The sequence below is a fragment of the Rhinolophus hipposideros genome (genome assembly GCF_964194185.1).
Source record: "Rhinolophus hipposideros genome assembly, chromosome: 2".
In the NCBI taxonomy this organism is placed as follows: Eukaryota; Metazoa; Chordata; class Mammalia; order Chiroptera; family Rhinolophidae; genus Rhinolophus; species Rhinolophus hipposideros.
Window position 1 is genome coordinate 5,998,402 of NC_138048.1, and position 144,179 is coordinate 6,142,580.

The 144,179-nt window shown below is 37.9% G+C and overlaps 2 protein-coding genes and 2 pseudogenes across 8 annotated transcripts; 1 reads left to right on the top strand and 3 right to left on the bottom strand.

Annotated features, from left to right (window-relative positions):
- The first annotated feature begins 9,439 nt into the window (after window positions 1–9,439).
- On the top strand, window positions 9,440–10,318 carry LOC308503913 (histone-lysine N-methyltransferase SUV39H2-like; annotated as a pseudogene). Its single transcript has one exon. The product of its transcript is annotated as a histone-lysine N-methyltransferase SUV39H2-like (transcript).
- A 6,497-nt stretch (window positions 10,319–16,815) lies between these two features.
- On the bottom strand, window positions 16,816–17,629 carry LOC308503922 (ras-related C3 botulinum toxin substrate 1-like; annotated as a pseudogene). Its single transcript has one exon. The product of its transcript is annotated as a ras-related C3 botulinum toxin substrate 1-like (transcript).
- Window positions 17,630–40,107: 22,478 nt separating this feature from the next.
- On the bottom strand, window positions 40,108–75,161 carry LOC308489220 (phospholipid scramblase 1-like). Of its 4 annotated transcripts, none has more exons than XM_081030100.1 (11): window positions 74,629–75,030; window positions 70,144–70,209; window positions 69,178–69,203; window positions 64,250–64,330; window positions 62,476–62,529; window positions 60,072–60,307; window positions 58,650–58,692; window positions 55,542–55,762; window positions 54,284–54,445; window positions 44,073–44,234; window positions 40,108–42,839 (listed from the first exon to the last, which is right to left on the bottom strand). In XM_081030100.1, the coding sequence occupies exons 3-11, from the start codon at window positions 69,188–69,190 to the stop codon at window positions 42,813–42,815; spliced, it is 999 nt and encodes a 332-aa protein (XP_080886226.1). In that variant the 5' UTR covers window positions 69,191–69,203; window positions 70,144–70,209; window positions 74,629–75,030; the 3' UTR covers window positions 40,108–42,812. The 4 variants fall into 4 exon arrangements, with proteins under 4 accessions (XP_080886226.1, XP_080886227.1, XP_080886228.1 ...); XM_081030099.1 differs by having other exon boundaries at window positions 40,118–41,068; XM_081030101.1 differs by lacking the exon at window positions 62,476–62,529 and having other exon boundaries at window positions 40,108–41,068; window positions 74,629–75,161.
- A 19,518-nt stretch (window positions 75,162–94,679) lies between these two features.
- PLSCR5 (phospholipid scramblase family member 5) lies at window positions 94,680–118,980 on the bottom strand. Of its 2 annotated transcripts, XM_081030138.1 has the most exons (8): window positions 118,785–118,897; window positions 113,805–113,968; window positions 108,958–109,000; window positions 107,788–108,008; window positions 105,026–105,187; window positions 103,228–103,389; window positions 101,316–101,398; window positions 94,680–95,516 (listed from the first exon to the last, which is right to left on the bottom strand). In XM_081030138.1, the coding sequence occupies exons 1-7, from the start codon at window positions 118,795–118,797 to the stop codon at window positions 101,360–101,362; spliced, it is 804 nt and encodes a 267-aa protein (XP_080886264.1). In that variant the 5' UTR covers window positions 118,798–118,897; the 3' UTR covers window positions 94,680–95,516; window positions 101,316–101,359. The 2 variants fall into 2 exon arrangements, with proteins under 2 accessions (XP_080886264.1, XP_080886263.1); XM_081030137.1 differs by lacking the exon at window positions 94,680–95,516 and having other exon boundaries at window positions 100,577–101,398; window positions 118,785–118,980.
- Window positions 118,981–144,179: the final 25,199 nt, after the last annotated feature.

Here is a 144,179-nt window from a genome sequence, read left to right on the forward strand (position 1 = left end):
AGACCTGGTCGACTACTAAAGATGAATCCATTTTAATAGAGCATTAGATGACATGACATGCACATTTTTTCCCAGGCCCTGCTCTATGGTCCAGTTAAAATGCTTACATTTAAAGGACCAAATCAGACTGATATTCAAGTGGATATAGCAAATTGGAAAGAAATTACTGAGATGAAGATATTGAGCAAATTTTCCCAGATATGTAGATCAGTAAAATAAGAGAAGAAGCATAGAAACAGGCCCACATATCGATGAAAATTGATTCTAACAGAGGTAAGCATTACAAATCAGGAAAAAGATGAACAATTCATTGATTTGGGGATGATTAGTTATTTATGTAAGATAAAATTATATGCCTATCACTCACTATACTAAAAGATCAGGTCCTCTGCCCATTTTTCAACTGGATTATTTATTTTCATTTGTTGTTGTTGAGTTCTATGAGTTCTTTATATATTTTGGATATTAGCTCCTTATTGGAGGTGCTGTTTGTAAATATCTTCTCCCATTTGGTTGGTTGCCTTTGTGTTTTGTTGATGGTTTTTTTTTTTTTTTTGCTGTGCAGAAGCTTTTTAACAGACACTTCTCCCAAGAAGACATACAAATGGCTAACAGATACATGAAAAAACTGCTCAACTTCACTAGCTATTAGGTAAATGCAAATAAAAACCACAATGAGATATCACCACACGTCGTTAGAATGGCTGTTGTCAACAAGAAATATTGGAGAGGCTTGTTATGAGAACCCTCGTACACTATTGGTGGGAATGTAAATTGGTGCAGCCACTATGAAAGGCAGTGTGAAGGTTCCTCAAAAAATTAAGAATGCAATGTTCATTGCAGCATTATTTATGGTGGCCAAGACATGGAAACAACCAGTGTCCTTCACTAGATGATTGGATAAAGAAGACGTGGTATATATACACAATGGAATACTGCTCTGCTATAATAAAAGATGAAATACTGCCATTTGTGACAACATGGATAGATACTGAGATTTTCATCAAAGTGAAATAAGTTATATTGGAAGTCAAGAATCATATGACTTCATTTATATGTGAAATATAAAATTGAAAGCAACAAAGAAGACAAACAAACAAAGAAACAAAAACTCATAACATAAACACAGACAACAGTTTAGTGGTTAGCAGAGGGTAAAGGGGGGAGTGGTAGGAGAGGGAAAAGGAGGTCAAATATATGGTGATGAAAAAGGACTGACTCTGGGAGGTGAGTACACAATATGATATATAAATTATGTACTATAGAATTGTACACTTGAAACCTGTGTAATTTTACCAACCATTGTCACTCCAAGAATTTAATTTTAAAAAAATGAGTTCCAAATGGATTAATGATCTAACTATGAAAAACAAACCTGCAAAACAACAGCAAACCCCTAAAAACACAAACCTTGAAAAGTTGATAAATATGACTATTTAAAATTTCTGCACAAAAAGGACATTACAAATAAAGTGAAATAAAAGCCACAATCTGGGAGACTTTTACAATGCATATAACATAAAAAAGATTTGTTAACCTAAAACAAACTTTAATAAATCAATAATAAAAAATATAAACAAATTAATAGAAAAGTTTTAAATATGTAAAAAGGCGATTAATATTAGAAGAAATATAAACATTCGACAAACAAATGAAAATATGCTCAACCTCACTAGAAATCTCAGAAATGCAAATTAAAACAATAATGAGATTCCTTATTTAAAATATCAGTTGATAATACCTGACAAATGGTATGTAAACCAGTGCCTATGCTCATGCACTGCTGTTGAAACAACTGGTACAACCATTTGGAGAGCAATGTTACAGTATCTCATGGTAATGGAGATGTTCACACCCTTAGAACTTGCAATTCCAATAACAGAAATAGCCCCAAAGAACATCTTCCATATGTGTAGAAGGAAACATGTACAAAATATTTACTTCAAGATTGATTATAGAGAAAAGTTAGTGCATTAGTAAGGGTTATCCAGAGAAACAGAATGAGGGAGAGGACTGAGGGAGGGGGAGAAGGAGAGAGAGACATTTTAATTGGCTCACATGATTGTGGAAACTGGCAGGTCCAAATTTGCAGGGAATGCTGACAGATTGGGTACCCAGGGAAACAACGATGCTGCAGCCTGAGTCTGAAGGCAGTATATTGGCAGAATTCTTTCTTCTTTGAGGGAGGTCCATCATTTTTTATTACGTACTTCATTTAATTGGATGAAGCACACCAATTTTACAAAGAGTAATTTGTAGACTTTACTTAAAGTCTATTGATTTAAATATCAACTTCATCTAAAACATACCTTCAAAGAATCATGTAGAATAATGTTTGACCAAATATCTCGGTACTTTGGCCTACCTAAGTTAACATAAAATTAACCACTACAGTTCGCAACAACAAAAACGTCCATCACAAACTGAACAGGTGAATAAATACATTGTATTTTATTGATAAAAGAGAGTATTGTCTAACCATAAAAAATGTGTAAACTAAACTCAATGGACAAAGTACAAAACAAAATATTGAATGAGAAACTTTAATTGCAGAAAATGTATGTAGTATAATGCCATTTATATGCCACATAAAGTTATATTTATATAACACATATATATGCATGTATTTATATGTCTCATAAAATTATACCCTATTAAAATACATGAAAATACTATATATTGTTTGTGGATATATTGGGAGTGCCAAATAATGTAAACAAGTAAATTCTTTGGTCAATGTTGCTCAAGCAGTAGTTCGCCATAATCAGAAGTGTCTGGACGCTGATGGTAACCACTCTGATCACCTCTTATAATTGCAGAACTCAAACGTGACTTGTATTCATCTTTTGCTATCAGTATACATTGAGTATTACAATTTTAATACAGTTTTCCTTTCTTAAAATATGTATACTTTTTTGAGGGCACCGTAAGTTTGTATATATATATGTATACAGAAAGAGAGAGAAATACAAAGAGGGAGAAAGACAAAGAGAAACAGACAGAAACAATCTAAAATATTTCATTCATAAAAGAGCCATGAACAGTATTACTCACTGAAAAGAAAAATAATTCATATGGTCCTCAACTTTTTCTATCTGACTTATTTCACTTAGCATGATAATCTCAAATCCATCCATGTTGTGGCAAATGGAAGTATTTCATCTTTTCTTATAGTAGTATAGTAGTATTCCATTGTGTATATATACCACATCTTCTTTATCCAATCATCTATCAAAGGACACTTGGTGGTTTCCATGTCTTGGCCACCATAAATAATGCTGTATGAACATTGGAGTACATAAATAATGCTGTATGAACATTGGAGTACATATAACTTTACAGATAAATGTTTTCAGATTTGTTGGGTAGATACCCAGGAGAGGGATTGAGGGGTCATATAGTAATTCTTAACTTTTAAAAGAACCTCCATACTGTTTTCCATAGTGGGTATACCAATTTCCATTCCCACCAACAGTGTATGAGGGTTCCTTTTTTCTCCACAGCCTCTCCAACATTTGTTATTACTAGTCTTGTTGATAATAGCCAATCTAGCCGGTGTGAGGTGATATTTCATTGTAGTTTTGATTTGCATTTCCTTAGTAGCTAGTGAAGTTGAGCAGTTTTTCATATATCTGTTGGTCATTTGTTTGCCTTCTTGGGAGAAGAGTCTGTTCAAGTCCTCTGCCCATTTTAAAATTTGTTTGTTTTTTTGTTGTTGAGTTGTATGAGTACTTTATATATTTTGGATATCAACCCTTCATCAGAGGTGTTGTTTGCTAATACCTTGTCCCATTTGGTTAGTTGCCTCTTTGTTTTGTTGATGGTTTCTTTTGCTGTGTAGAAGCTTTTTAGTTTGATAGGGTCCCATTCATTTATTTTTACTTTTACTTCCCTTGCCTTTGAGGTCAAATTCATAAAATCTTTTTTGAACCCAAGGTCTATAAGTTTAGTACTTATGTTTTCTTCTATGCAGTTTATTGTTTCAGGTCTTATGTTTAGGTCTTTGATCTGTTTTGAGTTAATTTTGGTGTATGGTGATAGATAGCAGTCTAGTTTCATTCTTTTGCACATGGCCTTCCAATTTTCCCAGCACCATTTGTTGAAGAGGCTTTCTTTTCTCCATTGTATTTTTTTGGCTCCTTGGTTGAAAATTATCTGCATATATATATATATATATATATATATATATATATATATATATATATGTTTATTTCTGGGTTTTCAATTATATCCCATTGGTCTGTGCCTGTTTTTCTGCCAATACCATGCTATTTTGATTATTATCACTTTGTAGCACAAGCTGAAGTTAGGGAGTGTGATACCTCCAGCATTGTTCTTTTTTTCTTAGGAGTGCTATGGCCATTCAGGGTCTTTTGTGGTTTCATACAAATACGATGATTTCTTGTTCTATTTCTTGAAAAAATGCTGTTGGGATTTTTATGGGAATTGCATTAAATCTGCATATTGCTTTGGGTAATATGGCTATTTTAACTATGTTGATTCTTCCAGTCCATGAACATGGAATATCTTTCCATTTCTTTGTGTCTTCTTCAATTTCTTTTAATAATGTCTTATAGTTTTCAGTGTCTAGGTCCTTCACATCCTTTGTTAAGTTTATTCCTAAGTATTTTATTCTTTTTGTTCCAATTGAAAAATGAATTTTTTTATCTGAAATTTCATTGTTAGTATATAGGAATGCAATATATTTTTGTACATTGATTTTATATCCTGCAACTTTACTGTATTTATTTATTGTTTCTAATAGCTATTTTTGGTGGAGTCTTTAGGGTTTTTTATATAAAGAATCATGTCATCTGCAAGAAGTGACAATTTAACTTTTTCATTCCCAAGTTGGACATCATTTATTTCTTTCTCTTGTCTGATTGCTCTGGCTAGGATTTCCAATACTAAACCTATGGACCTTGGGTTCAAAGAGGATTTTATGAATTTCACCTCAAAGGCAGGGGAAGTAAAATCAAAAATAAATGAATAGGACTCTATCAAATCCAAATGCTTCTGCACAGCAAAATAAACCATCAACAAAACAAAGAGGTAACCAACCAAATGGGACAACGTGTTGGCAAACAACACCTCCAATGAGGGCCTGATAGCCAAAATATATAAAGAACTCATACAAGTTAACAACAAAAAATCCAAACAACTGAATTTAAAAGTGGCCTGAGGACCTGAATAGACTCTTCTCCCAAGAAGGCAAACAAATGACCAACAGATATATGAAAAACTGCTCAACTTCACTAGCTATTAAGGAAATGCAAATCAAAACTACAATGAGATATTACCTCACATCTGCTAGATTGGCTATTATCAACAAGACAAGTAATAACAAATGTTGGAGAGGCTGTGGAGAAAAAGTAACCCTCAAACACTGTTGGTGGGAATGGAAATTGGTATACCCACTATGGAAAACAGTATGGAGCCTGCTCAAAAAAATAAGGTTAGAATTACTATATGACCCAGCAATCCGTCTTCTTGGTATCTACCCCAAAAATCTGAAAACATTTATCTATAAACATATATGTGCTCCAATGTTCACTGCAGAATTATTCATGGTAACCTAAATATGGAAACCTCCAAAGTGTCCTTTGAAAGATGATTGGGTAAAGATGTGGTACATATAAACAATGGAATATTCCTGGGTGTTAAGAAAAGGTGAAATCCTGCCATTTGCAACAACATGGATAGATCTTGACATTATCAGGCTAAGCGAAATAAGTCAGAGAGAAAAAGTCAAGAACCATGACTTCACACGTATATAGGATATAAAACTGAAAGTAACAAATGAACAAGACAGACAAATAAAGAGACAAAAAATTATAGACACTGACAAGAGTTTAGTGGTTACCAGTGAGTAAGAGGGAAGGGGAGGTAGTAAAAGAGGGAAAAAGGGTGTCAAATATATGGTGATGGGAGGAGAACTGACTCTGTGTGGCGAACACACAATGCAATATACACATGATGGATTATAGCAATATACACTTGAAATCTATATAATTTTATTAACCAGTGTCACCCCAATAAATTTTATTTTAAAAAATTACCGATCCCAGAGTCCCACTACCAGAACTTTGATTTAATTTTTCTGGGATAGTGCTCTGGCACTAGCATTTTTAAGAGCTTCCTGGTAATATTTAAGTGAAGTCATGGTTGAGAATTACCACTGTAGAACCTTGCGGGTTTTCTAGCTCACATTATTTTAATTGCAAACATCTAGATGAGATATACATGGCCCCCTGGGAAGTTTCAATTAAACAGGCCATTCAGCTCCCAAGGAAATTTGTGTGCTCAAAGTAGAATACAAAGTGGATACACCCTCAACACAAACCTGATTCATTTTGATGCTAAGTTCCCAAAATGGTCTCTTGAAATATGGGTGCCTGCCTACTTACAAATTTGGGTGAAGCATGAATTTTGCCATTTGGTAAAGTTTTGGTCATTTTGATAACTGCTTTTGTCTAAATAAAAATCTCTGAAGTATTTTATACAGTAGTTCAAAGGAAAAAATGTTCTCCTTAGTATGTAATGATATGACTCAATGACTTTTCTTACAAATGGCAGGTATGACTCAGCCTTTATACAAAAGGAAAGGTTGCACGTTACAAAATGAAAATGAGAATTATCCCCAGGTAGCTACATCAGTATTGCTTACAGCTTCATTTTAAGCAGTCATCTCTTTTTTTGACTCACTGAACACAGTTAACTTCATCTAAACATGACTCAAAAACACTCAGGGATAAATCTTCTAAATGTGATTACGCGATCACAATTTTCCTAAAAGATGAAGAATCAATAAAATCTTTTACTTAATATGTGTATTTTGGATTTAAGTTAAATGCAGCTTTATATTTCATTTTCCAAATTTACTAGTAAACTCACTGTTTATTAACTCTACACCTTTACTATCCTTTATAAATAAAAATTATTTTAATGATATCTATAATAATATGGTCAAGCAAAAGAAATCAAGAACGAGGCTGCCAATTTCTTTATTGCACTTTCAACAAAATGCACTAATTAATACACACACACGCACATCCTTTGGGGGATATCACTAATTAATTTTGGCTTGTATTCTTTAAACAAATGTTTTACCTTGGAATGCTGCTGGAGGGTACAGAGGGGGATATCAGCTGGTAAGTTTGTTCCTGGATGAGAAGCATTCATTTGGGAATCTAATTCAAGGAGAGGCAAACGTATATCTGCTTTAATAAAATATATATTGGAAAGAAAAATGAAATATCCAGTTTTCATTTGTATGGTCCTGTGTTGTATTGAAATAGAGTGAATTCTTCACTTAACAAAAACTGTGTCTTTTATCAGAATTATTTTGCAGTAGAATCCTGTCTCAAATTCCCTTTTGGATAAAATGTGACAACTGAGTTACTTGAGTTGAATTTCTAGTTTTCAAATATGACTGATGAGTGTTCACTTCCATACTTTGAGTTTGTTGGTATAGAGAGAAAGAAGAAACTCCTTAAAACCACATATAGATTGTCAAGGAGATAATTGAAATTAGTTGAATATGCAGGTGGTAATGGAATAATTATTTTGAAGATATCTATAAGCATTGTTATAAATTATATTTTTTAAAATTTTAGTATATATTTAATATTCTTTTTATGCTTACTCTGGAACTACCCTAACAAGGTTGAACCATAGGAATTTCCAATATTTGACTGATTTTGACCTACAAAAACCACAAATGACTTAATTATAACAAACTAACATATTAAACGTTATCTGCTAAATCAATATGCCTTGAATAATCTTAATATATGTACAAGTGTTGAACCTCCTCATTCTTCATATTTGTGTTTCTCCAGTCATTCATTTAGCCATCATCCCAGCCAGAAAATATTTACTGAGCATCTCCTGTTTCACCTGAGGAAAGCTCTGGGGCTACACTGGCTCTGCCTTCAGGGAACTTACTATTTAGTGGACATTCCACTTCTATCATGTCCTCCTTTCTTTCCTTATGACTTACTAACTGTAAATTCATGTTTTGTGTTTTTGTTTTTTTTTGTGTTTTTTTTTTTTGAATCATGGAGACATGGCATCGATATAGAAGAAAAGGTTGGTCAAACTTTCCATCTGATACACTTTCTGTATGCTTCTCCTTCACGAATCTTCAAAGATCATGCGACACTGTGGTTTCAGCAGGAAGGCTGGATTGTGAGTCCCCTTTCTCCTCCATTCAATTGGTTCCTAATAATTTCAGCGGAATGGAGTCCATGGAGACTGTGTGAATTCAGGGAACAGAGCATCCTCTACTTCCATCAGAGCCTTTTCCCTGAACAGACACTGCAACATACTCCGAATTATCACAGATCTCTGAAATACCACCATCCCAACCATCCTTCTGTTCGTCAGCTTCAGGTGAGCGGCATAGCTCATACTTCTCTAGCTCTCAGGGTTCTGCCCACAGCCCCCACTCCCAACCTGTCTTGGAGACAATGGGACCGGACTCAGCAGATCTCAAGACAACACACTTCAAGTCTGACTTATAGACCTACCCTTAAATGATATGTCACATTTTGGCACCTCTGAGCAGGTGCCATTATTTATACAACTGTAAACATACAGGTCCAGGAGCTGACAGATTCAAGAAATTAGGAGCTCATAATCTGGGGTTTTGGTACTAGAGCAATGATCCTGGTTTTATGAATTTTTGGGAAAATTCATACAAAGAGAAAATCTGTGATTGGGCAAGTCGTTGAGTAGACCAAAGAACATGTGAATTATGGATGGATTTCTGCATTTATTATATGCAAGTTAAAATAACTTACAAAAATCATAGAACTATCACATTGTTATAATTTATTTTTACTTCTCTATATATTTACATACATACATTTTATTCTATTTTTACACACATATACATACCAACACATACAATTATGCATATGAAGCTGAAGAGTTAAAAAGTGATTATAATCATGGTTAAATAAATCAGTTAAGTGATTTGAAGCATCCTAAAAGTTTGTAGCAAATAAAATAATACTGTATAAATTTACATTTAAAAACTTGGAGTTTTGTAAATAAAGTTAAATCAATATAGCAGTAATTAAAAGAAGATGATTAAACTTCCTGAGGAAAAGTTGAGATTTCTGGTCCTGAGAGTATCTAATAAATCAAGTCAGGTTGCTGTTATGGTGGAAAATCAACCTCATTTTGGCTATATTAACAAAGATAAAAGAGAAAATAAAGATCATTTTAGGTGCGGGGTCTGCCTGCGCTGACGTCAGCACGCCTCGCGGTTTCCAGTTCCTCAGCCTCACCCGGCCCCACCACCCTGCCCCAACTCCCCAAGACTCCCGAGGACCAGACAGGGGTGGGGCGTCGGGCCCGCTCAACTCTCCCGACAGACCCAGCTCTTTGAATGAAAGCTCCTCAAGATGGCGGCGGCCGGAGCGAGGAGGATATGGAATATTATCTTGTAAAATGGAAAGGATGGCCAGATTCTACAAATACTTGGGAACCTTTGCAGAATCTCAAGTGCCCATTACTATTTCAGCAGTTATCTCATGACAAGGATGTTTACTTATCTCAAGTAAAGAAGGGCCACGCAGTAACTAAAAAACAATAACAAAGCCCTAAATCCCGCCATTGCTTATACATTGTGAAGAAGGCTAAACAAAGGCTAGCGCTGCAGAGATGGCAGGAGGAGCTCAACAGACCGAAAAGTCACAAAGGGATGATCGTTGTGGAAAACACTGTTGACCTAGAGGGCCCGCCTCCAGACTTCTACTACATTAATGAATACAAGCCGGCTCCTGGGATCAGCCTAGTCAACGAAGCTACCTGCGGGTTCATGCACAGATTGCTTCTCTAAGAAATGTTGTCCTGCTGAAGCTGGAGTTCTTTTTGCTTATAATAAAAACCAACAAATTAGAATACCACCAGGTACCCCCATTTATGAATGCAACTCAAGATGTCAGTGTGGACCCGATTGTCCCAATAGGATTGTACAGAAAGGCACACAGTACTCACTTTGCATCTTCGAACTAGCAATGGCTGTGGCTAGGGTGTAAAAACCCTTGTGAAGATTAAAAGAATGAGTTTTGTCATGGAATATGTTGAGGGTTCGACTCCTACAAGGGATGGTGGGCTGCGCCCCCTGCAACTAGCAACGGCAACTGGATCTGGAGCTGTGCTGCGCCCTCCACAACTAAGACTGAAAGGACAACAACTTGAAGCTTAACAGCACCCTCCACAACTAAGATTGAAAGGACAACAACTTGACTTGGAAAATAAAAGTCCTGGAAGTACACACTGTTCCCCAATAAAGTCCAGTTCCCCTTCCCCAATAAAATCTTTTAAAAAAAAAAGAAAAAAAAATGATCTGGATGGAATATAGTATAAATTATATATATCCCAATAAGCCTAGAATTTCTTAGGTTTCTCTAAGATTTTTACTTAAAAGTAGCTATAGTGGAGAGTTGTGTATATCTTCTCAAATATTGAACTAAGTACTGGATTCTGGAGCACAATCAATACAAAGCAAATTACGTCCTTTCAGAAACTAAATAAAACATTATGACAAATAACCTAACAACAGAATTAACAAAGAGGGAGGAAAGTAAACAAAGCAAATTACTTAATTTGGTCATCATCCATGATTTAGAGTTGTGAAAAAGAAGACCTGTTATTAATACGATGTCTACAAATTCAGGTCAGATATGACTGTTGAAACAAGATACTCTGAAACTATACATTCGTACGTATGGGATATCTCTTTTTATTGTTTATCCATATCTGGCTATTTAAATCCTTTTGGCCTGTCCCATTCCCATTGCTATGTTTTTGGGTAGGACTTTAGAAGTTGTTGGTCAGCCCAGGATGGTGGACTATTTCTAAAACCATGGGAGGAGAGGGCCCAATGAGACAGAAAGCCATGACGAAACACTATGAGCACGAGACTCCTGAGTAACGAAGTTAAAAATCAGACCTCATAACTTACACAATCTAAGGGGAGCATGTGATCTAGCACAAAATATGAAATCCAATTGTAATTAACTTTTTCCATACTTATTTTTAGACCTTAAATTTCGGTATCAAGATCCAATGTTTTAATGAAAGAAGTAGAAATAGAAAATGTGAGTGTATTTCAGTATCACCTATTTGTCTCCAATACAAGAATGGTATTTACAGTAATAAATAGGTTAACAGGAATGGCAACGTAACAAAAATAGAACGTTGCATATTTGCCCAAATTCAGTTAAGTATTTCTCTAAATTCAAGGTGTATGGCAAGTTGAATGTTTCATCTTAGCGACTGTGATATCATCAGTTTAGCACTTAAAACACCGAGGGAGGCATTTCTCTATTCACGGAGACTTCTTAAGTACGCATATGCTGATCTGTAACCAGTTTCCCTTGCTTGTATGCTCCCTAACCACTAATGAGGTGTATTTCAAATTAGTCCATGTGACCCTGTATTCTTCCCTTCAGAAGCATCAGTAATGCAGTTGGCCAAGAGTCTGAAACATGAAATGTAAATTTACATAGTATATAACCTTGATAGTATGAAAAAGTCCCGAATACTTATTTTTAAAAATGTTAATGTTAGAAAAAAACAATACTCCAATTATCCTCCACTCTATTTTCTGAAAATTCAGTTGAGGTAACCTCTGCAAGTCACAGCTCCACATCTGCACACAGTTCTGACTCTCTTTTGGCTGGGCTGTAGTCAATAGAATCTGAAGGTATATCTCCAGAACCTTTCATTTGATAATCAAAAGTGAGCTCTTCTCCAGCGTTTATGGTTCTTGTGGAAAATAATGCTATTCGGGGAAAATGAGTATCAAGGTTATCAATGAAAACATTGAACACCTGAAGATTTGGGTCACAACTGTGATTCGCAAAATGAGACACATTGCCGTATCGAGCTGCATCCACTGTGAATTCATCAGATTCATAGTCCAGATCAAAGAGATAGGTGATTCCTTTGTTATCATATAACTGTCCCCGTCTTTCGGCTTCCTCACTCGTGATTGCCTCTCCAACATATTCTTTCTGCTAGCATAGCTACAGCAGTTATATTAGTGGCCAATGGCTTACGTGTTACAGCTGATGGCCATCTGATCACAGTTGATGGCCATTTACTACCTGAGCCAGCACCTTTCTATGAGGCCGAGAGCCTGGAAACTGTTTTCTGGGGCTCTGTCCCCACACACCACTTCCCTACTCTCCACTTCAAAATTATTAGCACACAAGGTCCAATACAAAGCATTTGAACAAAATGGGGGAGATGGAAATTAACAAAATTAAGTACAATGTTACAAGTACTCAAATAGATAAATGTAATGGGCTACAATAGAGTTATGGGGGCACTAGGTTAGATGCTGGTGGTGGTGAGCGGGTTGTAAACAAGACAGATTTGAGAGCTGAAGTCTGAAATCAACCAGGCCATGGAGGTGTGGGGGTGGGGTGGGGTGAGGCATTGTAGACAGGACACTCAGTATGTAGAAGTCCTGAGGCTGCAGAGAGCTGGTTTCATTCGAGGGCATGAAAGGTCTGTGTGTTAGAGACCACGAGATATGAAGATGGAGAGGTGCACAGCTTGTTACACCTTCACCGTCTCCCCAGCTGCACTCTAAGTTCTCGAAGGCCAGTGCATGGCCTGTCTTGTCCAGGACAAAGCGCTTAATGGTGCTTTTTGATTCAACAATGTGTGTACAGAATTATTAGTTCCATTCCTTTCAGTCAGACAAAACAGCTCTCTTGCACATGCGAAGGCTGCTTAATCTCGACCTAGTTATTTCACAGGCCACCTTTCTACCCAACTGCAGAAATCCACTCATTTCACTAACATCCCTTGTGTTTCTTCCGTGTTCAAAGTGCTACAATTGTCCTACTCACCAGGTGGTATTAGGAGACACTTCTGCTGTTACACAAGTTCAAAGGAGAAAAAGGGGACCCCAAATCGCCTGACATTTCACACTAAGTGAAACCTACCTGTGCGGTACTAACCCTGTACCTAATTTTACTAAACTAGGAGAAACACTCGTTTTCTGCCTCTTCCTGGAACTGGGTAGTGAGCATGCCAGCACTTCCAGGAATAAATGCATAAACAAAACCACACGGGAACCAGGCAGTAAGCTGGGAGAAGCAGGAACTTCGTCAAATATTAAAAATAACAAAAGCTTTCACTGAGTCCTTTCTGCAGTGCCAGACCCTGTCTAACGAAGTTACACTGATACCTGTCAGACTCTAAACTCTTTTAATAGTTACAGTTTCAGAGATGAGGTGCGGAACGAACGCACATGCAGAAGAAACTGGCTCGGAGTCCCCAGATACCAGCAGCAGAGGCAGGACTGGCGTCCGCAGGTGACTGCTGAGAGGACGGTCTCCTCCTGGACGCTACACGCCGCCTCTCTTTCCAATGCTCCTGGTGTCCCAGGGGGCCCAGCACAGTTCCCGCTGCACGGAATTCCTAGTTGCTGTTAAGTGACCGCCGGCAGGTTCTATTCGCCGTCCCTTGTAACACCCCACCTTGTGCCGGCGGGTTCCCCGGAGCCCAGGTTCCTGCCCCGCTTCGGGACTGCCGTCCGCTGGGAAGAGATGTTTGCAGGGAAGGCACCCCCCGAGGGGTACCAGGCAGGAGACACCGCGACTGGCAGGGCTCTTTCCGGCCCCGGACACTGCCTGGCCGGGGGGCGGAGTCGCCGCTCCACTTCCGGGGAGCTCACGCGCACGCTCCGACGCCACTGCCAAGCCCCGCCCCCGGCGCCTGCATTTGCGTCCTCGCGTCTGGGTTCCCGGGGTTCCGGGGCAGCCAGATCCACGGGGGACGAAGTCGCGGGTGCCGTGCACTGGCCCGGCCCGGCCGTCCCCGCGCGGGGTGCCGTGTGGCTGCGCGAGGCGGGAGAGCTGCCCGCCAGGCCGCCGGCCCAGTGAGGCGGCGCCGAGAGGCCTCCCCGCCCACTCTGTCTTCTCCCGAGAGACCCCAAGAACGTTGGCTGCGTGTTTAAGGACAGCCCGGAAGCGGGATGTCAGCACCAGCCAGAACTTACAGGTTCATCAAGGGGGTGTGGTCGCCTCCGGGTCGGTGGGTGTAGCTTGGAACTGGGGAATTGCCGGTACTCTGGCCTTACCTCATCCCTGGACTCCTATTGCTTTCAAAGCCTGGAAGCAACAAATCCTGGACACAAATTAGGGGTGGAGCTTGTTTTTCCGGAGGGTCTTGTTCTTCTCTTGCTCACTCCCTCCCTCCCTTCCCAAATGACGTTTTAACTTGTTTAAAAGAGACAATGTGACCAGGTGTGTAGAACGTTTACTTTTGTTTATTTGTTTGTTTGTTTATTTACTTATTACTATGTGGTTGTTGGTTTTTTAAGTGTGTTTTTCCAGGACCCATCAGCTCCAAGTCAAGTCGTCGTTTCAGTCTAGTTGTGGAGGGATTGAGGATCGAACTGGCAACTGGTTAAGAGCACCGCCTCCAACTAACAGCTAACAGGCTGCCGGGAACATTTACTTTTCTATACATACTTGTTAAATTGAACTGTTCATTGCTTTTCTTCATTAACATTTTTTATTTACAAAACTAACACAGGCCCTTCCAAACAATGAAGCCTAAAAAGCAGGGAAAAAAAGTGAAACATACCTTCTCCCTCTCCATCATTCTCCCTATTACACTGTTAACCATGGACAACAGACATCTGAAGATTTAACTAAGAGACGCAGGTGGGAGGAGAGAAGAAGGTGGTGGGAAGGGAGGGGAATATAGGGAGAAACAGATAATAAGATGGAAAAAGGAAGGAGGAAAACCAGTCACTTTGGTTTGAATTCCGTCTCATGGTTACTATCATCTCTGTGACCTTGCAGAAGTTACCTGACAATCTCTGCATTGTTTTTTATCTGTACAGGGAGAGTAGTAATAGTATCTACATCATAGCGTTTTTATGAGGATTAAGGAAGACAAAATATGTAAAGATTTGAGAATGGTGCCTGCCACACAGTAAGCACTCAGTTAATGTTACTGTACTGTCAAAAGTTGAGAAGCAACAAAAGTAACACCAATAAATCACTGAAGTAATTAGTAGTTTACTATGCAGATACCAAAAAGACAGTTTGCAAACTGGGAGCACTAAAACCAAAACATGGAATGAGGTTCAAGGGTATATTGTTAATAAGCAGCTTATATGGTGAGAATGCAGTGACTTTATTTTTTCTTTAGGATGATTGGTTATAATATTAGAATTTTTAGTGGTTACCTCATATCAACCTTGGGAAGCAGTTCAAGTTTTGCTTATGATTTCCAGAGGCATCAGCAAAAAATGACCCAGGTCAAGTTAGTCCTGGAAAATAAACCAAATTAAACTTTATTTGTGTGAGTAAACTGGTTTTGTCTGCACAGATAGCTTTTTTTTTTTTTTAATGATTCAAGGATTTAAGTCTTACATGCAAGGCATACTGCAAATAGCGTTAGCAAAAGATCACAATCCTATAACTATCAATTTAAAAAACTTTGGGCCGGCCCGGTGGCGCAGGCAGTTAGAGCTCCATGCTCCTAACTCCGAAGGCTGCCGGTTCGATTCCCACATGGGCCAGTGGGCTCTCAACAAAAAAAAAAAAAAAAAAAAAAAAAAAACTTTGTCCTAGTGGTTAGAAGGTCCAACTTGTATTCTTGCCAATGGATGAGTTGTACGGAACTCCGTTAGCATGAATATGGGGCTCACAGGACCCCACAGACCCAAGTGACCACAGGGTTGGTGACCTGGCAAGATAGTGATGTTAACAAAGTTCGTAGTTGAAGAACATTTTAAAAACTAACGATGCAGCACATGATTTTTACATCTAGTTACTAGAAAACAAAGGAAAGCACTTATTAGCTTGAATAAAGTAACATGAAAAAGAGGAATGCCCTGTCCCTAATCTACAAAAAAAAATTCTAATGCGTTATCAAGGAAGATTTTATACTGTTCATTTAGAGGGGGTTCTGTAAGAAAAGCACTTTACTAAGCAACTATAGGAATGACCAGTTCAAAGATGAATTAAATGCCCAATTTTGGGAGGGACTGCAGGTTTAAGAAAAAGATTAAGAAAACACTTACTGGTTATTACCGACTCTCCATCTACTGCGTTTGACAGAAAATAACATTTTTAAAATTTTACCCATGACACTTTTATTCAGTTTAATTGTTATGTGTACAATGTAGTGTAAATTAATCTCCACTTCATATTTTGACAAAATACTGTCTTTGTCCTTTGATCATCACATCAAGTGTTGCAAACATTTCAGCCCAGTGCACCCATAGTTAGAGCAGAATATGTTACGTCATCAGAGGGACATGTGAGTAAGAGTTCTGTTAGAAATCTCAGCGAAAATTAAAACACTAAAAAAAAACGAAAAAAAAACTCACTACAAAACTAAGATCGATCCAAAGAGTTGGGTTGTTACACTCACACCATTAGGACATACAGTACAATGTTAGGTGAACATGGGTTGATAAATTATCAATGCATTAAATGGCAACATTTCATGAAAGAGGCTGTATGGCCTGTATGTGAAATAAGGAAGTGTCAGCCTTTCCTAACTTCACAAGCTACCATCTTCTTAAAGACTCAGGTCTTTAAACAGTTTAGTGCTTACTGTTCTTAGGACAACAATGCCACTTGGTTCACAAGGTATTTTGGCAACTCTTAATCTAAGTAAGAATAGGGGCTTTTGAAAAATAAGGCTTTAAGAAAGCTTGTCATTTTAGGGCTAAATTTTAATAGAATGTGAAAGTTTGAACTCATACTTTAAACAAACCCTAAAAAGTATGAATTCGTTCAAAATGGTTTTATGGAAAAACTAATCTGTAACAAAAACTTGGCATTGGGTGCGAAGGTGCCATCATTTTTGAGCCAAGAGTTTGTACAAAGGTTCCAAGGACACAGGGCAGCAGGGGAGAGGAGTCCAAACGTTTACAACAGCAGGTATTTTCTCTTCTCTTCTTGACAGAGAACGGCTGGGAAGGCTTCCTCAAACAGCCTTGAGGTCTGGCTGTGGATGGCCCAGCACTCCGAGTACTTTACAGCACCCATCTCCTTAGCCATGGCTAAACCCTGGGGTAGGTGATGGGCATCAGTTTCTCCTTCAGTTTCTCAATTATGTCTTTATCATCCCTAAAATCAAACTTGGTCCCCACCAAGACAATGGGAGTGTTGGGACAATGGTGTCGTACTTCAGGATGCCACTTTGCAAGAACATTTTCAAGTGATGCAGGACTCACAGGAGAAAAGCGAAGTTAAGAACCCAACTGTCCGCGAATAGGATGGGGACATAATCTGTCATAATCTTGTCCAGCAGTTTCCCACAAATCCAGATTCATCGGTTTTCCACGTACCATGACATTGGCAGAATAGTTGTCAAAGACATGGGGATGTGTTCTCCACGACATGCATTGGCTGTGTAACTGATCAGAAGGCAAGTTTACCGCCCCGTCTCCCACCACCACACATCGGATGCCCTGCATCTGAGCGGCTTTCTGGGCAGTTGCTGCCAGAAACGGCGGGCGCCGGGCGCTGCAGGCGGGGCGCCAGGGCCGCTGTCCACGCCGCCTGCACCTCCGCCAAAGGGAAACCAAAGCCCAGCAGCGGCCACCACCCAAAGCTGAGGAAAACTGCAAAGAAACCGGAAATGTCGCCTCCACTCACATCCCGCCGCCCCTCCCCCCGCCAGGGCCCAGCTCCCAGGCCTCTGCTCAGAATTTTCAAGGCTGGGCTCCATTTGTTTTTAATTTCAACAATACAAGTATGTCTATACACATCTACATAATGGTGTTTTGTTTTGTTTTTTTACATAAATAGGATTATTGCTTACAAACTGTTGTTTGGTAATACAATCTTGGAACTCTACAGACCTTTAATACAGGATTGTATCATTGATCTAATAACTTAGGTATACTTTATTTTCACGTTTTCACTATTAAAATCATGCTGTAGTGATCATCCCTACATATATCTTCCTGTACAAACTACAGAAAAACATATTGTCCTATTCTTCTGCCAATAAAGTATGAGAATGCTTGTTTTCCACTTATCTCCAGTTCCATAATATTAATTATAAATGTTTGCTACTCTGATTGGCAAGGATACTCTTATTCTTGTTTTTGTTTGTAATTAATAATTGTTAATAAGGTTGAGTACTTTTAAAATATGATTACTGATCATTTACCATTTAATTCTGTGATTGACCTGATTCTTAATATCCATTTTCTGTGGGATTTGCATTTGTTTTTCCCCTTGCTGATTTGTTGGTGCACTTTATCACGTTGTGGACTTGAGTCCCTTACCTGTGAAATAAGGTTAGATGAGGTACATTTCTTTTACCCAGTGAGCCTCTGGAGTGTAGTTTATTTAAAGTTGCTTTTGTGATACATAAATTTTCATTTTGAATCATCTTTTGCTGTTTTTCACTTTGGACTTCTGGCTTTGCACCTTATTTCTAAAAGCCTACTCTGTCTCAGGACAGTCATTATGATTTCTTCGTTGACACCTGTTTATTTCCTAATTACCAGAGGGATGGGACTCTCTAGTTATATTTTTATTATTTGTAATTGTGTAGTGGTCCAAGAACATACTATGAATGGTTTCAATAATTTGAAATATTTTGAGACTTGCATTATGGCCCTTTGGTACACAGCCAATTTTTGTACATATTTTACAATTATTTAAAAAATAGGTGTAGTCTTCAAAATAGTGCTTTTTAAATTTTTTTTTATTGGCTCAATTTGTTAATGGCACAGTTATTTTCTATGCTTGTTCTGTCATTTATTCAAGGGAGTATTAAAATCTCAACTGTAATCATGGATTCATTTCTTCTTGCTTTGATTTTTTCCCCCATGTATTTTGAGGTTACATGATTAGGCAGAACCTAAAAGTTGTATCTTGCTGGTGAATTGAAACTTGATTATTATGAAATGTTCCTCTTTCCTTCTAGTAATGCTTTTTTATAATGTCTATTTTGTCTGAAATTAATGATATATATCATTGATATATATATATATATAATGATATCATTATATACCTATCAGTGATATGTATATAATAATATATATCATTATCATACATATATGAAGTTTGTTTTACACCACTTCACTTTACAAAAGACCTATGTATCTGTTTTTGCTAACAGAGAGAAAGCGAAAGAGGATTTTTGCTTTTACAAAACAAGGCAAAGATTAAAAATAGCATTCAGCATTTGTTTTGCAGTGAGCCATTACAGAGGCAGTGTGCACCCCGAGTAGCCTAGCGAGTGACACCAAATCCCTTCACCAGAAACAATACTCAGCATCTCAGCATCAAGCTTCCATAGCTTTGAACTGTGTCTGCGAGCATCTGTGCTTTATCTTGATTTATTTTGTGTGTCTATTACCAAGTTGTGTCCTAAAGTAATCATTTATTTGCTTTACACCATTTCGGCTTATGAAAGTTTTCCTAGGAATGCTCTACTTTTGGATAGCAGGGGAAACCTGTATATATGTATATACACATATAGATAGATAGGGGTATAGATATGCTCCATCCAGCAATACATCAATGGGAGCAAGTTTTTTTCTGTGCTCTTTCCTTCTGCATGGTGGACTTTACTTCTCTTTCATTTTATGAGGTGGTAACTTTTTGTGAGCCCAGATTTTAGTGGGGATCTCCTATTAGCTTTTTCTTCTTGATGGATCCAGAAATTTATCTTTGGTCTTAACATCAGTTTTCTTCATTTTGTACTTCTATAAACAAAATTCACAGACAGGGTAGCTTAAATAACACATTTTTCCCCCTAAAGTTCTGGAGGCTGGGAAGTCCAAAGTCAAGGCGTGAACAGGTCCAGTTCCTGGTGAGGGCCCTCTTTCTGGCCTGCAGACTGTTGCCTTCTCACTGTGTCCTCACATGGCAGAGAGAACTAGCTCCTGCCTGTCTGCCTGTTTTTACAGGAATTCTTCTCCCATCATAATGCTCCACCCTCAGGACCTTGTCTAAATCTAAATACCACCCGAAGTCCCTATCTTCAAATACCATCACATTGGGGCTTAGGGCTTTAACATGTGAAATTTGGGGGACACAACATTCAGTTCATAACATTGTTATGCTGTAGTCAAAGTAGATGCCAAAGGTCTCTGGTGCTTGCAACAACTTCTGCTTGGAGTTCTGCTTCCTGACTGTTGATCTTCTGCTTCAGAAGGGATAGGAAAACTGTAGAGATGTAGTAGCTTCTATTTTAAATGTTGTTGTTCAACCTCTACTTCCCCAATGGATACTGTGTTTTTGAATGTCGAGACTTTCTGTTCGGTTTTACACAGAAGAAATCTTCCATCCCTTGCTTAGTGTAATACATACCATTGCCACATTTTCTCCATGGGGGTAGTGAATGAGAGGGTTGGGTGAACAGCTTTTTGAAAAAGACCTTTGTGCATTCTTAATTTTAATTTGTAATTTTTGACTTTATTGTCCTCTTTATTTGGGATCACTGAGTCCTCATCTCTCTGGGGAATCTGTAAAGACAAATTAGATCTCCTTATTTTTACACATCTCTTTACACACTTATAGTTGTTATATCCTCTGTTTTCCAAATCATGTACCACATCTGCTGCTGCTTTCCCTCTTCTTAAATTCATTGAAGTCTTACTTGCTACTATACATTCTTGTTGTTTTGTTTTTTGTTTTTTGTCTTTAGGGTTATTACAGCTCTTGGGATTTTTGTCTGTTTCAACTGTCTTTCATTTGAAAGTGTTTCATTTGAACTGTGTTTCATTTTATTATGGTCTATGAAGAACTTCTTTAATTAAAACAAATAAACCAACATCTAGCTATGGTGTAAACTACCTATTGCCTATCGTGAACTCAGTATCTGCCTCTACATGGTAAACTAGTGATTTTCAAATTTTAACGTACATCTGAATTACCTGGAAATCTTGTGAAACTCAGTTTGCAGGGCCCCACCTCTGGGGATTCTGATTTAGTGGGCCTGGGTTGGGGACTGAGCATTTGCTTTTCTAACAAGTTCTGATAGGATGCTGCTGCGGATGTTCCATGACACTCACATTGAGAACACTTGGTAAAGGAATCCTATTTTGTTCCGGTCTTATGAGCAATGTGTTCATGGAAGGAGATCTTAACTGAAAGCATGAATTTTTCACTAGTAGACAATCACAGTGACACCAGCCTCTTTTGCCTGTTCATGTGGGCAGATCACTCAGATTTAGCTACGAAAAAATCTTGAGAACTTCTGGGAGATTGCTGCCTACTTTTATATGTGCATATATATATAAGTTCTGACAATTAAGTTTGCAAACTTGTTGCAATGATGTTGCTAACTTTTTTTGATATCAGAGGGATTATTCATTCTGAATTTGTACTGACTGGACAAACAGTTAACCAAGTTTACTATTTTGAAATGGTGAAAAGGCTGCGTGAAAAAGTTAGACGACCTGAACCTTTCGCCAACAATTCATGGCTCTTGCAACACGACAATGCACCAGCTCACATGGCACTATCTGTGAGGGAGATTTTAGTCAGTAGGTAAATGACTATATTGAAACACCCTCCCTACTCACCTGGTCTGGCCCCCAATGACTTCTTTTGTTACCCAAAGATAAAGGAAATATTGAAAGGAAGACATTTTGATGACATTCGGGATATCAAGGGTGATACGACAACAGTTCTGATGGCCTTTCTAGAAAGAGTTCCAAAATTGCTTTCAAGGGTGGACTAGGCACTGGCATGTGCATAGCTTCCCAAGGGGAGAACTTCAAAAGTGACCATAGTGATATTCAGCAATGAGGGATGTAGCACTTTTTCTAGCATGAGTTTGTGAACTTAATTGTCTGACCTTGTACGTGTGTGTATACACACACACACACTCATATACATACATGTGTGTATACACGTCTCCTTCTTTGATATGGCAGTGATATGTGGAATTTGAAAGCCATCTTGAGAGCATGTGAGGACAAGTCTTGAGGCTGGTAGAATTGAATTGTGGAAAGAACCCACGTGACACTGATGAGTTGTACCACTGACCCTGGACCCACGTATTTCCAGATTTCTTGTGGTATGAAGGCTGGCTTGTGGTTGTGGACGCTCCAGGATATTTAATTTTATTCTTCACCGGATGATATACTCAAAACAAGCAAGCTTCTTTATTGCTGTCCCCTTCTGTGCAGTGGGATTTATTTCTTTTAATTTTCATACTATGTTTGTAGCTTCTGTGATCCTGGCTTTTTGTTTAAGCCATGTAAGGTTATTTTTATTCAAAAGCATTGTATCATTGAGGATCTTAAATATTGTTTTTTCTAAAATCCTCTTTATTGCTTTTATCTCTGTTCTCTTGTCTAGGCCAACTGCTGGCAGCCAGATGCTCCGAGTCGCACAGCTTCAAGGTGGAATTTGTGTAACGGATCTCATGGCAAGCTCAGCAAAGTTCCTGACCGCTGAGGGCCTCAGGTTCATGGGAAGTAGGGCAACGCTTTCTATTTTGAGAAAAACAGGCTTAATAGGGCATTTTAATTGTCCAATTAGATTAACAAACACAAATTGTTTAGTCATTGTGGGGACAGAGCTCCAGAGAGAAGTTTCCAGGCTCTTAGCCTCATGTGGAAAGGTGCTGGCTCAGGTGGTAGATGGTCATCAGCTATGACTAGTTGGCCATTGGCTGTTACCAGTTAGCCATTAGCCACTGATATAACTGCCATGGCTAAGCTAGCAAAGTAGTGTAGTGGTGTAGTGGCGTGGCGTGATGGAGTGTGGATTACGGATTGCCGAGAGGTGGATTGCAGCTAGCAGGGGTTGGTTGGTTGGCAGAGACAAGTGGACGGCGGGTTGCGGACAGTGTGGCTCCTGCTTCCTGTGTCTCCAACCGAGCCACCAGTGAGACTATAGTGGTATGACTCCCCTTTCTATGGCTCCGTGGGTGTTCCTTTTTGGCCTCACCATATCCTGCGTTCTTATGTGGGAAGCGGGACTAGAGACCCCGCCAGACGCCCCTCATGGCAGTCGTCAACATTGGGCCATATAAATTTGGGTGTAACGCTGACAGCATTAACAACCATACAACTTTTATAATGTAACACAGGCCTTTTGTTGTTTGTATTTCATGATATAACCACCAAATGAAAGTGTTCCTCTTTGATTGGATGGGGCTCTGCTTCATAGAACAGCGTCTGTGGGGACAGATTCCCAGAGAGCAGTTTCCAGGCTCTCAGCCTCACATGGAAAGGTGCTGACTTGGGTAGTAGATGGCCGTCAGCTGTAACCAGTTAACCAATTAGCCACTGATATAACTGCCGTGGCTGCGTTGGTTGGTGAGTTGGTTGGTTGGCAGACACAGAAGCGGACAGCAGGTTGCAGGTCGTGTGGATCCAGCCTCCAGTGAGACTCTAGTGGTATGACTCCCCTACCTATGGCTCTGTGGGTGTTCCTTTTTGGCCTAGCCACATCCTGCATTCTTATGTGGGGAGCAGGACCAGAGACCCCCGTAGGTCGCCTTGCATGACACATGGCGCAGCGAGCAGGGTATGGCGCTGGCCAAGGCTCTCTGAGGGATGGTAGAGCAGTTTGTGCATGTGAAAACACAGTCTCGGGAAGCTCATGAAGAGCAGCGCCAGAGATGCGGAGCACAGTCTGCCTGGGAGAGATGTGACTCCTCAGTGAATTGGTGGTCTTCTCGAGCCTCCGGATGGCATGCCGCCCTGTTGGCCATAGCAGGCATTACCGGCTTTTTGGTGGGCTGCTGCTGTAGGCTCCGAGGGTTGCGGACATCTTACACCGAGGCCTCCACCCACTCAGAAACCTGGCACAATGAACAAGATTCCGGCCAGGTAGGAATGGAGTCTGACTCTGGACAAGAGGACAGGTGGCCCCCACACAGTGTGTGGTGTCCAGTGGCCACTGTTCTCAGGAGTTGGACCCCCAAGGAGGGGAGGGAGGACATGGATGGCTCTCCAGACAGCATGGAGAGGGCCCTGCAGGCTCTGGCTGAGCGGTTGCTGGAGGAGGAGAAGGCTACTGCCGGCCACGTGGGCTGGATGTTCCTCATGGCCTTGAGCCTCAACACGGAAAATGCACCTAATGAAATGGCCCAGGTGCCAGACCAGGTGTCCCGGTTGGAAGCGCTGGAAGCTCGCGACCACCTGTTAGAAGAGGGGCCGCACCATGGAGACTCTGAGGCAGAGGCGGAGGAAGCGAGCGGAGACAATGTAGTTCCCAACCCCCAAGCCCGGCCAATCTTGAAGCAAAGGGTGAAACGTGAGCAAGGTTTGGGCCCCGGGGGCGTTGCTGCCAGCAACCCAGCTGTGACTGAGTTCACAACCTACACCCTTTACACTCCCACTGAGTTGCAGGAGCTGGGGAGGCGGTACCGACAGCGCCCTGGAGAGCCAGTCTCAGCTTGGCTACTATGTTTATGGAATGAGGGGGCAGACAACATTCTCTGCTCCCCAGGCGAGATGGAAAAGCTAGCCTTTGTGACAGTGCATCCGTCCCAGCAAAGGTTACAGAACTGCCATAGGTTGGCCCAAAACCAGGGCAACCACTCTCTAATGGAGTGGCTCACTGCTGCGGTACACACAGTATGGGGACAGGCTGGCGGGCTGCCAGACACTGTGAGTCAATGGCAGTCATATACGGAACTTACTCATATCATCCGTGAAATGGGTATGAGACATGCTATTTTCAACACTAATATGCAGGCGCCGGATGACGAGCTTTTTACAGCCAGCATGAGAGATCTGGTTTTGGATACTGCACCTGCGAGTGCTTTTGGATCCTTGGTTGCCATTCTTACACCCTATGTGCGGCTATGGATCCATGAAGTTACAACTGCCATGGCGACCCTAGAGGATGTTGAAAGCCAGAGGCAAAGAAAGTTAAGACAGGAGGTCCAAACAGTTGAGACCTGGAAGCCCAAATCAAAAGTAAAGGGGTGAGGTCATGGGCCTCAGAGAGTAACATGCGCACAGATGTGACGTGATCTCATGGCAGCAGGGATAGATCGGGAGAAAATAGACCAACAACCCAATGCACTCTTGTTAGAACTTTGGAAACAGTTGCGTCTGGAACAGCAATTTCGGAGAAGCCTAAAGGAGAAGTCTGGAAAGCGCGACGCGTGTCCCTCCAGGACTTCATGCAGCCACTTGAGGCCGACTCCTTTCAGCTTGATTAGGGGTGGGGCCAAGGTACCCAGTCAGAGGGGACGAGCAGGGACCAGAGGCCCCACATGGAACTGTCCATACATTAGTCCCCTTCTAATGTGCAGAGGGTTTTGGCCCTAGTTGACACTGGCGCAGACTGCAGTCTCATTTATGGGAACCCAGAACTGTTCCCCGGACCAGCAATCTGCATTGATGGCTATTGGGGAAAGACTGTGACTGTGAAAGCCGTTTCCTTGCCACTGGGTATAGGAAGGCTTCCCCCTCACACCTACAAGATGTATGTCTCCCCATTCTGGAGTGTATTCTAGGGGTGGACGTGCTACATGGCCTCAGCTTACAGACGTCGGTAGGAGAGTTCTGTCTCCGGATCCGGGTGGTGAAAGCGGTGACACGCGGGCATGCTCACCACCCTCCTCAAGTGTTGCCGCAGCCCAGGCGCGTGGTTACAGTGCGACAGTACCGCCTGCCAGGAGGGCAGGAGGAGATTGGTCGTACAATATTGGAGTTGGAGAAGGCACATATCGTGAGGCCAATGCACAGTCCCTTTAACTCCCCAGTATGCCCTGTCAAGAAGCCAGATGGGACTTGGCAAATGACTGTGGACTATAGGGAGTTAAATAAGGTGGCACCACCCTTGCACGCGGTAGTGCCTTCAATACATGATTTGATGGATCGTCCGACTGTCCACCTGGGTCATATCACTACGTAGTGGACTTGGCACATGCTTTTTTCTCCATTGACATTGCACGTGAGTGTCAAGAGCAGTTTGCTTTTATTGGGACAGGCGGCAGTGGACTTTTCAAGTCCTTCCGCGAGGATACTTGCACAGCCCCACTATCTGCCACGGGCTCATAGCCCAGGATTTGGCACAGTGGGATCGCCCATTCTCTGTGGTCCTGTTTCACTATGTTGATGACATTTTACTATCATCTGATTCTCTTTCAGATTTAGAGCAAGCAGCTCCCTCTCTTCTCCACCACCTGAAGTCACGTGGCTGGGCGGTGAATGAGGAAAAGGTCCAAGGCCCTGGCTTGTCTGTCAAGTTTTTGGGTGTTGTGTGGTTGGGTAAGACAAAGGTCATACCTGAGGTGATTATTGACAAAATACAAGCCTTTCCCCGGCTGACCAAGGTCTCCCAACTGCAGACGTATTTGGGTCTGCTGGGGTATTGGTGGGTGTTTGTACCCCATTTAGCACAAATGGCAAGGCCCTTGTATAACATGATAAAAAGGGGGCCTCATGGGATTGGACAGAGCGTATAAAGCAAGTCTTCGTTGCCCCAAAACGGGCAAGTGCAGGAGGCACAGGCTCTGCAAGTAGTAGACCCTGGCCGCCCGTTTGAACTTGATGTCACGTAACCCAAGAGGGGTATAGTTTGGGCCTCTGGCAACAGCAGGAGCATCTCAGGTTGCCAGTGGAATTTTGGTCCCAATTATGGAAAGGAGCGGAGGTCCGCTACTCTCTAATAGAGAAACAGCTGGCTGCTGTGTACGCAGCCCTAGTGGCCACAGAAGCCATCACAGGAACAGCATGGGTGTTGGTTCGAACAACCTATCCCATCCAGGGTGGGTCCATACGTGGACCCAGGGACCCAAAATGGGGGTGGCACAGACAACCATCCTCTCCAAGTGGGGTGCCTACTTGGAGCAACGTAGCACCCTTAACTCAAGCCCTTTGAGCACAGAGCTACAAAAGGTCCTGGGGCCTGTGGAACTTGTAGCCGAGGCTGAGCCAAGTGCTCTGCCTAGAGGGGAGGACTTGGAGCCCTCGCCCTACAAAGCAGGACAGTCCCGAGTACCTGAGGATGCCTGATTTATCGATGGTTCTAGCCAAGGGGCTGCAGCTGTTTGGACGGCTATTGGTGTGCAGCCCAAAACAGACACCATTTGGTTTGATACTGGGATGGGCCAGAGTAGTCAATGGGCTGAATTACGGGCTGTGTGGATGGTAATCAGCCATGAGCCTGGGCCCCTAGTTATTTGTACTGACAGCTGGGCGGTGTTCCGGGGCCTAACGTTGTGGCTCCCTACTTGGAAACACCAAAATTGGTTGGTAGGATACCGTCCACTGTGGGGTCAAGCCATGTGGCAGGACCTCTGGGACCTAGGGCAGAAAAAGGAGGTGACCCTAATGCATGTCACAGGTCACTCCCCCTTAGTGTCCCCAGGTAATGATGAAACAGATGCCCTATCAAAGGTCCCATGGTTAGAACAGGCTCCTGCCACTGATGTGGCCCATTGGCCGCATACGAAATTGCAGCACGCTGGAAGCCGAACCATGTGGCAGGTGAGCAGACGCTGGGGTCTGCCTTTGAAATGGCAGGAGATAGCAGATGCCTGCTATGACTGTGCCGTCTGTGCCCAGGACAGCCCCCAAAGGCGGAGGCTCCCCTGGGAGACACAGCAGATAACGCGAGGGAGGGGGCCCCTCACTTGCTGGCAAGTGGATTACATTGGACCCCTGCCTAAGGCCGCAATGCGATATACGCATTCACAGCAGTGGACACTGCTACGGGGTTGATGTTTGCTTTGCCATGTCCGGCCGCAGATCAGCGGCATAGAGTCGTTGCTCTTACACGGCTGTGCGCCCTCTATGGGAACCCCCAAGTCATTGAAAGTGACAGGGGTACCCATTTTATGGGGCAAGAAGTGCAGACTGAGATGCCAGGATGGACGTGCAATGGTTGTTTCATGCTCCGTATTAACCCAAAAGCAGGTGACGTGATTGAACGCTATAATGGCCTTTTGAAGCAAGGTCTCCGGGTGTCAAAACACCCTCCCACGATGCGTGACTGGGCCTCGCGTCTATGGGATGCCCTGAGAGTCCTGAATGAGAGACCACGGAAGGGAGGACCGGCACCAGTAGAAGCTCTGCTACATCGAACGGCCGTTCCCATTCATTTACAAGTTACCACCAGTGAGACTGTTAAAGCCAGGCCACGGCAGGAATGGAAACATTTTGCTGCCAGCACCCACATGGCTTGAAAGCAGGGGAACGGCAACAATGGACTTGGCCCTGGCAGGTCAAAAGCCCCCACTGTCGATGGTTGGGCCTGATAGCCCCATGGGGGGCTGGTTTGACTCATGATTTGCAAGTGACGCCAGGGGTGGTGGCTGAGTGGCCACCGCAAGTGACTATAGTATACGGAGGTCCCGATACTGGGATGATTTTGCGGGGAACCTATGTGCTCTCTCTATAACCTATTATAGGATCCCCTGTTCTGTTACATGTTGAAACTACGCAAGAGATCCCAAGCACTGCCATAAAAGTCTGGTACCATAAACCGGGAAAGGTGCCAGTGGCAGCGATCCTCCTTTCCCAGGACAAAAAGCTAGCATGTATCCTCCCAGATGGAAGGGATTTGCCACTGTTGGTTCCTAAGACTACCATTTCTTTCCGTCCATAAGTGCCTGTAGGCTAATGTGACACAGGGACCCTTGTCACGTAGATTGTGAGGCGAGACCCTGTAGGGGTGGAGTGTGGGGACAGAGTCCCAGAGAGCAGTTTCCAGGCTCTCGGCCTCACGTGGACACGTGCTGGCATGGGTAGTGGATGGCTGTCAGCGGTAGCTAGTTGGCCGTCAACTGTAACCAGTGAGCCATTGGCCACTGATATAACTGCCGTGGCTACACCAGCAGGAAAATGGGGGCTAGCAAGAAGATGGAGGCTGGCAAGCACGGATTGCAGTTAGCATGGCAGAGTGCAGTTAGCAAGGGGTTGGTTTGTTGGCAGAGAAGCAGACAGCAGTTTGCGGATCGTGTGGCTCCTGCTTCCTGTGTCTTCAACCCAGCCACCAGCGAGACTATAGTGGTATGACTCCCCCATCTATGGCTCCGTGGGTGTTCCTTTTTGGCCTCACCATGTCCTGCGTTCTTGTGTGGGGAGCGGGAGCTGAGACCCCCCTGACACCCTGCGTGACAGAGGAGCCTGGAATTGACACACATCACTTCACATTCTATTGGTCAGAACTAAGTTGTATGATAACACTTAACTACAAGGGAAAGCTGAGTGATGCTGTCTTGTGTCTGTCCAGAAAGAATAGGAAATGAGTCTGTTATTAATTAAGCAATTAAGGTTTTTACCATTTCTAGGGATTTTCACTAAAGATTAAAAGAAAACCTAAGAGCCCCTCTTTAACAATTATATATTGCAAGATGTATGCTGACAACAATTTATAGTATCTTGTCTTGGTAATTTAACAAAATCATCTTCAGAAATTTGTAATGAGTCACTATAAATGAGCCAAGTATCATTTTCAATGCCCATGTTTTTCAGGTTCAACGGAGAAAGAAAAAAATGAGCATTGTAAAGTAATAAAGCATAGAACCAAACCTAATAAGATTTTCCAAGCACCTGTTACAACAGAAAAATATAGATCACATGTGGGCGGGGGGAGGGGTGTAATTAATTCAAAAAGAAGAAGTTTGTGATGGCTATCTACAGGAAAAAGATTATTAATCTAAGTTTTTAAGTAACAGTAGAAGATAGCCATGAGCAAGAGGAAGCAATATATGCTAAAGAAGGCCATGGGTGTATTTCAAGAGTGCCAGTAGTTATATATGTCAGCAGTGCAGGGGAAGCAAGATGGGGAGTTGAAAGCCTCCTAATACTGAGGCAGAGATGATTAGCTCTTCACCATCATTTGTGTGTCTTCATCCTTGGTATACAATTGTTGCTGAGAACTGGATGTCTAGCTTAGGACTATAATTAATTGCATTTGGATGAAGCCATGTGACTGAATTTCAGTCAATAGACGTGAGATAAAAGGAATATGTTACCCCAAGCTAGGGATTGTAAGAAGTAGATTAGCCTTCAACATGCTGTTTCCCTCCCTTGATACGGAAGATGATGAGACTTAGGTACGGCAAAGCTACGGAACAGAAGGATCTTGTGGGTCTGGAAGCATATGGATAAAAGCTGCCTACACATCAGAAACCCCACCTTGATAGTTATTTAAATAACAGAGAAGTAAAATTCTATCGGAAAAGTCTTTGACATTGTCTTACATTAGCTACCATTATCCAAAGTAACAGTCCTGGATAAATTGGGCAGAAGCCATTCATAAAAGGTTATACTAAAGAGATTGGATTATACCTTGGAGGATGGAATGAAGAATCATATAATTTTCAGTGTAGGAAAGACACTCTTATTAGACTCTTGCTTTAGAAAGACTAAATTAATGACAGTGTGAAGAATGATTTGTAGGATAGCAGCTGGGAAATCATTTAGTGACAATTCCAGACACAAAAGAATGTAATCTTGAAAAAGGCGATGTTGTTTAGTAAAATTAGAAAGAAGGGGAGGGGTTTCAGGGATTACAAAAAAGAAAAGAATAGATGGTGCTTAGTAAGTGAATAGATTTTGGAGAGTGGAAGAGAAGTGGGTTGTTTTAAGAAGTTTCCCGGCTGAACAGTTGGATATATGGCAGTGCACATATATAGAGAAGGATCACAGAAGGAGATTTTAGGTAAAGTCCAGTTAAATTGATGAATTTGCATTCCTGTGGGACATCAAAGTGGTGGCGACTGGCGGGTAAGGAACATAGATTCTTCATCTTTGGCTAAAGAAGACTTAAATAGAAGACCAAAAGGGTTATATAAAACAGAAGTGTGATGAATCTGAAACTAAGATGGGAGATCACTTTTATGAAAAGTCATCAAATGGGTTACAAGCTGCAGGAAGTAAAAGCTGCCGTGGCTGTTACTACTAACTGCTCAGGTCACAGGATCGTGTGTTTTTGTTTGCGCCCAATGACAAGGAAAAAAAGTGCTCACTCATACCTCTTTTTAGACAGAATGACTAATTTATTTGCTCTCCACCACCCCAGTTCCAGCAGGGAAGGGAGGTCACTAGACGTATCACACAATTTTATACACAATTCAAAGCTTACTAAGTAGATGTTGTAAGGGTGGAAAGAAAGGAGAATTTCACTCTATAGAATTCTATTTACCCCAGCACCTGTTCTGATTGCTTGGTTGCCATGCCATACCAGTTATATTTTTGATTCTCATTCTGAATATAGTTAAATGCTGATAGGAGTGAGATGTGTCCGGCGGACCTTGGCTGTCAGCCCTATTCCTTTACTCTTTATTCCTGGTTGAGGAAGCACCAGTTACTTCCATGGCATGACTGGGTATTGGGATCCAAGCCTTGCATTTACAGCTGTTTTATCGCGTGGTCTGGTCCCGATTCCCTCCTAGCACTCTACTGGAGTTCCGCAAGGCTAACTCCCTCCCTGGGGGGCCCGCCTCTCAGGGATCATTCAAGTTAAACTTGACCATCTCTTGTGCCTATAAAATCATTTCCGCTTTGAGGTTTGGAAAAATGTGTTTGTTTTTTTTTCAGGGCTTAACCTTGGCATAATGATAGTAGATACTGTAGTTCCAGATGACACCAAAAGCTCTCAGTATGGTGATTTATGGAAAGATCTATTTGAGCTAGAGTTTGTGAAAATTTGGAATCCATTTTTTGCAGAAGAGTTCAGGCTTCGAATAACCATAGAATTGGCTCGGTGAATTGGAATACAGAGACCTCGAAATAAGAGCATTATCTCCTAATATAATTAGAGTTGATCCATTCTTTGCAAAATAATATTTCAAGGACTCTCTCACAAGTTGTCTATAAGTCTTCATAAAAGAGACGGACCATTTTATTTAAAAACAGTACTTATGAACTATGAGACAGAATACACAGAATCAGGAGAAATGCTTAAATTATCCCCTCTCCTCTATCCTCACCTCCTTCTTGAAAAATTGAAAAAACACCACCCTGGTTACTTTCCTGGCACCAGAGTAGCCTGGAGTTTCAGTGAGTCCAATGCTGGTAAGAAATGTAGTTCTTTTCAATGTCCAGGGTAAACCTGTGTTCCTCCCCTAACAGGTGTTCAAGTTCACCCTTCTCTTTCATTTCCAATGTCTCCATGCACCCCTCCCATCTCATACCCTTTTATCTCTATTTTCCTTCTCAGAATTGTTTGTTTAAAGTTCTAAAAGAATATCTTATTGTATGTTTCATATCTTAATTCAAAATTTTACTATATTATTTTCAACTTCTACCCTCTCCAAATGTCCTTATTATAGTTTCCTATTATGGTTTCGTAGATAGTTTATTTATTTTTCAATTTTTTTTCCAGTTACAGTTGATATACAATATTATATTAGCTTAAGGTGTACAACATAGATTTTAGACGTAACTTCAGAAGTGATCACCCTGATTGATCTAGTACCAATCTGATACCATACATAGTCATTACATTATTAACTATATTCCTTATGTTATATTATTCATCCCCATGATTATTTTGTAACTAAAAATTTGTACTTCTTAATCCTTTCCCCCTTTTCACTCATCCCCTCAGCTTCCTACCACCTGGCACTTCTCATTATCTATGAGTTTGTTTCTGATTGTGTGTTCATTTATCTTGTTCTTTAGAGTCCACATATAAGTGAAATCATATGACGTCAGTCTTTCTCTGTCTGACTTACTCCACTCAGCACAGTACCCTCTAAGTCTATACAGGTTGTTGCAAATGGCAAGATTTCATTATTTTATATGGCTGAGTAATACTCCATTGTATATATGTACCACCCTTTATCCATTCATCCATTGATGCACACCCTGGTTGCCTCCATATCTTGGCCATTGTAAATAATGCTGCAATGAGCATATGAATGTACATGTCCCTTCAAAGTAGTATTTTCAGTTTCTTACCCAGAACCGGGACTGCCGGTTCCTTCTTTGACTATTGTTACAGCCTTTGTTTTAAAGTTTATTTTGTCTGGTATAAGTACTGCTACCCCAGATTTTTTTTTTTCTTTCCATTTTCATGAAACACTTTTTCCATGCCTTTGCTTTCAGTCTGTGCATGTCTTTCCATCTGAAGTGAGTCTCTTACAGGCAGCATATGTAAAGGTCTTGTTTTCTTATCCATTCAGCCATCCTATGTCTTTTGATTGGAGCATTTAATCCATTTATTGTGAAAGTAATTGTTGATAGATATGTAGTTATTGCTGTTTTATTATTCATATTTTTAATCTTTTTTTCCCCTTTCTTCTTCTTAAAGAAGTCCCTCTAATTAATATTTGTTGTAATACTGGTTTGGTAGTGATGAACTCCTTCAACTGTTCCTTGTCTGGAGAGTTCTTTATCTGTCCTTCAATTCTAAATTGGGTAGAGTAATATCAGTTGAGACCTTGCTTTTCATCACTTTGAATATTTCCTGCCAATCTCTTCTGGCCTGCAAAATTTCCTTTGAGAAATCAGCTGACAGTTTTATGGAAGCTCCCTTGTAGGTAACTAACTGCTTTTCTCTTGCTGCTTTTACGATTCTCTCTTTGTCTTTAACCTTTGGCATTTTAATTATGATTGTGTCTTGGTGTGGGCCTCTTTGTGTTTATCATGTTTGGGACTCTGCAGTTCCAGGACTTGAATATTCATTTCCTTCACCAGGTTAGGGAAGTTTTCCATCATTATTTCTTCAAATAGGATTTTAATTCCTTGCTCTCTCTCTTCTCCTTCTGCTACCCCTTTGATGCATATGTTGATGTGCTTGATGTTGTCCCAGAGGCCACTTAAACTGTCTTTATTTTCTTAGATTCTTTTTTTCTTTTTGCTGTTTTGATTGGGCATTTTCTCCTATCTTATCTTTCAAATTGCTGATTCAATTCTCTGCTTCATCTAATCAATTGTTGATTCCCTCTAATATATTCTTTATTTCAAAGAATAAAGAATATTGTATTCTTTATTTCTGATGGTTCTTTTTTATGTTTTCGATCTCCATTTTTTTTTTTTTTTTGTTTCCCATTTCTCTGTTGAAGTTCTCCCTGAGATTATTGAGCATACTTATAACCAGTGTTTTAAACTCTGCATCTGGTAGATTGCTTTGTCTCCATTTTGTTTAGTTCTTTTTCTGGAACTTTGTTCTCTTCTTTCATTTGGAATATGTTTCCTTGTCTCCCCATTTTGCCTGCATCCCTGTGTTTGTTTCTATGTATTAGGTAGAGCTGCTATGTCTCCCTGTCTTAGTAGAGTGGCCTTATGTAGTAGGTGTGCTGTGGGGCCCATTGGCACAGTCTCCAGGGCCAGCTGAGCCGAATGCTCCAGGTGTGTCCCTTTCGTGAATTGTGTGTGCCCTTCTGTTGATGTTGAGCCTTGGTTGCTGTTTGCATATCAGTGGGAGGAACTGACTCTCTGGCTGATTTGTTGTGAGGACTGGCTGTGACTACAGGGGGACAACTTTGGTGCAGGGGCTGTTCCTCTGAAGCATGATTTACTTAAGCAGGACTCTGGTGCCTGCCCAGTGTGCCCTCTGGGTGTGTCAACTGCAGATGCAGCCAGGTGGTGCTCCAGCTTGGTCTGAAGCCAGCCACTGGTGTGCTAGCCCCGCAGCCTCCTCGGAAAGGCCCCACCTGGCCAAGTGCAGCTGCATCCTGTGCCTTGTCCCGGGCCACCTGGAATGAGCAAGAAAGTAATCTGCAGATGTCCACCACCCACATTAGACTTGGAGGCGCCTGGGAAAGGCTAAGCTGTAAACTGAGGCCAGCTGCTGCTAGTGCTGGCCCTGGGGCTTCTATCGAGAGGTCTGAGGCATGCTGAGGCCAGATGCTACTTTTTTGGGTTTGTGAACCTTTGAGAGATTTTAGGAAAGTGCAGCATGAGCCAAGTCAGGATGTTTGTATGGAAAAGCCATTGGAAATGGCGTTGGTGGGCCCACATGTTGCGTGGGGCAGGGGCTCAAGGAGTTAGCAGGACAGCCAAATGTGTTAGCCAGGTTGATGAATACTCAGATATGGTTCCTGCCTAAGTCTGCACGCTGAGAGGTGCGGGGAGAGCTCAACAATGAAACAATAGCTTCTGCCAGCACTTCTGTCTGGAAGGAATCTGACCCTCCAGCCTTCTCCCTGCAGCCAGACAATTCAGTTCTTGCCTGTATGTCCCTGGTGTCTTTCAGTCCCAGTAGAGCTCAGAGCGAATGAGTTGGTCAGCAAGTAAGTTGGTGTGTAGACCCTTTAAGAGGAGCATCTGGGACTCCAGGAACCCTCTGTCTCATTCAGCCACAATCCCCACTGGTTTTCACAACCAGAAGTTTTGGGGACTTTACTTCCTGGCACTGGAACCCTGTGCTGGTGAGTCTTAGTGTGGGGTTGGGGCCCTTTGCTCCTTAGGGGGTCCTCCTCAGCCAAGACACCTCTCCCAATTTGTAATTGCTACACACAGGTGTGGTACCAGCTCATTCTGTGTCTCCACCCTTTCTATCAGTCTTGATATGGCTTTTTCTGTATATCCTTCGTTGTAGGACTTCTGTTCAGCTAGATCTCAGGCTATTCTCAATGGCAATTGTCCTATAGTTTAGTTCTAATTTTGATGTGTTCATGAGAAGAGGAGGCAAGCACAGAGTTTATCTACTCCGTCATCTTGACTGAAAATCCAGATTGTTTTTTTGTGTCCAAGGTATTATATTATTTTCTTCTAATTTTTTCCTGCTACCAGTAATGTCTCTTTTTTTCCCCCCATAATTAGCTTTTCTTTTTGTTTGTGTCTCTCTTGCCTGAAAGCTTCCTAAGTGTCTGATGGGGAAGTTGTAAATGAACTCAACTCCTTCATGCCAGGGCTCTCCCAGGACAGAGTGAAGCCCAGCCAGTAAAATAGCACATTTCAGTGACAGACCTTACTGGCTGGTTTGCCTCACTGTATGGTGAATGGGTAGAATGCTGCATTTTTTTTCTTTCTGGTATCCCCAAAACCTGGAGGTTTATTTTTTCTTTGACTATTCAATTTCTCCAGAAAACAATTGCCACAAGTACATTTATCTGAATTATTTGAGTGAATCTGTTACTATTTACAAAACAAAAACAAAAGATTTGTAAACAAAATGAATGTGCAAGTAAATCCTCTTCAACTTGTGAGTAACAATAATGGGGAGAGAATTCTGGCAGTAAGAGTTAACAGAAGTGTGCTTAGTAGGTTCTTAGTAGACTATGATCCAACTTATACTGTAAACTTCATCTAACAGAGACTTCCTCTGGAATATTTCTAGATAGCTGCTCTCTGTTGGCAATGTTAGATTGAAGGTGAAATGTTCCCTAGCAACGAATTCTCAAAAGCAACTTCTAATGCAGGAAGAAACAAACCAATGTTTCTTTCTTGTTGTTGCCAGACAGAATAACCTCAATATGTGAATGATGGAAAATCAGAATCCACTGATAGAAATAAATTGCCTTTAGTAGCCAAGCTGGCTTCAAGATTCTGTTTTCCAAATCTAGTTGGTTTCCAACTTGGGTAAATTTATAAGCCATCTTTTGGCACAAATAATAACGGGGGTGCCAAAAAAATGTATACAAGTGGACACTTTGGTCAACGTTGCTCAAGCAGTAGTTTGCTGTAATCAGAAGTGTCTGGATGCTGATGGTAATCACTTTGAGCACCTCTTGTGATTGCAGAAGTCAAACGTGACTTGTATTCATCTTTTGTTATCAGTATATATTATTACAATTCATAGTTTATTTTCCTTTCTTAAAATGTGTATACATTATTTTGGCACCCTCTTAGTATATTTTCTACCACATATTAAAAATAAGTGGAAGTTTAACTTGAATGCTCTGTGTGGAGAAAGGTAAGTTCAGAAATCTATGGCCAATTGACTCTGTAGGGTATCATCTTATGGCCATCTCTGCTTATAAATCCCGAGCTTCTAGTTCAGACCCTTATTTTCCAGTTAATAATATTTCATCAGGTCTCATGCTCCAGACTTTTGCGCCTGACTCTCATACCGTGCCACATTTGGAGAGTGTGAGACTAAGAAGGGAAATCAAGGCCTCTGTACCCAGATAACACTCCACTCTCCTCTGAGATAAGAATGGGTCCCCAGTTTGGCATCTTGTGTGAAAATGTCCTCTCTCTTCCAATGGGACAGTTTTCATCCATGGGTTTACAATGAATTTTAGATGTAATTTAAAGCCATAACACAGAAATTCAATTTGGCCAAAATTTTCTCTATTAGCTTGAGCCACTTCTCTCAGTTTTAAAAACTTTTGGTTATTGCTAACATGCAGTGTTTTCATTTTTTGCTCTGGTTTTCTTCAGGAAACTGCTCAAGAGCCTTGACGTACATCAGATCACGTAATCTTCACCCAGAATTTATGAGGTAGATACTGTTATCATGCCCACTGGACAGTTGAGGAAATGAAGGCACAGGGAGGGACACTTCCTAAAAAGAAACAGGGTTAGGTGCAGAGGCAGGCAGCGGGGCACGGTGTGTGGAGCAGGAACACCGACAGAAGCCAGGCAGGTGTCTGAGTCAACCTCTGAGCGTCCTCCCGAGGCAATCTAGGAGGACTCATTTCTCCTGGAAGCTTAAATTTTTTTTTTCCTTAAGCGATGGCAGGAATTTCTTATTGAGTTCCTTCTCATTACCCTACAAATACAGTAGCACTTTTTGAGCCCCAATTCCATTCAATCTCAATACCTGGTTTGCAAAGGGTAGCTAACTGGATGCTAGGAGCCCAGACATGATTTTCTGGCCATTTTAACTGCCTCTGCCTGGAGCATCTCCTCTCTCCCAGAAGCTCATTCACTTTAGTTCTATTCCCTCTCCCCCAGCCACCCCTAAAGGCTCTCTGACCAGGCACCTGACACCTTAGCCAGACAACCCACCCAGAACTCTCTTCTCAAGATTGAAAACACAGCTCCATCCCCCTGCCTCTGCATCTTCTCCCCACACTTACCCCTCAGTAAGCGACTCCCAATGACTCCACACTGTCACCACCCACCTGCCTTACCTGGGTCCTAGGCCCTAGGTGTGTCCCTAAACGTTCCCTCTCCTGGGCCTCAGACACTTCCAGGCAGGATGAGAAACTTCTCACCCTTCATATTTCCTCTCAGACCAAGAAATCTTGCTTTGGGTGTGGGGTGGGAAAGGTAGAAAAATGACACGGCAGGAATACAGAAGGCACTTACTCCTAGGATAAGAGTAGGTTCCATACTCTGTGCAGTTCTGCCCCAGCCAAGCCACACAGGGCAAGTGGCCCCAGAAGGGGTGGCCTTATTTTACTTTTCTGAACTTTTCCCACTCTGCCATGTTTCTAACTGGGATCCTTACGTTTCTCTACATGTTGAGTCTCTTGACTGAAAGGTGCTATCCACCCTCTTCCCCACACCCTATCACCCATCGACTCCCCTCACAGACACCCCAGCACAGCTCTGAGATGTCCAGCCAGCCCTGGACTCTCTGTGAATGTCTGCTGACGATGACCTGATTAAAGGTAAACTGGCCAAGACCCCAGGCTCTGACTTTGGAATTATACTGAATTGGGGTGTGGCCTCAGATTTAAAGTGCTGCTAAAAACTGACATTTAGATTGAACATCAGAGAACACTCTGTCTCCCTCTCCCCAACCCTAGGCTAACAGGCTCTGAGTAAAACAAGGAATTCTAACTGGGAATGCTGAGAGGGACAGATTCCCTCTGAGGATCTTAATAAACCCTCTGACAAACTAGCCCTCATCTTCACTATACGTTTTCACTAGAATTTGAAGCCTGGGGAGTACCGAGGGTAACTATAACCAGAAACTGCAAACTGAACCCAACACCCGACTAGGTAAATACAGGTACTGCACAAAAGGAAAGGCCAGCTCGTCATTAAAACGCAATGCCCTCCCTGTGCCTTGATGCTGTGACTTATCCTTCTTCCTAGGAGGTGGCACTCAGGTGCTGTCACACTACGCAGGATGATCACTTACATCCCTTGGTTATGGTGGGGGCTCAGATCTAGTCTGTGCTTTTCGCAGGTAAGTTTTCTTACTCTTTTTGTTATTCTTTTGGCTCCATCTGATTTCTGTTTCTGGAGTCCTGCTGTGCATAAATTGAAGTTGATGTATGTTTCTCAGGAATCACCTTTCTCTTTATACTTTGTATTTATCTGACTTCTGGGAAATTTTCTAAAATCTTTGACTTTATTGTATTATCTATTTTATGCAATCACCCAGTGTCTCCATCAGTTTTAAAATGTGTTCATCATACTTTCAACTTTATTAACATTTTGGCCTCATCAGAATGTTCCTTTTCCTCTACTGCCTGTTCCAGAAATAAATAGGCAACATTCCTTCAAATCTCGCTGACATTATAAAGACATTTGTTGAAATTCCTGGTATTTTTCTCATTTAAATTCCTAGTTTTTCACGTGTGATTTTTCTCTTTACAAATGATTGTTTTTCTAGTATTTGAACTTAAATGGACTCAGCAGATAGTGTATGGGTTTCCCTTCCTTGCACAGTTAAAGAGAGAAGAAACTATTCAAATCAGTTGTAGTTTCACTTTGCTTCGAGATGAATTCTACGCAGAAGCAGGAGTAAGGGGAGTAAGAAAAGGAGGGGGAGGGGAAGTAGCTGTCAAAGAGATGTCATTACCTCTAGTCTCATTTTGAGTGGGTTGTGGTACCTGATAGCTGGCCTGGAAAGCCCTCCCCTTCTCTAAGTGGCATAACTATGCCACCAAATCCAGCTATGCAAGTACCTCACTTCACCTGGCATGCAGTCTGTACCATCTACAAACTGAACGTGAGTGCCGTGGTTACTTGTCATTGGAACCTAGCATCTGGTGGATTATTTAACTAATAAAAAGTGGTCTAGACTTAGCTTTTCCTGTAGCTCTCTTGCCATTCCAATGTTCTCACCATTAGGAGCTAGCGTGTCGGTGGAATTTGCTGAAGATGAAAGGGAGTCTCTCCCCTAAGTACTGTCCTAAGCACATTTTTTGTTTGCATGAAATTAATAGGTTGGGCATCTCCTCTGTCTCAATCCAAATTTCCCTACAAAACAGAGTTAAAAATTCCTTTAAGTTTGTGACAGGTAGAAATCCTGGTTTCCAGCACTGATACGGATGCTCTTTTGAAAGGGAAGGGGGTGGTAAATGTGTAAGATTCAGAACACCATATAAAGTAATTGTTCAGTTTTAAAACAATAATATGCAAAGAAATATATCAACAATTTTTTATTTCAGTTATTTGATTGTTGGTGTTAACAATTTACTAGTCCATTATTGCAGTTTATACTCTTGATAGAATATATATGTTTAATTCATACCTGAATGATCCTGTAACTACCATGTTCTATGAATGATAGAATATAGGCACTAAGCATACTATGTGTACATAATTGCATCAAAAAGTATAACAATACTCTAGTTTTAGATTAACTCTTTCCATGTGTCTTTGGGAAAGAATCGTCTTTTCATTGAAACTTACCAAAAATTAGTCTTGTCAATATAAAAATCTTATTCATAGAAGCAGGTCAGCTTACAGAAGTTATAGTGTAATTTGCTAAAATAAAATAAAAAAAATAAAAAACAACAATGTATTTTACTTTTCTTTGATAATATGAATAGTGTTACTTGAACGTAATTGTAAAGGAAACTGAAGTTTTGTTCATTTTTAACTTTTTTGAATATACACTTTGCAAAATAACATTAGTTGTTACATACGAAATAAATTATAACTAGTTAATAAAATAATGTATAATTCTATGTTAAAATTATTTTAATTTTGCTATAAAAATTGAAAATACCAGAGTATAGTCCAAAGCAATTTATCAAAGGAAGGTTAGTAGTTAAATGTTAAAATTCCTATGTTCTATCTCTGAAATGCACAATGGAAAATAAAATGTATAAAATCAACAAAAATATATAAAAACATTTATTAAGTGATACAGAAAATAAACTCTATAATTTGAAAAGTGAAATCATACACCTGCATCACAGTGTAACTCACACATGCTGTAAGTCAATTCAATAAAAAAAGAAATTCCAATGAGTTTTACATAATAACAATCAATATGCAGACTTCACATTTTCTGAAGAGATTTTTATTAATCCACTACCACACGCCTGCTCTCTGTTCTCTGTTTCCACTCCTTTCAAAAAACATGTAGTCCTAAATAAAAACAAAATACAGAAATGACTTTCGGCAACAAGCCAGATATTCATTCTCAGATACACAAATGCTAAGGGATATGATGAAACATAATAACATATCTGCTCAGCAAGAAAAACTGACTGTAATAGTAGACCTGGGAAAAGGTGATAGCTTCAGCTTTTTATTTTAATACTAATGAAATTCTATAATTCTATTCACTTATTAAAGCCTGCATGAACCTCTGGTAATTTCTCTGACTTTCACTTTTTCTCATGTCCTTCTGTATGTTCTTCTTTCAATTTTTCTTCCTCAACTTTCTGTACTCCTTCTCCAGTAATAAAACTTTTCTTATGACTGGAATCCCATGTACAAGGTTTAGATTCTTTCCACGGGAATGATAACCATCTTAAAGTTAGAATGCCTCTTAGAATTTTTTTCGCCCAGGTTTATGATTTCTCCTCCAAACTTGTCCACTATGTTCCCCAGCTTGTCTCACTCCATCATTGTCTAACTAGACCCTCTCCTTCATGAGTTATGTCAAATCCTATGGATTTTATCTCTCACATCCATCATTTTCCTTTATTCCTTCAACAGAAATAATTTAATCCCTACATCCAATCACTTGCAATTGCACTACCGCAATTTTACCTCTCTTCAATCCATTTCTCACACAGTCACCAGGATTTAACTTTCCAAAATTTGGATTTGTAACTATTTTACTTATACTTAGTTTAAAACTAACCAGTTAACTAAACAAGTTTCATATCTTCCCAATGTGTAAAAGAAGTTGCCCAATCCTTAAAAAGTCCTTTAGAAGAATCCCAATCTATCCCATAGTCATTTTCTAAAAATCCCAAGTCTCATCTATCCATATACCTCAGACTGCCTTCTCTTGCCTATACATACTGTATCTTTGCTTGTGCTCTGTATAACTTTGGTTATACCCCTAAGGTTAAGGTTAAATTTTACTTTTCATGTGAAATAAACACTTCTTGAAAATGCAATTTTTAAGTAGAACTGTGGTTATATTTAAAACTTTATACAGAAAATAATACTGAGCCTATCCCAAGTTAGATGGAATAACAATACAGTCCAAATAACCAATCACTCAGATTCAATTATTAATATGATCAATACATCCCCTAGATTCTCCTGCCCTCAGCCGCATTACTTAAAAGCAAATGTGTGATATACCATTTTATATTGAAATATGAGGTGTGATCAAAAAATACGGTGAATGTTTAAATTTATTAAAATAATGATTACAGTAGAAGACACATTGCCCTTAATCCTTCTCAAAATACCCCCCTCCCCCACCTTGCTTCGAACACACTTATCCCATCGTTCTTGCCACTTTCTCAAGCAGTTCTGGAAGTCCTCTTTTGTGAGTGTCTTTAGTTGCGCTGTTGTGGCTGCCTAGATGTCCTGAATCATTTTGACTTTGGGGAAGAGCCAGAAGTTGCATGGTGCCAGATCCAGTGAATAAGGTAGATGAGGACACACTATAACGTGTTTATTTGACAGAAATTGCTGTACCAGAAGAGATGTGTGGCGTGGAGCACTTTCATGATGGAGGATGATTTACGGGCACACTTTAAAAACACACCTTCTCTCAACCGTAGCTCACACCCGACTGACTGCACTGAACAAGTTGAAACTTGTTGCACACTATTACTAAGGTTTGACGCGCCGCTTCCTGTATTGAAAATCCCTGCCTTTCTGCTGGGTGGCACTCGGCAGCAGCATTCACTGTAGTTTTTGATCACATATCGTCCTTCAGTATGTGACCCTAAAAAATATGGACTCGTTTTCACATAACCATAATATCATATCTTAAAAAAAAATAAGTCAATCAGCAAATAGCTAGCCAATGTTCAAATTTCTGTGAATACCTGTAAAAGTCTTTTTCATTAACCCTTTATTACAAGTCACACTCTTATAGAAAGAAGTATATGAACTTATGTGAAAAAACTGTGTCTTTTTATATTGGTTTGTTAGATTCTGAGTCTACCAACTGTATTAAATTGATGTCTTTTAAGTCTTTCATTTTATTTTCATGTTTTTATTTTCCTGATATTTATTAGTTGAAGTGCCTGGATCCTTTTTCTGTATATTCTCTCACTTTTTCATGTTTTCTATTTGCACCCTCAGGTACATGTTTAAGATGGTCATCTTAGTGTCCTACGCCTTGCTGCATTGGACTCACCTGGGAGTGATCGAAACAAGCTGGAGGCTCATTCCACCCCGAGGTTTAGATTTCTGCCTGGGTGCAATATCGACACAGGGCCTTGAAAAGCTACCCAGGGGTTCCTACTGTACAGCTAGGGTGGAAAACCACTACTTTGTCCCAGGAATCCTTGACTATGGCTGCATATTGAGTCTATATGCTGGGGATATATACAAACTTCCCCAGCAGTGCCCAGTAGAGTCCCCAAGTCTGGGGAGCTATACAAACTTCTGAATGTGAGCCTGTGATTTAGTTGAACTGAGTTGATACTTGGGATTTTCAAAAGCTGGCTAAGTGAGTTAGTGGGAGACAAGTTCAGAACCACTATTCTGTCCCACGTAATTCCTCTCAACGGGCAGTGCCATCCAATGGCTTGATTAGACGTTTACTCTTAATGCCAGTTACATTCCTGTATTAGATGATTTAATTTTAATGAATCAGGAGGAAATCTCCTGTTTCACTGAGTCTTATTCTTTGTAAGCCCATATTTGAAGTCCTCTCCAAAGCATCTGTTTCTTTTTTTAGATAAAATCCCCAAAGACCAGGGCCTCTCCGTAATACCCAAAAGGTCCTTCTATTGCCATATGAAACTGAATAGATTTACGGAGAAACTAGTCATTTGTGAGTCCAGAGTATCAGGAGAAAATGGAATTTCAGAGCTAGGATGAAATGGGACCCCTTTAAAGAAAACCTATAAATTTAAGCAGGCCATTTAAAAATGTACAATTTACCGAATCATTTCAGACTGCTACTAAAGAAATCATCTATACCCAAGATTAGCAAGAATGGACTTACAATGAGGAAACACGCGCCCAGCATCACAGCTTTCATTTTCACATCAAGGTCCAAAGGGAACTGGATCCCAAAGTTATCAGCATCTGTAAATGCCTCTCTCACCAAACCAGTCCACTGCTTGGAAATCTTGCCAACCACATTTTCTTCATCAAGAGATTTAATCTAAATTGAAAAAAAAAAAAAAGACGGTCTTAAATAATTCTAGAAAACTAATAATAAAACAACTTTAAAAGTAGGAATAAAATAATGAGCAATACCTAACTATGAAAATTCCATCACTCTTTATTTTAGATGCATATAAATTCCTGTATCTATTTATACACACATGAAAAAAATTGTTTCTTTGCTACAGAAAACTAACTTATGTAAAAGTAATTTTGCTGAAATATTTGACATTTTCTATTATACATTAAGTTCTTTGAATTGATCTAAAGCAAAATTTAAGCAGGAAAAGATACAAATATGAATTATTTCTTTGATGAAATTTCTAGAAGCCATCAGGAAAGTACTAAACTAAACCACCATGTGACATATCTGCTTTAAGAGAAGCACAGAGAGTTGACACAGGCCGAGTGTTTCAATGTGATGGTAGAGAAAACATGAAGTACTAAGAGCCTGCGAAAGAGGAGGAAAGAATCCAGTTAAGTAACTTGACCAGATTCCAAATGCAGGTTAAGGGTTAGGGTAAAACTGGACAACAGGAAGGTGGAAGAACAATGAAAAAGGAATGGTGTATTAAAATAAGAGCTCCAAAGTAAAATTTTTCTAACTTTACAATTCTGTCTGAGGAAAGCCCAGGGCCATCAGAAAGAGGTGAATAGATGATAGCTGGACAAATGCACCTCCCACATGGGCATGTGGGGGCTGAATGGAGCCACACTCACCAGGGGGTGCACATGGTAGGGCTGTGTCAACCCAGGAAGAGAAGTGTCTTTTTCAAAGGTATACAAAGTAGCACACCCTTTGAAACCCTAGCTCAGGTTGGGAGCTGCTAATTAAATGTGTGGTGTCGTGTCCCATAGGACAAGAGTTGTGGGACGCAAAGAGGGCGGCACAAGGTTAAGAAAGACAGTAGACGAGAGTAGAGTACAAGCGGGGCCAAGGGACTGCAGCCTCAAGGACTGAGCCCCGAACTGGGCCAAAGCATGGCTTTTATTAGTTAGGTGTGGAAGTAAAAGAAGTAAAGCTTGTCAATCTCAAGATCTGTGAATCCCACACATTACAATAGGAAACTGATTTAAGCCAATCACCTTGCCTGCAGGCAGCTGAACTGTAAGTCCCAGGATAAGTACTTCACCAAGGGATAAAACCTTTATGCATATGAACAGATGGAGAGCACATCATTGAGTCACTTCCCTTGCAGGCTGTGGGAAGGAATGCAGCCACAGAGGCAGAGGCTCTCCTTAGTCGGGGGAAGGTGGGGGTCTGTGCCCACTTCTATTGACCGCGAGAGTTCCCCAGATGGTCCCCATGCGGCTGTGTCTGGCTTGGGTTGCCCCCACCCTGTGGGGAGTCCTACCCGTCTTTGACTAGCCAGCCATCTTTCTGGGGCCAAAGAGGGAGACATAAGGTGTAGGCACAAAGGTGAAGCAAAGTCCCTGAAAGGATCTGTCTCTCAGACTCTCTTTAGGGACAGGTAAGAGAAGACAGACGGGTAGGCTGCTGCGTGAAAACGGTGTGGAAACTAAAAACAATTTACTCATTTTATTTGGGTGTGGGTAATTAAGTTCTTAACAAACCTAAAATAAACTTTTAATATGAAAACTGATAGCATGGATTACTGTTCATCAATATTCACTCACTCTCCCTCCCACTGTAGGCCTAGTATACTTCCCAGAAATTGATATTTAGCCTTGGCCATGTAACTTTTTCGACCAATGCAATGTTGATGTGATATGAACAGAGACCTTAAACACGGCTAAGCGGTTTGGCCTGGCTCTTGCTTTCCAGTGATCAGTTACTAGACTAGCATGATCCAGGTTGTTATTCTTGCTATAGCTCCAGAATGAATATACCTGGAGCAAGCCTGTGGCCAACTTACAGCCTAGATCAGAGCCATCTAGCTCTGGTATACCCACTGAAACACAGCTGACATGCAGACCCATAAACATGAATATAAATGCATGTTGTTTTAAGCTACTGAGCTTTAGGGGTTATTTGTTATGTGGCACTACTGTGGGAAAATAGACTGATACAAATTCTCTCCTGATATACTAGTGTTTTACTTGCTAATAGCTGTCATCTAAGCATTTGCAGCTAGTAATAAAATTGTATGTTTTATTTCTTTAGTTATTTTTAATTTTTGAGATATTTTACAATGAAATAGATAAAAAAGAACTTATCAGCCACCATAATCCTACCACTAGACTTAACAGATATTAACATTTCCCCTCTATGATTCCTACAGCAAGATATCTACAATTTATGTAAGTAGCAGAACATATAATTTTATAGAAAGATTCAGAAATGTGCAAAATGAACTACAGCTGAAAAGTCAACCAGACTAGATAATTTTTAACTAAATTCTAGATAATATTTTAAAAACAATGTTTTCTGGGATAAATTTATATATAATTAAATGATTTCAGCTTCTGGAATAAATAATCTGGTATTATATTAATATTAAATTTAAATTTTACTTATTTAAAAAAAATAATTGATAAAGGTATTCTAAAAAGAAGTCTATAGGTTCATCTCATTATAAAAAATATGTAAAAAATCCAAGTAGGACGTTAGCACATAGAACCTAGGTAAGAATATACTATAATTGTAAAATACTAGAAAATCATATAATGAAAAACATATAAGTGCACCCACAGACGCTGAAAAGATATTTTATTTACAAACTAAGCATTTATGTAACACCTAGTATATGAATGCATGGCAGATAAATGCTTTACGAGTGTTAGGTAATTTTTTGCTTTGTAAGATATGTACTATAATTACACAAAGTTTTCACATAAAAAAACTGAAGCAAAGAGAGGTTAAGTAAATTAATTTGTCTAATTTCACACAGAAAAGAAACTGTCAGGATGGATTTGAAACCCAGGTATTCTGCTCCTGAGTCTGCATTCATGACCATTATGATATTCTGACTTTTAGAAAGTTAAGTATCAATTCTTAATACAAATCTAGGTCAGGGGTCAGCAAACAATGGTTAATGAGCTAACTCTAGCCTGTTTTTGTAAACAGTTTTATTAGGAAACAGTTACACCCAGTATTTATGTTTGTTAAAGATTTCTTTCATGCTACAATGGCAGAGTTGTGTAGTTGCAACATAAATATAAAATGTTTTCTATTTTGTCTTTTACCAAAAAAAAAAAGTTAGTTTGGCTGATCAGAGCTCTAGGTAAAATGAGAATTAAAAAACATTGAAAACAATTTTTAAAAACACTGGAAAAACCACAGCCAATATCTAGGTTATGAAACATTTGTTATTTCATCAAATGAAATCAAATTAAAATCATCAGTAGGTATTCACACAACTGGCATTATTATTTAATTTTGTTGTGGTAGGCTGGGAAAAAAGGGAAATTGGTAAATAAATATTAGAAAAGCTAAAATGACTTCATTTGCTCTGTGCTTTTATGCCTAGGAAAACCAAGTAAATATAGCAAAAATGACTTCTAAATTTAAAACTGGAATCCAGGCACATCACTGAATAAAAGATAATAAAAATAAATAGCTTTTCTCAATACTAGTAATAAGTACCTAAAAATACAAATATTCTTTCTTAATAATAATGCTTATAAAATACTTAGGAATAAATTAAAAATAAAAGTTGTACATGCAAAAAAACCTATATAGTCTTCTGCAGAATACAAAATTAAGTATGAATAAAGAAAAAGATACAACACTTGTGAGATGAGATAGGTTTAGCATCATAAATGTTAACCAAAAATTATAAACAGGGGGCCCGGCCCAGTGGCTCAGGCGGTTAGAGTTCTGTGCTCCTAACTCCGAAGGTTGCCGGTTCGATTCCCACATGGGCCAGTGGGCTCTCAACCACAAGGTTGCTGGTTCAACTCCTTGAGTCCCGCAAGGGATCGTGGGCTCTGCTCCCTGCAACTAAGATTGAACATGGCATCTTGAGCTGAGCTGCTGCTGAGCTCCCGGATGGCTCAGTTGGTTGGAGTGCATCCTTTCAACCACAAGGTTGCCAGTTCGACTCCTGCAAGGGATGGTGGGCTGTGCCCCCTGCAACTAGAAAACAGCAACTAGACCTGGAGCTGAGCTGCGCCCTCCACAACTAAGACTGAAAGGACAACAACTTGACTTGGAGAAAAAAAGTCCTGGAAGTACACACTGTTCCCCAATAAAGAATAAAGTCCTGTTCCCCTTCCCCCATAAAAATATTTTTTAAAAAATTATAAACAGATTTAATATAATACCATTGTTATTATACCAATTCTAACTTCTGAACAATTGAATGAAATGACCTTAATGTTCACAGGAAAAGAAACATTTCATAATAGCAAGGAAATATGATGAAGAAGACTAAGTAATTGTTTTGCTGTGAGTAGCTATAGGATATATCATTAAATCACCATAGTTGAATCATAAGCCACTGCTGTAGGAACAGATAGTTAGATCAATGCAACAGAGGAGAGAATTGAGAAATAGATCCCATTACTGATAGGAATTTATGGTATTTCAATTTAGCAAGGAATTAATAGTTTACTTAAATAAATAGTTTAATAAATTGTGACAAGTTGCCTAGTCATCTGAAAGAAAATTGTTTGATCTTATGTTGTGCAAATAAAATTCCTAGTAAGTTAGAGATTTAAACCTTAAAAAGGTAAAAAAAAAAAAAAAAAGAATAGATAAAGATAAGGTTGGGGAGAACTTCATAATCAAGATAGGAGAACCAGAAACTATTAAAATATATATTTGACTATGTAAGATTTAAAATTTCTGTGTTGGCACCATACAGAGGGTGCCAAAAAATGTATACACATTTTAAGAAAGGAAAAACTATTAAAATTGTAATACTTAATACCGATAACAAAAGATGAATACAGGTCACGTTTGACTTCTGCAATTACAAGAGGTGCTCAAAATGGTTCTCATCAGTGTCCAGGTACTTCTGATTACAGCGAACTATGCTTGAGCAATGATGACCAAAGTGTCCACTTGTATACATTTTTTGGCACCCCAGTGTGTGTGTGTATTTCATAAACAAAGTCCAGAAAAAAAATATTTGTGTAAAATATTTTCAAATCAGAGGACAGATGTCTTCAACATACAAATTACATGTATAAAATGATACAAAAAGATTAAACAACCCAATAGATAAAACAGGCAATACATATGGATAGAGAATTCAAAAAGAACAAATAAATACAAGTAGTCAGTAAACCTAAAGTAAAATGCTCAAAATCCCTAGTGGTAAGGGAATTACATATTATAGATAACTTCCTCCCCTCCCCCCACTTGTTGATATGAGATTTCCTGTTTGATGTTTGCAATTTATCTAAGATTTATCTAGGTGTCAATTCTTTCTCTTATTCAGAACTCCTTGCACTTTCTGAATCTGAGGATTCATGGCATCGAGTCAGCAAAATTCTGTCATTTATCTCTTTGAATATTATCTCAGCACATTTTGTCTTCTCCTTATCTGTAGCTCCTCTTTGGCATATGCAAGAAGTAGTTTATTCTAGCTTACCTGTCATTTCAATTTTTTTGAGTCCCTTCAAATTTATATTCCCCCTTTATTTTCCTCATATTGATCTTCCAGTTATGTAATTTTCTCTTCATTTGTATCTAATTTGCATCTCATACTTTCCAATGGGGTTTCATCAGTGACTATTCCTCATTTCTAGGGGTTCTATTTGGCTTGTTTACAAATCCTCCTGTCCTTTATTATGAGTCTCATTCTTCCTGCTATATTTCTTGTTTTGTCTCTTTAATGTTTATTTAGGTATTTCTTATATGATTGATTGCAGATTATTCTATTATATGCAGTTTGTTCTTGGAGTGTTAGTTCCTAGAGCCTTATGTCATTTTTTAATCTGCCCAAATGAAGATCGGCTATTTCTGTAGAAACCGAGGGTGACCTTCGTGATTGATCTCCTTGCGTGCTTTTGCATTTGATTCTGCCATCTGCAGATATCCCACTGGGGATATCTCACTTGGGATATATTTGTATGTTGTTGCTGCTGTTGTTTTTCTTAATTAAATTTTGTTTTAATGGGTCTCAAAATTCTGGGGCAGATTTTTGGCCAAGTTGTTTCCATTAAAAAGTACCAATTTTAAAAACTAGTAATTTAAAAACTACCACACGCACAATAAACCAAATGGTCCACAAAACAGTCTCCTTTCCTTCTGAAGGTTTTATGATGCACTGTCATCATTAACTAGTCTTTCACTATTAAACTTAAATGACCAATTGAGACAAACAGTTCTGAAACCATTCTTCCACCACTGATTAAGATTGGGGTGGCAGGTATTGGGGATAACACTCATTTAGCGTTCTGAGCTTTCTGGGCAGACGTGGTGACCTTGCCAGCTCCAGCTGCATTCTTGTCCACTGCTTTGATGACATCCACAGAAACTGTTTGTCTCATGTCATGAACAGCAACACGGCCCAGAGGAGAGTAGTCAGAGAAGCTCTCAACACATGTGGCCAGGCACCATATCAACAATGGCAGCATTACTAGATTTCAAAAACTTCAGACCATCTTCCAGCTTTTTCTCTGAATGATGGTCAATCTTCTCCTTCAGCTCAGCAAATCTGCAAGCAATGTGAGCTGTGTGACAACTGAGCACAGGTGCATATCTGGCACTGATTTGGCCTGAATGGTTCAGGATAGGCACCAGAGTCATGAAGCCAGCTACCTCTATTGGTGGGTCATTTTTGCTGTCACCAGTCACACTGCCATGACGAACATCTTTGACAAACACATTCTTGACATTGAAGCCCCGGAAGAGTTTCACTCAGAGCCTCATGATGCATTTCAACAGATTTTACTCCAGTTATAACACTGACCGGAGCAAAGGTGACCACCATGCCGGGTCTGAGAACACCAGTCTGCACTCGGCCCACAGGGACAGGACCAATACCACCAACTTTGTAGACGTCCTGGAGGGGCAGATGCTAAGGCTTGTCAGCTGGACAAGCTGGTCGCAGGATGCAATGCAGAGCTTCAAGTGGCGTGGTTCCGCTGGCTTTGCAATCTTTATGGGTGATTTTTCATCCCTTTAACCAAGGCATGTTAGCACTTGGCTCCAGCATGCTGTCACCATTCCAACCAGAAATCAGCACAAATGCTGCTGTGTCTGGGTTGTAGCCCATTTTCTTAATGTAGGTGCTGACCTCCTTAACGATTTCCTCATATCTCTTCCGGCTGTAAGGCGGCTCAGTGGAATCCATTTTGTTAACACCAACAGTTAGTTGTTCCACACCCAGTGTGTAAAACAAGGGCATGCTCATGGGTCTGCCCATTCTTGGAGATACCTACTTCACATTCACCAACCCCAGCAGCAACAATCAGGATAGCGCAGTCAGCCTGAGAGGTGCCCATAATCGTGTTTTTGATAAAGTCTCTGTGTCCTGGGGCATCCGTGATGGTCATATAATACTTGCTGGTCTCAGATTTCCACAGGGAGTTATCATTGGTGATCCCACGCTCACATTCAGCTTTCAGTTTGTCCAAGACCCAGGCATACTCGAAGGAGCCCTTTCCCAACTCAGCAGCCTCCTCTCAAATTTTCGATGGTTGTTTTGTTGATCCCACCATGTCTGTAGACCAGATAGCCAGTATTGGTAGACTTGCTGGAATCTACACGTCCAATGACGATGATGCTCATATGAGTCATTTCCTTTCCCACTGTGGCTTAGATTTAGTGATGGTTTTCACTACACCACGTCCGGTGGCAAAATGTTGCGAAAAAGCAAATGTCTATGTTGTGAGCTTCCTGAACCATATGGAGCTTCCTGAACCATAACAGTGGTATAAATTCAGATTCCAAACTCATCTAGTGGGCTGGACTGGGATATCAGTTTCATGTAGGCACATTTCTTCCCTACCAAGAGTCCTGGAGACAGATTCCCTTATCATCTCCATGGGATAGGAAGTCTAACTTATCTTTCTTTTATTCACCCTTGGAATAATGTTCTCACGGCTTCAGCATACCATCAGTATGCTCAACTTTTCCCTCTACATACCTGAAATCCAAAACAACTCAAATACAAATTATTAGCTTCCCACGAATCAACTGTTTCTCTTCCAAGATTCTTAACTTGGCCAATGACATCATTATCCATCCATCTTCTTAATCCTCAGACATCAGAATAATCTCCAAATTTTCTTTCATTCTCAACTGACATCAAATCCACGAATCAGTTTCAGTTAGTACACTTATTAAATGTCTCTTGAATTATTTTTTCCTATAGAAAGACTCCTGCTGTGTCTCTAGACCAAGTTGTCATGCCAACTGACACCCAAATGGAATTCATGCTCCAACACGGTCCCTCATATTGATAATTTCTGCTTTCAAACTTCCCATTACCTAGTTTACAGAAAACGTTTCAAGGGACAATTTTCTCAATCCCCTCAAAGATGGGACTTAGTAGCACCACTGGAGATGAACAGGAGCAGTTATTTTGGTACATATAATAGATGTTCTAAGGCCTCCATTGAGAAGGGTTGCTGGATGATTTCTACATTGTTTAGCATTAAATATGACAGTTTCACAATTCAGTCTGCCTTGCTTCACCAGTATTTTCACTTATTTTCCACAAATATATGTTAGCCAGACTTCTGTTAATATTCCCTAAAAGAACAATGAGCTTTTTACTACTCTGGACTTTGATAGGAATGATAATCCCTACATAAGAACTATTATACATAAACCTATTAAGTCTTTACACATACACATATACATCCCTCCCCCACAGTCCATATCCCTTTGTAAGAATCTATACAAAGTCTCTATTGCATCATATGAGTTTTCTTAGAATTGTCTGCCTCCCTCATTAGACTCTTAAGTCAGTGAGGGGAAGGATTCATTTTTATATAACCAGGGGCTAACAGCGGAATTGGATATCATGTGTCTAGATGGCCAAACAGATAATATAAAAGTACGAGGGTGGAGAGCGGAAAACCTTCAAGTCAGGGGAGATTGGCCGATTCTCACTTATTATCACAAGGGGGCAGCAGTACTCAAGTACTGACAGGTTTTTGTCCCTTTTACAGAGATGTGCGCCTCATTTACCACATTTTCTGATTTTCCAATAGAACAAGAAAAAGCAAGATTAAGTTATAAAATCTCCTGATTTTTAACATTTGCAGTCAAATAAGGTGAGCTATAAGGCTAGACTATCTGTCGGAAACTTGCTGTAATGAAATTCTTCCAGATAGCAAGTACACAGATATATTGTGGTTTCTAATGATCAAATTTAATACAGAGATAAAGAGATCGTAGAGAAGCCTAATTGGGTAGCATGTCTACACTACCTTCCTGAGAACTCTCTTTGCATAATTGGACTTTTGTAGGAACTCAAAGATGTCAGACCTTCTGAAGGGGGCCGAGATCATTGGCAGCCCGTGTTTCAGACTGAAGGACCCATACGCTTTGGCAGTCAGACTCAGATGACAAGGTTAACGTGCTACTGAAAACGGATAATACTAAAGGTGCAAAAAAAGCTGATGGGCCCTGGAGAAACACACTGTTCCCCAATTAAAAAAATAAAATTATATATTAAAAAAAAAAAAAAAAAGTACACATTTTAAGAGTTGTTATCTATGCTCAAGCAGTAGATCACCTTAATCTGAAGTCTCTGGATACTGATGGGAACCACATTGAGCACCTCTTGTCATTGCAGAGGTCAAACGTGACTTGTATTCATCTCTTGTTATCAGTATATATTGAGTATTACAATTTTAAAACAGCTTTTTCCTTTCTTACATTTTTTTGGCACTCTCTGTATACAGTGCCTCCATACAGAAACCACCACATTTAAATGTTAGATCTTTTGCTCACATTTATTTGACGAGGCTCTGCTTTTTCCCCCCATTTAGTATAATCAATACTGATGCTCAATGAGAGCAATAAGCACCTTTCAGATTAAAGCTAAAGATCTGAGCACATTATCTTCCTCTTGAGATATCAGGATACACATATTTATCTGATATATTCGCAACATCCTCCAATTTATATTATTCTTACATTAGGAAAACAAAGCCGAGGAACATGACCACATCTCTTACCTCAAAATCAATATCTGCACAACAGCTGCACACAAGACATGGACCTGTAATTTTAAGTACATCCTCTCTCCTCTCATTTTGAACTGTAAACTTTGGTAGGCATGGATGCCAGTTCTGAATCACGTAACCTACTGGCACACCAGGAGGAGCTTGGATTTCTATCTGTAAGAGCAAAAGAACATATAAATTGTAGTGATACTTATGTTCAATAATAACTCTCATTTATTGAATACTTTCCAAGTGTCAGACATTATTGTAACCATGATTTGATTTGCAACACATCTTATGAGGTTGGTATTATTATCCCTATTTATAGATGAGTAACTGAGGAACAGAGATTAATTAACCTGTATCAGATTTCCCAGCTACAAAGTAGAAGAGCTGAGACACAAACTCAGGCAGGCTGCATCCACACTTAAGCACTGGTGTACATTTCCACACTTATGATAATTCAGTATGAATAACTTCAGTTACCTCTTAAAAATAAGTACAATATTAGACTTCAAATGTCTGTGTGCTTGTGTCTTTGTACCATGTGTGGCAGCTACTTGTATGGAAGGACTGACCAGGCAGGGCTGGTCTCAGGCCAATGGGGATACAGGGAAAGGCCCTCTCCTGTAAACTCTGCCCTGGTGTCTCCAGTGAGTTTCACGTGCTCTACCTGTGGGCTGACAAGTACTATGAAATTGACACCTGGTCTTTACGGAGCAGAAGGTACTCTCGCCTATATATTCCTATTAAAGGGGACTCACATATATTCATTCTTAAAAATGGAGAACTGAAAAACACTGGTGTTGAGATTTCTCAGAGGAAGCCTCTTTAAGTTTGTTCCAAAATAGGTTGGCCGAAATTGTGAGATGAACATGTCTGTCCTTTTCCGCATTCTTCTAGACACTTGCTCCTGGAATTACTGTGTTCTAGCATATTCTCTGTGGTGCTCCGCCCCTGGCTCTGGCCAGATTCTCACGGTTACTTAAAGGAAGGCACTTGACCACAGGGCCTTCTCTTTTCAGCTCTCTCTGGAGATCAAGAAGTCTGGTCTCTGAGTGGATGCTCAACCCCATGACACAAATGACTCAGGGACATGGGGCTCTCTGCTCACTGTTTTTCATCCTTGCTGTCTAATTAACTCTCAAGCATAAATCAATAGCTTATGGACCAATTTTCCTTAAATCTCATTTGATTACATAGGTTCAGTGAAAGGGGGATAATTCTTGTTGAACTACTTTACAGATTCCCAAGGTAACTGCTCACTGACCTCCTGAAGGCAGCAGGGGCAACAACAGCTGACACACCTCAGTGGTCTCTCCAGGGTGATGACCTCTTGGCCCATGTTATCAAGAATCCTCAGGGTAAAAGGCCTAGAAGCCCCAAGGCAATTTCGGGTGCAGCAATCGGTATCCTCCACTGCAAAGTAAATCCTCTGCCCAAGGCTGTTCTTAATTTCGTATTTGTTATTTGTTTCAAAACTTGTTAAGACTAAAAAACATAACAGGGAACCATTATGTTAGAAAAAATCTTAACTCTATTCTAAGATACTGTAATATCTAGTCATACCATTTTTAGATGATACCTCAATTAACATAGGGAAAAAGAAAGGAAAAGGTGTTCAGAGATGATTCAGACAGAAGAAAATGGCAAAGGAAGAGGAGGAGAGGGTACTAAGGTATAGAGAAATGAAGAGCTCCTTTGTGAGATATGGGAAAGAAAATGCGTATCTTCCTAATTCCATAGGCATGTGTCGGAAAGGGAGGCTCTGAGGCTGAGGGGTGGTACAGTGCTGCAGGTGGTGCAATGCTGCTGAAGGGTGGTGTAATGCTGCAGATGGTCATAGTCATGCCACTGCGTGCACCTGTCCAGGTGTTTGGTACAGTTTTTAGCTATTTGGTTAAGGGGGGGGGGGATTGAGGATGATTGCTATGTATGTGCTTTATGAAACAGTATATTAAATAAATTGGCTAGAGATTTTGTCTTATACCATATTTATGGCTTATCTTTTTGCACTGTGTGAGGGAAGGTAATGAAAGTGTTCACTCTCAACGCACATGTGTAAAAAGGGAATGAAACTGGAAGGTGAATTAGAACATCACACTGGCTCAGGGCACCCTTGTTTAGAGCAGCAGAAGCTACTCAGAAGTGGGAGATGGGGATTAGACAAGGGGAAAAGGTGCTTGGCAACAAGGCTGCAACTCCGAATATCTAGACTACTGGCATCCTGAGGGAACTCTGCTCCTTAGAGGGGATTGGTCTCTTCACTGGGGAAACAGAGATATGCTAACTACTGACACCCGCCTGGTGTCTTACTAAAGGGCTTCCCATATTAAGCCACGCATTGGAAACTGCCCCTTGCTTAGAGCCAGGAAGGAGCAATTCATGGTCCCGCTTGTCCATAGCCCTTATTAACGTGGGACATAGGATGTCACAAGACACCCAAATAACAAGCAATTAAAAGCAATATGTGGAGACAAAAACTACTCTCTAATATCTGTGTGGACGGGCTTTTATTCAGAGACATCCTGCACAAATTCTATCACCATGATGACCTCCCTAAGCATGTTTATTCCAACTCCTGCAGGCCCTGGATGTTCCCTCTGTAAGAACCACCCTTAACCTCAACATCTGTCAGTCAAATGTTTCATGAGAAAAAAATTAAACTGATTTATGAGATGGGCTCTATTTACCTACGTGTTTCATTAAGGGCTAAATCTCAAAAACCTTCAGTTTGTCTATCTGTAAAATGAGATCAATGGGGTTATACATCTCTGTTTCCTTCCTACTTAAAAAATGAAAACAAATGAATTCTATGCTGTCTTTACTGTCTATTAAGTTTTGAATTGGGAAAGGTGCCTGTCCTAGTCTCAGATTCTAAAAATAAACCGAGTAATATTCATCTCTTTACACTACTCATAATGTTAAAATACAGACAAAAAAACAAAATGAAAGACATCCCTTTTTAAAAAACTGAAGAATAACTACTAAATTTGGAACTTACTTTATATTGTATGACTAATACCTGTATATTTCAAAAACATATAAAATTTATAAATCCAAAAACTATGACTGGAACCCTGTATAATGCACATGGTCCTTTTGGCGGATTTTGTAATCTCAAAAAATAAATTCCCTAGAATAAAATATTTTTTAAAATTCGGGATACAAATTATCAACATCAAAGAGCTCCTTTCCAGAGAAAACACAGGTTAAATAAACTAAATAAATAAACTAACAATCAGTTCTAATGCATCTTTTAGACCAAAAATTAATATAAGACCCAGTATTTATTATATTATATATTATATCAATTATATTATATTATATTTATTATATTATATTATAGATCCGGTCTTATATTATAGTAAAATAAGACTGGGTCTTATATTAATCTTTGCTCCAAAAGACACGTTAAAGCTGATTATCCGGCTAGGTCTTATTTTAAAAGGAAACACGGTATCTAACAATGTACATTGTAAGTAATCGAAATATAATAGATTATATATTCTAATCAAATTAGCAATTAGTGTAAGTCATAGTATAATCTCTACTAGTGGAAAGAAGCTTTTGCAGAGAGGTGAATATATATATTCGAAAAACCAGCAGAGTTTTCATTGAACTCTGTATATACAAGGAAGACACTAAGGCTCTGAAATCTACCCAGGTTCTCTTTCCCTGGGCAGGAGTTCTGAGACATCTAGAGGCTTCCTAAATTCATTATACCTGAGGAGCACTGGACCCAGGGAGACACCTGTTGGAGGCAGGCCTGATTCCCACAAGCAGGAGTGCTGGTCTAGGAAGCCAGCCCTCTAGGCCTGCTGGTTAGCACCCTCCAAAATTCAAGGTGATAATCCTCAGCTCCTGGAAAAAGGTTTTACAGGGTCCATCTGAATTCCCAAGAGAAACTGTGGGCAGGAATACAATTTTCCAAAACATACCCATCCAAATTTAAAAAATATATTCATTTTGGAAATGTACTAAGGTGTCTGCACTACTCATGTGGTTTTGTGCCAATCTCAAGGTCATCATAAATTGTGGAGAAAACAGCTGAAATCATAGAATGCAAGTAAAATGAGAAATCACTTAAGTGACTTCTAGACAGAGCGGGGAGTAAGTTTTGATTGGTTTCCTTCTAAGTCAGAATCAGTATCACAAGGACAGATGCCCAGAATAATAGTATTTTACCACCTGACTCCTAATTTCAAGAAATGAGCTGCTGACAATCATTTCATTATTATGACAAGAGACATTTGTAAATAACCAGGCTTATTCATTCCACATCAGTGAAAGTGTTATATTTGTGGTTGCTGATATGCCTTTATCTGCATAAATGTCTTCTCTTTTTAGAAATATAATCAATACAATGAATACATACCTTCCAGAATCTCAATTTGCTGATGAATCAGTATCTGATCTATCTATAGAGTAAAAAAAATTAGGCTATAAATTATATATCATGTGTTTATTAAGCCAATCAAATTAACATTACTGTTTTTACATTTTAAAGAATGCATATAATCAATCATCAATATTTATCAATACTTAATGATAGTTTATATTACTTCAAAGTACAACTAAAATTAATGTATTTTTAATTAAAAATATGTATTGAATGTGTTCACTATTAACATGGGTAAATTCAGGTCATATAAAATTGTCTTACACTGGAATCCCTATAAAAACAAGAAAAAAATGTTCCTTCTAGAAAAGGTCTTAAAAAATATTAAGACCTTTATCCACTTAGAGTGTTTTTCTACAAATATAAAACATGTTATTTTCAAGTGCATTTGAAATCATCATTAATAGTAGGTGATAAGTTCCCCTATATGTTTTGTAAGACTGTAAATTTTTTTTTTTTTTGAAGTCTGTTTAGGGTATATCTTGGAGAATTTATGAAGTACTAAAATGTCTTACATCATATGCTACCCAAGTGAATTTTGGGAAATTAAATTAGTGCAGAGTACAAGAGAGACAGCTCATTTACTGAAAACTAGTTGGATATAATAGGACTATTTATTTATAGATTAGACAAATAGAATCTCATATTCCTACTTCACCTATCGGATTTCTAACACCAAACAAAATGGAATCTCAACTTGCTGAGATAAACTATCATGCATACCACATTAAAATTCAGGATTGTTTTCCTTTATTGGTAGCATTAATAAAATTGATTCTACCAAAGAACAAAAGCATCATGAAAATGTAATGCTATTAATTATAATAAAAAAGTGAGTTATATACAGAATATTAACTCCTTTTTTGGTAACACTTATTGAAATTCAAGAGTAAATTGAGTTGGATGTTTCTTTCCAAGTCCTAGAACATTATTCAGTGTTGGCATTAAAGAGCACAGGATACAGAACCAAGGTTCCAGAAGCAAAAAGCCATTTCCACTTCCTTAGCGTTTTGATGCTGAGCCAATTATGTAACTTCTCTGCAACTGTTTCCTCCTCTGTAAAATGGTGATAACTATAGCACCTATATATTATAGTTTCTGAAAGGATTAAACACGTTAATACTTGTATTATACTTAGGAACAAAGCCTGGTACTTAATAAATGTTTGTTATTGGCTAATATCATAGATTATATTCAAGATCATAGAAAACACAATTCCCTAAAACATTTGGATTTTGCTTTAAAAGTAAACCTGACCTGGAAGAATTAGTTATTTGTTAGCAAACAATATTGTTTTCCCATTTCCGACATTTGTGACTCAGTCATTTGTTAATCTCATTTGAAAAATAAAACTGGAACAGTTTTATTTTTATGACTGCTTTATGTATTTGAAATTACCTGACTTAAATATTCCAAGCCTGGTGGGCAGTTTGGTGGAACTGGTGGTGCCGGCATCCATGGTACTGCTGCAGGTCCACCTGGCTGATTATACACTGGCTGGTGTTGGACAGGAAAGCCCACTGGGCCAGCACCTGAATAGCCAGGTGGCGGGACTGCGTAGCCAGGCTGGGGGCCGGAATAGACTGCCTGGGTCCCGGGATAGGCAGCTTGGGGGCCCAGGTAGCCAGGATGTCCTAAAATTTAAAAAAGTGAAATAATTTTTAACTGCACTGAGAAATGGAAACATCAACTCTTTTAGGACCACCCCAGTTGTCTACAAACTGAAATTTCAGCTCAGGAATCCTGTTTCTCAAAGCTTAAGGTTTGTAATCTTTCTACAGTTTTCTATTAAATATCTGTAGTTTCATAACCACGCTTTTCTGAGGGTGGTGGGCTGTGAATCAAGTCAGCCTACAATCTTATCATTACCGTCCAAAATTTAGATTTAAATGTTTGAAACCAAAGAAAGGGAAAGAAAATCTAGAGTGATCTACATAAAGATTATGGAATGCATTCATGACATTGAATAGAAGGTCCAAAATAGAGGCTTTGAGCCTGCTCATTTCTAGGACCAAAGCACTCTGTAAAAATGGTAATTTTGGAATTCTAACAAATGGTACCTCCTCCATGCATAGGATTGGCAATGGTTTTGCCCCCTCAAAGCGTATTTGGCAAGAGCTGGAGATGTTTTTGGCTGTTACAGCTGGAGAGAAGGATGATTCTGACATCTGGTGATTAGAGGGCAGGAGTGCAGCTAAGTAACTGCAACTGTCCAGAACAGCACCCTGAGAAAAAATAATTATTTATCCCCAAATATTATAGTGTTGCTGTTAAGAAACCATGGTATAGAGGTCAAACCACGTCATTTCTTCCAGTAATTCTGTCCAGGTAATCTCCTGGGTTAACAATTTCCCTGCAGTTTTAATCTATGGTGTATTCCAATCCTAAAACCCCCTACATGACAAAAAAAATAAAAATTCCCTCTGATATTTAGGTTACAAATTTAAATTTCACATTTTAGGACCCTCAGCTCTCTGGAAATACAATTTGAGAAGCAACAAAGGTAAAAAGTTATAATGGGCAAAAGTGTCTTCAGTATTTAATAAGCGGTAGAGGGAGAAATTTATCAAGACCTAGAAGAGAGACTAAATCTGCTACTAATGTCTTGTTAAATACTATAGCTTTTATAATTCATTCCTTCTACAATGAACCAATGTTTACACATGACCAATAATGGGACTGGCTCTGTTCCAGAATCAGAGGATACAGCTATCAACAAGGCAATCTGCTCTCATGGAGCTTACAGGCAACTTCCGGGAGAAAGAAAAGAAATAATTTTAGAAAAAATTTCAGCTTGAACTGATGGAGAACATACATGGGGGAGAGGAAAAGGTATCAACTAGTTGCTTTTAAAGAGATAAAATTTAAGTTGAGAATGAAAAGATGAGAAGCGAAAGCTTTGTGTGGAGATCTGGTGAGAAATGTTCCTGGAGGAAGGGAAAACAAATGCAAAAGTCCTGGAGTTTAGAAATGAATCTGGCATGTTTGAGAAAGAGAGCAACATCATTAAGGGAGAGAAAGAAGAGAAAAGACTGTCAGTGAAGAAATACAAGCGGTTTGTCTAGGGAACCCCTTAATAAGGCTTTGGCTTTCAGTCCAAGTGTGATTGACAGGCAGTAGAAGAATTCAAGCAGAAGAGCGAGTTCCATGGTCTGATTTCTATCTTAAAACGATTTTAGGAGTGCCGAGCACTGGGATTTAAAATGAGAAATGTAGATGAAAATCCCTGCCCTCATTGCTTACTGGGAGAGAGAACTATATACTCCCCCTCACTATAAGGAGCTGTAACACCAGTGGGATTAATCGATTCATTAAAATTGGAGGTAAGTCCTTTGAAGGAAGGGACCAGAAGTTTTATGACTGTATTTGCCAAAGGAAGGTATTCGGATGGGGAGAGAGAAAGGGAAGCAGTTGTGGCAGCTTCCTTTAGGACCAAGGGATAAAAGGAGTGGAGGAGGCCAGCTGCACAGCAAGAACATGTCAGAAAGAAGCCCTGGGATAGTAACAGAGGGCCTTTCAAACCAGAGAAGGCCCGTCTACCCAAACGGTAGAGCGCCAGGTTTAAGAGGCCCTTAAAGAGAAGGCAGGGAACCTCCCCAGACCTGGTGGCCAAATTGAATATTTTGGCCTCTAGCTTAGAAGCAATGGGAAGCCAACAGAGGCTGAATTCTGTCTGTAATATGAAGATATTTCTATTTTTAAAATTTCTCTTTTAAAGATCACTGACTACAGTGCAAGGCCTTAGACCACAGGCAAACCACTGGGGATGTGAAGATGAGACTTAATTCATAATAGTACCTACCAGCTTTACTGTAATAGTCTCCAACTCTTGGAGAGAAAGAATGGTTGATTTCCCCTGAAATCAATGGATTAGTCATATAAAATCACCTGAAATTTGGATATTTTCATTTATATAAACCCAAATGATTTAACATATTATATAGTCAGCAAATAGTTGTCACTTATTATTTTTACAAATAATAAAGCATTGCGCTAGGTGTTTTACATATGATTGATTTACTCTCCAAACCAACTAAATTGGAAAATATTCACATTTTACAGATAAGAACTGAGGCTCGGAGTTAAAGCAACTTGTTTAAAACATCACACAACTATTAAGTACAACTGCCAGAATGTGAAGTCTGATCAAGCCTCTCAATATGTTTTCCCACTTTTATAATACGGATAATTAATAGCACTTACCTCATAAAAGTACCTGAAATTAAATAAGTTAATCCACATTATGCAGAGGCTCTCAATTTTAAGCTATCACTATTGTTAGCATCATTGTCATTAAGATCTGTGCTGTATGTGGCCTTGGACTTAATAAAATTGAGCTCTTTCTCACAAACTCTAAAGTCTGATTATAACCAAATTTAATTATGTATCACCCACTTTTAATTAGCTATGGGTGGATTAAGTCATGCTCCAAGTGCCTTGGATGAATATGATAGACTTGTTAATAATTCTCCAAATATCAACCACGTAAGAATTCAGAGCAGTGGCTCTCAGCCCTGGCTGCACATAATTACCTGGGGAATTTAAAACCTTACCAGTACCTGGGTCCCACCACCTGAGCTTCTGCTTTCGTTTTCCTGGGAGAATGCCCTGGCACTAGTGTTCTCAAGAGCTTTTCCTTAATACTTAAGTGCAGGCAACTTAGGACCTTGGAGTTTTTCCAGCTCACATTCTTTTAATTGCAAATATCTGATAAGATTCAGAACCCACTGGGAGGTTCCTGATTAGACAATTAAACAGACCATTCAGAGTTCAAGCTGATTGTTCAGAGTAGATACAAAATGCATACACCCTTTTGTTCAAACTCAGTTCCTGTTGATGTTAAGTTCCTAGGATGGTCTCAAGAAACGGGTAGCCTGCCTACTTGCAAATTTGGGTGCACCATGAACTTTCCATTTGGTAAAGTTTTGGTCATTCTGATATTTTGATAACTGTACTTGTATAAAAGAAAATCGCTGAAATCTTTTAGTAAGTAGTTCAAAGGAAAAAATGTACTCCCTAGTATGTAATAATATGAGTCTATTACTTTTCTTACAAATGCAAAAGGAAAGCTTTCACATGTTACAAAATGAAAATGAGAATTATCCTTAGGTAGCTGTGTCTGTATTATTTGCAGCTTCATTTTAAGCAGTCATCTTTTTGTGACTCACTGAACACAAGTAACTTAACCTATACATGACTCAAAAACACTCAGGGATAAATCTTCTAAATGTGATTACATGATCACAATTTTCCAAACTTATGGAGAATCAATACAATCTTTTACTTAATATATGTATTTTGGGATTTAACTTATATGCAGCTTTGTATTTCATTTTTCAAAGGTAAACTCACTACTATTTTTATTAACTCTACACCTTTACTATCTTGTATAAACAAAAATTAATGATATTTACGATAATACACAGCCAAACAAAACAAATGCAGAACTAGGCTGCCAATTTCATGATTGCACTTTCAACAAAATGCACTAATACAATAAATACACACATACACATCCTTTGAGGGATATCAATAATTGATTAATTTTGGCTTGTATTCTTTAAACAATGTTTTACCTTGGAATGCTGCTGGAGGGTACTGAGGGGGATACCCAGCTGGTAAATTTGTTCCTGGGTGAGGAGCATTCATTTGCGCATCTGTAATTCAAGGAGAGGCAAACGTATATCTGCTTTAATAAATATTTATTAGAAAGAAAAATACAATGTCTGTAGATAGATAGTTTTCATTAAGCTGATCTTGTACTATATTGAAATGGAGTGAATTCTTCACTTAACAAAAGCTGTGCCTTTTATCAGTTATTTTGCATAGAATCCTGTCTTAAACAAATTCCCTTTTGGATAAAATGTGACAGCTCAGTTATTTGGGTTGAATTTCTAGTTTTCAAATATGCCTAATGAGTGTTCACTTCCATACTTAGAGTTTGTTGGTATTAGAAAAATACTGTTTTAAAACCACATATAGATTGTGAAGAAAGAGATAAATAAAAGTAGGTGGAATATGAGGATGGTAATGGAAGGATTATGGATGATTTTAAAGATATCTATAATCATTGCTATAGAAATGTTTTAAATATTTAAAATATTGCAAGTATTTTTATATTTAAATATCCTTTTTATGCTTACTCCGGAACTATCCTAACAAGGTTGAACCATAGGAATTTCCAATATTTGACTGATTTTGACCAACAAAAATAATAAATGACTTAATTACAACAAACATTATTAAACATTATCTGCTAATCAATGTGCCTTGAATAATCTTAATATATATACAAGTGGTTTAACCTCCTAGTTCTTCATATTTGTGTTTCTCCAGTCATTCATTTAGCCATCATCCCAGCCAGAAAATAAACATTTATTGAGCATCTCCTGTTTCACCCGAGTAAGGCTCTGGGGCTACACTAACTCTGCCTTCATGGAACTTACGATTTAGTGGACATTCCACTTCTATCATGTCCTCCTTTCTTTCCTTATGACTTACTAACTGTAAATTCAACTTTCTTTTTGAATCATGAGGACATGGTATCAACATAGGAGAAAAGGCTGGTCAAACTTTCCATCTGATCCACTTTATGTATGCTTCTCCTTCATGAATCTTCAAAGGTCATGCAACACTGTGGTTTCAGCAGGAAGGCTGGATTGTGAGCCCCCTTTTTCCTCCATTCAATCGCTTCATAATAATTTCAGCAGAATGGAGTCCAGGGAGACTGTGCGAATTCAGGGAACAGAGCATCCTCTACTTCCATTGGGGCCTTTCCCTGAACAGACACTGCAACATACCCCGAAGTATCACAGATCTCTGAAATACCACCACCATTCCATCCCAACCATCCTTCTGTTCGTCAGCTTCAGGTGAGTGACATAGCTAGTTCTCTAGCTCTCAGGGCTCTGCCCACAGCCCCCACTCCCAACCTGTGTTGGAGACAATGGGACCGGACTCAGCAGATCTCAAGACAACACACTTCAAGTCTGACTTATAGACCTACCCTTAAATGGTATGTTACATTTTGGCACCTGAGCAGGTACCATTGTTTGAACAACTGTAAACACACACATATATCCATGACCTCACAGATTCAGGAAATGAGGGTCTGGTAATCTCTGAAGGTTTAGTACTGCAGCAATGATCCTGATTTCAAGATTTTCAGTGGGAATTCATACAGAGAAAATACGTGAATGGGTAAGTAGTCAAGAAGACCAAAGAGCATATGAATTATAGATGAATTTGTGAAATGCAACTTAAAATAACCTATAAAATCATAGTGAAGGCCTCCTGTACTCAGAATGCCTCCAGGATGCCCTGCCCCCCTCCACGTGGGCTTCACACCTCCTGTGGCTGAGCTCAATGCTGCCGGGATGGGTTCCGGCTCCTCATCTTAGAAGATCGCCTTGTAGACGCTTGCTAATTACAAACTTTATAGCTTAGCATTTTCCCAAGTTACTCTCTCCATGGCTTCTGGACCACTAGCACCACAACAGATAAGATGACAGAGGGGGACAGCATGAAAGGAGAAAAGACCCGTAGGACGTCATGCAGCCTGATTGTACCCTGATTTTCCCTTAAATACCCCAAGCCAGTCTGAGAATGTTAAGGCAGTTATTGGAGGTTAACCTGCTGCTTTCTCAGACCTGTGGTGCTCTGATAATAAATGCTTATTCGATAGCCCAACTCCTATGTTGGTCTATTGGCTGAGCGGTGCAGGCAGTACGAGCCCCGGACTCGTTTGGCCTTCGGTTACAAGGCTGTTGCATTGTGTGAAGGTGTTTGTATTTATATACATAAGTAATTTCATTTCCATTTATGTGTACATATGCATGCATAATTTATATATATGAAACTGAAGCGTTTAAAGGTGACTGTGGCCAAAAGAATCTTTCTTAAGTGATTTGAAGCATCCTGGAGCTTATAGCAAACAAAACAGCCAATACTATATACATTTACCTTTAAAACACTTTGAGTTTCGTTAAAAATTAAATCAACAAGGCAAACAATAAGAGAAGATCATGAAACTTCCTAAAGGAAAGCCAAGGTTTCTAGTCCTAAGAAATGATACTATATGTAGTAAGGCTGACAATGTATTAAGAGATAAACATCTTTGGCTACCTACACAAAAATATACAGAATATAAATCCTGTTAAGATGGGATTGTAATGATGGATACAGGAGAGCTCCCCCACTATTGAAATTTTAAGTCTCCTTTTCCCTAGTTTCTTAGCTCCCTAGTCCCTGATCTTAATTCCTTTTTAAATCAGTTTGTTAATCCTAAAGATTGCTCCTAGCTTAAGTCATAAAATGTCTCTTGCCCCTTGTTTCAATTAACTATCTAGCAGCCTGTGACTTAAGCTTGCTGATTGTAATCATTATGGCCCAGCATTCTCTCCAGGCCACTCCAGACCTAACACTGGGATAAACAATGGGTCTTGTTCCTAGGGCCAGCGCTCTTAATCTATTAACTGGAATCTATCTCTCCTCACCTAGGGGCCATCAGGATATGAATAATGTCCCAGTAAGGCTTCCAGTGCACCCCGACCAAGATGGCACTCAAGACCTCTTCCCCTCATTTACGATCAGATAGGGCAAGAGTTCCATGAATCCCCAAAAGGCAGGGACAACAACCACATTAAGCAGGAAGCAGATACAGGAGAAGAGACCTCAACTTCTCACAGATTTATGGGGACCACGCCTCTCAGGGGAAACAAGGTAGACGGTTAGAGTTAGGAATGGGGTCTCCAAACATTCCTGCATGTTTGACATGGCCTATGGGGAGCACCACCCAGAGAACGCCCCCTACGCCAAAATTCTTCCTTTATCTAACTTAATTAGACCGGTCACTTACACCTGAGCAGTAAAGGCTACAACTTCATTATACAATCATTATAATATCATACATATGCCCAGACGTTCATTAATATCATTATAACAGACTGAATTCTGGGAAGGCACATGCACAATCAAAGATGAGGTAATAGCCCCTTGTCAATCAAAGGTGTCAATCAAGTGGTTCCGGGCCTGGAGAGGAACAGCTCATCCTAGAGGAAAGAAAATAAAAACTCCAAGTCCTCGCCAGTGGGCGCCCTTTGAGCCATGCTTTTGCTCAGGTCCACTCCTATCCCTTTGGAATGTACTTTCTCTTCTAATAAACTGCTCTTTCACCACTGTGTTTCTGTGTCTCGTTTAATTCTTTGCTCAATGTGCCAAGAACCTGGACACCGTGCCAAGAAGGGCCTGCTCTCTGGTAACAGTGGCACGAAATCTTCTATTTTAAGATTTAGATCACTGGTTTAATTTGATTTTAACAAGTGTAATTTAGCTTGGAACTTTTTGAAAGCTTTCCTGTCTTTCTTTGCATTTTAATGATTCTGCTTCCTATACATTTACTATGCAGACCAGTTTCAATGATTCTGTTTACCTCGGCCCAGTGCTGGCGCTGTGACTTGGGAGAGATTTTGCATCTGTAGGGGATCTACTCCTGGTTCCAACTTAAATCTACAGAACAAATGCAACGGTCCTGATAACCGGCTTAACTGTACCTTCCCCCAATCCCAACAGACAAAGCCGAACTCAGAAAATTCCACTACAGGCCGAAGAGATTTACATCTGGGTTAGAAAACAAAACTTGGAGCTGTTAGGCCAGGAGCAGAAACCGTCTTATCCTAGAAGCCCTCTTGTCCTGCTCCCTGCTTGCTCGTGATGCGCACTGAAGAGGAACAGACCTGCTGCTTCCCTCCCCCTATACAACTCCATACCTCTCTTACTCGAGAGGTTAGGGTCTTCTCTAACCTGACCTCCCACTGCTCCAACACGCCAAATAAATTCTAATAATAGACCAATTTTGGTCTCCCGCGACTCATTCCTCTGGCTGTGCCTAACAAAATCCTTTCAGAAAACAGGGTTTCATTTTTCATGTTTTCCCCCTTATGTATTGTTTTTCTCTCCCGAACCTTAGATTTTCAAACAGGCATATTATTTTATTACGTTTTGTCAGTACTCAATTTATTTAGAATTTTCTTGGAAGAAAAAAAGCCAGAATAAATGATTGGTATTTATTTAAAACTATTCACATACGTATGTTAAGAAATATATATCTGTGACGTATCCGAGGATTTTTATTACAATGAACTGACATTAAATTTATCATCTGTGAATTAATATAATTTGAGTACTCTTTATGTATATGAAATACACATAGAAAAGGGAAAACTGATCTAGATAGGATACAGTATAAATTATACAACATATTTTCCAGAAAGCCTAAAATTTCTTGGGTTTATCCAAGGCTTTTTTATTTTTAAAGGAAAAATTAGTGGTAGTGAATATTTGTGTGTATTTTCTCTATAATCAGAACACTGAAGTAGACTGGATTCTGGAAGCATAAAAAACAGTAAATTATATCCTTTCAGAAACTGAATAAAACATATGACAAGTAACATATTAACAACAGATGTAACATTATAGGAAAAAAAAACACACTTAATTTACTTACTTTGTTTGTCCATGATTTAAAGAGTTCTGAAAAAGAAGTCCTGATATTAATACATCGTCTACAATTTTATAGGTCAAATATGACTGTTAAAACAAGTTAATCAGATACTATATATATACATAAGATATTCTTCTATTCCTCTAGTTTACCAGAATCTGGTCATTTAAACACATTAGTCTTGATCCATTCCTATTGCTATGTTTCTGATTAGGACTTTTGAAGTTGTGGGTCAGCCCAGGTGGTGAACAGCTCAGGGCTGGGCTCCAGAAATGGTCCAAAATAAGAAGAAAGGTTACCTATCAGGTCACACTACTGCAAACATCTCTGGAAATTTCAGTCCTATGTATACGGTCTACCCAACTTGAATGGGAAATTTGAAGAGGCCTCTTTTGTTCTATGCTTTAAGACATGCTTTTAGCCAGAGAACCCACTCCCAGGGGTTGTCAGTTGTAGTACAATGACAATCCAACCAAAACTTTGTGTTTTGTTGTTTCTACAGAAAAATAGTAATAAAAACCATCGTACTAAGTGTACTGCTGCCTTCCAGCACCTCGAACCCATCCTAGTCTTTCCCACCACTATCCAGTCACTACTTTCCCTATCTCTCCACTTGAATTCCCAACCCCCTATATGCGTGTTAATTACAATTAACATGTGAGGCAAAAACTCTGTAACGTGTTTTATCTTGGACCCACACATTAATATGAAGCAGTCCTTTCCTTCCCAGGCCCTCTCCAGCCTTGGCTTCCACTTTATTATCTCCTCCTGCTGTGTTATCTTAAACAGTACATAAAATTCAACTGATCCCTCAACAGTAGGTATATCCTTTTATTAAAATCTGGTGTTCCCAAGAAGAAATCATGTCCCTCTTTTCCTTTTAATTTAATTTTATTTATCACTGCCTACTTTAAGCATAAAATTTCATTAATCTAGTAAAACTCTCAAGTACATTCCAATTATAGTTACCTCTTAATTATATGTACCCAAGAAGTTCAGCAATGGTTGAACAATTCAGAATGAGTTCATGTGGCCCTGGAATAAAGCAAAAAATTTGTTTGAGTTATTTATTTGACTTTCTGGATTTTCTGAGAATAGTAGTAACCCCAGTTTTCATCACCTACCGTGTTTCCCCGAAAATAAGACCTAGCCGGACAATCAACTCTAATGTGTCTTTTGGAGCAAAAATTAATATAAGACCCAGTCTTATTTTACTATAACACCGGGATAATATAATATTATAATAATAATATAATATAATATAACATAACATAATATATAATAAAACACCAGATCTTACATTAATTTTTGCTCCAAAAGACGCATTAGAGCTGATTGTCTGGCTAGGTCTTATTTTCGGGGAAACAGGGTAGTCAGAAACCACCTGCTGTGGACCTCCTCAGGCTTGAAGGGCAAAAAGATTAAAATATATGCTTTTCTTCAGTTAACCTGTAAGATGATTAATAAGCTAACAAACACATGTAACCAAAGTTGGCTAAAAGTTTTCATAGCCACATTCATGTTTTAGGTTCTGTCATAGGAAAAAAATAAAAGGAGATTAAATTGATACGTACGAAATGCTATGATTACTTTTATCAACTTCACATTTCCATGATGAAAGATTATGCATTAATGTAATACCCATTACTTAAAATATGCTAAGAGTACGCTAACAGATCTATAAAATTAAAAGACTGAAGTTCTGGAGTAGAAATAGGCAAGATCCCTTAATTAACAGGTTGGACTGGACATCGCTGAAGTTTTTATGCTCATAGGACACCACTCTTTAATATAATTAGTTAAAAATTTTTTTCTATTGGCCGGCCCAGTGGCTCAGGCGGTTGGAACTCAGTGCTCCTAACTTTGAAGGCTGCTGGTTCGATTCCCACATGGGCCAGGGGGCTCTCAACCACAAAGTTGCCAGTTCAACTCCTCCGAATCCTGAGGGATGGTGGGCTGTCCCCCCTGTAACTAGCAATGGCAACTGGCCCTGGAGCTGAGCTGCGCCCTCCACAACTAAGATTAAAAGGACAACAACTTGACTTGGAAAAAAAGTCCTGGAAGTACACACTGTTCCCCGATAAAGTCCTGTTCCCCTTCCCCAATAAAATCTTTCAAACAAAATATTATTTAGAAAAAACTTTTTTTCTATGGCCTTTAACTAACTTAACAGTCATATTAAATATTGTACCACTGCAGTCTTAATTACTTCAGGACAAATACAGAACTTCAAATTATAATGTGATTACTACACACATCTTCCTGCTCTGTGAAGTGAGGGCTTCTGAGATGAAGGCATCATATACTGTATTTCATACATCTGTCAAAATTATTCTATCAGACACCATAAAGCCCACTGGTGCTTTGGGAAATTTGATAATTATAAACTTTTATCACCAGAGAGGAGAAAAAGGGCAGCTGAGATCCAGTTATCGTTCCCCAATTCACATTACAGTGAAATCCTTCATCTCGTGTGGTCCTGAAATTTCCATCTCCTTGCTTTCAATAAATACTAATGTAAAATCTGGAACCCCAGGGGGAAATATCCCTCATTTTAAAAAACCCTAATACTACTCTGCCCACAAACTAGGCAAAACTAGGTTTGGATTATTTATCCCAACTTACTTTCCAATTGCCTAAAAACAAATCAATTAACACTTTTTTCTCAGAGTCCCAAGATGGGCATATATGCTCTTAATTATTTTAGCAAAATGTTAACTGCTTTAAAAATAATCACAGAATTCTCTGTCCCTAACTTCCAAACAATACGTGGAGAACCCAACACTTGCTGAGGTAAGTCCCAAGTAAAATAATTTCCATGTTTTTGTAGCTTATGCTTGTAGGTAAATTTTGTGCATCTAAAAAGCTTCAGCTAACATCTAAAGACAAAAATATTTCATCTGTTGAACTATGGTTCTGGTAAAAGATAAGCAGAGCAAAAACAGATGAGTTTATACATCCAGGTGGCCCAGACGTCGTCGAGCATTTGAGTACACAAGTCCACCTTACATGCAAGGTATAGGGTGGAAGTGGGGTGACTGAAACCCATTTACAAATCAAAGTTCCTGATACCAGGGAGTCTTCCTGTAAAGACCCAATCCTGTGTTTAGAGTTGAAGGAAACAAAAAAATAAGCTCAGAACCATTTGGGGGGAGCATTTTATAGTAAACAGTGAAGAAAAAAGTAGGTATTACATCAACTGGGACCAACTGTGAGAGTAGTGCTTAAGTGTTCTACCGCACTAACAAATAAACTAAACAGACAAAAGAAACAAAACTAAACTTTAGGTCAGTTATCCTAGTTTGATTGGGTTATTTCTCTTGAAAAGCTTTTCCTGACAACTCAGAGCACCCTACAAATTTGAGTTGTTTCCTTTCCTCCTAACAAACAAGGAAACTACACCCAAAGAGTGAATGGTCACTTAATGTTACACATCTCACTAACTAGTTGAATTAAAATGATTCATGTCCTTTGCATTCATGTCCTTGATTCGTTGAAAAAAAATTCTCTCAAATTGTCAAATTTCAGTAAAATTTACTAAAAGACTGTATTTATGGTATCTTTCTTGCAAATTTCAAACTTACGCAAGGCTATTTTATTTTTACCAGGACAGGTGAAAGTTTTTTTAAAATTCAAAATTTGGAAAATGAAAAGTACAATTACTAGTACTGATTAACTACAGTACTTGGGCTTTTTCAACTTAGCACTGTTTAAGAAAGTATAATAGTGTGTGTATATACACACACACACACATATTATAATGCACATGTTCATATATACAAGTATGTATATAAATATGCAGTTGGTACAAAGTTTGTGCCCTTTTTCAAAGAATACTGACTGAATGCATAGTGAAAGCAATCACTAGAACAAAATGACAGATTATATTATTAGAAATACCCTAAATGCTATAAATAAATATAATGGTGCTATAACAAGGAGTTATGGGGGCACTACATAGTTCAGGTGGTGGTTGAGGGGGTTGTAAAGACAGATTTGAGAGCTGAAGTCTGAAATCAACCAGGCCATGAAGGTGTGGGGGTGGGGTGGGGTGAGGCATTGTAGACAGGACACTCAGTATGTAGAAGTCCTGAGGCTGCAGAGAGCTCCTTTCATTCGAGGGCATGAAAGGTCTGTGTGTTAGAGACCACGAGACATGAAGATGGAGAGGTGCACAGCTTGTTACACCTTCACCGTCTCCCCAGCTGCACTCTAAGTTCTCGAAGGCCAGTGCATGGCCTGTCTTGTCCAGGACAAAGCGCTTGATTGGTGCTTTTTGATTCAACAATGTGTGTACAGAATTATTAGTTCCATTCCTTTCAGTCAGACAAAACAGCTCTCTTGCACATGCGAAGGCTGCTTAATCTCGACCTAGTTATTTCACAGGCCACCTTTCTACCCAACTGCAGAAATCCACTCATTTCACTAACATCCCTTGTGTTTCTTCCGTGTTCAAAGTGCTACAATTGTCCTACTCACCAGTGTGGTATTAGGAGACACTTCTGCTGTTACACAAGTTCAAAGGAGAAAAAGGGGACCCCAAATCGCCTGACATTTCACACTAAGTGAAACCTACCTGTGCGGTACTAACCCTGTACCTAATCTTACTAAACTAGGAGAAACACTCGTTTTCTGCCTCTTCCTGGAACTGGGTAGTGAGCATGCCAGCACTTCCAGGAATAAATGCATAAACAAAACCACACGGGAACCAGGCAGTAAGCTGGGAGAAGCAGGAACTTCATCAAATATAGAAAATAACAAAAGCTTTCACTGAGTCTTTTCTGCAGTGCCAGACCCTGTCTAACGAAGTTACACTGATACCTGTCAGACTCTAAACTCTTTTAATAGTTACAGTTTCAGAGATGAGGTGCGGAACGAACGCACATGCAGAAGAAACTGGCTCGGAGTCCCCAGATACCAGCAGCAGAGGCAGGACTGGCGTCCGCAGGTGACTGCTGAGAGGACGGTCTCCTCCTGGACGCTACACGCCGCCTCTCTCTCCAATGCTCCTGGTGTCCCAGGGGGCCCAGCACAGTTCCCGCTGCACGGAATTCCTAGTTGCTGTTAAGTGACCGCCGGCAGGTTCTATTCGCCGTCCCTTGTAACACCCCACCTTGTGCCGGCGGGTTCCCCGGAGCCCAGGTTCCTGCCCCGCTTCGGGACTGCTGTCCGCTGGGAAGGGATGTTCGCAGGGAAGGCAACACCATCGTTGGTAGAGTCTCTACCAGGTCACCCGGGGACCCTCAAAGCGCCCCCGCTCCACTTCCGGGGTGGCTTCCCGAGACCGCTGGGACCCCAACCCCTACCCCCTACCCCCCAACCTCAGCGCAATCACAACCCGCCAGCCCTCGTGCCCCTCGGTCACAAGTCGCCCCCGGGCCCCCCCGAGGCCTGGGGCCCGCACAGGTCCCCGCGCCCCGTGCCCGCGGCAGGACGGAGGGCGCCCCTCCCCACCTGTGGCTGCTGCTGCTCCGGGGCGGCGCTGGGCGAGACGGGGGCCGGGACCCGGGCGCCGGGCGGTGGCTGTGTCCCCCGGGCTCCTCGGCAGCTCAGCGCGGCTCCTTACACGACCTTCCCTGAAGTCACCGCGAAGGGGCCTCCGAGGGCGCTGCGCCGCGCGGAAAACCCGGCTCTCGGTTTCGTTTCCTGGATCTTACGTACACAAAAGGGTCTGTCTAGCCAGTCCCCGTGGGAGCTCGGGGTCCCGCGGGGCTGCCGGAGGGCGGGCGCGCTGCCTCGAGGCCGACCTCCCAGGGGGCGGGCGCGGAGACGCCTCCCTGCCCCCTTTCCTACTCTCAGAGACTCCACAAGTGTCGGTTTTGCATTTGATGGGGAAGTCAACACTGGCCAGAATGCGGAAAGTCCTGAAGGCGGAGTGCTCGCCTCCGGGGTGGGGCCGAGAGCACCCGACTGCGGGGAAATTCCTTCACCCCGGCTTGACCTCCACCCGCAGATTCCCGCTGGAAGGAGTGACCCGTGCTGAGTCCAAAGGCCAGGGGTCCAGCTTGTTTTTCTTCGTGACGTCTTTTCACGTTCGCTCTTTTGCTCTTTGTCTCTGTCTCTGTTTCTTTCCACAAAACGATGTTAACTTCGTTTAAGGGTCAAACCGACCTGATGTGTTTAGAATGTTTAGTTTTTCAGGCCCCTCCGGGAGTGGCAACCAAGCCCAATAAACAAATATTTGTTGAACTGAACTGAAGGATTCATTCTTTTTTCCTCTAAAATTTTCATTTACAAAAGCGATACATGATCTTCCACACAGTAAAGCTGAATGTAGAGAAAATAAGTAAAACATACCTTCTGCACCCCCACTTTTCTCCCCATGACACTGTTAAGAAACATTTGAAAATTTACTAAGAGAGAAGGTAGGTGGCAGGAGAGAAGAAAGGAGTTGGAAGGGATAGTGAAATTGAGAAAATATGACTGAAAAAGGAGGGAGGAAACCAAGCAACCTGGTTTGAATCCCTTCTCATTTCTGTGACTTGGTGCAAATTACAGTCTGTGTCTCCTTTTTAATCTGTAAAATGAAGGTAGTAATAATATCTGCCTCAAAGATTTTTATGAGGATTAAGGAAACTAAAATACAAAAAGTTTAGACTGATGCCTGCCACACAGTAAGTACTCAATAAATACTATATACATAAATGTACATGTTAGGCCATATTTAGGGGGGGGGAACAGGAACCTTCTTATCTTAAAAGCCATCTTATCTCTGTACCTTGTACATGCAGGCTTGTGTTTGCTTTAGGCTTGGAGAAGCCGCCTAGAAAGTAGAAACCTTCCTATCCAGTTTTAGGGGCTTGTGATCAGCCGGCCTGGGAGGGCCTGGGAGGTCTGGACCGAGGCAGGAGGAGCAGGGTGTGGAGCCAGAGGGCTTGGTCAGGTCCCAAACAAAACCCTTGGTTTCTAGAGACAATGCAAGGAAAACCCCCTGAAGCAATGAAGGGGTAACAACCTCGTTGACCCCCTCCTGTAAACCTCCATACCCCTTTTTGCTCCAAAAGGTTATGGTCTTTTCTAGCCTGACCTCCCACAGCTCAAACACACCAAATAAATTCTAATAGACAAATTTTGGTCTCCTGTGACTCATGCCTCTGGCCGTGCCTAACAGTACATAGTTTTTTTTTTTCATGTTAACAGGATTATTTTATGCAAAATATTATCTGCTGTGTTTTCACTTTATGAAACTTCTTGGAAATCCCTTGCCTTTAACACTGAACTATATCATTGATCTAATCATTTAGATGTACTGTGCTTCTAATTTCATAATTACAAATTGTGTTGTAGTCATCGTCCTTGCACTTATTTTTCTGTACACACTTTAGAAACTTATTCTGTTCTGCCAATAAAACATGAGAATGCTTTTTTTACCACGTATCGCCACCTCCTGATTATCATTTCTAAATGTTTGTTATTCTGATTGGCAAGTATTATGTTATTATTATTGTTTTTGTTAATCGGGTTGTTAGTAATGTTGAGTAATTTTTTATATTATTGCTAAACATTTTACCATTTTATTCTGTGAAATATCTGATATTTAATACATAGTTTTCTGTTGGATTAGGACATTTTTCCCGTTGCTGATTTGTTGTGCTCTGTATATATTGTAAATTCAATCCTCATCTTCTTAATAGAGTACAATTTTTTTTTTTTTTTTTGCTCAGTGAATCTCCGGATTGTGTCACATTTAAACTTGCTTTAACAATACATACTTTTCATTTTTAATCATCTTTTACTGTGTTTTTCACTTTTGACTTCTAAGCGTTGCATCTTATTTTAGAAAGTTTTCTGTACCTCAGGCCATCCAGTATGAGTTCTTCCTTGACATTTGTTTATTTATTTGTTTTTAACATCAGGACAACTTTTTAAGAATTACATTTGATGTACAATGTTATATTCGTTTCAGGTATACAACATAGTGATTAGACATTTACATAATTTACAAAGTGACCACCCATAAGTCTAGTTCTCAACTGATAATATACATAGTTATTACAATATTATTGACTATATTCCCTATACTGTACTTTATATCCCCATGATGATTTTTATAACTGGAAATTTGTACTTCTTAATTTCTTCACCTTCTTTACCCATCCTACTGTTAGGTAGAAGTTAGAAACCGTAGGAGGAGGAAGGGTGGGAGGTGGTCCATAGTGCCTACAGAAAAAGCTCATAAGTAGCTTTGATTAACTGCCTCCAGCCACATATCTGTTTTTACAATAACAGATGATAAGAGGTGGTGTGGAGCAAGATAAGGAGCAAGATAAGTCAACAGACCTCCACCCATTTTAGGAGGTCATGCCCTCCTGTGAAAGAGCATACACCACCTCCCCCACCCTCCTCTCTGCCCCCAAATCAACAGGTAACTCCCTCTATAGGTCCTCTGCAAGCTCTCTCACCCTTTTTTTTTTTTTTAGACCAGCTCTCTTGCTCACGAGTTCTCTCTCTCTCTTTCTGTCTGCCCCCCTCCCCCTTTCCCTCTCTCACCTCAGCTAGGCCCATTCTCTTCCCGAAGAACATATCACTAACATCCGGGACCCAGGCTTCTTTCTCTCTTTCTCTCTCCCTCTCCCCAACCTCTTCCCTAAGAATGTATCACTGATAAACCCTGCTTGCATATTAATCAGCTTGCTGACCTTTGATTCTTCACTGTGTCAGCAAGAAGAACTGAGACTCTGGTCACATTTTGGTGCCATGATTTGGATTGCATCTTTTGTCTCCAGTTGTTTGAATGGCAGTGAGTAAGGGTCGGCAAGCTTATCTTGCCTTTCCCACCTTCAGAGGAGATTCTCAACCTTTTCAGACCTTTTTCTCCTACCTCTCAAATTTGCCTCTCCAATCCCTTGAGGTCTTGTTCAAAAAGAACAAGACCTTAGCATTGCCCGACAACGGGTAATGCTAATACCAGCAGACTGAGATGGAGGAACAAGGAGATGACTGCTTGCGTGAGGGCTTGAGTACTTCCTTCTGAATGGAATAATCAAAGTCGTACCCTGGGCTTTGACTATTAGCCCTCTATAATTTCCCCCTCCTGACCAAGCCTTTTTTGACTCCTAGAAGAACATGGTAACTACCAGGATTCTTTCTCAACCCCCAGAAATCCAGAAAAGAGGTGGGATAGTCTTGCCACTTCTCGAGGGGCAGTCTTGCCTCGCCCCAGCTAATTTTTCCCTTTTCTAGATGGGGAATCAAGAATCCATTCCCGCCGGTAGGCCCTTGAGATGTACCCTTTCTAATTGGTCGCAATTTGATCCTCAAAATTTAAAGGCCAACTTATCTTTTTTTTTTTTTTTTTTTTGTAACACAGTTTGGTCCCAATACCAACTAGGGGAAAGGGAGGTTTGGCCTCTTAATGGGACCCTAAACTATAACACATTTCTACAATTCAGCTCCTTTTGTAAATGTCTTGGAAAATGGTAAGATATTCCTTCTATACAAGTATTTTTCTATTAAAGGGGTGGTAGAGATTTATGTAAAAAGTGTAACTTAGCCTTACTAAGGCGGTGCTTACTGACCCCCAAATGCTCACTGACCCAACCCGGCCCCAGGGACTCCAGAGAAGGCCCTTTGGCTACCTTCTACAACACCCCTGTACCCAGACTCCCCAACAGAACTGCTGGCCCCTGCTTCTGCTCCTAAAGCTGTTCAGACAACTAAGCTCTTGCCTTTGATAGAAACAGCAGGAGAAATTGGCCCCCAACTAATAAATAGACCCCTCTCCCTCATTGAGCTCAGGCAAATTAAAACTGACCTTGGGAGACATTCGGGCAATCAGACAAATGTATAGATGCTTTCCAACACCTTACTTTAGCATACAAACCTCCCTGGAAAGATGTGATGATAGTTCTGGGACAAAATTTGTCAGACATTGAACAGGAACAGGCAATTAAGGAGGCCAGAACATTTTCTAACAATTTACATCTGTCAACAAATACCCCACAGGAGAAACAGCTGTCCCACCCATGGACCCTGAATGGGATTACAATGGCAATTCCCCAAAGTGGGGGAGAAACCATTTCTTACTCTGTGTTAAGGTGGGACTCAAGGTGGGCTGTCAAAAGGCCATTAATTATTCTAAGGTGTCTGCCATTAGCCAGGGCCCAGATGAAACCCCTATTACCTTCTTGGAAAGGTTGAGGGAAGCTCTCATTAAACATATTAAACTAGATCTAGAGTCTTACGAGGGACAAGTGATATCAAAGGACAAATTTCTAACCCAATCTGCTTCTGACATTAGGAGAAAGTTACAAAAGCTTCTCCAGAGACCTGGGGTTTGCCTAGATGAAACGCTGACCACAGCCTATGTGGTGTTTTACAGCTGTGACCAGGAGATGGAGGCCAGGGCTCAGGAGGAATGGAAGGTGGTTAGGCACGCCCAAGTTCTGGCTGCACTTGCAGGACATTCAGTCACATCCTGCAGGCCCTGCATGCTTGCTCCATAAGACACTAAGTGCCACATGTGTCGAGAGGCAGGGCATTGGGCAAAGGAGTGCCCGAATTGTAATAAACCTCCTCAAATGCCCTGCTACGAATGCAGGAGTGCAGGACTTTGGGCAGCCCTCTGTCCCTTGGGCCAAAGGGCCCTCTGACCTGAGGCTGCGACTGCCTTGCAGATGGTAGCTCAGGACTGGCCTGCCTCCCCAGTCAGTCCCACCTCAAGAAGTCACCATTGCTGGACTGGAGCCAAGGGTACATCTGGATGTGGTGGCTAGGACAATAACCTTTTTATTGGATACTGGGGCCACCTATTCTGTCCTTATTGCCTTCTCTGTATCCTTTTCCTCCCAAACTTGCACTCTCCTGGGTGTGGCGGGAAAGCCCACCACTAAGAACTTCATTCCTCCTTTGGGCTCTCTCTGCGATGGATATTATTTCATTCATTCCCTTCTTGTAGTCCCTCAATGCTCAACTCCTCTCCTCCAGAGGAAGCTTCTCCAATTGTTAGGTGCCAAAATAGTTATAGGAGAAAATCCCATCTTAACACCATCCCTCCAAATGTTAGTTACGCAAACTGAAGGCCATCTGAATACTCTTACCCCTACATGGGAGAGTCAAACTGACCCAGTGGTCTGGGCCACCGAGTTCCTGGCCGGGCTAAAAATGCTACTCCAGTCCTCATTAGTCTTGAGGATCCCTCACGGGGTCCCCTCCCTTCGCCCTCCCCCAAGAAGCAGTACCATTTAAGGCCTGAGACAACAGCTGGACTTCAGCCTTTAATATCTAAGTTTCTTTCTCAGGGGCTACTTAAACCCATTAGTTCCCCTTGTAACACTCCTGTATTAGCGGACAGGAAAAAGGACAACTCCTATAGACTAATAATCCACCAACACCTATCACAGAAAATGGCTGAATCATTAACTAAAACAGTGGAAATACTTGCAGCACTCCAAGAATAACTGGACTCATTAGGTCCAGTTTCAATTCAGGTTTACACAATTCAGCTCACAACCCTTGGTCTTAACAGTAACTTGACTGGGAAGTGAAGACAATTAACTCTGAAACAATCCAATAAAGGATAAACCTTTTCTCCATGCCTGAAAAGAGCCTATTCTAATCACTTAAAACAGGCATAAGGGTTCAGAATTTCAGTGAAAGGAATTAAGTAATATATGGATTAAAGTTAACTAAAATAAATATCTAGGGGTGGCCGGTGGCTCAGTGGTTAAAGCACAGTGTGCACAACACCAAGGTCACTGGTTTGATTCCGACCTGGGTCGGTGAGCTACACCCTCCAGAACTAGATTAAAAATAATGGCTTGACTTGGAGCTGATGGGTCCTGGAAAAACATTGTTCCCCAATATTTTTTTTTAAATACACAAATAAATAATAAATATCTAAATATAATTCCCTCACTTGACACAGTTTCACTTATATTTTTAAAAAACTATGTAGAATTATTTTCCATGCTTCCAGTCTTTTCCCTTTTGTTTTTATGGTTATTTTAAACCAAAACATGGTAATCACTAAACATTGTTTAATTTCCATTGGACTTATTAACCAAACAGACTTGAAATCTAAAACAGTTCAATTTCACTTAAAATAATTGACCTGTAGCTTCAGAAACTTATTTTATCTGTGAAGCTCTCTGAGGAGGTCTCTATCATCTTTCTTAATCCATAGTCTAGCTGATGATTGGGGATATATAGTGGCAGAAAATAGTCTTCGTTTTAATATTTCCAAAAGCCTTTTTTCTGCTTAGATTTATAATTAGCAGTTGTGCTCAAGTATAAGAAAATCTGGGAGAAGACTGGTTAGCTGCTGGTTTTGTCATTATGTTTGTGAGCTAGAATTATTTCTTTATCAATGATTGCTGTCAGACTCATATCTGGTGTTTGTGACTAATCAATAGTTTTCTTTTTAAAAATTTTTTTGACATTAAATATTATTTTATATTAATTTAAGGTATACAGCATAGTGGTTAGAAATTTATATAATTTATGCAGTGATTCCCCCGATTAGTCTAGTACTCACCTGACACTATGCATAGTTATTATAATATTGTTGACTATATTCTCTATGCTGCACTTTATACCTCTGTGACTGTAATGTAACTACCAATTTGTATTTCTTAATCTGTTCACCTTGTTCATCCAGCTACCCAAACTCCCCTCCCCTCTGGCAACAATCAGTTTGTCTTTGTATCTACATATGAGTCTGTTTCTTTTTGTTTATTTATTTTATTATTTAGAGTCTTCACATATATGTGAGATCTTATGGTATTTGTCTTTTTCAGTCTGACTTATTCACTAAGTATAATACCCTCTAGGTCCATCCATGTCGTCACAAATGGTCACAGTTCATTCTTTATTATGGGCCGATAATATTCCGTTGTATACATGTTCCACTTCTTTATCCAGTCATCCATTGATGGGCATTACAGTCGCTTCCATATCTTGGCTATTGTAGATATTGCTGCAGTGAACATTGGGGTGAATATATCTTTTCACATTAATGTCTTGTGTTTCTTCAGATAAATACCCAGAAGTGCAATTGCTGGTTCATAAGGGAGTTCTATTTTTAACTTTTTGAGGAACCTCATACTGATTCCCATAGTGGCTGCCCCAATTTGCAATCCCACCAACAGTGCATGAGTGGGGGTTGGGAATCCAACACATGGATTTTGTGGGAGGACCCATTCAGTTCATAGCATCGTGGGAGACAGACATAAATATATCTATATTTATGTGTTTTTGTTTTCCCTTCTTCTTCTTCTTAAAGAAGTCCCTTTAACATTTCTTATAATACTGGTTTGGTGGTGATGAACTCCTTTAGCTTTTTCTTGTCAGGGAAGCTCTTTATCTCTTCTTCAATTTTAAATGATAGCCTTGATGTAGGGCCTTGCTTTTCATAACTAAATATCTCCTGCCAATCCCTTTTGTCCTGCAAAGTTTCTGTTGAGAAATCAGCTCACAGTATTCTGAGAGTTCCCTTTTAAGTAACTACTTGCCTTTGTCTTGCTGCTTTTAGGATTTTCTTTTGTCTTTAAACTTTGTTATTTTAATTGTAATGTGTTGATGTTAGTCTTTCTGGATTTATCTTGTTTGGGACTTTCTGTGCTTCCTGGACTTGTATGTATATTTAATTTACTAGGTTAGGAAAGTTTTCTGTCATTATTTCTTCAAACAGGTTTTCAACTTGTTTTCACCCTCTGGTATCCCTATGATGAGAATGTCGTTATGTTTGATGTTGTCCCAGATGTTCCTTAAACTATCCTCACTTTGGTTTGGATTATTTTTTCTGTTCTGATTGAGTATTTTCTGCTATCGTGTCTTCCAAATCACTGATTCTATTCAATTTTCTGCTTCATCTAATCTGATGGTGATTCCTTTAAGTGGATTCTTCATTTCAGTTATTGTATTCTTGTTTCCTGACTGGTTCTTTTTTCTATGTCTTTTCTTATGTTTACTACCTCTTTGTTGAAATTCTCACTAAGTTCATCTATTTTTCCTCTAAGTTCATTGACCATTTTTGTAACCATTGTTTTGAACTCTATATCGAGTAGTATGCTTGCCTCCATTTCGTTTAGTTCTTTTTCTGGAGTTTTTTTTTCTGTTCTCTCATTTGGGACATATTTCTTTTTTACCTCATTTTAGCTTCCTTTCTCTGTTTGTTTCTACGTATTCAGTTAATTTGCTATCTCTCCCAGGGTGGCCTGATGTAGTAGGTGTCCTTTGGGGCCCAGTGGCACAGTCTCCCTGGTCACCTGGTCGGGGTGCTCCAGAAATGTCCCTTGTGTGGGTTGTATGTGCCCCCCTGTATAATCGAGACTTGATTTCTATTGGCACATCAGTGGTTTGTTTTGAACCTCAGTCCGACTGGGTGTGGGGTTTGGCCTCATCCACAGCTTATGCTCAAGCTGCTGGTAGGGCTTTGGTGCCACTGAAGCTGCACTTTGTGTGTGCCATTTGTCAGCCTAATTGGCTAGTGCTCTGCTGTGGTTCAAAGATGACTTCTAGATATGCTGGTTTTGAGACCTCTTGGGAGGGTCTCTGGTACAGGCTCAGGTCAGCCATTGCCTGTGTCTGGTCGGCGACTACCTGGTAGGAGCTACAAAATAATTCGGTGTTGGTTGCTTCCTATGCTGGATGTGGAGGCAGGAGTGAGTGACCACATTGTGAACGGAGGTTGGCTGCTACCAATACCATGCCTGGGATAGTTCCACAAAAAGCCCAGGAAACCCTGATGCCTTTTGCCGTTTGCCAGCTCTGATAAGGCTCAGCCCCTGATAGAGCCTCATGTGGTACGTGAGTTGGGTGAGACAGCATCTCAGGTAGTTACCAGGGTGGGGTAAATAGTGTTTACCAGTTTAAGGTTGATTTTGGTTTGGTGCCAGTACTGAGTCTGGAGCTACTCAACAGAAGTCTCAAAGCACACTGAGACCAACTGCCACCCACCTGTGGCCTGCAAACCACAAGAGTTTTACAAGAAACAGTGCAACACAGACAGGGCCGACTTCTGGTTGAAAAAGAGCCTCTGCATTGTGCAATTTGGGTGGGGTAGGCTACCAGGGAATCACCAGGGTGGAGCAAGCTGACTTCACCAGGCCAGTGCAGGTTCATACTTGGCCATGTTGGGGAGAGCGCAACACAGGAAAGATAACCCCTCCTGCTGACTGCACAGGAGATGGATCCTAAACAGGGACAATGGTGGTGCCTCTTTAGCACTCGTCCTGCAGTCACACAACTCAGTCTGTCCCTGTATGTCTCTGACTACTCCTGAGTCACTTCCCTTCCACCTGAGCCCAGGATGAGTGCCTGTGAGTGGGTGACTCTGTGCACAGCCTTTTTAAGAGGATGTCTAGGTTTCTCACAGTCTTCTGTCTCACCCGGATGGTCAGGTGATCTCCTCATTGTTTTTCAGCCAAATCCCCACTGTTTTTCACAGCCAGATGTTGTGTAGACTACTCTTCCAAGCACTGGTACTTTGTTCTGAAGCCCAATGTGAAGCTGGGGTCCTTTGCTCCTCTGGGTTGGGGGTAACCTACACAGCCAAGATATCCCTCCTGATTCTCAGCTGCCACACGCAGGTGTAATGCAGGCCTTTGTGCATCTCTGCCCCACCTACCAGTTTCGATGTGGCTTCTTCTTTATATCTCCTGTTATAGGACTTCTGTTCAGCTAGATTTCAGATAGATCTCCAGGTTGATTTTTCTATAATTTAGTCGTAATTTTGAATTGGAGGTAAGCATAGCATTTATCTACTCTGCCATTTTGGATCCTCCCCATCTCAAAATATTTTCTGATTTCTCTTTTGATTTCTTCTTTGATCCATTGGTTGTTCCGTAGCATGCTATTTAATCTCCACATATTTGTGAATTTTCCAGTTCTTTTTTTTTTTTTTTAATTTGTTTCTAATTTCACACTGTTGTGGTGGAGAAAATATGCATGATGTGATTTTGATCTTTTAAAATTTATTAAAACTTTGTTGTGGCCTAACATGATATATTGTACAGAATGCTCCATGTGCACTTGAGAAAAATGTGTATCTTGCTTCTTTTGCATAAAATATTCTGGAAATATCTTTTAAGTCCATCTTGTTTAACGTGTAATTTATGGCCAATGTTTCCTTATTGATTTTCTGTCTGAATGATCTATCTATTGCTTAAAGTGGGGTGTTAAAGTTACCTACTATTATTGTATATTGTTTATTTCTCTCTTTAAGTCTGTTAATATTTGCTTTATATATTTAAGTGCTACTATGTTGGATGCGTACATATTTACAAATGTATTCTCCTGTTGGATTGACCCCTTTATCATTATATAATGACCTTTTTCTCTTATTACAGTCTTTGGCTCAAAGTCTATTTTGTCTGATGTTTGTAAAGACAAAACCCAGGGCTTCAGACATGTGCATGAGCTCATTTCGGTGATACCAGTGGCCCGGTGTAAGGGCAGGGAGAGTATGATGATGTTATCCACTGACCTCCTGGTTTCTGGAACGTATAGCAGTCAGCTCTTGATGTATGTTAAAATAAATGCTTCCCCCTAAGTTTGCAGCTATTAAGATAAGCAAATAGGCCTCTTTCATGGAAAGAATGGGAGTGTTTCAGTCTGTTGCCTCTGTTCTGGGTCTTGTGGGTATAGCCATATGAGTTCATGCTAGTCTTTTAAAAACTGGCTCTGAGTTTTCTATAGTCTTGTGGGTCTTGTGGACTCAAACCCCTTTGTTTTTCAAAGTTAGATGTGGTGGAAGTAGTAAAAATTAGGGCACCAGATGTGGGATCATACCTTTCATTACTCAGAGAGATGCTGAGAATTGTGAGTTCTCTCCCTCGCGTGTAGCCATGATGGTGGTGAGGTTTATTGTGAGATTATGTTTTAGCCTCTTCTACCAGTTTGATATGGGTTTCCCGCCATCATTTGCCTAATTGCAATAGATAATATAAATATGGTAAGTAGAATGTCTGGGTTAATGGAATGTGAGATTTGATACAGATATATAGGAGTTACTCAGCTAGTTTCTAGATTTATTTGAGTGAATGTTCCATTTACAGCTGTAGATAGCATGTCTGTGGGATGTGAGTTCAGGAGTCTCCAACATGGCTATCTTGAATTAGAACTCTTCAGTCTTCAGTTTTTTAGTCATTCTTTTCCAAGTTGTTGTCCTTTCAGTCTTAGTTGTGGAGGGCGCAGCTCAGCTCCAGGTCCAATTGCCGTTGCTAGTTGCAGGGGGCACAGCCCACCATCCCTTGCGGGAGTCAAACCGGCAACCTTGTGGTTCAGAGGAAACGCTCCAACCAACTGAGCCATCCAACTGAGCCATCCGCGAGGCAGCTCAGCTCAACGTACTGTGTTCAATCTTAGTTGCAGGGGGTGACTCGAGGAGTTGAACCGGCAACCTTGTGGTTCAGAGCCTACTGGCCCATGTGGGAATTGAACTGGCAGCCTTTGGAGTTAGGAGCACAGAGCTCCAACCGCCTGAGCCACCGGGCCAGCCCGCCAGTGTTTTTAAAGTTTAGAATCCATTACTAGAGTGTTTATAATACCCAAGAGAGAGGATTCATTGACATATGCAGTGCCATAGCTACCACCTTTGTTATAGAAATTATACTTTTGTCAATTTATCTTAACAAAACTCTGACTTTTTAATAGTTACTTAAGCTTGTAGTTAAATAAAACTCTTGTTTTTCTTCTACATGAAGTGTTGACAGGACTTCCATTTTAAAATTCTGAAGATGATTTTTTAGTCAAGTCTGAGGTGTTACATGTCTCCGTTTAAAATTTTCATTTATTCCACCATAAGAAAAGAAATATTTATTGAAATTACCCATATGCAAGGCACATTGTTTTTGGCATTATTGGGGACAGATAAACATGATTCAGAGGCAGAGCCTGCCAAAAGGAAGCTCATAGTCTAGTAAAGAAGACAAGTCATAAATAGAAGATAAATAGCTATAATGTAAATAGAGTGTGCTAATTTCCATAATAACATTATCATTTGTATTTTGGCATTAAGAGAATGGAAAAATAAACACAATCTGAATGAAAGTTTCATTTGTGACACCATGGATGGATCTTGGGATTATTATGCTCAGCAAAATAAGTTAGACAGAAAAAGTAGAAAACCATATGATTTCACTGATATGTGGGATATAAAACTGGAAACAACAAAGGAACAAGACAAACAAATAAAGAAACAAAAACTCATAGACACAGACAATAGTGGTTAGTGGTTACCAGATGGTAAGGGGGGTGGGGGGTGCTGGTAGATGAGGGTAAAAGTGATGGAAGAACTGTTTCGAGTGGTGAACACACAATGTGATATATAGATGATGTATTACAGAATTATACACCCGAAGCCTATGTAACTTTACTAACCATTGTCACCCAAATAAACTTTAATAAAAAAAAGCATATCAACAACAACAAAAAAAATTAGAGAAGAATTTTGAGGCATAAACAACTTTGACATTAAAAGATGAAGAGCATTTGGACAGGCAGAAAAAATATGAGAATGTGCTAGGGTGTCAGAAAAGCACAAATAAATGTAGGGAAACAGAAATACCTTGAACATAGCTGAATTTGAATAAAGCAAATTGGCCTATGATTATGTAAAATCTCGATATTTTCATTCTTTCTGCTTCAAAATTAAATTTGAATAGTTTCATAATGATGTTTTAGCTTTTTAATAGTAAGATTTTACTGCTTCCCTCCCTTGTGAGGCTTATAGATGTACAGATTTGTTTGGTTTTGTTTTTGTGTTTTTGTAATTATCCACAAATTCATACAGAGCAGGAATCAAAATTTGCCAGTGTGGTGATTTATAGCCCTCACCACTGTCTCATTTGCTGTTTGAATAATTGATATATTATATCCTGCAAAGGGATTTATCTTTTGGCATTTTCTGGAGCTACAACCAGACATAAATCATTGAGTGATGTACCCATGAAAATGCTTTCTGCATTCTTAAATGCTTATAGTGAACCCTATTTTATTGGAACACAGGAAGAACTATAATGTACATATCAAGGACAAAAATATGTTTTACTTTCCACAATGGGAAGAGTCATAAGACTTTGTAGTATTGAATTTACTTTGAGAGTCAATCACAATATCTGTTTTTATAATTTTTAATAGGTTTTTTTTGGTTCATTTTACTTTATTCCTGCTATTCATTTATATGAAACATATGTTAATTACAGTAATGTTTTTATACATTTGATTCATGGAATAGTTACATAGTTCATTCATAATGATTATTAAAAGCTACAGGTAAAAAGAAGAGAACATATTAATATCCTGTGGGGCTGAAACATTTCGATAAAATTCTGATTTGTTAGAATTTTGCATTTCAGAAACAGTAACATTAAAACCTAAGAACTAGCAATTCATCAATTATTTATGTGAATTATTCATGTGGATTATATGTTTATAATTTTCTTATTTTCTTTTATAGTGCTCTAAAATAATACAGTAAAAATTAAACCTTTTTTCCTTTTTGATATGCAAATGTGGCCCCTAATTCTTGTGCCTAAGTGCATGAGTTGTACATTGTTTAAGCACACATAAAACATTCAGTAAGTGATATATACTAGTACTTTGTTTATGTATAATCTACATACCTTTGCTTACTTTTTGTCTTTTTGGTAAATTATATCTTTATTGCTGTTATTTACCTTCATCTGAAAATGAAAATATTTAACATTTACAATTTGCTAATTCTCCCTCTCCTGGGTATCTACTCAAAATATCTGAAAACATTTATCGGTAAAGATATATGTAGTCCGATGTTCACTGCAGCTTTATTTACAATAGTCAAGACATAGAAACAACCAGAGTGTCCTTCAATAGATGATTGGATAAAGAAGGTATGGTATATATACACAATGGAATACTATTCGGCCATAAGAAAAGATGAAATAGTGTCATTTGCAACAAAATGGATGGATCTTGCGATTATTATACTAAGTGAAATAAGTCAGACAGAAAAAGTACAGAACAATATGCTTTCACTGATATGTGGTGTATAAAACTGAAAGCAACAAAGGAACAAGACAAACAAATGAGAAACAAAAACTCACAGACACAGACAATAGTTCAGTGGTTACCAGAGGGTAAGGGGGTGGGGGGTGGGTGATGAGGGTAAAGGGGATCAAATATGTGGTGATGGAAGGAGAACTGACTCTGGGTGGTGAACACACAATGTGGTGTGTAGATGATGTATTACAGAATTGTACACTTAAAACATATGTAACTTTCTAACAATTGTCACCTCAATAAACAAAAAAATTGCTAATTCCTCTACTTATTAATACTTCTAATAAATGTTTCCTGGAAAGGGAGCTAAAACTATTAAACTCAGATTTTCTTCAGATTATGATACTAAATCTCAGGGGTCCCAGGAATAAAGTAAAATGTTATTTTTCAAGAATTCTTACTTTTATTTTATTTTATAATGGTGGGCTACTATTCTCACTGTGCATGGAGAAAAAAAGGGGTTAGAAATGAAATCAGTGTAGAGTTTCCAATTAACTGTTTTTAAACAGTCTTTTTACTCCCACCTTGCGTGACACTGGTGACTTTGAGCCAGGAACTCCATGGGATCAGGGTGTTTCTCTATTGTAGACTGTTTGTTCATGTATACACTGGGATGCCTTTTGCTGGTTCTGTTTTGTTCATCATTATCTTCATTTGCACAGTTTTATGAGAGACTTAGGAAACGGGCAATATGTTCTTATACTGAGTTGTTTTTAACTGGAAAAAACATTTTGAGACACTTGTTATAAAAAGTCAATCTACTGATTATATAGAAAAATAGATTGTAGGTAGGAAAGTCTGGTGCCAGGGACATAAGTGATCAGGTTCAGAAATAGAATAGTGACAGTAGAAATGGAGCTAAAGAAAGAGAAGTAAGAAGTAAAAAGAAGGTAAAATTTGTAGCAATTGGTGACTATTTTGTCATCGGTAGTTGTATACACACAAGAAGAAATAATTGCTTCCTTTGGCATGACCAAGAGGCATAATTTTGATATAAAACAGTATATAAAACACCAGGCTACATGTTTCTTCAGAATTACTATTTGTATAATTAGTTTCTAAGCAACCAAATTTGATCTACTGACAAATTATATTTTAACAGTCAAATTATATTTTCTGAAATCTAATACAGAGCCAGGATGTCTGGATTTACATGTAAACAATATGGAGCAATTCAGTGAAAAGTTGGAAGCCATAATTCTACATCTAATTTTTCATTTTTTTCTCTTTTTCTGTAACTCCATAAAATAATATCTGAGGCTCAACCTTCTAACTCAGATTAATCAAATGTTTATACTTTCGATTCTGGAAGAATTACTCCACTCTTATCCAAATAACAGGTTTCTCCACCTATTTTTAGTATATATATTTTTTGTTGTATTATACTATGGGCTTTGCTTAGTTTTTTCCCCATAATTTTTCTGCAGCATGTTAAAATACTCCCTGCCTAACTAAGACCACTAATGCCACATTCTTTCTGATCCTCATGCTTGCTAATTGCTCTCTATAGTAATTCCAAGTTATTTTTGTTGCATTAAAACAGTTCTTCACTCATTTTCTCTGTTTCCTTTCTTTTTTTATCATACCCAAATGCACCAAATTAGGATCCTTAACAAAATCCGTTTACTACTACCTCCTCTAAGGCTTAATAATGTTCGAAGGCCCATATCCCAAGAAAATAACTAAATCGTGTCTCTTTTTTAACTCACTGTAACATTGAGCATGGTTAATTACCACTCACCTCATAGAAACCACTTCTCTCTTAATTTCTATAGCATCATGTTCTTGTCTTTGTTACTGTTCTCCAGGCAGTTCTACTCTGTTCTTTGGGGCTCTTCTTCCTCTATGTATTTTTAAAGGACAGTATCCCATGGTTTCCTTCCATGTTTGACATTCTTCTCTTTTATGCAACATAGTTTCAGTGGGTTAAGTCAGGCAATCACAGCTTCAATTCCCCAATTTAAACCTTTGAGCTAGAACTCTCTCCAGATAGGCATTTGCCAATTTTCTTCACTTTGATGTTCTATAAGCACCTCAAAACCAATCCAGTAAGAGATGAACTTCCTCTCCCAATTTTTCTTCTGAATGAGTTTCTTATGTGGGTGGAAAATAAGCTAGTAATAAAAAGATTATCATGTGTATTAGTGATAAATTAGATACCAAGTGATTTCAGAGTGTAAATTTTGTCCTATTTAGTATTTTGACAGAAGGATATTTATTCATCCCCATCTTGATTATTCATGTACATTGATGTCACCTCAAATCAGACTGCTACTGAATTATATAAATATTAACAGGTTGGGATTTAAATATGTTAGATAGTATCTTAGATTCCAGGAAACTCAGTACAAGTTCATAGGTTGGACATTATGACAAATAAATCAGTGGAAAAAATAGAAATGAATTTTCATTAAAGATAAACTCATTTAGAACACAATTTTAAAAATTGGGAGTAGTAATAAAAGGGGGAAAAGGAACCATTATTTTTCTTAATTTGATTCTTATTTTTTCTATGAATTCAAGAGATGTTACAAATTTTTCCCTGAGGTAAATCTGAATAATTGTTTTTAAAGATAGTTGCACTTTAACCATTGTGTGTGGTGGGGGTGGGTGTTAGTGGGGGAAGTGTTTTTCTTTTTCTTTTTTTCTTTTGTGTGTGTGTGTGTGTGTGTGTGTGATTGTGTGTGTGTATATGTAATGGGTTTATTGGTCAAATATTTCAGAAATATGTAAAGTAGTAATTAAGTACATTATGCCTGTCCCAACTGTGAATCACTATTAAATTTGAGATGTGTTCTTCCAGATTTTTAAATTTAAGAATATCCTCTATCGTATATATGTAATTACTATTTTTTATTTTCACAAAAAAATGAATCATAGCTCTGCATACTTCTGTAAAACTTGCTTTTCCTCTACCTACTGTATTATAGCTATTTTCCATCCTCCTTCCCCATCCCTTGCTCCTATCCTCTGGCCCCCATATAAATGGCTATCAATCTAATTTTTAGAAAATAAAATTTCCTTTTCTGTACGAACAATTATTTATTAACTAATCCACTACTGGTTAACATTTAAGATGTCTCCATTCTCTTTATTGTGACTATTAAAACAGTTTTGGTACTAGCACCCTCGTACATATGTCTTTGAGAACTTTTGCATTTATTTAACATATCTATAGAAAAATCCTGACAAAACAAAGTTGCTTGCTCAACTAATGTGTACATTTGAAATTTTTTACACCTGATGCCAAATTTCCCTCCTGATCAATATCAATTTACTCTCCCACCAAGAGGGTATAAAAAGTGCTGCTTTCTTGGTCCTTCAATAACAACAGATAATTCAAACGTTTGAATCTTTTCTAATCTGATTCATTTCTTTTTTTAGTATATGTGCTGCCGAAGCAAGCACACGATTCATTTCAATAGACAGTTTGAACATAATTTTATTTTTAGTAGCCATTCATATTTCCTTTTTAATAAATTTTATGTTCATTAAATTTTATGGTCATTGTTATACCTGTTTCCTTTTAAAATATATGTCTCATACGTTGGTAGAAGCTGTTTCCTCATTGTTAATAAGCACTGTCTTCTTTTACGTTACACATTTTTCCCCTTGTCTTAGTTCATGTTGTGTTTTACATAACAGAAAATTTTAATCATCTAGAATTTTGTGGTTTATTTTCATATCTAAATATCTGTTTGTGTGTGACCATAAATTATATTTTAATTTTTCTAAATAGTTATATCAAATAGCAGTATTTTCAGCTTCATGTTACAGTCTCCCTGAATACTTGTGGTACTAAGTGATCTCTTAAAACATTAATTATCTCACTAAAAATTTTGTAGCTGGGAAGTCCAGGATTGGTACAACAGCTCTATCATGTCATCAAAGACTCCCATTCCTCCTATTATTGGAGTTGTCATCCTTCGAGTATTGACTTATTGACTCATTAAGATCGCTGCTGGGTTAGCCTGGTGACTCAGGCGGTTGGAGCTCCATGTTCCTAACATCCAAAGGCTGCCGGTTCAATTCTCACATGGGCCAGTGGGCTCTCAACCACAAGGTTGCCAGTTCGATTCCCCGACTCCCGCAAGGGATGGTGGGCAGTGCCCCCTGCAACTAACAATGGCAACCGGACCTGGAGCTGAGCTGCACCCTCTACACCTAAGATTAAAAGGACAACAACTTGTGTGGAAAAAGTCCTGGAGATACACACTGTTTCCCAATAATGTCCTGTACCCCAATAAAATATTAAAAAAAAAAAAAGATTGCTGCTATATTTTCAGGCATCAATTGTGTTCCAAGGAGGAAGAATTGGGTAGAAAAGTGGGCCAGCCACATCTGTCCTTTTAAACAAAAAAGTAAATGCTTTTCTGGAAGCCCTAATAGACTTTGGTTGTTTCATGGACAAGAGCTGTGTTACATGGCAACCCCTAGATTAAAAAAAAAAGCTGAGAAAACAAGTGTTTTAAAATAGACCTAGATCTGTAGAATAGACCTATATTCTGGCTGTCATGTTTTTAAACATATATCTAAAAACATTTTATGTGGCTTTTATGATTGTATACTTGTGCTTCTGCTACAGCAAATGGGAAATTTAACCTTTTGAACTTCTCTTTTTTACACATACCTCACATGTAGTTATTCTTGACTTTACAAAAGTGATCATAATTCTGCATACTTCTGGAGAGTAACTTGTTTTTTCTTTACCTACTATGACAGATATTTTCTATTCTGTCTGCCCATATATCTACGTACGAGGTCAATTAATTTCACGAACTTAAAAAAAGTGCTACATACCTCATTGCTGAATATCACTACGGTCACCTTCCAAGTATTCCCCTTGGGAAGCTATGCACTGATGCCAGCGCCTAGTCCACTCTTCAAAGCAATTTTGGAACTCTTTTCCTGGAATGGCCATCGGAGCTGTTGTTGTATTACTCTTGATGTCCTGAATGTCATCAAAATGTCTTCCTTTCAATATTTCCTTTATCTTCGGGTAAAGAAAGAAGTCATTGGGGGCCAGATCAGGTGAGTAGGGAGGGTGTTCCAATACAGTTATTTATTTACTGGCCAAAAACTCCCTCACAGACAGTGCCATGTGAGCTGGTGCATTGTTGTGATGCAAGAGCCATGAATTGTTGGCGAAAAGTTCAGGTCATTTTTATCTAACTTTTTCAAGCAGCCTTTTCAGCACTTCCAAATAGTAAACTTGGTTAACTTTTTGTCCAATTGGTACAAATCCATAAAGAATAATCCCCCTGATATCAAAAAAAGTTAGCAACATTGTTGCAACAAGTTTGCAAACTTAATTGTCAGACCTCATATCATTTATCTGACTTACAATCTAATTTTAAGAAAAGAGTTTTCTATTCTATGTGTAAATCATTATTTATTAATCTATTTACCAATTGTGAGCATTTCCCCTGTTTATTAATAGTATTTTTATGTAAAATCTGGTGTGGTAAAAAGGCCTGTGGACATGAAGTAGATGAAAGTCATTCAATTTTTCTATTTCTTATTTTCTAACTTGACTATATGGAGGTTGTACCTCATCATTTCCAAAGTTATGCACAATTGAAACCCTCTGTATTCTTGTGAGGCCCTATGTGTGGAAGTGCTTTGAAATACTCTATGGAATTATATCAATCTATAGATGATACCCTACTATTATTGTAATTTTGCGATCACTCAGTAAACTGGAAACATGGGTTAAGGACAATCAACTAGAGATTTGCACAAGGATTCCTGAGGGACATGATTGTCCTATATAAAGGGGTCAGACTACAAGGAAGTTTAAGTAAGTAAACCAGAGCTAGATTACCAAAGTTTTTGAATGCCAAATTCGGGATTTAGACTTAAAAATGAAGTTTATACCATTTTGTCAGCATTGAGTAATAAGCTATTTGCAATACTGGCTGCACATTTATATTACTGGGAAGATTTTAAATAAAGAATACAGTGGTCCAGGAGACACTCATAGGGATTTTGACCTAATTGGTCTGAAATGAGGCCAGGGTATTTGTATGTTTTAAAGAATCTCTTCACAATTGTCGTTTTTTAAAAATGTGATTTGAACAGTTAAATGATTTAAAGTCACCCATACAAAATAATGTTGATTTCTCTATATTTTACACTGTATTTTCCCTACTTCTGTTCCCCCCTCCTCCCATCATCCTAGATAGAATATTCATTATGGCTTTTGTGCTCCTATCACATTACTATATTAAAAGCCTATTTAAAAATGGTGGAGCATTCCCATCCACCATCAGACCTACTCACCCTTGCTTGATGACCTTGAATCACCAAATCTGGAAGAGATTTGACTCCATGTATGTGGCACGGCTTTGACTATACATTTCCTGTGAAGATGATCAAGATGCAACACACAAGTGACCAAAGTGAAGAGATTTTCTACAAGATTCTAAATAATTTGAGATTTTGTGCATTGATTGTTTGCTCTTAAGGGACGAATAGCAAATCGAAGAGATGAGAAACCAAGAGTGTGACATCATGAAGAAGCAAATCAGATATGGGAATTTACTTTCAATTATATTCTCAGTCTTTATGGTTGTGTTTACTGAACTATTTGATAAGAAAGTTATTTAGTCTCCTTGGAAAAATAAGAATATCTGCAATCACTAAATTGAAATTGTACTCAGTCTTTTCATCAAAAATAGTTAATTACTAAACTTTTATGTTGTGCGTAATGCATCCATAAAAATGGTCTGTTTCTTGTTTGATAAGAAAAATAACATCAAATTCACCCTCCTACATACAAAAACAGCATGTTTTCTTTTCCAGATTATAGAAATAACAAAGTAAATACTCGAAAGATAAGTGTGTGTCCAAGAGTCTGCTGGTATAAGCGGAGCTGATAATGTGGTGTTGCTGCCATCTGCAGCCTGAAAGACTTATTAAAAGTGTATGTTGCCTATATGTATATAACTGGGTTTTGAACAACTCACTTATTTAAAATACTAAGAACTGTTTAATTGCTCTATTAGGTTTTGTATGTATTTTCTACTGCTAGCTTTAAACACACTTAAAACTGTAATATATTTTAAAACACTCAAAGTACTTGTGAACATATTATAGGTGTCAAAATGAATACTGAGATTATGTTTATTGATTATTTGATTATGCTGAAATTAATGTTGAAAAAGCAATTAAATGGTTGATTAAAATAGCCTTTATGATTTACTGATACCAGAAAATACTTTCTAAATCTTTTATGTTTGACAGAAAAAAAAACAAAAAACAAAACACTCCAATAAAATGTAAACTTTTACTCAAAGTGATTTTTTTCAGGATTGTCAATTTCCTACTTAATCTGTTATATGGAATAGTAACCACAGAGGTATCCACAAAAATGACACCAAAGATAGACTGTCAGTGGATGAAAGATTTTAAGTTGTTTGTGTGTTACTTTCCAAAAACAGACCGCACATAGCATTGATGAGTCTATTACTTATTTAGGTCTTAAAGAGATGAGAACACGTCTTTTTAGCTTTTGAATTCTCATTCTATGTATTTTCAAAGTTCTCATTTTGCCGTTTCTTGTCTCATCAGAGAAGGTAGACAAAAAGCTAACAACTCTATAAAATTTGACAAGTTCCTTTAACCTCCCTGAGTGTTGATTTCCTCTTCTGTGCTTTTGGGCTTATAATACTCCTTTTGTTTTGCTGCACTGAAATTAGATGAGAATTGCAGGTGAGAAATCTAACACCATGTCTAAAACATGAGCATTAATGTTAGCTTTGATATATTCATGAAACAAACAATTTCATCATGTTTAGTTTTGTTTCAGGCAAAATACCAACTTTCATATTTGAAATCTCTTATATTTCTATTGTAATTGATCTTTAAACCCAGATATTTCTAATTAAATAGAAAATGCCCATAAAATGCATTTCAGTTATTTTTATAATACTTTTTTGGCAGATAGTCATAAAATACTTGCTCGGTCAACAAACCTAATGTGGTTTCTCCTTTTCTCTAACAAAATTTTAATTACTTAGTTGTTTTTTTCTTTAAATAAACCATAGATTCCTTACATTTTTTAATTTAAATTATTTAAATCTGTGATGCTTAAATTTAACATCTGAACAGTTGGAAGAATTACAATACATGTCACTAAGTACAATGCTCACTTGTTTTGGTAAAAAAATGTCCTAGTATAAGAAATAGACAAAACCGTTTGCATTTAGAGAATTTTTATTAAAAAGGCTTTTTTTTTCCTTTTAAAATAACCCACAGATTCCAAACAAAGTATTAGAAGAAAGAAAAATAGATCAAAATTTATATAAAGGAAAAATTGCTGAACTTAACTATTATAAATAATTTATTTCCCCCTAATTTTAACAATTAAAGAAACTGTGACAGAACTGTAAAACTAAGGAGAGTAAATTGTGAAGCATTAACATTTTATGTTATTTTTTAGGTTTATTCTTATTTTGATAAAAACAACAAATCTAAAATAAATGTATATAAACCTCTAATTAAGGCTCAAATGAATCCAAATTTTAGTGAACTTCTATATATACTGTCTGGGCTATACTCTTATTCTTCAAATCACTGTTCAAAACCTCTCTTTTGAAGGGAAGTCTGAGTGATTTATCTAATGAGTTTTAATTTCTTTCCTCTAGGATGTTATGTTTAGGGAAAGATATTTAAGGTGTTTTTTTGTTTTTGTTTTTCAGTACCTGTTGGTTCGTTCTGACTCAGTTACTGAGTTCAGTCTAGTTTCTAAATAAATTTCAAAGTACAAAGCATACATCCAGGAGAAGAAGTTATCCTTTGAATCACGATCTAACATGATTACTTGAAGGACACCTGGGACACAGCTGAGTGGGAAAGTGTAGCCTCATGGCTCAAGAAGAGAGTCTGAACTCATGACTCCTGGGGCCTCTTCATTTTCGGTGATAACTACCATGATTCTCACATCTACGATTTTGTGCTGTGCTCCTCTGGCTTGGAATGTTTTCCTAGCTACCCACTTCCCGGGGCTTACCCAACCTGGTCTGGAGGACACACACTCATCGTGTGTTAGCTACTCTCTAAGGGGTTCTAACCTTCCACCTTAAGTGTATTGAATGTTTCCTCTTTTTGTGCCTTGATGTACATTCCTCTACTATAGCGACTGTAACATTGAATTGCAGTGTTGGTGAGTGTCATGGCCATATCTTCTGCTTCCTTCAACAGAAATTAGAGCTTCAGTTCTTAATATCCTTGACATCCCACATTCAATGATGTGCCACGTTTTGTTAATGTCAATTCCTCTTTCATAACTTTGCTTGCAAGACTACACTGTATGATGTAGCTCCTGGCTACTTTTCCTATTGCAACTTACACCTCTCTTCCTCTTGTTTACTATACTCCAGTTTCTCAGGCTTCTTGTTTCTCAAACTTGCCAGTCAGACTGGATTCAGAGCCCTTGCAGTTGCTTTTCCATCTGCCTAGAATTCCCTTTTCCTAAATATTTTTATAAATAGCTGCTCCCCCTATCCCGCGCCTTTCTATGCAAAAATGTAGCAGCATCTCCATTTCTCTCTATTTCTTTATTCTGAATTACTTTTCTTCATGGTTTTGGGAATATAAAGTTCTCACACTCCTGGAAAGAATCAGTTGTTTTCCATCATAGCAATGAGTAAGAATCAAAACCAGTATTAAACTGGTTTAATCAATCAGTGATTGATTTCAAAAGTGTACGCACTTCTGAAAGAACATCTCCTGCAGTCAACTTCTGAAAATCAGAACATCAGCAACAGCTTCAGTCCAGTGAACAGATTTCTGAGTCAGCCAGTCAGCAACAGTCTTACTCTGGTAGACATGTTTCCATAGCTAACATCAACGCTCCAGCTTCTAAACTCCACCGTTGTCCAAAACCCTGTCTTTGCTGTATTATTTGCTTATCAACTGTGTCTTACAATCTCAGCTCTCCCAGCCTGAGCAAGCAATACATTCAGCTTATTGTTTTAGATAGTGAGTGATAGATTCTTTGTCAGTATTTGATGACCACCTATGGTTGCGTATTTGTGTTATCTTTTGAATTATTATCTATCTGTATTAGGATAGGAGCTCCAAGAGGGCAGGTTGCTTTGTTTACTGCTAGAACTTAATGTGGATACAGTGCCTCGCACATAATATCAACTTCACAAGTATCTGTCGAGTGCATCTTTAGCATAGGAATAATTGCCACTAAGCATAATATCCCCACTGCCTAAAACAATGCCTAGTATGCAGAAGTTATTGCATAAAACATTAGTTAATGAATAAATGAATTAATTTATTTCCCATGAGCATTTTAAAATATTTGTTAGAATATCCTTGATGTAATCCAAATATTATTTAGTATTTAGAACGCTGTGAATTCATAATATTCTCATAAATACATCCTCTTTTCAGAAATACACTAGATGAAAAGATGCCCACCTATTTGACATTTCCTTTTAGAAGACTTAAAGGCATTTTTATTTTAAAATGTTTAAAACTGAAACCATGTTTTTTACTCTCAAACTAGATCCTCCTTTAATGTTCTCTCTGTGTGTAAATGGGATAGGCCAGAAAAACCCCTTTCTCCCTCAAATCTCAATTTTTAACCCAGCATCAAGTAATGGTGATTTTATCTCCTAAATATATCTTGAATCTGCTCACTTCTTTCCCTTTACATGTGCGCCACATTAATCTAGCTACCATTAACTGTCAACTAAACCGTTTGAGGAACCTACTAATTGGTCCATGGACATTCTCTCTAGCCCTCTCACTAATCTCATCTTTAAGCAGTAAAGTCTCAGAAAAGGTGTAAAGTAAGGATGAAGAATGCTAAAAGAAACTAAACCAGGAAATGAAGGAGAAATTTTTCCTTTCCAACTTACACAACCTAAAGCCCTTAAACCAGAAAGCAAAACTAAATTCGTATATGTGGACTATTTGAGGAACTTAACTCCCACATATAATGTTATTTCTAGGTGATAGATTCCTAACGCCAAACACCTAACAGAGTAACAAATGCTTGGAACACATTCCCTAACTGGGAGATTGCCTGGAGTTTCTCTAAACACCTTTACATGTAGATGAAAATTTGGGTGGTATTTGTGTAATTCTAAAGTAGAGCTTAAATGGCTTACATGGTCCTTGGCTTAAAACAAATTTTCCTCATTCTGAGAAGGGGAGGAGAACTATTATCAGTCATGAAAACTTTTTCCTCTGATGTGGGCTTTGGGAATGTATGGATAACTAGCCGTAATAATCTGGAGGACTCCGAAACCAGTAAAGTGGAAGACATTGATTGGATTGACTGTGCTCCCTGACTTCTGCATTTGCCTCATGTATTAAGGCTTTATGTTTGTGGGTTTGTTTTTGTTTGCATGTTTTTCAGTCCTATGTTGTCCAGCCTTAAGTCACCATTTTTTTTTTTTTTACTGAATTTTCACTGCAAATGGATAAAGTCCCTGCTTTATACCACTGTTTTTACTAACTTAAAAGTCTGTTTATATGCTTATTTAAATCTTTGCCATGGCTCTGTATTTAAAGCATGCTTTAGATTGCAAATATTAGCTTCCTTATGGAATGTAAGTGTGCCTTTTGGCACTAGAACAAATTGATTTCATGTATCTTCCGTTTCATCTTTAAACATATTATTTAACCAACTTTTAGCTTTTCTAATACAAAGTAAAAATGTCTCACTATAATAATATTAATAAACAAAGTAAAAAAGGACTACTTATGAAAAAATATTTTAGAAATACAGTTCTTTTGATTAGTAACCAGCTTTGGTACCAGAAAAACTTCAAAGTGCTCTTTAAACATTGAATTTTCATCAGTGATGTTGCAAGCCTTAGTTCCCATCTTTCATGCTTACCCATGTAATAACTTCAAAAGAATAAAAAGGAAACATGGTAATTTCTCTGAGGACCTTGTCCTAGGACCCGCAGTCTTGTTTTTAGCCACCATGCATCCACAACCGATAATTGCTTCATTACATTATGGTTTAATAAATATAATAATTAACATTTTATTACAAAAGAGCAAATACTCAAACCATTCATAAATGAATTCCAAGCCCAATGGATTTCTAGAAGAAAATGAAAAAGAATTGGACAGCATCAAGTGTCGACATCTTCAAGGGAAAGAGATCATTAAACTTGTCTTTTACTTACTGAAAAATGTTCTGTGTATTTTATTGTTTTTGTCATCTTGCTTGTTATAATCCAGCCAGTGAATGTTCAAAGAACATAAAATCCTACAAATAAATAAACTGAATATGAGTGAATTTTCAAAGAGGCAACAATTTAAGATCAAGAGTCTCACATGTAAGCTTTGATTATATAAAGTAATTATGTTTCCCGGTGGTGTTCTAGCAACACATGATTTATCAGTAGGAGAAAAATCAAAAAGGTTTAGGTTTCATGACACTTGCATGTCTAATTTTTAGAGCATAGGTGACTTGGAAACCTTATCCGAATCATCAGCATGGTATCATCAAAATTTGGGGTGATCCAGCTTTTGCAGAATGCGACCGTAGGGCCTTCTGGGTCAATGCAGGCAGTTGTAATAAACACTGACCTTTGAACAAGAATTAGATATGTCACTATGGACCATGTGGTCAGTAACTAGAGTGTCATCTGAGGAAGTACTGAAAACTATACCCGAGTACCTTGGGAGATGAGAGGTTAGAGCTGTGGGTTGTGAAGTGGTAGCCTTAAACTACAGGAGAACAAAAATTAGGATGTACTGATGAATTTTGCTGTTTGGATCTCCACACCAACAACTTTTTAAAGGTGTCTTACAACAAGGTAATACAATGGAGACAGTATTTGAAAATTAAAAAAACACATAATTCTTCCTATCAATTTATATGTAGAAGTCAGTAATTTATGTTGGTAATATTTGTGAGAAATTGTTTTAAAAGCTATGTTGGCAACAAAGTGCAAATGTTTTATAATATTATGGTAAAAAGGAAAGAAAGGAAATGGATGGGAGCCATTTGATCTTCTCAGTGAGTATGTTTCCCCCTTAGACACTAGGGTTAAGAAGCTATCTTTTCTGATGATTGGGGTATTATCTAGATCAGTGCTTCTCCAATTTATAGAGCATAGGCAATTGTTGACAGTACATTTTTGCCATCAGCCTGTTACACAAAATAGGTGAGTAGGGCAGATTAAAGATGATCTCTTTTTAAATATAAACATTAAGTGTAATGTTTAATGAAAAATGGTGTCAAATTAAAGTTTTGGGACTTGTGCGTGTGTGTCTGTGTGTGATACACATGTGTATTTGGAGGGGTTGGATGTGTAGTGCAGAATGATCAAATGGAAAACGTGAGCAGGAAGTGGCAAATTACAAACCCTGTCAAATGGATAGAAGAGAATAGGGAATGAAAGAAATATTAGCTGACAGGTATGATTGACTGGAATTGGTTACACTTGTAGATGAAAATGGGAATGAGGTGTCAGAGACTTTTTAGTAGGGACAAAAACCTAGCATTCTACATATGTAAATTCTACCTTCTACCAATGATAGAAGAAAATATTTGTAATGAAGTTGTAAGTTGGAAAGAAAGGACAAAGACATAATATCTTTGTAATAATTGGTGCTGATATGTATCAATGCATCATGGCATCTCTTGTATCTATGTACGTATTGGAAGGGCAAGAAAACCGCACTTCTCACATTCTGAATATCACCTAGCTCATTGTTAAGCAATGAGACCGCCCTGAACTTTACCCAGGATAAATCATTGGGATATATATCTTTACGTATTTTTCAGTGGAAGTGAAAATGGGTGAAAAATCTAAATTGAAGTTGAAAGAGAAGGGTAACTCAGATTTTGAGGACATGATGACAATGATGTGACAGGGCATCAATCCCCAAGGAAGATGGAGTGTGAGGTCCACTGGGAAGGGCTGCCTGACAAATGCAGGCTCTTGCATTCTGACTTCTGAAGACTGATGGTCCTAAACTAGCCTTCTATGCATGAGACTTAGTCTTTGGGGTAAACGCTGTTTATTTGTAATGGGCAATTGAAAAGGAAAGAAGTAAATCATCTATAGTCCTTAAGACAACACTTACAAGGAGAAAACAAGCACCAATCATCGCTGCTTTCACTGTCACGTCCAGATCCGCAGGAACGTGAATCCCAAAATTGTCAGCGTTAGTGAAGACACCATTCACAAATCCTGACCAGTATTTGGAAATCTTCCCAATTGTAAGCTTTTCATCAATGGTCTTCACCTTTGAGAAGAAAATAAGAGGTGTTAAATTTGAAGGGGAAACAGATGGTTTTAGATTTCCTCATATGTTTACTTCAAAGGAGATACAAATTATTTTATTCATCATCTCTAAATGATAATTTGATGTGATTCATTCCTTTATATAAACATAGGTTTGTAGATTTAACTTTCCAGTTCACTCTTCAGGAATTGTGCTTTTCTGACAGTTTTCAAATTCACAATTTTATTTTTATCTGCAGGTGGATAATATAATAGCAATAATCAAGGTCAGGCTACCACAAGATGGCAGTAGGTACATAATATCAATTATGTGGTCTAACCATGAAGGTCATTCATTTACCTGAAGTCCAGATTTTAAACCTCAATTCTTCATTAAAATAATAAATGAATGAATGAATGAATGAATGAATGAATGAATGAAATATGTTTGAGAAAGATTTTAGAAGGAATTAGCTTCACTTCTAGGTACAATTTGTTAACTTTTAAATTTTATTGCTAAGATTTTATCATTACAAACACATTTAAATATTATCAGCCGTTGTTTAATCTTATTTTTTTATTATACTCAGACGTTTATTAGACCATTCCTTTATAATCCCTAAGTCTTGGTTTTGAATTTAAGAAGCCCTAATATGCCATACAAGAAATTCAGATTAATTTGACATAAAAAAATCTATTGTCCTTCTCAGCTAGAAGGGACCTACAATTAGACTTTATCAAGTATTCATTTGCTTCCCCTGTTTCCCATTCAAAGGCTGAAAGTGATTTAGTATAAACTTTCACTTTTAGTATGTCAGTAAAAGAAAACAAAGAAAGTTACTTATAACATCGCTATGCCACAAAAACTAAAACTCTTATGTCTAAATTCTCCTTGATCATACGGCATATTTTTATACTTCACTCTTCGGAAAGCCATGCCAAGTCCTTTTGGAGTGACGTGGAGTTAGGAGAGCTCATTTTACAAAACGTACATTGTATTCTCTGTGAACGGTGTTCCCTGAAGTCCCACAAACTGAATGTCCTAAGTGGGATATACGTGAATGAATGAATGAATAAAAAATAAATATACAATTTATATCAGGCCATCTCCTCTGCCTAAGATTTTTTTCTAGAAGAAGCTATTAAGATAGTTCATATTGATACAGATTAAATTTACAACTACATCTTGTATTTTAACATTCAATTTACACAAATAAGTTTATGTAAGAGCAGATTGTTTTACAAAAAAAGTTAGCAAGTCTTATGAACATAGCTTTTAAATTAGTGATATTTTAATGGAATGTGCTTCTGAGATGAGATCTAAAGTGGGATATTTGACCACCGGGGCTATAGGAAAGAAGAAACAATATACGTGATTCTAAATCTCTCTCTATATATATTTGCTTTATACCATGGGTGCTATATTTCCACATAAATCAAATTTATGTAGTATGTTTCAAAAAATTATTGGATTTAGTATCCTGAAATTATGAATTACTATTGGCATGTACAATATCGGCTTGTTACATTATTTCACAGATGTATTATTTTCTAAATTTATTTCAAAGATATTTCATGATTTTCACATTTAAAAATTGAATTATGTTGCAAAAAATCAGGACCTAACTGACAACTTCCTTTGTTTTTTTCAATCATACCTCAAAATCCACATCGCCAAAACAGCCACATGTTGCACAAGGACCAACAATTTTCAAAACATCTTCTTTGTTTGCATTTTGGATTGTAAATTTAGGCAGAAAAGGGTCCCACTTCTGTGCAACATAACCAACTATTGTACCAGGAGGGGCTTGGATTTCTAACTGTAAGAAGAAATAATAATAAAGTAAGATTTTCTAAGGTTATTGTATTTTAATTTTATTATAATGTAAATTTACTTCTAAACGATATATTTTAATGAAATTATTTTTGTATTCTACAAATCATTTTAGATATGTGCTTCTAAGGAAGCAAAGCACGTTGTTTTTTTCCCCATATTTTATAGAAGCTAAGAAATTCACTGTATAGATATGTGTTTGGCACTATGTACTTTTAAAAGTCCATGTCTTTGACCTTATTTCCCTAAAGAGAACCTGCCCCAGAACGGTTTCTGACCCTGGTAGACTGGCTTCTTTGCCATTTTACTTCCAACTACAACAATTGGTCGAGCATAGGAAGCTGTTTCCCACGATGGACCTACTATCTCCCAGTTGCTGCTACAACACACATCTATTTTAAATCCTTATTTACCAATTATTAAGTACTCATAATTTTTTCTCTTCAGATTGTCAACTTTCAGCTTCTCTGTGTTCAATTAAAAACAAATGATTCTGCAGAGTTACAGTTATTGCATACCAATTTGATTACTGTCTCATGTCTTCCAAAGTGTTAAAGACTAGCAATTGTGTTTTCAGGTTTTAGTATTTTACCCATTACCCTGCATTCTAATTTCTTTATTTTCCATCGTCTTATATTTCAATACACTTATGTAGACAGATCAAATCATTTGGAAAACAAGCTGGAGGTGGGTGTCACTAATGAAAATTGTTTGATTTTAAATTAACCAACTTTCCATCATCAGATCTCATTTTGTCTTTACTTATTTATTAAGTTCATAGTCTTATGTGTATGTCTGTAGTGTTCTTGGATAGACAGAGGTGGTTTTAATAAGACTGCTTAGAATTATATAGTATTGTAGTGGGGTCACTTTTAAAGTAATTTGTTTGATTTTGACCAAGTTTTTAAAAAATTATTAATAGGTACCAAGATACAACTTATGTTTAATTAGGTGATGCTGGGCTACTGTAAAATAAAACATCGATTATCAGAAATTTTTAAATGGACTTACTGCATTTTGCCATGTGTAATGCGCTCCTGTGTATAATGCACACCCATGTTTTTGGCCCAAACTTTCAGGGCAAAAGTCTTTCATTTTAGCTTTTTTAATTCAAATTTTTATTTGTTTACATTTAGGTACTTGTTTTTTGTATTATAAAGGAATTTTATTTTTTATTTTTGAACATATTATGATACAAGAAATTTTATGTAACAAATAATTACAAAAAACAAGAACAGATACAAGGTACGAGAGGTTTTATATACCAGTAACAAACTTACAATATTTACACATCATAGAAGGCCAAGAACTCTTCTTCATTGCAAGTTTGTCATAAGTTCAACAAAACCGATTATTGTATTCTAAGGTATTATTTTGCATACGAATCAAATATTGTTATTGATTTCTAGAGTTACACTTTTAACATATAAACATAAATAAAATAATTAAAAACATTTATATAGATATGGAATTAGTACTATCCATATATAATGTGCATCCTTATTTTTCCCTCACAAATTTGGGCAGAAAAGTACACATTAAACACAGCAAAATATGGTATATTCTGTGGTTATACTGACTATACCATGTTGGGGCATATTAGATCTTAAATATCCTCCTCAGTAGGAGGATGAAATTCTTGGGCTCTATGTATGAGTACTTTAGCTATCTTATCACTTAGCCAGGTGATTACCTATAAATAATTGGAGAATTAGCTTCAATACATATTGTTGGAAACGTCCCTAATTAACCTCCTTCCATTAATATTTTTCTCCCATCATGCTAAGTTAAGTACTTATACATTTAGGTCCTTCGTAGAGAAATTTGGGCTTGAATAAGGACTCCTGGATTGAGTCCCATTTATGATATTTCCTGGATGTGTGATCATAGGTAAGTCTTACCTCCACTTTCTAAGCCTCAGTTTCCTCAGCTGCAAGTTGTGGGAAGTAAAACCTATTCTTTCTAGCGTGTAGGGATGTCAAGACGTCAAAGAAAGTAAATGTTCTGTATCAACTTAAGTGTATTATGTCAATAAAAGTTATTATTATAGGTCCATTAAAGAGTAATGAAGATCTATTACATATTAAAATAAAATAACTGAATGAATCCCTCTACAACAATAGCCTTGTGTTTTGTAAAGTTGAAGTTTGTTGTAAATGTGTGAATGGAATGTGACATTCTGTACTAAGTAATGATACCTAACCAAGAGAGAACACCTTCGAAGAGTTTAGTGTCACTTAGCACTTCCTGAACTAAGAGAACACAAAGGGACAAAGGGTACACTTGCTTAATGGTGAAGCTCATAGCCATTGCAATTATATGGCTACAGACAAGATTCATGATGCATGAGCTGTCTTCAGCAATTAACGTCACGGAAGTCACTATCCTTTTTGGTTGGAAAGGAAAAAAATTGAGCGAATTACCAAATCTTCAAGCTGTTCTGATTCTAAAGGAGTGATGTACTAATTCAAACAATTTAAAGGTTAATTGTCCCACAGCTCCGGATGAATGCCATTTATTAAAGAAATAATTGCTAATCTTTTCAAAAGTACGGGGGTGAAAAGCACACCAGAGCCAACGACTCACCTCTTGGAGGTAGCAAGGGCACCAGCAGCTGTTACATCTCAGGGGCCTGTTTACCGTAATCACCTCTCGACCCGAATTGTCTGTGATCCGCAGAGTGCACGAGCGCAGTGTAGAACAGAAAGTACGATTGAAGCAGATGCTTTCCTCCACTGCAAAGTAAATTCTTTGTCCCAAGCTGTTTTTGATCTCATATTTGTTAGAGGTCTCAGTGCCAAGTATCACTGATGGAGGATAAAAACCCCACAAAACCATCAAAATAAAGTTAGTGCATAGTTTCACACCTTCAAATAAGTAACAGTGATACTGTTATTAAAAGACAACAAACATAGTGACAGATTAATTATTAAGTATGTGGTATATTCTTCAAACAAATCTACTTCCGTGCTCTGCAGTTTGAGGACTTAGCTATCAAAATTAAACTCAGAAGACAAAGCTGTATGATTAATACATTTTGATCTTAGATATATGATCAACTCAGAAACATGCAGTATCATTTTTCAACTAAGAAAGCAATGCTCTAAAGAAGAATTGAATACTCAAATAATAATTCTATTATTGTTATGGAATTTATTGGAACAACCCATATGATAGTAATGATTTTTTTTCTAAAACCTCTATCTGGTAATACTCGTAATGCATGCCAGTCTCCTGTCTCTATTTCAATTTTGACTTATTATGTAAGTAATATTGAATATTAAGAACGAAAAATACTCAAGAAATTTGAATTTAGTTGGTCATACTTGTAAATTTGTGCATTGTTAAATAGTTTGCCTGAATCACTGATGAAATGATAAAACAGTAGAATTTTGTTTCCATGGATTTTTGTTATTTGGGTCAACCTTGGTTTCCATTTCTGAAATTACTAAGAAAATTTAAATTATTAGGAACTATGGAAATGATCACATAGCTTTTATTATTTTAAGATTCAAAATAATGTTGGATTCCTAATGGCAACATCACTGAAGACGTAGGGAGTTTTATGCTTTTAGGTTTATCTATGTCAGACTAATTATTTTACTTCCAATGTTTATTAAAAAAACAAAAAACAAAACTAGTGCTCTTTTTGACTAAATGTATTCTAAACATTTAACTTTATAAAATATTTAGATGTAAAAAAATTTCTAATGTAATTTCAAGAGTTCTAATAAGTATAAAATATAATATACTTACTTCCAAGAAGCTCCACCTGCTGGTGTATAATTATCAGGTCTAACTGTTAAAGGATAACAAAGGAAATAAAAAGCATTACATCACAACACTCTGAAAACCTTTGGAGATATTATTAAGCTGTTCAATAGACTATATGAAATTGGGTTATTTTTATGTTCTCTATTAGAAAAACTGTTGAATACAGATCACAGTTTATAATGAAAAAGAAAGTAAAGTGTTTTTTATTCAAGTGAAAATAAAAAATTACAAGAACCTGAAAATTCCAAGGCAGAATTGTCCAGAATAAAAATAGAAACTGGTCAACTCCATACTCTTTCTGTGGTAGTAGGATAAAAGAGTAGCTTTTGGAAATACCTTGAGAAGATTTTTAAACAATCTCTGAATAATAATGCCTAAGATTTTAAAAGTCCCGCCCCCCCCAACATTTTTTTTTTTTTTAAAGAAATGAAATAAAACAATGATCTGAATGCCTGGCCCCTACTCCCAACCCTGCCTAACTTTATTTTGACTCTGTCATACTGTAGCTCATTTCTCACAGTGATGAAATGTCCTTGTTGAAGTCGAAAGAGGTTATTCTAGAATTTTCTTATTTACACCTTCCTTTGGACTAGAAAAAAACTAAAAATCCTGCTGATGTTAACAAAATACCAATTTTAGTAGAGAATAAGAATTATGCCACTAAATGTATGACATAATATAATCTGCCATATGTTATTAGAAATGAAGTTAATTACATAGATAAAGTATCCACAGAGTTGAAAAATGACTATGTTAAAAAGTATACAGTTGTTTTTTAAAGAAAATATTAAAAATGTGTTCTTAGAATTAATTGTACCTGTATATATTTTAAATTTGACATTCAGTACTTGAAGATTCACTATAATACAATCATGAACACTGAATATAATGCTGGCTTTTTTCTTTTCTCATGTTTCATTTTTTAAAATTTGCCTTTCTTTGTTTTTTGATTTTTAATTTTAATTTTTCAATTACAGTTTACATACAATATTATATTAGTTTCAGGTTTATAGCATAATGATTAAACATCCATATAACTTATGAAGGGATCATACCAATACTATTCTAATTCACCATTAAATTTGCTTTACTTTATTCTTCATATTAATAAACTCACTTGAACTGAGGTAGTTAAACTGAAGCAGTTCTGACTAATATTTGGCATTGATTGGGCATCACAAACCCAGAAAATTTGAAGTTACGTTATTTCCTTCATTCTCCTTGTATATCCTGAGGTAGAGGTAAACTAATATAATTTCTTCTATTCAAATCTTATTATTGATAAAAGAGTATATGTGACCTCTTTTTTAAAGATTCACAAAAATTTTTTTCCAAAAATATCTTATGATTTAAGATATTTTAAAACATATTTTAACAGTTATGGTATTTTTTTTAAAAGTTAGAATCAGTTGTTTACAGTGTTCTGTTGTTAGTTCTGCTCTCCTCTTTTGAGGAAAATGGAGGGTTGTGGGAAGAGAAGACATAAGCTTCCAAAAGAATATCCATGCTGATTTGGCAGTGCATCTGTGTAGAAATAACTTAGGCATGGAGAACTATGGGGCAAAACTAAGGTGGGAGTTTAGGAGCTTTGAATATTAGGCATAGATCAAGTTTTAGCCTTGAAATGGAGAGGCTATCAATTGAGATCCACTCCACAAGGAAAAGGGAAATAGTACCTTTCTAATATCTAATAATAGCAGTTGTTTATTTCCTGAGGTAGTCACTGTGCTAGATATTTTGACATAGTGTCTGATTTAATTCTCACAAGAACTCAGAGAGATATATATATCATTATGCTTTACATATGAGGAAACAATCCCAGAGAGATTAAGGATGCCCAAGATTGCAATTTGTAAATGGTTAGGCTAGAATTTGAACCAGGCCATACTGTAGCCAATTTTGCTATGCTTTCTGCTCTGTTGTGCTGGTGTCACTAACCTAATCTTAGAAACTTGGAGGAACAATTCTTCAGGGATACTATGGAAGTTTTGAGTACCTTTCTTCCCTATTTTCTCTACTCTTATATTTACCCCCTCCTCTGTAATAACATTTGACTTGATTTGATTTGATCTATCTCTGGGAAAACCTCCTGCATTTGAGGGTCTTATTTTTGGTTGCTCTTGTAGTTTCCTTTAAGTAGTCTTAGGCCACTTATAAACCATGGTCCAAATGAGCCTTTTCCACCCTGTGCTACTAATCGAAGGACTGGGAATTGTTGGAAAGTTTAAACTTTAAACTTCATTTAATCATATATGTAGGTACCAGGGCAAGTAAAGCACTCCTAAAGTATGAAAGCTATAGAATGGAAATCTATGGTAGCCTTAGATATATAGCTTAATAATAAACTCTTCCGTATAATTTATCAGCTTTACAGGTATCAGTAATTCCATTTAATGTATGTACGGTTGACCCTTGAACAGCATGGGTTTGAATTGAGTGGGTCCACTTATATCCAGATTATTTTCAATAAATACTGTGAATGTATTTTCTCCTTATGATTTTCTTAGTAACATTTTCTTTTTTCTAGCTTACTTTATTATAAGAATACAGTATATAGTACATATAACATACACAATTTGTGTTAATTGACTATGTTATCAGTAAGGCTTCCAGTCAACAGTCGGAGATTAGCACTTAAGTTTTGGGGAGTCAATAGTTATATGTGGGTTTTTGACTGTGCAGGGGGTTGGTGTCCCTAACCTATGTGTTGTTCCAGAGTTAACTGTACTTCAAAATAAACTGGATCTTTGTAGACTTTAACTCACTACTCTTACCTGTAGGTAACTAAATGATAATAGGTATCCTCTGACACTTGAAGAATAAAATGTTGCTGACTATTATGAATATATTAATCCAATCTAGAAAGAGAAGATATTAGTTTTATTCTTAGCTTTTAATTTACATGAAAAACATATACACATATATACATATATTTATATACATACCTGGGAATTTATTTACAAATTATTAATGGAAACAAGATTTTCCATAATCGTTGGGTGGACTTGATTAAAAGGGAATAGATGAATTTTTAAAAATTTACTTTGATTTTTTTAATTTAGAAGAATTTTGTGTATTTTCCTGTTTTTTATTGAAGAATATACTATTTCCAAAAGTTAGTAATTTTATTTAATTCTTATGGCTTTTAATTAAAAGTTAATGCATAAAAATTAATCTTATATGTCTTTTACAGATTGGTGGCATAAAACTTTTAAAACAATCATTCTCCCTATTATATATATGCTGCTTTAAAGCAAATAAATGTTCTTTTAGTATAAAGTGGATAAATTATCTACACCTTTGAAGTAAAATATTCACCAATTTCTGGCATATTTTTGTTTTCTGGAGAAGATTACCCAAGATATATTTTTGGAAAGCTGACTTCATGTTAGAACTGAAGCCAATGGGTTCATATCTCTATTTATTGAACGTGAAAAAAAAATGTATTCATGTCAGGCATCTGGCCCCGGGTGTGTCATCATTCATGGATGGAAGAAGAATATGTGATGACCATATGTGATCATCAAACCTCAGCCCTCTGGCACTGGTATATCACTTTTATACTTGGCAAAACCTTGTCTGACAACGTTCCCAAACAGCTTGCAGCAGTTAATCAACTTTAGTCAGCTATTACAGCTGATCCTTTCTGCAGATGGAAGACGGTAGGTTAGCGTTCCCAGCTCTTTTACATATCTCCCTGAGCTCCCCAGTCTCTGAAGTACATTTGTCTGCCAGTGGGTTACTGGAAAAGGCATCTGCAATTATAAACATTTTCCCAGGAACATATGCTGCATGCAGCTTAAACCCTATCAGGCATAACAGAAATCTCTTGTACCTTAAGGGAATTAACACAGAGATTTGATTTTGATAAAGGAGATAGACTTTATAGTTTGAAAGAATGCCAAACAAGCTGAAAATTGCGGCAAATGTGCTGACATCTCAATATTAATGTAAGTGTATCTCTACTCTTTTGTGGGATAAAATATCAAAGCAAAAATAACATATATAAATATAGTTGCTACACATGGGCCATGTAATTCAGATGATAGTATTTCTTGATTGACTTATTGTGAGGCTTGAATCACTGCTTACACTCCAATGACTAAACTAGTGACTCTAATAATAATGTGATCTTTCAAACAAATTGGCCTGAAGAGGCAACAGTATCACAGACAATAGTATTAATTGGTAGTTTGCTTGCCTTAGATTTCCATCCACATTCTGACACTCAGTTGAAGACATTGAACTCTCAGCTCATTGCAGAAGTCTCCAACTGAGTATTAACAATCTTATTCTATACAGCTGCACACATTACAGTCGTGTGCTTATCTGCCTTTACTACACAGCCTTGTACTTTTTGTCCACGTTTTGTGTCTTGACAATTAATTACAGAATGTTTGGGTGAAAGCGACTAGGTTTTACATTTCTTACATGCTTTGATTATAGCAAGTCCTCAATAAATATTCTTTAATTAAATAGCTGTAGGTGTCTAGACAAATTAGACAATTCCTTGAGGGTAAGTTGGCTGTCACCTTGAGCAATGAACAGAAGGAGGATAAATGTGCTAAATAGCTCAATCAAAAATGTTTAGTCCCGTCACTCTGTCAAATAAATAAGGAAACTAGAAGCAGTAATAAAAGCAAACATAAACTTCTTCCCCCAAAATAGAAATAAATACAAGAAAAAATGTATAATTTCATAGTTTATAATGCTTTTCTCACTTTAGTAAGTTATTTGTTGAAGTCCTTCAACCTTGGTTGAAAAGCAAAAAATCAAGTTGTATTCATTTTAAGAGAAACACATTTGTAGAAATAAAGAAATAAAACCACCTGGCTTAAATACTCTAGACCAGGAGGGAGGCTGCCTGGTGGAGGGAGACCTGGCTGCCACACTTGGGTCCCTGGATTGGAAGGTGAGATGTGAAGGTGGTGGTCCGAGTCTGCAGCTCCAGGAAGAAAACCAGGCAGACTTCTACTTCTTTGGTTTTGTGCATCTGCAAGAGAATGAAAATCCCAGCCCATATTTCAATTTAGGTCATTTCATTTAGTTTTCTTTATAATATTTCTTAATTCTTGGTTCAGAGGACAGAGTATCTCCTGCTGCCCTTTCCTTCATTTTTACCTACTCACTTGACCCCTAAACCAAAGAAAAAGGAAGGTAGAAGACTGCTAGTAGTAGCTGTGAGAATAAATTGGGTAATTTAGGCAAGGCACATGATTTTAGAAAATATATTTTTTGAAGACCTGTAAAACTTCTCTTCAAGGAGCTGAAAAATTATAAACTACAAAAGGAAATAAATAGTAAAAGGAGCTATATATTTTCTACTCATAAAAAGATAACCGTATATTTAGGTTTTGAATCATAATGATGACTTTCAAGGCCTATCCTCCCTTCCCTACATATTATGAAGGAGTCTTGTAATTTCCAAGAATATTTTGTGTCCTTATCGATCATACTGTTATGGGTAGGTTTAATTCAATGGTTCTCATTCTTTAGCATGCACCAGAACCTCCTGGAGGGCTTGTTCAAATAAGATTACTGGGACCCATTCCAGAATTTCTGATTCAGTAGTTGGGGTGGGGGGTGGGGCTTAAGAATTTGCATTTCTAATAAGTTCCCAAGTAAGCTAATGCTGCTGGTCTGACAATTTACTTTGAGAACTAATGGTTTAATTCTGTATACTATGAGAATATTCATAACTAATTTATGAGCTTCTTAAGGGCAGTATAATATCTAATTTAGCTTGGATTTTCAGTATTTTGTGTAAAAGCATCCAAAAATTCTTTTGACAATATGAATCCCCTTGTAGCTCGCCCAATGTTGCGAAAGATAAAATAATTACAGAATTCTACAATGTTTGGCTTTGATGTTTTAGAGAATCACCTGTTTTCTAGAGTATTGCCAGGTAAGAATTGTTACTATTTCAATGATCACTAGATTGAAATATGGAGATTTGCTGTTTACCCTGCATCAGTCTAGAGCCTGTGTAATATTATGTATAAGCCCTAATAAATGGTGCATGCAAAAGTACTCTTCTTTGTTAAAGGATATAAATTATAGCCTCTCTACTATTATTTTTTCATTTTTTCTTCTCACCTGACTGCCATTTTGATATCTCCCTCAATAGATAACTTTTTTTTTAAAGATTATCAGTTTTTTTACTTCTCATCTTTATTAATCCATTAGTTATCAGAATCCTAACGTGCATTCATTTAATTTATCAACATTATACAGTTTTAGAATGAGTGTAGGTGTGGATCAAACCTTGTGACAGATATTTTCAAATATTAGAGGAGCCATCATTATGACAAATAATGCAGACTATTCTAAAGACATATGAAAGTAAAGGGCAAGGAAAATGGTTCTGGTTTGTTACAAGAAGGAAATTTGTAAAAGTTGCATAAAGATTTGAATAAGTACTCTCATTGTACGTATATTACAGTTGGAATCACATCTATATAATTCACAATAGGCTGGAATGTTCTCTCTTCAGCACTGACAGCCAAAGTCACGTAAGTGGTGTGTGTGTGGGAGAATACTTTTCTGAAACTTTTAAATCTCTAAAAATAAATTTGGGAAAGGACTGAGTTGTCTTTGGAGATAGCAAGTTCCCCATTATTAAGAGAATTCCGGTTTAGACAGGATGAGCACTTGGATAAAAACAAACAAACAAACAAACAGAAAACAAACTAGTGAAGAAATATAGGCATCAAAAAAATGGTACTTTGGACACTGACATAAACTGTTTCCAGTAATGACAGGCTCATGAAGGTTGTATGTGGATGTGTTGTTAATGAGAAACACTAGAGAGATGATTCATTTATTTATTTAACCCTAAGTTAGTAGGAATAGATGAAGATGGATTGCTGTTTGTACTGGTCTGTGACATTTCGAATTTGGAGAAGCTTTGGGGTTAGGATCATATGGAAACACACTTGTCACTTGGCCCTACTAAAATATCTCTACTCCTATAACATCGTAGCAGTCGGCTTCCCACAAGACCCCATCCTGAACTTCTCCCAGATCTGGGCAGACAGAGAGGTCCTAAACTTTAGAACTCCGCCTGCTCTTGAGGAGGAGCCTGACTGGTACCCCAACTGCTGACCTGAGAGGAAGACTATGGAACACCAGGCCAGATGTGGGAGAGGAGCTAATGGCCACTATAGCAACAAAAACTGGAAAATAGTAACAGGCAACAAACAGCCTTTCTTCAGCATTAGTGCCCAAAGCACTAAGCTATGGGCTTTCAGAAGAAGGAGGCAAAATCATGAAATGTTCCACATCTCAATCGTGGGGCTAGTCACCCAGGTGCACCCTTATTTAAAAACCATAGAGCTTACATTGGGTGCTCACTGTACACATTACTGTGCACACGTTATTCTTCAATTAAAGAAACGTGTAGGAATCACATTCTTTCTAGTAATAGCTTGTAGAAGATTACTAGATTCTGTCTCGTCAGTTTTATAGTTAAAAAGATTAGCAACTGACTCCACTTTTATCTTGTAACCTATATGTTTTGGTACAAATGCAGTATGGAACCGAGCTTCCGGCAAGTGGCTCCACGTCCTGACCCAGGAGATAGGTCCTCTGACCTCAGGGCAGGCCCAGAGGCATTAATGCACTTTTGGCTCAGAGCAGATCATGTCCAAAGTCTTCTTTCACCAGGAGTCTCAAAAGGCAGGGACTGTTGCGATCGCCATTCTGAGATCCCTTGTTTCCTCTTCTGGGCTTTCAGTTCACATTGGAGCAGCCTTTCGAGGCAACTCTCGTTCAGTTTAGGTCATCCTGGAAACTCCTGTTTTTCTCAAACTTAAAACGAAGTTTGAGACCCACCTGTTCTTAAATGGTATTTGTTGACACGAAACCAGGGGACTCCAGACCACACAAATGTTTCTTCAGATTAAATGGCATGCAGTGTTCAGACCATCCTATGGTTTAGTGGTGTCTATTGAACTGCCTGCAAAATGTGTGAAATGTCCAGTAAGCCTATCTTCCCTGGGAAAATGATCATTGCTGATATAGTTTCATGGTCTAGAGAACAGTGATGATGCTATAAATAATGCCTTTAAATATATCTAAAGAAAACTGTCCACAAAAATGTTTAAGTAAATAATGATGATGATCGACTTGCCCCCTCCAACCAAATTTCTAATTCCAAAGGAAGCTCCATTTTCACTTCTTTTAAGAAGCACAGGCCCTCTAACACATGTGTTACCCACTTACTGTGTTATTTTGAGTGGGTTGCAGAAGGAGTGTTAGTTTTCCAACTGAAGTTTTACCTCTAAGTTTAGTGTTCAGTCCTTATCATTACTGAACATCATTGCTTTTTTTTCCTGTAGATTAATCAGATTTTGATCATAATATTACTTTCTAGTCACAAGTTTTTTCAAAGACTCAGACCACCAGATAAAGAAGGAACTCCTTTGAATTTCCATCCGGCTTTGAATTTCTATCTACTCTTTTAAAAATGTATAACTAGCTTATAAATATTTCACGTACTCAGCAACTCTTTACCTTACAGGCTATAGTTGCTGCTGTAACTCCTATTTTATAAAGTGAAGAAGTGTTTTGAACGAAGTGTTAGTGTCAGTCTTAAACGAAAGAAAAGGCTTGTCAAGATTTTTTTTTTGTTTTCAGTATAAAAATGAAGCACACATATATTAAAATTCATAATTTTGATGTCTCACGTCTACATTTTACAATTTGAGCTTTTCCAGTGATACTCACGGACTGGTGTACATCAAATGTGGATGAAAAATGAAAATATTGTCTTATTTGTTCCCTATTAAATAGCATCCAAAGTATATTTTGATAAAATAAGCAAATAAACATACACATTTCTTTGAATGGATCATTAATTTAATTTAGGATGTTTTAAGTCGGTGGACTCCATTATCCTATTTGTAATTAGGTTAGGATTTCCACCAATTATACTAATCATAATTCTTTATGATAAAACTTTTCATTGTAGCTTAGAGTTAAATGGCTTATTCTGATAATGGAATAAAAACACATTATAATTTCATTTTTTATATAATTTCACATGTGTTTTTAGTGAGATAGTATCTCTTTACCTTAAAAAACAACCACATCTCTTGTGTTTTGAGAAGTTCTTTAAAGTAAGACAACACTAATGATATTTACAGTTTTAGGGATTTTAGGAAAAACTTACCAGTCTCCACCCACTACCTAATCAACCTGCTTGCATAAATTAGTTGTTTTCTGTTTATTTTTTTATATTTAATTTACTATCAAAGACGTTTTGAAACATTTTTGCTTCATAGTTCAGAAGTATTTACCTCTAGTCTATTAAATTTATTAGGATTTACCAATAACACAGGTTGAATTCATTATAATAAATAGCTGTATCACATATTTTAAACAACAAATGGTAAATTAAACAATACCAAACTGTACTTTAACACTTTTTAAATTAGGTATGAAAAGTTTTCTTCAATCCCTTTTAAACTTGGAAGATCAGCCTGTCCTTGTGTTTGGCCTTAAGTATTCAAAATCTAAATTTTGCTATGCATCTTTTCTTATTAATTCTATGTGTATATTCATGAAAACTAAAACATTGTTTATATCTTAACTTTTCCATGCTATTAGATAATGTTTTTTTGTTTTGTTTTGTTTTTTAAATTTAATGCAATATGCTCTTTGGAGTTAAAATTTAAAATTTCTGATGTTCAAAAGCAACAAATGACAGGTTTTAAAGTATCAATCTCACTGATTGTAACACCCCTACAATCTATACTTTTAGTCATACTAGAAAGGAAAAAGTATTAGCTGGCTGTATTAACTCTTACCTTTAGAGGCCATGAAGATGTCTGAGTCACTTCTTCAAAGGCAAGCCAGGTTAAAAGAAAAGGCTTTTCTTGTTGCAGCAAGGAGAGGAAACACAGCATGCATGCAACTTCAGAAGGTGTCTGTCTGCTTCATGTCAGCTTACAAATAACAGAGGAAGGGAGTGCCTTGCTGTTTCCAGAGTGCTGTATTTTATCACTTTGGACAACAGGGGAAGACGAAGCTATCACCAAGGTAAACAATACTCAGAAACCATAATATCACTTGGTGGCTAAAGGAACAATTTAAAAATAATAAAAACAAGAAAGGAAAATACACAACACTCATTTTAAGAGTCTTGTTGCCACTGAGTTGTTTTTGCATTTCTTGGAATGTATACTGTTGCATTCATATTCTAGTTTTCTAGTTTTCTAGAAATCTCCTGTGCCAGAATCTATGATAAAGTATTTTATCATGTGTAAGTTTCTGTCAGTTCTAAATGCAATTTCTTTTATATTTTGAAAATGTTTGAACATCAATTTTCTTATTTTTCTCTCCGGATTTCTACCTACTCTCTCCCCCAAAACAACCCAATAAAAAGAGGATGTATTCTCTACTATTTATATACATAAATTCATCTTTCTTTTCATTTTTAATTGAATTTGATGAATCAGAGGCATTTGAAAACACAAACCTTCAATAACCTTGCAGTTAATTGAAACATACAGATGATATTTAACTTCATACAGAATAGAAAAGAAAAAAAAGAAAGCCCTGTAACCTTGACTAGACAGCTCATATTTCTAAATGCAGCTTACCAGGTGACCATGGAGGTTTTTCTCACCAAGCCCTGGATGGCATGATTTGCAAAGGTTGAAACTGCAGGATATATACTGCATTATCAGCAATACCGTCTACTTCTAAAAATCGTTAAGTGTCCTGAGAAGTCTTGGAGACTGATGAAAACTTATAAAGTGAGACTCACAGGTGGTAGGTAGCCAAAAGTTGAGGTTCTTCTGATTTGGCAAAAAGATATTTCTTTTTATGTTGCCTTACAGCTGCCAACTCGTTTGTTCCCCCGCGCTCTTCCCAGATTTCACAAGGGAGAGCCTCAGCAAACTGAGGCCCGATGGAGAGATATCCAAAAAGCTCCTTTGAGGGGAAGTCTCAGCAAACTGAGACCTGGTGGAATTATATCGGTCTCTCCCCTTCAATGGATTCCTTGGAGATGTGCGTGTGTGAAGGCAAAGTTCAGGCTGGAACACAATGGGAACTTTCGGAGAGACAGGCAGCAGGCTACGTAACACACAGATCTTGAGATAAACAATCATTATCTCTTTAGAAGTTTACCAATAAAAGCTACACGTTGGATCGATTTGGGGTTCAGTCGGTTGCGACTGTTCCCCTTGCCCCGTGCTTATACTCTATTACTGGCTACTGTCTTTTCTTAACCCTGAGCTGCCCTTCTCCTTCCCCACAACCCACGTCTTGCTGGATGCGACATTTTTATTTTTGTTGTTTTGAAGTATTTGGCATTGAAAAGAGCTGCCATTATTTGTTATTTTGCAGAAACAGTGTATAAACATGATTAGTATTTTTAAATTAAATTCCATGTTCCTTAAATTTCCTAATGTTTGTTGTGGGCACTTGGAAACATTTTAAAGAAACTAATTTGTTATCAACACTATCAAACCTGGCATTTTAAATTATGGTCGTAATTACTCCGTTAATTTTGACTACAGAGCACCAATTTTGAAATAAAATAAAAATCTAAGTAAATTAACATATATTTTGGCCTATGCAAGGCCAACCATCTATGTCTTTGGATTGACCATATGACTGACTGATGGAATTTTTCAATATTTAATCTGCAACAGAGACTTTCCAGGCCATCTAACTTGGTAAAGTGTAGGCACCGCCCACTTCTTCCTTCACGCTTTCCCCCTGTCTTGCCAAAGATAGCACCAACATTGTTTTTTCTTTTTAAAGGCCCAGCTGATACCAACCTGAAGTCTCTTCTCCCCTTCCTTCCACTCCTGTTTGCCAGCCTTTCTCGAGGATTGGCTCACAAACCCACTTTAATGGATGACGGGACGTTCAAGTTTCCTGTTAGCGAGTGCTCTGCTCATGCAACCAGCCAGGGGATGTCACTCGAGGAGCTGGTCTCGCTTCCTTTGCAGCTACTACTGCTGCTGCCCTTCACCTTCACCTTGACAAGACTCAGTCCTCCTCTCCTAACACCTGCTGCCTCCACAGAAAAAGCAGGTCCACTACAGATTACTCAAAATGGTCACACCATCCTCTCAGCTATGTGCTATGAAGCCTTGACTTTTCCAAGGAGCATCAGTACCAGTACCAGTACCAGTACTTTGCCATCAGTCTGCAATTGTAGGGTCCACTTCTTTCATTATAGGGAATAGATAGCAATACAAGGTGGGCATGTCTAACAGAAATAACCCAGGGCTTAAAGATAACATGATGGAAATGTGGTGCAAAAACACAGACTTAAAAATGAGTATGGGAACATAGTCACGGGCCCATCAGTTCACAGGAGAGTCCCACTCGCCCTGGGTCTGCTGAGCCTTGGCTCTGTGGCTCTGCGACGTGGTGTGCTCGTGTACTCAGGGTGCTCGGCTTTGCTGTCCTTGTCTCTCCTCACAGAAGGGCCTCTCTATGCTCACTGTTTTCAGTTTCAGCCAAGAGGAAATGGAAAAAATTACATCATAACCTCACCCAAGTCATCCGCTGTCTGTGGCCTTTCTGCAGGACACATCACACAGCTGTTTCTGAAGGTCTATCCATTCAATATGTCATCATTTTTCAGAACTTTCCTCATTAGTTAATTATTTAATGCTTAGAGATTTGACTTAAAAAGCTCAACAAAATTTTCTCTCTCAGTACAAAAGGAGAGACTGCCAATTTATTTAAATCCCTATATTGACTGAAATGCTAACTGTTATAAAACAAAACAAAAACAGCAATATGTTCCAGATGGCATTTTGATTGTTTCTGTTATGAAAGGCAGTGGTTCTTATGCTCATGTGTAGTAGTCTTTTGAAGGTACATATCCAGAAACAAAAATGCTGATTTATAGGGTATGAAGATCTTCGTCTTTACTAGGTATCACTGAATAGATCTCCAATGTGCCTGTAAACAATTTACAGGCAACAGTAATCGATAAGCATTCCCTTGTCCACATATCCCTTTCAAAACTGGCTTTTTCAGTAGAGTGGGAAATTAAGTAGGGGACTCCCAAATATTAATTTATGAGAAGGCAGCATCCAGAGGTCTTAATTACATTATCATCTGGGTAATGTAAACATCTTTATGTGTATTTATGTTTTCAGCCATTTCCATTATGCAGTATCATGTGAGAATAACTAACAACAAATTTTATGAATAGCTGGCTATAAAAGTAACCACTACAGGTGTGAAATGGTTTGTAAACGGACTATAATTTAGTGATAAGATAGTTCCTTTCATTCAGTGATGCTTATGGGATGATCTGCTAAAATGCGAACTGTGCAACCACGCAGCAAATAATACATGCATTTCTATGCATAAATCTTATCCCTGGATATAGAACCTTCCAATTCATGGTGGAACAAGGCAGGGAGTGTATATAAATAAAATAATAAAGGGAATAAAACAAATATGGGGGAAATATTGTTTTTATAATTTTTTTCTAGTCATTTGATTTAATACTACATTATAGGATATGAAATGTCTAACCCCTTAATGTAAACTTATATGTTTCTGCTCTGGGAACGTGCAGCTCCTATTTAGGCAGCCATTTATCACACTCTAGGAGCCTCCTATCAGAGTGCATTTCTACACTGTTTTATTCAAACCTGCACTTTGATATAGTGCTTCATCTGTTCACTCAATAAGCATTTATGAACTCTTCACTATGTGCATAGCATTATAGAGCATACTGAGATATAATGATACGCCCTCCACCCTGGGGGAACATGCACTCCACTGAAATATCACAATATGGCACGCAACATTCTTTTTGATTTTTCAGATTAAGAGTAAGTTACCACCTTCTGAAGATAAAGCGATGTAACTCATTCTCTCTCTGTAAAACAAAGCTAATTAGAATCAGTAATGCATCATTCAAATGAACCGTTCTTTGTTTCACACATACATGTCTAATTTTCCTTTCCTCTGTTCCTTTAAAACAGAAAAAATAATAACTATTAGGATATTCTTTCTCAAATAATGGAAGGACAGTAAACTGGATCGTGCTTCTTAGCCGTTAATCCATCTCTTAAAATGGATTTCTTAGCCTCTCTCTTTCAGCCTACTTAAAATGATATTGATTCAAATGACTAGGGAAAAAAAAAAAAAGGAAAGAATCCTGGATACAGAGAAGAATTTATGTGAAACTAAGAGAAAGCTGGTCCTGGAGCAAATATATCTAGAGTGGTCCCCATTCACCAAGATGACATGGAAAAGACTCCTAATTTAGAGTCCACAGACCCTCGGGGACAAATGGTAATCCATAATCAGTAGATTGTAAAACCCAATGCAGAAGCAAAAGTTTAGTTTGTGTATAGAAGTTCTTTTTTTTTAATTTTCAGCCTTATACTGTCTTTTTCTTTTGGTAAGACTAAGTTAAGTTGAATGAAGTTATTTGAAGTAATCTTTATTGTGCTCTGTCTTCTGACATGTGCCTGATCTGTCATGCATAATGCAAACTTTTAATAATTCACAATGGTATTTTCCTTTAACGAATCTAAAAGTAGAGAGATTGTTCTCAGAGGTTCTGGCTTATTCTAGGCTATATTACTAGAAAAAGAGACAGAAATTATGAACATAAACCTGTACTCTACAGACATATGACATATCAACAACTATTTAGATGTTCTTCAGGGTGGATGTTTATGTGTGTATCTAAGAGGTAGAGATAGAGAGAGGGAGAGACAAAAGGGGAGGGGGGGAGAGAGAGAGAGAGAGAGAGGAAATTGGAGCTAGTAAGTAGATTGAGAGGGAGAATGAAGGAGACCTTGAAAATCTTGAGACCCCAATTTTCCCCACAAAGAACTACTTTACATTTTGAAAATCTCATTTCTACTATTATGTTAAATATACTTACCTTGTGCCTTGGTTCTTGTGCTTTGTTCAGTGTGGTCACTTTGTCCTCTCTACATGTGCCTGCATCTTCAGACGTCACCAAAATACTGCAACAATCCCTTGGGTGGTTGCAGCCGACAGCCCAACAGTGCTCTGTATACAGCTGCTCTCGCTGACAGCAGCCATAGCATGAACAGCTCGTGCAGCTGCAATTTAGTCCAAGCGACAGACATCAGTCGTTTGCTGCAGCACATTTTCTTCACATTTCCAGGATTGAAAATAAACTTCCCCAAGCCTAGATCTTCCCAAGAGAAAAGTTCCCAAGAAACTGAGATAATTATTATAACAAATATACATTAAGCATATCAACAAAGTACATTAGAGTTAATTTAGCCTTAATAGTGCACGCTCAGTGTTTTCTTCTGATGTTATTTATAGGCCAGATCACCAGAAAATGTTACTGCATTTGAATGCATGCCTTGTTAAATGGTGACTAAACGAGGAGGATGTGTCCTATGTGCCATGGAGAATGGTGCTTCTCTGAATGGGAGTGGAAAAGGAAGGCCTGTTTTTGTTATTTGTGCATTCTTTTTCTTGTTGTTTTTGCCTAAGGCAGGTCCTGACCTATTGCAGGCATTCGTGAATGTTAACTGAAAGAATGATGGAAAAGATGTCACCAAAACCATTGTTTTTTGTTTGGGTCTTCTTCCTTTGATTATTTTGTCTGCAAACAAATATGTGAACTGTGAAAAATGGATGAGAATTATGATCTTGCTCCTGACTTCAAATTAGAGTCAGTCGTGATTTGAATAAGATGTATACAAGTATGTTATTATTTTTGGCATGACAAGAAACAATTCTGTGTTCGTTTAAAGTGAAGTCTGTGTTTTGTGTAGTTTTATTTTTTCTTTTGAAATCACTTTAGTCATGTTTTTCTCAAGTTACTAAATAGATTCTAGCGCACTGTGGTCAATAGAAATATATTTTGAGCACATATGTAACTTGAAATTTTCTAGGAGCCGCATCGATGTCAAAAGAACCAGGTGAAATTAATTTAAATAATATGTTTTATTTAACTACCTATTCAAGCATGTAATTTCAACATGTGGCACTAGCCAATTTTCAAGTGCTCAGTATCCATATATGGCTAGTAGCCACTGTGTTGGACATGGAAATCCTAGTGTATTTATCCAGTAGAAGACTTGGCTGGTGACAGATCAAAAATTATTTGTTAATCTTATGTTTTCATATATACATATATTTTTTTCATACACACACACACACACACACACACACACACAGTCACACACACATATATAAACTTCTAGGTAATTTCAAACTTCAATTTTTCATTTATTTTTAAAATAAAAGTAACACATTAAATTGATAGTATACTGGAAATAACAAATAAAAAGTAAAAGATTATGTTTCCCCCAAACTAGTTCTTTTTCCCCAAATTACTGTTCACTCTCATATGTATATACACACATGTATGTGTATATATATATATATATATATATATATATATATATATATATATATGTATATGTGATTTCAGGTCAAAAATATGCTTATACATATAAAATGGGAATATATATTTAGAATTTCTGCCCATATGAATTTTTTTTTTTAAATTAGTTTCAGGTGTATAAACCAATGTAATAGTTAGACATTTATACCCCTCACAAAGTGATAACCCTCTTCCTCCAATCTACTATCCCTCTGACATCTTATATAGCTGATACAGTTCCACTGGCTCTATTCTTTCTGCTGTACTCCAATATCCTATGAATATATATATATATATATATATATATATATATATATATATGTAAAATTATCGTTGACATTCATTATTGTTATTCAGCTTCAGCTTCAGGTGTACACTGCAGTGGTCAGATACCACACTCTCTATGAAGTGGTCTCCCTAATAAGACAAGTGTCCATCAGATACCCTACAAAATCTTTACAACATTATTGATTATATTCCCCAAACTGTCTTTCATATCCCCACGGCAATCTTGTCTTTACCGATTGTGGTTTCTAATCCCCTCACCTTCTTCCTCATCCCTATCTCCCTCCCATCTAGCAATCCTCAGTTTTTCTCTTTATCTCTGAGACAGTTTCTGATTAGTTTGTTCATTTATTCTGTTCTTTAGATTCTACATATAAGTGAGATCATATGGCATTTGTCTTTCTCTGTCTGATTTATTTCACTTAGCATAATGTTCTCTAGGTCCATCCATATCATTGCAAATGGTAAGATTTCATTCTTCTTAGTAATACTCCGTTGTATAAATGTACCATTGTTTCTTAATCCAGTCGCCTACTGATGGGCATTTCGGTTGTTTCCATGTCTTGGCTATTGTGTCAAGTGCTGCAATAAACATAGACGTGCATACAGATTTTTGAATTGGAGTTTGGGATTTCTCCGGGTAGATGCCTAGGGGTGGTATTACTGGATCACAGGGTAGTTCCATTTTCAGTTTTTTGAGATACCTCCATACTGATTTCCATAGTGGTTGCACCAATCTGCAATGTCACCAGCAGTGCACGAGGGATCCCTTTTCCCCAGATCAGCGTCAGCACTTGTTGTTTGTTGATTTATTGATGATAGCCATTTTGACTGGGGTGTGGTGGTATCTCATTGTGGCTTTTATTTTGCATTTCTTTAATGATCAGTGAGGTTGAGCATTTTTTCATATGTCTGTTTGCCATCTATATGTCCTCTTTAGAAAAATGTCTCTTCTTGTCCTCTGCCCATTTTTTAATTGGATTGATTTTTTTGGTGTTGAGTTGAATAAATTTTTTATAAATTTTGGATATTAACCCCTTATCAGACATATATCATTGACAAATACCTTCTCCCATTCAGTAGGATGCCTTTTTGTTTTATTGATGCTTTCCTTTGCTGTGAAAAAATTTTTAGTCTGATGTAATCTCACATGTTTATTTTTTCTCTTACTTCCCTCGCGCGAGGGGATATATCAGTAAAAATCTTACTCTGGGTAATGTTTGTAAAGTTTCGTCCTATATTTTCTTTTAGGAGTTTTATGGTTTTGGATCTTACATTTAAGTCTTTAATCCGTTTTGAATTTATTCTTGTATGTGCTGTAAGGAGGTGGTCCAGCTTCATTTTTTTTGCATGTGTCTGTTCAGGATTCCTAGCACCATTTATTGAACAGATTATCTTTACCCCAATGTAAATTCTTGCTTCCATTGACATTGATTAAATGACCATATAGGAATGGATTTATTTCTGGGCTGTCTATTCTGTTCCTTTGATCTATGCTTCTGTTTTTATGCCAGTACCATGCTGTGTTGATTATTGTAGCCTTGTAGTGTGATTTGATGTCAGGTATCAAGATACCTCCCACTTTGTTCATATTTCTCAAGATTGGTGTGGCTATTCGGGGTTTTTCACGGTTCCATATAAATTTTAGGATTATATGTTCTACTTCTGTGAAACATGTCCTTGGTAGTTTGATAGGAATTGCGTTGAATCTGTATATTGCCTTAGGCATTATGGACATTTTAACTATATTAATTCTTCCTATCTATGAGCATGGTATGTGTTTCCATCTATTTGTACCTTCTTTAATTTCTCTTTTCAGTGTCTTATAATTTTCTGAGTACAGGTCTTTAACTTCTTTGGTTAAATATATTCCTCAGTATTTTATAGTTTTGAAGCAATTGTAAAAGGGACTGTTTTCTTAATTTCTCCTTCTGATAGTTTATTATTGGTGTATACAAATGCAACTGATTTCTGAATATTAATTTTGTATCCTGCTATTTTACTAAATTCATTTATCAGTTCTAATAGGTTTTGGTGGAGTCTCTGGGGTTCTTTCTATATAGAATCATGTCATCTGCATATAATGACAGCTTTACTTCCTCCTTTTCAATTTGGATGCCTTTTATTTCTTTATCTTACCTGATTGCTGTGGCTAGAACTTCCAGCACTATGTTGAATAAAAGGGGAGAAAGTGGCAATCTTGTCTTGTTCCTGACCTTAAGGGGAATGGTTTTAGCTTTTCCCCTTTGAGTATGATGTTAGCTGTGGGTTAAGCATATATGGCCTTTGTTATGTTGAGATATGATCCTTCTAGTCCCACTTTCTTAGAGTTTTTATCATAGCTGTTGGATTTTGTCAAATGCTTTTTCTGCATCTATTGATATGACTGTATGATTTTTATTTTTTATTTTATTAATGTGGTGTATCACATAATTGATTTGCGAATATTGAACCAAACTTGCATACCAGGAATGAATTCCACTTCATCATAGTGTATGATCTTCTTAATGTGTTGCTGAATTCTGTTTGCTAATATTTTGTTGAGGATTTTTGCATCTATGTTCATTAGTGATATCGGCCTGTAGTTTTCTTTTTTTGTAATGTCTTTGTCTGATTTTTGGGATGAGGGTGATAATGGCCTCGTAAAAAGTGTTTGGGAGCCTTCCCTCCTTCTGGGTTTTTTGGAATAGTTTGTGGAGAATAGGTGATAATTCTTTTTTGATTGTTTTGTAAAATTCACCTGTAAAGCCATCTGATCCAGGACTTTTGTTTTTTGGGAGTTTGTTGATTACTGATTCAATTTCAGTGGTAGTAATCAGTCTACTTAGAGTTTCTGTTTCTTCTTGAGTTAGCCTTGGAAGTTGTATGCTTCTAGAAAATTATCATTTCTTCCAGATTGTCTAATTTGTTGGCATATAGTTGCTCATAGTATTTTCTTAAAACTTTTTGTTTATATAGAGGCCTTAACTGGGTTCAGTCACATATACTGTCCAGATGGTCTCAAATCCATATTTCTATTTCTAGGCTGTGTCTTTGGGGCAGCTTCTGGTAGAGAAAAGGCAAGTGGAATGCATATTCCAAGGATGGGGGTGGGAGCAAGGGGGGTGGGGAGCCACAGATTGCCTGGGTCCTGCTTGAGGGTCAAAGAAGGTTATGTCTTCTCAATTACCTCCTCCAGCACAATCAAAATGGCCATTCACAAAATATTTAATAAACAGTTGCATACTAAGATAATGAAATGCTACACATAAATTAAAATGAATAAACTGTAGCTACATGCGTGCAATATGGGTATTCCTTAAAATCAGGATACTGAATTAAAGAAGCAAGTCACAGAAAAATGTGTGTATGGAGTGATTTCGTTTCTATAAAGTTTGAAATAGGCTAAACCAAAGGCATGTGTAACTAGATGAAACTATACGTTGTTTTTTTTTTTTTTTTTTAATAAAGTGAATATGGGATTTCTATTCCAACCTTTAGGGAGAAAAGGAAGATATGTGAATAGGTAGGGACCTACAAGTTGAATTTTAGCTCCTGGCAACATTTTAACTTTTAACTGGTGTGGTGTGTAGATTTTACACCTTCTCTTTAAACAAGCATCAACCCCTGATATCCTTCTTCTCAATTTGTGATTTTACATCCCTCTTCATTGAGGGAATAAAAGTTTTCAGAAGATGACTTTCATTTTTTTAAATTAAAATTTATTGGGGTGACAATGGTTAGTAAAATTACATAGGTTTCAAGTGTACAATTCTTTAATACATCATCTATACATCACATGGTGTGATCACCACCCAGAATCAGTTCTCCTTCCATCACCATATATTTGTTAAGAGGAGAGGGGATGGTAGATGAGGGTAAACAGATGACTTTCAAAAACTCCCACATTCTTATCTACCCTCCTGTCAACAGCTACAAATGCACATAGTTTGCCTTCCTCCTTGTATCTGTAGATGATTTATCCATACTACTCTCTTCACATGTGCACTACCTCTGATGCTGTCTTGCACACTCAAGGACATTGTACAACTTACATCAAGTTTTCATTCTCATAAACTTCTTAAATACTTAAAGTATTAAATTATTATATTATTAAATTAAATATATCTTAAATACTTTTTTTTTTTCATTGACTTGCTCTTTTACCAGCTGCAGACCATTCCTTTGCTCTTCTTAGGAGCCAAAACTATTAAAAGAGTTCAGTATTTGCAGCCTCTGATTTCTAACCTTCCACGTTGTCTCTGGAGTTTGCCTTAACCATTCCACAGAACACTACTTTTGTTAAGGTTAATGATAATTTCCATGTGCTTAATCCAATTTTTGGCTCTCTTTTTGCTTGATCTACAGACAACACTTGACACAGTTGACCTTGCTCCTTGACAACACTTTCCTCAACAGGCTTTCAGTATATCACATTGTTTTGGTTTTTACTGATCACTCCTCACTCCTCAGTCTATTTTGCTGATGATACCTCTTCTTTCAAGTGTCTACTTTAGAGTACCCCAAGTCCCAAGTCTTAGTCATTTTTTTCTATAACATTCACTTCCTTGGTGATCTTGTCTACTCTCATGGCTTTAAATACAATATATACGTTGATTACTCCAAAATAACTCTCTAGCTCAAGCTACTCTCTGAACTCTCTGCATAATAACACCTCCAACTCAACAAGTTCAAACTGAACTGCTAATCTGCTTTGCCCATCTAATCCATGGCAACCCTATATTTACAGTTATTTAGGCTAAATCTTGTTTGACATTCTTGATTCCTCTCTTTATCTGTTACCTTACATTTCACATAGGGAATTTTTGGCTCTTTCTTCAAAATATATCAAGAATCCAGCCAGTTTTTATCACCTCCACTGCTTCCGTCTTAGTCCAGCCTGGATTATTGCAGTAGTTTCATAAATAGACTCCTTGTTTCTACTCTTGCCCCATACAGTTAATTTTCAATACAACTACAAGAATAATGCTTCGAAAATGTATGTTAGATCATATCACTCCTCTCCTCAAACCTAAGAATAATATAGATAGACTGTACTACTGGTCTCTACTGTTACATATTCTGATACCCTTCTCCTTATTTGCTGAAATGTCACACTATTCTTAGAACATGCCGTGGATTCTTCCACTTTAGACCTTTGCTCTAACTATTCCCTCTACTTAGAGAACTCTTCTGCAAGATATGTGCAGAGTAACTCCCTCATCTCACTTATGTTTTTGCATAAATGTCACCTTTCCAATGAAGTCTATCTTAATCACCCTATTTAATATTCCTACACCACCACTCCCCTTTAACAGTTTATTTTCCTCTTTTGGCTTGGAAATTAGAGATTCTATTTCTATTCTTCAGAGCCTAACCTTACACATTGAGCATGTATACATAATAAAGTCTAAAGCTATCATCTATAACCATATATCTTAACAAGATTTGGTCTTAGTCCTATATATAAAATTATTATTGCTTATGTTTAGCCCTTTACCACAGCTTCACCATATCATGGGTGATTAATTGGTCATGATGAGGCTCATAGGTTCATGTTTCTTTAATTCATGCATATCTGAAAATTTATTTCTGTTGTCTTTACACTTACTTGATAGATCAGTTGGGTATAACATTCTTGGATTACACTTTATTTCCCCTTAGATCTTTGTGACTCTGCCTCACCCCTCCTCCACGTTTTTTAAAAAATATTTGTGATTGTTTGAGGACAACAGGTATTTTCTTTTACACACCTCATAAGTGTCTTACTTTTCTTGCCTGGATGACTGAAGAATTCTTTCTTTATCCTTAAAGTTCAAGAAGTTGACTATCATGTATTACTTAGATGATTATCTGTTTTGGAAGACTTCTTTTAGAGGCACATAATCTTTTGATCCATACATCCATTTATTCTTTTATATGAGGAAATTTAAAAAATATATATTTTTTCTGTTCCACTAGCTGTGCTCCTAATTCAGATATAAGGATTATCCTAGGTTTTCGTCCTGTTACCTGCTCTGTATCTATTATCTTCTTTTTAATTGCTTTAATCACTCTGTCCAATTTCTCTGCATTCACATTGTTACCTTAAGAGTCTCTATGTTAATCTTTCCTGTTTTCCATTTTACTGATGTTACTTAGTATTATATAATCTAGTTACTTGAGTTATCTGTTATTTTCAAATTATTTCTTAGTTCTGTAAAGCTATTTTGTCCTCTTAATTTGGTCCTGAGCCCTGCATTTTCATTTTATTCAGTATTTTATCATTAGTATATTGATACCTTGGATTTGTGTTTTCTTTCAATTTTTTCTTTGGAAAGAAACAGTAATTTTTTCTTTATTTTCTTAGGTAAATTTTTCTTTGAAAGTTGATTTTTTTTTTCATTTTTGTATGCCATTGTTTCTTTCTATCTCTATTTCATCCATCTGCTTTCCTTCCTTCATTTCTTTTATTTTTCTTCCTCAGTCCTCCATTCCTTTCTTTTTTCTTTCAATAGCTTTTTTTACAGTGTTAGCATGTTCCTTTCTTCCTTCCTTCTCTATCAAGGCCTCCTAATTCTTTTGATGCACTCTGGGTAAATCCCCCATGATTTCCTTTTCCAACTTAACATCTTGGTTTTTCACAATCTATTACTTTTACATAGTATAAGGCCATGAATGTCAAGGGGGGAGTTTATCATGGGCTCTGTGATATCTTATTTAGAGGATTTGTTCTCTGTATTCCCTTTTCCATTTTTGTGAAATATTTTGTATCAGTTTAAATGTCCTAATTGGCTGTGTATCCTGTTTCTGTTCTGTGGTGGAGTAAAGTGAAATCCTAGCACCCCACTTAGCTTCTGAGATGATTAGCCTACCTAGTTCTCTTGTCATTTTTTCCAGACTCCATTTTCACATTCTCCCCACACTGGGACAGAAACACAATTGGAAACTATTGTTTGCCCACAGAATATTTAGATTGACCAGTCTACTGTGGGGGTTACATTATGAGCAGTTGGGACATGGCATGGTAAGGGATCTAAGAGACTGCTTAAAGATGTCTAGGCCGATGGCTGTTAATACTCCCATTTCACCTATGCTTCATTCCCCTCTCTCAGAGGATCAGCTTTGAATTTTTAAATTCTTTGTCTTTGACTAATTTGCCTTCCAGTTGTAGACAGTTAATTCTAGGAAATACTGTTCATTTTATCTTTCCTTCAAACATCCTTCCTGCTGGGAAAATCTAAATGAAGAGTCAGATATTTTTCATGCTCTGACACAGTAGGGAGGGGCTAAGTATCTAGAGCTTTTGTCCATATTTTTCCTAGCCTGCCTACATATCTCTTCAATTTGCTTGTCAAATTGGGAAGAAATATATTTAAATTGTAGGATTCAAGACACAGAAAGAGTTCTTAAATCATGTATTATAGTGTTTATTAACCAGTAGCTTATTCAGTTTCTGTGTTAATTTTGATAGTAGGTACTTATAATTACTTAGCAAGAAGAAAAGCAAGTTGTGAATAAAATAATTTGCCTAAGTACATCTAACTAGATATATATCTCCTGACTCTAGATTTCTTAATGCCGTTATTACTATATTTCTACTACACTTTTTTTTTTTTCCTTTTTGCCTACTAAAGCCAATAGAACAATACAGAGACATCAAAAATATTTATTTTAGCCTTTTGGGTCATTCACAATTTAAGCTGACTGGTAAATTTTTAAGCTAAGTTTTTGAAGTTCTTTTTTAAATAAAAAACGTACCATATTTTGGTCAGTTAATCAGGAACAGCAAATTTGATTTGCAGACTCATGCTGTTATAAATTGAGATATTCTGTCCAATGTTTTAGAAAGGAGCAAGGGATGATTTCATTAAATTTCTAAGGCCTGTCTTGTGTCCGACCATCAGTGTGCTATTATTACACGTAAAGTCTTGTTTCTCGTGAGGAAAATCTTTTTCTTTCTTTCTTTTTCAAATCCCCTGTCACTTTCCAAATCATTTTTGAGAATCTACCAATCAAAGGAAATTGTTCTTTGAGCCTCTCAGCTGTATTCTTTGTCACCATGGAAACCAAGCCAAACTGTTACCAAGGTAACCTTCCTGAAGCCCTGATTTCACTCTCATTATCAGTTCTTCCTCAGATTAATGAATTCATTGCTAGTTTAACATAAATAATGCTGTATTTGTATATAATATATGGATTAATGTATGATTATTTTTAATTCTCATTTCAAATTATATATAAATGAATTTATGGTTCAAGATGAAGGAACAAGCACACTCATGTGGCAGTATTCTGAGAAATTGATTGTCTGAAAAGAGAATTAATTTGACCTTGATCCTGAGAATATTTTCCCTTTACTGGCACACATTTTGTAGCTTAAGGTCACTTGTTCTTTTTTCCCCCCACACAACATGGTTCTACAGTATTGTATTTCATAATATTATACATATTATTATTGGGCTTTAATTTGTGTAATCAACCTGTGGGTATAACACAGAGGACAAGGTTAAAGATAAATAACAGAAGGTAAATTATAGACACCTTGAGAATATAAAAGCAATTGTATATCTTTATAACATGTGGTGAAAGAATGTGCAATTTTATTAAATAGCTAATCTAATATTGTTGAGTCCATAGGTACTATTTAAATTGATAAATCAGGAATTTGAAGCACAAGCATATTTTGGAATAATAATCTAAATATTTTCAGATAATTATAGTACTTAGATATTTGAATATTTTAAGGTAACTTAAATATCTTCTCATATCCATCAAAGAGAAAAACAGTAAATTGCTAAAAAAAAAAAAAAGTGGAACCAAGGGTTGGAAGTTAGAATCAAAGACTCACATTTTAAGCCTTCTGTATAGGAGAACATTTATGTTTTAAGCACTAAGCACTTTAAGCTTCCAATCATGATTTTTGTTGTTCTACAATTTAAAGTGGTGATTTTCACAGTAAAAAGGAATGTCTACGAATTTTTATTTCTCTCCAAACTGAATACAAATATACGCACATGTGCTAGCTTTTCTGGGAGGGTTCTATTTCCCACAAATGCTTCTCCTTTTCTTAGATTGTCCATTTGTTTCCTTTTTCTAGTAGGGAGAAAGTACGAGGGCATTTGTCAGTGGGGTCAACGTCCTGAATTTGGAGCATGAGCAAAGCGAAGGTTAGCACCTGTCCTGCCTGCCTGTGAATGAGGGAGGAACCCCAGCAGACAGAGTACTGAGAGGAAACAGATGGCACCTTCAACATCAAACAAGATCAGGAATGTTTGTTTACAAAGGCATTGTTTCTCAATTTGTGGGTATGAGACGAAAAATCCTCAGTCTCTTTGTCAGCCACAAAGGGACAAGTGTGTGACTTACCACAGGAACCCAAGAGAGTCACAACAGGGTGGCTGCCATGAGAGGAACAAGATAGGGAAATAGTTACTCTGACCTCACTCTCCCTGGACCTTCCCATCTCCCAACTCCCCACTGGCTAACTGCCAACAAGAAGCCAGAGGGCATACAGGTTCTGTTTTGTGGAACAAAGAAATCAGTTTCTCTGGGCAGAAAGGAGGGTAGGGAGAGGTGGAGATGGGCTGAGAATGGATTTTTAGGGGTAAAAAGAAGATATGCCTACCTTGAGATCCTTTTGTGATTTGGTAACACTAGGATTTTACTCTCATGTGTTGGAAAAATTGTAATCATTTTACAAACCTGCCATATCTACAATATGAATGGCCTTCTCTGAGGGCAACTTTGTACACTGCACAACCTGCAAAGCCATGGGTTGCTGGCTTGACTCCATGCACAGTGTCTTTTATTTATAATGCCACACTAACCAGTAAAATGAAGCTACTATGAATTTAAATTTCATTATATCTCCAGCATCACATGATGGAATTCAGAAGGTACCAGCTCATCCCATCAAAATGCTTCAGGTCCAAAAACTCCACCATCAGAGAATTCCTTTGAATTTCCTTTTCTACAGTCCTTATTTGGAATACTTATACTCCTGGTGGGGGAAAAACAACAAAATAATTCTTATTATAGGAACAGTAACCTCAAATAAAGATTTAAAAATTCTAGGGCATCACTAGAGTCCTTGTTTCACTTGAAAAAGGAAAGGAGGAAAATCCACGTGCCCTTAACGTCTTTTGCATCAGACGCTATGAGAAGAAATTAAATGTATGTATTTACTTCAGTTTAGTTCATCACAACAAATTGATAAAGAGAATAACTTTCTCTGTTTTACAACTGCTGTGTATGTTTTCTACAAAATATGGTTCCAATCATGTTCTTTGATTGCTATTCAGTTGAAGGTGATTATGAGCCATAAAATAACCAGTTAATAGAAGAAAAGAGTGTGAGAAGGTAAGAGACTAGATCAATGAATATCAAAATGTGTCTTGGGAAATCCTCATGTTCTAGGAAGAGGGTTCTGGAACTTCTGAGTTGGGAGGGGCAAAGCAGGACTGGGGTTCAAGTGAGGCTGAGCAGGGAGATTTTGGACCCCTTCTTCCCTTCTTCAATCAAAGAAACGTTGATTTAAAACTGCTTTCAAAAAATTCTTAAAAACAACTGGTCTACAAATTCTAAAAATTGTATTACCAGTTTCTTAATATGCATTCAAAATCACTTCTAATATATAAGTGGCATAAAGCTTTCAAAGGGTATCACAATACAGTAGAAATGAAGCAATAATCCTCTTTCTATCCACGTAGAAACCAGTATTGCCTATTTTGCTCCACAAAGGTTCGTTAACTCATTTAGAGCCAGACACTTCATTGAACAAACATGTAATCAGATACAAGCAGTTCCTCAGAACATGAAAGTGAGAAACAGGGTAGAATAACCTCCCAGGCTAAAGACCTGACGTTTGGGTATTCTTTTGGGACTCTTTTTTTTTTTTTTTTTTTTGATTGCCCTCTTACATTTATCAAGAGAACTGTTTGGAGGAATTTGTTGAATTAATAAGCAACGGTAATCTGTCCATCTACAATATGAGTATTGTGTTTTGATGCTGATGCTGAATCTAGAAATGACCTGTAATTTTGCCCAGGCAGGTAGAGGTGTGAACCCTACCTATCCAGTTACACAGAGAGCCTTATGTAACCTGCCAGCAAGCCGTCTTGATAAAATAGTGAAGGAAAAAGAATTCAAAATAGTTTCTTTCCTCATGTAAACATCTTTATTACACGTGCTTTTCATTGAAATATAATTGACAAATAATAGTGTGCAAGTTTAAAGTGATATATTTACGAGTATATATTGCAATATGATAACCACCTGAGCATTAGCTAACACCTCTATCACATCACATATTATCATTTCTTTTTGTGGTGGGTACAATTAAGATCTAGTCTCTTAGCAGCTTTGAAGATTATAATAGAGTATTGTTGACTATAATCAGTATGCTGTGCATTCCATCTACAGAACTTGTTTATATACTAGTTGCAAGTTTGTAACCTTAAATATAATAACCCCGTCCCGCAGCCTCTGGTAACCACCATTATACTTTATGTTTTTATGAGTTTGGCTTTTTTTAGATTCCATATACAAGTGATATACAGTATGTATCTCTCTCTACCTGACTTACTTCACTTAGCATAATGCCCTCAAGGTTGTTGCAAATGGCAGGATTTCACAACAGTTTTTTTCTTTTGTTTGTATCTAAAATGGTATTACCAAAGTAGAAGATGCTAGGGGATCTCACAGAAGCCCACCACATTCCTCTTCTTTGTGTGCCAGGAGAAAGGAGAGCATTAGCTAGTCTACTAGTTTAAAGTAGGAAAAGAAAAAAAGCTATATTTGAGAGTTTTCAGTTTGAAAAATTGGTATATTTAGCAAAAAAAGAAGTGGAGGTGAAACACATGAGTTCTAATCTAATTCATTCTTTGGCTGATTTCGTTCATTTATATTTGCACATATTAGCATACAAGAGAACTAACAGAATGAAACTAATTAATTAAGTCAACTAGAAGAAAACAAACAAACCAACGGCAAGGATGGAATGTGAAAACTGTAGAATTTGACTGCAAGTATTTGTAGAGAAGAAAATTGAGAAAAGGGCTTATACCTATATCATCTGTGTTAAATTTCCCACCCTCATACTTTATCTCCTTTATAATGAAGAAAAGTCTGAAAAATATTACATTGGCCTAAGTTACTACTCAGAAGGCTATTTAACATGGAAAACAATGAATGACAGTGCTGCTCAGTTGTAAGTCATCTTCGGGTTTCGGGCGCTCACCTCCTTATCCTTATGCCTGTTTTACAAGTAATTTAGAAAGATAAATTTAGAGGAAAGGTGATTCCACAAAACATTTCTAGTAATTCATTGTAATGTTTAATTGACCTTCCCTTATTGGTAAGAAGTTCTTAAATTTGTATGAAATGCTTTGCTCAGCAATTTAAATATCACATGAAAGAAAATCTGAAGTACTATTTCTCTCATTTGTGTCTGTGCCATGCCGGAGCCTTTGTCTCCTTCCTTTGAATAGAATCTTCCTGAAATACATGTCAATATTTGCCTTCTCCACTTCCTCTCCCCACCCACTGCCTGCCATTCTGAACTTAGACAGTGCAACATGGCTTCTGCTTACTAATTCAAAGGCTTGACACTTCTCTAAAATAGCTGTTTTCAAGGTAACATATGGTCCTCTGGTTTCCAAACCTAAATATGCTTTGAAATTCTTATTCATTTGACCTCTCTTGGCAGTTGACTGGGTTGACAACCCCCTTGTTTGGACACACTTTCCTTCTTTGAGTTATTTGACATTATTTCCTTTTAGTACTCTAAGAGCTTTCTTATATTTACCTAACTGTTAATTTTGGTTAAAATTATGCTACATCCTTGGTTCTCTCTCTCTCTTTTCTCATTTTATGCTCTCTGCCTGAATCATCTCATCTATATGCTGACTCTAATCTCTATCAAATCCAAAATCTGTGTTAGTCCATATCTCTCTTCTGGTCTTTAGATTTGTATAACACACATTTTATATAAAAACATACAAATAATTATCCATATTGACAACTCAGAAATCTCTGATGTTCTGTAAGTTGTACACATATACACCCCACCACCAATACCAAAAACAACATCAACAACCCCATGATAAATCAGATTTTCACCATCAAATCTCTATAATTTGCCTTTCTATTGGCTAGTCATCATGCTGGACATGGGACTTAGAATCAAATAAAATACATATGAAAACATGGCCCTCCAGGAGTAATAAGCCCAGCAACCTTCAGCTCTCTCTTTGGTTTACCTCTTAAGGGCTACTGTGCCATCTTGGCTTACCCATGCTGTGCTGTAACAGCCTATTTCCTCATATACATCTCTCACACAGAGGGTCAAAAGGACGGAGACTCCTTTTATACTATTTATGTTTCTTTCTAGCTCAATATAGATTTGTTGACTTAAATGAATGGATTATCCCAAGTGCCATATAACCACCTAAATATTATATACATTTGATGTAAAAGAAAATTCTTATTTTCTCTCTTGAGTATCATTTTCGTACTTGTGTAACTATTCTCCTGGCAGGTCAAGAACATTCCATGTATTATTTCAAAGCATATATTTTGTATTTATGAGCAAAATGCAAGGGATCATGTAAAATGCAGTTGACTTTTGATGATTGTATTGATCAAAGAAATATATTTATAGAAATATAGCCTGAAATATTGAAGAACTACCAACTTAAAAAGGCATCTGGAATTTTTTTTGGTATTATACCATTCATTCTAGGATAAGAAAGAAGTGGCACTTTTATTTCATCTTTTCTTAAAGAATTTTATTAAAATATATATAATATACAATATTATATTAATTTCAGGTGTACCCAATATTTCAACATTTATATACCTGAAGAAGGGATCACCATGATAAGTTTAGCAACCATCCGACACCATACCAAACTATCACAATATTATTGACAATATTCCCCATATTTATTTGTTTTACACCTGGAAATTTAAACCTCTTATTCACATTTTCCCCCATTTTTAATTTTTCAATTACAATTGACATTCAATATTATTTTACATTAATTGCAGATGTATAGCATAGTGATTAGACATATAATTTAAGAAATGATCTCCCTGACTAATCTAGTACCCACCTGGCACTATACATACCGTGTTTCCCTGAAAATAAGACCTAGCCAGACAATCAGCTCTAATGTGTCTTTTGGAGCAAAAATTAATATAAGACCCAGTCTTATTTTACTATAATATAAGACCTGGTCTTATATAATAATATAATATAATATAATATAATATAATATAATATAATGTAATATAATACCAGGTCTTATTAATTTTTGCTTCAAAAGACGCATTAGAGCTGATTGCCTGGCTAGGTCTTACTTTTGGGGAACCGTGGTAGCTATTACCATATTATTAATTATATTCTCGATACTTTACATCCCCATGAATATTTTTGTAACTACCAATTTGTGCTTCTTAATGTCTTCACCTTTTTCACGCTGCTCCCAACCTCCCTCCCATTTATCACCCCAATAAATCTAGTACCCATCTGACACCATACATAGTTATTACATTATTATTGATTATATTCCTTGTGCTATACCCTACATCACCATGACTACTTTATAACAACAAACTTGTACTTCTTAATCTTTTCCCCTTTTTCACCCACCTCCAGACCCCTTCCTAATCTGGCAACCATCAAAATGTTCTCTGTATCTATGAGTTTCTTTCTGTTTTGTTTGTTTACTTTGTTCTTTAGATTCTACATATAAGTGAAATCACATTACATTTGTCTTTCTCTGTCTGACTTACTCCACTCAGCACAATACCCTCCAGGTCCATCCATACTGCTGCATATGGCAAGAACCCGTTCCCTTTCCTGGCCAAGCACTATTACATTGTATATATGCCCCGCATGCTCTTTCCATTTATCCATTCCACTTATCCATTCATCCATCAACAGACACACAGGCTGCCTCCATATCTTGGCCATTGTAAACAATGCTGCAATGAACTTATGGATGCATGTGTCCCCTCAAAGTAGCATTTGGGTTTCTTCAGATAAATACCTTGAAGTGGGATTAGTGAGTCCTTCATTGTCTCTTGTTATAGTCTTTGTTTTAAAGTCTATTTTTTATGGTACGAGTCTATTTGTTTGTTATCCTACCATTTTTTTGTTTGTTTTCATCTTTATGAAATATCTTTTTCCATCCTTTACTTACTTTCACTTAGTGTGTCTTTTGATCTGAAGTGAGTCTCTTGTAGGCAGCATGTGTAAGGGTCTTGTTTTCTTTTTTATTATTATTATTTTAAAAATTAATTAAAGTTTATTGGGGTGACAATGTTAGTAAAGTTTCATAGGTTTCAGGTATACAATTCTGTAACACACCATCTATATATTACATTGTGTATTCACTACCCGGAATCAGTTCTCCTTCCATCACCGTATATTTGATCCCTTTTACCCTCATCTGTCACCCCTGTCCCTCCTTAAGGGGTTTTATTTTCTTTTCCATTTAGCCACTCTATCTTTTGATTGGAACATTTAATCCATTTACATAGAAAATAATTGTTTATAGATTTGTAGTTATTGCCGATTTATTATTCATAATTTTTGTTTTTTTTCTTTTCATCTTGAAGAAGTCCTTCTAAGATTCCTTGTAATACTGGTTTGGTGGTGATGACCTCCTTTAGCTTTTTCTTATCTGGGAAGCTTTTTGTCCTTACATTCTAAATGATAGCTTTGCTGGGCAGAGTACCCTTGGTTGTAGGTCCTTGTTTGTCATCATTTTGATGATTTCCTGCCAATCCCTTCTGGCCTGCAAAGTTTCTGGTGAGAAATCATTTGATAGTCTGATGGGAGTACCGTTGTAGGTAACTAACTGCTTTTCTCTTGCTGCTTTTCTGATTTTTTGTCTTTATTTATTTATTTTTTATTTATTTATTTTTTAATTTTTTTTGATTTTTTGTCTTTAAACTTTGGCATTTTAATTATGATATGTCTCGGTGTGAACCTCTTTGGATTCATCTTGTTTGGGTCTCTCTGTTCTTCCTGGGCTTGTATGTCTATTTTCTTCACCAGATTAAGAAAATTTCCTGTCACTATTTCTTCAAATAAATTTTCAATTCTTACTTTCTCTCTACTCCTTCTCATACCCCAATGATGCAAATGTTGGTACACTTGATGTTGTCCCAGAGGCCCTTTAAACTACCCTCTTTTTTTTTTTTTTGAGATTTTTCTTTCTTTTTGCTGTTCTATTGGGTGTTTTTTTTTTTAACCTTATCTTCTAAATCACTGATTCGATCTTCTGCTTCATGTAATCTACTGTTAATTTCCTCTAATCTTCATTTCAATTATTGTATTCTTTATTTCAGACTGGTTCTTTTTTTGTTTTTTTTTAATCTCAATTTTTATGTTTCCTATCTCTTGGTGAAGTTCTCTCTGAGTTCACTGAGCATCTTCCTAACCAGTGTTTTGAACTCTCCATCTGGTAGATTGTTTGTCTCCATTTTGTTTAGTTCTTTTTCTTGAGTTTTATCTTGTTCTTTCATTTGGGAAGTATTTCTTTGTTTCCTCATTTTTGTTGCCTCCCTGTGTTTGTTTTTAACTATTAGGTAGAGCTGCTATGTTTCCCGGTCTTCCTAGAGTGACTTTATGTAGTAGGTGTCCTGTGGGGCCCAGTGACACAGTATCTCTGATCATCAAAGCTGGATGCTCTAGTTGTGTCCCTTATGTAGGTTGTGTGTGCCCTCCTGTTGTAGTTGAGCCTTGGTTGCTATTTGCATGTGAATGGGAGGGATTTATCCTCTGGTTCATTGATTGTGAGAACAGACTGTGACTACAGTGGAGTAGTTGTTTTGTAAGGGACTGACACTATGGACAGGATTTGCTTTAGCAGGCCTCTGGTGCCTGCCCAGTCTGCTTTTTGGGTGTCTCATCTTTGGAGGTGGCCATGTGATGCTCTGGCTAGGTCTGAAGCTGGTAATGAGGGGGCTGGTAATGTGCCAGCCCCCTAGGAGTGGCCCTGCTGGGCCAAGTTTAGCTGCCCCCTGTGCCTTGCCAGGGGCCACCTGGCATGAGTCACAAAGAAATCCAGAGATGGTTTCCACCCATGCTGGGCTTGGAAGTGCCTTGAGATGCCAAGCTGAGATCTGAGGGCAGATTTTATGAGTGCTGGGCTAGGGTTGCTCAGTCAAAGGTACGGGACATGCTGAAGCCAGATGTTGCTTGTTTGGGGTAAACTTTTGAGAGATTTTAGGAAAGTCTGCTGCATGAGCAAAGGCGGGAAGTTTATACCGAGAAGCCACTGGAAGCAGTTTGGGTGGGCACAAAATTTGGGTGGAGCAAGATATTAGGGAATCAGGGCAAACAAATTGTGTTAGCCAGTTTGATGGAGACTCAGATATGGTGTCCGCCTGCATCTGCATGGTAGGAGGGTCGAAGGGTCAATCAAGAAACAATGACTTCTGCCAGCTCCTTCATTCCTCTCCCTGAAGCCAGACAATTCAGTTCTTGTCTTTATGTCTCTGGTGTCTTTTAGCTGCTGCACAAGTGCTGGAGCTCAGAATGAGTGAATCTGTCAACGAGTAAGTCTATGCACAGGCCCTTTAAGAGGAGCACCTGGGACTGCAGCCGCCCTCCACCTCACTCAGACACAATCTCTGCTGGTTTTCCCAGCCAGAAGTTATGGGGACTTCTCTCCTGGGCACTGGAATCCTGGGCTGGGGAACCTGGTGTGGAGCATGGACCCCTTGACCTTTGGGGTATCTCTGCATCTGAGATATCCCTCCCAATTTTTAATGGTCACCGGGGTGTGGGACCAGCCCATTCCACATCTCTGCCCCTCCTGTCAGTCTCGAGGTGGCTTCTTCTGTATATCCTTTGTGGTAGGGCTTTGGTTCAGCTAGACTTAAGGTGATTCTCAATAATGGTTGTTCTGTAGTTTAGTTGTAATTTTGAAATTGTCCCGAGAGGAGTTAAGCACAGTGTTTACCCACCCACCATCTTAACTGGATCCATATTGCATCTTTTTATTTAGAAGTTCTTATCACATATTTTTATTGGTCTTGTTATTATAATGAAAAAAACTTGTTTGTTAATATCACAGTGAAAATCTTGATCATAATTCATAGGTCTTTTACTTGTGTTAGGGTATGGGGGAGGAAAAATAATTTTTCCTTCTAACCCTTTAAGTTATTTTACTGGACTAATCAAACGAACATGAGATAGATTAATAGGAGAAAATGACCAAATTTATTATGTATCTACATATGGGAATTCCCTAAGAATATGAGAGCTCGGGACAGATGAGGTAGATAAGGCTTATATGACATCTTGAATTAAGAAGTGGGTAGTGGTTGTTCTCTGGTACTTCAAAAGGCAGGAAGGCACTTTACATAGAGATGGAAAAGCAAATGTTTAGTAAATAAACGTTTTGGGTTTTTTTTTTTGGCTAACAATAACAATGGGACATTGATCAAATGGACCTTGCTAGGTTCCTTCGTGTCTATCACACTTATTTCATATTAAACTGTAGTTATCTATGATGATAGCTCCTTTCTTGGAGCAGGTCCTCTACCTGAATTCTTTTAGGCAGTT

Excerpts from the sequence above, each read along its gene's own strand:
- LOC308489220 (XM_081030099.1), bottom strand. Across the intron at positions 58,693-60,071 it reads GCTTGGAATATTTAAGTCAG|ATAGATCAGATACTGATTCA; the intron begins GTAATTTCAAAT and ends TTTACTCTATAG. Across the intron at positions 41,069-44,072 it reads TGGGCGCGTGTTTCCTCATT|GACTACATGTTTTTTGAAAG; the intron begins GTAAGTCCATTC and ends GTTTTTATTTAG.
- PLSCR5 (XM_081030138.1), bottom strand. Across the intron at positions 105,188-107,787 it reads GCCCTTGCTACCTCCAAGAG|TTAGAAATCCAAGCCCCTCC; the intron begins GTGAGTCGTTGG and ends TTCTTCTTACAG. Across the intron at positions 103,390-105,025 it reads TTGGCGATGTGGATTTTGAG|GTGAAGACCATTGATGAAAA; the intron begins GTATGATTGAAA and ends TTCTTCTCAAAG.